The following is a 144,179-nucleotide window of genomic DNA, read 5'->3' as shown; positions in this document are numbered from 1 at the left end:
GGGGCTCAAGCGTCCTGGACTGATGTCTCCTGACGTAGGCGGAGTCCCCGATCTGGAACGGGTGTGGGCCGGTGTGTCTCCGGGGCGGTAGACAGCCGCAAGGGGTTTCCAGATCTGGTGCTGGATAATCTGGAGCGCCTTTAGCCTGTCCTGTAAACCGGGAGTGTTAGCAAGAGGGTCAAGAGCAGAATCTAGTAAGTCCGTTCCTGGTGGGGGACCTCCATAGAGAATCTCGTAAGGAGTTAGCCCACGGCGCGTGGGAGTGTTCCGGACTCGGAACAGAACCATAGGGAGGAGTTGGACCCAGTCTCTAGTGCCAGTCTCCAATGTCAATTTAGTTAGGGTCTCTTTAATTGTTCTATTCATTCTTTCTACCTGACCTGAGCTCTGGGGTCTGTATGCACAATGTAATTTCCAATTTATCCCCAGTAATCTGGCCACCAACTGACTTACCTGGGAGACGAAGGCGGGGCCGTTGTCCGACCCTATTACCTTGGGCAGTCCAAACTGGGGGAAAATTTCTTCCAGGATTTTCTTGACAACCACCTGGGCGGTTTCTCGCTTGGTGGGGAAAGCTTCTGTCCAGCCATTTCGTAGAAAGCTACTCCCATCGGTGTACCAGGTTGCTTCAGCATCCGGCAAAGGCTGGTCCGTCAAGTCCCCTCTGGTGCCATGGACTTCAGCTAGGATCTGGTGGCAATCATGCATTACTAGGGAGGGGGACTCGGTTTCTGGAAGCAAGGTGGCCGGGTTTAGAGATGTAGCCGTTCCAAACTGTATCTGCTCAGAATTCAGTAACATGGCCTGATAATGGGTGACCCGGGCGTTTGAGAGCCATCGATCAGGGGGCTGGCGGATGACTGTCTCTACGGCGTGGGGGGCCACCACAGTGAGGGGTTGGCCAAAAGTCAACTTGTCTGAGTCTTTTACCAGGACTGCCATAGCCGCTATTATCCGGAGACATGGGGGCCATCCTGCAGCCACGCTGTCTAATTTTTTTTGAAAAGTATGCCACGGGCCTTTTCCAGGGTCCCAGTTTTTGAGTTAGGACCCCTTTGGCTATTCCATTATGTTCATCAACATATAGCGTAAAAGGCTTGGTTACATCTGGGAGGCTCAGGGCAGGGGCAGTCAATAAGGCCCTTTTTATTTTGTCAAAAGCCAATTGCTGCTCCTTTCCCCAGTGGTAGGGGGTGTTGGATTTCGTGAGAGGATATAGGGGAGCCGCCATCTCCGCAAACCCGGGTATCCAGAGGCAGCAGAACCCAGCACTGCCGAGGAACTCTCGTAGTCCTTTGGCATTAGTGGGTGCTGGGATCAGGGCTACAGCCTTTTTGCAGCTCTCCGTCAGCCACCTCTGGCCTCCAGTTAACCTCTCGTAAATCTTGTACCGGCCGGTAATCTCCTGTGCCGGGTTTTTTTACGGGTAATAGAGGAGTATTCCAGGGCAACTGGCAAGGTATTAAAATGCCCAATTGTAATAGTCTCTGTATATGGGGCCAAATGCCTTCTTTGGCCTCTTTGCTCATTGAATATTGCCGGATCGATATGGGGGTGGCCGAGGGTTTTAAGTTTATAATTATGGGCGGCTGGTTTACAGCTAGTCCCATTCCGGCCGTTTCCACCCAGGCCTGAGGGTAGTTAGTGAGCCATTCAGAATCTAGGGGCTGCACGGCCGGTGGAGAGTCCTCGTGCAGCCGGTGTTCATCCTCTAGGCGCAAGGTCAGTACCTGGAGGGGCTGCCCTCCCGCGCCAGTAATAGTGGCCCCTTTTTGCTGAAAATGTATCTGGGCCCCTACTTTTGAAAGAAGGTCTCTGCCTAGGAGAGGGTAAGGGCAGTCTGGGACCAGTAAGAAGGAATGCGTTACTTGCCCAGTGCTCAGGTGGACCTTCCGTTCGGTTGTCCATCGATATAACTTGCCTCCAGTTGCCCCCTGAACCCAAGACGTTTTAGAGCTCAAGGGTCCTTTTGCCTCAGTTAAAACTGAATGTTGAGCTCCCGTATCGACCAGGAAGGTCACCGGCTGTCCCCCCACTTTAAGGGTTATCCGAGGCTCGGGGGGGGGGGTTTCCTGGCCCTGACATCCCTAATCTTCATCTTCTAGGGACAAAACAGGAATGGGCTTCTTTTTAGGTCCCTGCGTTTGGCCCTTCCTTGGGCAATCTTTAACCCAATGTCCTTTTTCCTTGCAGTAGGCACACTGGTCTCGTTCAACCCGTGGTCCTCTTTTGTCTCCCAGGTCCCTACTCTGTCCTGACTTACTCTGCCCTGAGCCCTGTACTACGGTGGCCAGTATAGCCTTCTATTAACCTCTGCAGAAAACCTGCCGGTGTCTCATCTTTTCCCTGCACTATAGCACGTACCTTCGCCAAATTGGTGGGGCGACGCCCTGCCCCTTTGAGACCCGCTAGGAGTACCTGGCGATAGAGACGGAGCCGCTCCCTACCAGCAACAGTGTCGTAGTCCCAGGTCGGGCGAACCAAGGGGAAAACATCCTCAATTTCATTAGGCAGCTGGGTTGGCCTCCCATCCGCCCCCGGGACGCGCTGTCTCTCCTCCGTGGTGAGGAAAGTCTGCAGGAGCTGTTGGCGGTCATCCTAGGTCGGCTGGTGGAGGTGTCCATTGGGTCCTGGCTGGAAGACTAGGGCCTTCACCTGCAAGATAATGTCAATATTATCCTGGGCCACCCGACGTTGAAAGCCGGCCACTCTGAGGAGCAGAAGGTGACCCATCTTCGTCTTCTGACTTCGACCGAGAGATTGTGTGCCCGGCCGGCGACTTCTTTCCAGTGATCTAGAGTGAGGCTTAAAGGGGTGGTTACAGTCTGCCCCATGGGTGTAGAGAAGGGGTGAGCGGTGAGGAGGAGGACAGGAAAGGAAGAAAAACACGGAACGAACAGACGCACACGAACGACAGGACTGGCGCGGCAGATTCAGATGGGAGCGGTCGCGAACCACGACCCTCCCCGAAGAGGAGGGAGTGCCGGGGCTCCGTTCCTCTTCCAGACCACTCCGGAGTCCGACTCCGGAGGGGGACCAGGGGTCTCGGGCACGTCTGCCTCCCCCGCTGGTCCAAATACAGAATACAGAGTACAGCGTCCTGCAGGCACAATACAGACCCGGCACAAAACAGACCCGGCCAGTCAGACAAACGGACGAGACAGATAGGACATTTAGCGAGCTCGGTCTTACCTCCTGCCGGTTTTAGGATTGAGTCTGGGGCGTCTCAGATCCCGGACGAGCCCCCAAATGTTGGACCCTGGCTCACGGGTGCCAACGTGGCCCGGTGGACGCCCCAGAGACTCAGACCCCAGACAGGCAGATGCAATTAGCAAGAGGGTTTATTGAACGTTTGCGCAAACGGGCTCTCCGCCTCCGAAGAGGAAAAGAGCCCAGGTGAGTTTTCTTAAAGCAACAAATGCTGCTTGTGTTGGCTCTCAGCCTCACATGCTGCTCTGTCTCTGTGGGGCTAGCATGTCAGCAGTTCCCAGGCCCCACAGACAGTCCCAGCCTAGAAAAGACAGCATGACAGCAAAAGATACCGTCAACAAAACTCAAAGACAACCTACAGAATGGGAGAAGATATTTGCAAATGACGTATCAGATAAAGGGCTAGTTTCCAAGATCTATAAAGAACTTATTAAACTCAACAGCAAAGAAGCAAACAATCCAATCATGAAATGGGCAAAAGACATGAACAGAAATCTCACAGAGGCAGCCATAGACATGACCAACAAGCACATGAGGAAATGCTCCGTGTCACTTGCCATCAGGGAAATACAAATCAAAACCACAATGAGATACCACCTCACCCCAGTGAGAATGGGGAAAATTAACAAGGCAGGAATCCACAAATGTTGGAGAGGATGTGGAGAAAGGGGAACCCTCTTGCACTGTTGGTGGGAATGTGAACTGGTGCAGCCACTCTGGAAAACCTTGTGGAGGTTCCTCAAAGAGTTAAAAATAGACCTGCCCTATGACCCAGCAATTGCACTGTTGGGGATTTACTCCAAAGATACAGATGCAATGAAACGCCGGGACACCTGCACCCCGATGTTTCTAGCAGCCATGTCCACAATAGCCAAACTGTGGAAGGAGCCTCGGTGTCCATCGAAAGATGAATGGATAAAGAAGATGTGGCCTATGTATACAATGGAATATTCCTCAGCCATTAGAAACGACAAATACCCACCATTTGCTTCAACGTGGATGGAACTGGAGGGTATTATGCTGAGTGAAGTAAGTCAATCGGAGAAGGACAAACATTATATGGTCTCATTCATTTGGAGAATATAAAAAATAGTGAAAGGGAATAAAGGGAAAAGGAGAAAAAATGAGTGGGAAATATCAGAAAGGGAGACAGAACATGAAAGACTCCTAACTCTGGGAAACGAACGAGGGGAGGAGGGCGGGGGGTGGGGGTGAACGGGTGACGGGCACTGAGGTGGGCACGTGACGGGATGAGCACTGGGTGTTATTCTGTATGTTGGTAAATTGAACGCCAATAAAAAATAAATTTATTAAAAAAAAAAGAGACAGCATGGGCATGGACGCGCGGGCGCGCGCACACACACACAGACACACACACACACCCGTGGGCGGGAGGGGCACCTTCCTCCTGCAGCTGCCAGCAGCCTCACATTACTGCGCAGGGGGCCCCTTTGTTGAGTGGAGCTGCCTCGGGGTGCCCTCTGTGAGTCATTTCCTGTTATTCTCCTTAGACAAGTCCTGCCATTCTTTAAAGCAAGATTTGACATTTTTACAGGACTAACTTCTGGGGCTTTCTGGTCAAGAAAAAAAGCAGGGATCCTTTCTTTTATATTTACAAAGCCATTAATCGGCTTCTTTATAAAATTAGACTCCATTATAAGCTCAATTGGAGTGGGAGCACAGCTTTATTTAGTCCAAAACATCAAGCAGTCTTAAAGGATTCTTTTGAATAACCCAGTGTTCAGTGGCAAGAAGACTGGCAAGGTAGGCTCCACTTCTGCTGTTGAAAGCTGGTGGCATTGACTCAATGGTGCACACACCGCTCACTCATGCATCTCAGATGTGCCCACCTTCCTTGGAGAGAGAAAGGCGATGAGGGAGGCATGGTTCAGAGCCATTTCCAGAGCCCTACCTGCAGCTCCTGTCTTAATCTCCAGGTACCCTTCCAGCTCTGGAGGAGAAGTGACAGATGAGGAACCCCCAGCTGATCCTGCCCCCAGACCTATCCCAGGCATCTCTCTACAGCACCAGTGGTAGGGCCCACTACACTCCCTGACCCTGTGGTCTACCAATCACTGAGCTTTCAGAGGGAGTTTATCTGTACTCAGCCCAATCTGCTGAACTGTAGGAATATGGTGGTCTCTCATCAGCCACATCAGTCCAGAACCCTGGGACCACTTGCCTACGTTATTTGGATTTCTCTCATACTAAGGCACATAGGCATCTAGAGCAGGGTTTCTTGAACTTGAATCAACAGATGTCATACCTAGAGAGGTTGCCAAAATGCAGGCTACTGATTCTATCACTCTGGAGTGGGGCCAGAGATTCTGCATTCCTAACAGTGATTGGTGATGCTGTTGGTCCAAGATCACAATTCAGGGAGCAAGAGGCTCGTGCATACCTTTGCTGTAACAGGCAGGAAGACTGAGCCCAGATGGGGAGAGTGACTCTCACAAGATACTTAATCAGGCTTGAGGAAGTGTCCTGGTTGAGTTGACTTGTCTTCTGTCACCTGACCTCCCTATGAGACAGGCCCTCAACTCTTCAGAGAAGTGCGTCTTAAGCTTAATATGCACCTGGATCACCTGGATCACTTGGGACCTTGTTACAATGCAGATTCTGGCTCATTAGGGCTGGGGCAGGGCTGAGAATTTTCATTCTCCCAGGTGGTGCCAATGCTGTTGGTTCTAGGACCTCATTTAGCAGTGCAGTCCTGGACAGTGCTAGTACTTCATATTTTATGAGGTGCTGTTATGTGCATTAGCTCCCCTGAGGCTCATAGCAGCTGCAGGACATAGTTAAACCAAACATATTTATTTTCCATAGATAGATGCTTTCCTACCTGAGGCCAGCCCAGAGACAGCTTGTGCTATTGAGGATGCTGCTAGAAAGAGTTTAGAGCTGGCCAGGCTCACATCAAAGTTTCTGATAGTCAAGCCACTTACAGCTTAGTCTCTATTAAAAAGTGCTCTTTTTTTTCCTCAGGGCTGTCCTTGACTATAATGACCTGAGTCAGGCCAAAGCAAATTAAAGTTATAGCGGAGGGTCTAAGGGGCTCACCGAATATCCACTCTCCTCTTTTCTTAGTAAAAGAAATCAAATTTTATTAGAGGCACCAAAGTTCCCACCTTAAAAAAATATTGTTGCAATCTTCCTTGAAGCTAAGGGTAGACTCACCCTAAGTTCTGGCCAATGAGGTATAAGTGACCATTACTGGAAGAGGCTTAGAAAAAGTCCTTTAAAATGGGGAGAATTCAGTTGATAAATACTTTTTTATCCTTTTCGACCTCCTCCATCTTCCTGCCTGGAATACAGATGTGATGGTGTGGTTCTAATAGCCATCTTGTGACCTTGAGGCAATGCTAAAGAATGAAACCTATACCCTAAGGATGGAAGAGCAGAAAGATGCAAAAAGTGTGAGAATCAATGGATTCCTGCATCTGCTATACTGGTTCAGAACCACCTACTTCTCCACATCACGATATGTTAGAGGAAAAGGTCTACATATTCTTCAGGCCACTCTTTAGTGAATCTCTGTTCAAGCAATCGTGGGGATTCCCTAACTGATATAACAGTTCTGTCATCAACTTTGAAGGTAATACAACATTTCTTATGTATTCCATTCCCAGAACAAAATAATGGAGTTTAAATTGGGTTTAAAATGACCATATCCTGAGGCAAGGGAAACAAAAGCAAAAATTAACTATTGGGACTACATCAAAATAAAAAGCTTCTGCACAGCAAAGAAAATAATCAACAAAAGGCAGCCTACAGAATGGGAAAAGATATTTACAAATGACATATCTGACAAAGGATTGGTACCTAAAATATACAAAGAGCTTACAAAACTCAATACCCAAAAAACAAATAATCCAATAAAAAAATGGTCAGAAGACATGAATAGACATTTTTTCAAAGAAGATATCCAGATGGTCAACACACATGAAAAGATGTTCAACATCACTCATTATCTGGGAGATGCAAATCAAAACTACAATGAGATGTCACTTCACACCTGTCAGAATGGCTAAAGTCAGCATCATAAGAAAGAACAAGTGTTGGCAAGGATGTAGCAAAAGGGGAACCCTTGTGCACTGTTAGTGGGAATGCATACCGGTGCAGTCACTGTGGAAAACAATAGAGAGCTTCTTCAAAAAGTTAAAAATAGAACTATCTGATGATCCAGCAAGTGCACTACTAGGTAGTTACCCAAAGAATACGAGAACACTAATTCAAAGGGATATACACACACCCCTCTGTTTATAGCAGCATTGTTTACAGTAGCCAAGATATGGAAGCAGCCCAAGTGTCCATCGATAGATGATTGGATAACGAAGATATGATATGATATATATATATATATACACACACATATATATGGAATATATATATAGATATTAGCCATATACATGGAATATATATATATATATGGAATATTAGCCATAAGAAAGAATGAAATCTTGCCATTTGCAATAACATGGTAGGAGCTAGAGATTATAATGCTAAGTGAAATTCCAGTCAGAGGAAGACAAATACCATATGATTTCATTCATGTGAAATTTAAGAAACAAAAAACAAGCAAAGGAAAAGTTAAAGAGAAACAAACCAAGAAACAGACTGTTAACTATAGAAAACAAACTGCTGGTTACCAGAGGAGAGGTAGGTGGGAGATTGGTGAAAAAGGAGATGGAGATGAAAGACTGCACTTGTGAAGAGCACCAAGTGCTATACAGAAGTGTTGAATCACTATATTGTACACCTGAAACTAATATAACGCTGTATGTTAACTAACTGGAATTAAAACAAAAACCTAAAAAATAAAATGACCAGAAACAGATAAATTTGGGTGGAGTAAGCTAGAGAGGTTGCAGTCTGCCCCCAACCCTACACCATCCACATTACAATGACTCTGTTTTCTCTGGAGCCAAAACATGGCAGACAGTGGAGGCCCCTTGGGCCTCACATCCATGTACCAAATAGCTGGGTTACTTTGGATCCACTCCATAGTCTCTCTGAGGCTTGAATCATCTAAAGAATGGATCTGATAATGACAATACCTACTTCAAGAGATAATTGTGATCCTTAGATGAGATATAGCTCAATTTGTTGTTGATGTTGTTGTTTTAAGATTTTATTTATGTATTTATTCATGAGAGACACAGAGAGACAGAGACATAGGCAGAAGGAGAAGCAGCCTCACTGTGGGGGATCCTGGGATCACAACCTGAGCCAAAGGGAGATGCTCAACTACTGAGCCACCCAGGTGTCCTGATACAACTCAGTTTGTATTATTATTACTATATAATAAATATTTATTGCATATATATTTGCTAGATTTTGAAGAGTCAGAATGGGGGTACAAAGGTGGCAAAAGAGTAGTCCAATTTCCCCCCAAGGAATCCCCAATCTCATTCCTTGAAGAGAATGGTGGCATGCCTTTGATTGTTAGGAAATCATTTGGATGCTGCCAAAGAAATGACCCTGTGGGTGAGCCTGTATCCCCGCGCTTGGTCCCCCAAGTCTCCTAGACTCCCAGAATTTCCAGAATTCCGTAGCCAAGGATCCCCAGGGACTCTGAAAAGTGAGTTCTAAATTAGTATCTCCAGTGCGCCGGACAGTGCAGAGATGAACTGGCTGCCTCAGCTTCCCACCTGAACTCTCTCTTTGTGATTTGGAAAAATTTGCTCTTAACTCAGATTCCTTGGCATTAAAATGAGAAAGATAAGACCTCTAGGCTCTCAGGGCTGCTGTCAGAGCTCATTGAGGCTTGTAGGTGAGGAGAGCGCTACCTAAGTAATTATGGCAAACTGACACTTACCCAGTAAGGGAGTCAGGTGCTTTGCAAGGGAGTGACTGCAGCGGCTGCCTCTGACATCTGACTCTCCAGGGTCTGTCTGGCTAACCCATACTGCTTTCCAGAGAAACAGCTGGACTAAGCGAGCCTTTCTTCCCCTCTTCTCTGAGAGCTGCCTCCTCCTGTGCTCCACCCCCCCATCCCCCACCCTCACCCCCATCTCCCAGTGGCTGCCTCTCCTGGCAGCAGCAGGTCAGGAAGAAGCCAATGGATACCAGGAGGAGGGAGAACATGGTTCCAGGGGCCAGACTTAGGGCAGGGGTCCCAAGAGCAGCCTTCTTCTCTTTCTCCCTTTCTACCCTTGCTGTGGAGCTGTGGCCAGCAGGACATAGACACACTTGCTTTCACTACCTGGGGTTGCTCCCAGCTGGTGGCGGAAGAATTCAGAGCTAAGTTCAGGGAGAGGCCTAGAACTCACTAAGTAATATTTTATCAGAGAAGCTTGGCAGTCACTCTGGCTTCTCCCTCTCTCTTGTGCTCCATGTTGATCCAGCAGTGAGCCCTAGAAATCCCAGCACCCCCATAGTCACTTGTCAAGGCCCTGCTCTTCACCTGCTGCCCCACCATCTTGTCCACACTCATTCCGGTCCTGAAATGAGATCATCCACATGAGGCCCTTGGCACACAAGCACCAGCAAAGGTCATCTTGTGCCTTTGCTGGCATTAGTGCTGTCCTCCCTTGCTCTCACCATCCTTCATGGTCAGAACAGCTCACTGCAGAGGGTCAGTGCTGATTCAGGAATCTGGAGCTGTCCTCAGGTCCTCTTCCCACCCTGTCTCAGCAGCAGCATGTCCAGGTCAGCATGCAGGGCTGCCAAATCTCAAGTACTGTAAGGGGCTCCCCACTTTCCTGAGGGCTCATAACTCTTGGCCAAGCATAATGGGTTTAGCAATCCTAAAAGGGAGTTTCTGGATCTTCTCCCCTGACTCTGTGGTGTGGTGGTGGTCTCTTTATGGACACCCATTCCCATTCTGAGCTCAGTGAAAGCTGAAAGCAGCATCCACACTCTTTGTTAGTGTGGGAAGAAAATGTCAAACTTTCTACCCTACCTATGTGCCAGATCTCTGAGCTGGATATTTTGCCCATGTCCTGGGAAAGCAAGTGTTCTTGTGCTAACCAGAATTACCTTGGAGTGAGTGGTACAGTGCATGTATATGTAAGTATGCACATTACATTTATGCCTGTGTGGGTGTGAGTGCACATGTTTCCCTAGGGCTTCTAGATGTACTGCAGGTTTTCTGAGAAGTACCTGGCAATTTTATAGTTAGCAAAACCAGGTAAATTATAAAGATTTTGTTGGAGCAGAGGAATTGAGCCCACACCAGAAGACAATGCGAAGAGCAGGGCCAGAGTGGGAGGCCGGGGTCCCAGGGATCTACTCCTTCCCTGGAACTGGTCATCTGTATAAACTTAGGCAGGTCCCTTCCCCTCTTTGGGCCTCCGTTTCCTTATCTGCAAAAAAGGGAGACTACTGGGAGAGACACAATTCTCTCTCAGCACTGATATTCGATGGTCTGTTCATTCTTCTGGATCTCTTTTGACTGCCTTACTTTTCAAACAGGAGATATGCCCCCTGGTCTTCCCTGCCTTCAAGGGCTGGGTGATTCTGCATATTGTTCTCCAGGTTCCAGAGGCCTGAATCCTTCAAGGAATCTGTTAGGGAGAGCCCATTATACACTGCAGGGCACCAAATCATCAGCTTTCCTCTGTTCTTCCTCAAGCCCAATCCCAAAAGGACGGTTGGCTTTGTTCTATCACAGGCCTACTGGGCCTCTCCCAGAGCAGGAAGGCATGGGGTGTGAATCTACTACCCGGGTCTAGGGATGAGTGGGCACTGCCTGGAACTAGAAAGAGGATTTTCTTTGCATGCTTGAAACCTCAACATTTTGTGCACTTTATTCACTTTTTTGAGCTAGGAGTAGTGGTGGTGTTCAGGAAAGATGACAGAACAAGAGCCAAATAGCCTCATCATACCACAAGGAGGATGTATTCCAAACCCTGGGTGCCCTGGTGGAAGATGTCTTATTAGGCAGAGCACCAAGCAGCCACCTACCATCTCTGAAAGACTATGCAAGTTTAGATGATAAGCAAGGCCACTGTGGCAGGTGTTTCATCTGACATACCTGACCAGTATGTCACCAAGGCCAGAGAACCTTCCCTAGGTGTTTCAGACCTTGTAAGGAGGCTTAGAGAGCTTCCCTCAGCCCTGGGAGAATGTAGAGAGAGGAAGATCTCCAGGGATGACTGAGATGGGGTTCTCGCTTCTTGATGGATGGGAGCTCACAAACACATAGCATTTAATTTTAGAAACTGAAGTACTGTAGCATTACTTGTTCCTGAGCATTGTAGTGCAGTAAAACCCCTGCTTGCTGCACACAGATCCTCCTAGGATCTGAAATAGATAGTAGCCTTGGCATCAGTCTTCTGCTTTCACAGGATCCTTCGCCAGTCTTGGCCACTGTTATTGAGTGTCCTCTTCCATCCTCTGCCAGGCAGTCAGGCCCTACTCTTCTACAGGGTCCTGCTATGGACTGAATTGTGCCCCATCCCACCCCCCCAGCTCATAGTCTGAAACCAATGCCCCATGTGACTGTATTTAGAGATAGAAGGTAATTAAGAAGATAATTAACTTTAAATGAGGTCATAAGGATGGGGTCCTCACCTGATAGGAGTATGTCCTTATAAGAAGAGCGTGAGACACCAGAGATTGTGCTTAGAGCAGAAAGGCCATGCGTGTGAGGACACTGTGAGAAGGTGGCTGTTGACAAGCCAGGAAGAGAGTTCTCACCAGCAGCCCAATCCCACCAGACTTAATCTGGGATTTTCCAGCCTCCAGAATTACAAGAAAATAAATTTCTGTTGTTAAGCCACCCAGTGGTATTTTATGACAGCTCACACCAATACAGTACTTGAAATATAATGCTTGACATCCTACACCAGAATCATCCAGAGTACTTGTGAAAAATGCAGATTCTTGGAATCCACTCCAAACCTTGTAAAGAAGAAGGAAGGAAGGAAGGAAGGAAGGAAGGAAGGAAGGAAGGAAGGAAGGAAAGGAGAGGAGAAGAGAACAGGAGAGGAGAGGAAAGGACAGGAGAGGAGAGGAGAGGAGAGAAAAAAAGAAAAAATCTCTAGGAATGGGGCTTTGGAATGTGCATTTAGGATCACCCAAGGCAATTCCTAAGGTTGACAGGTATTTCTGGACAGGATACTCCTGCCAGTGAATTTGGCCTCGCTCTGCCCATCCATTGTTGGGTCTCCCCCTGCTTCCATCCCATCTCTCCACTTTCTCTGTATGGAGGAGCCCAGATATAGCAATGCCCCTTCCAGAAAGGCTCCAGCCCAACCTGACCCACCTCCAGTGAAACCCTCAGATGAATTTTCTGTTCTGAGTGGCAGGAAGTATACCCTTGGGAGAGCTAAGGTGGTTTGCCATGTTGCAGTCATTTCTGATCAGAGAAAGAAGTCCTAGACCAGGATGAACACTTCTCTTTTGCATTAACAGCAGTTTCTAAGTACCCACAGTCTCCGCCCACCTGCTAGCCATCCTTCTTCAGCTTCAGATGGCACTGCCACCTTTATAGTCCCCAGGTACAGACTGCTCTAGAATTACATGTGCCAAGCACATGAAACTTCACAGCCCAAACCTTGGGCTTACTGAAGGAGAGGCCATGTGAGTGTCCTCCCCTGAAATGCCAATTCTGTGCACAACTCCTGACACACAGAGACTTAGGCTCAGCTGGTTCACTGCCCCAGTCTTGCTGCCCAGTCTTTGCCCTTCATCTTTCAGTCTGTGGTTGGCTTATGGGCCGGGAGGACCTGTGGGGTAGATATCCCACTGAGTCCTTCAGGAAACTCTCCCTGAGAGAACAGACTCCTAACCAGCCTCCCACCCCCATTCTAATTTTTTTCTAATGATCAAAGTAATATATTTTCATATAGAAAACTTAGAAAGCACAGGAAATTAACTGCATTATTAAAGTCCATTTTCAAGAACTTCTGATTATTTCAACTTCATTCATTCATTTAATCAATCGCTCATTCCGCAAGTACTTGAGCTAAGAGTTCTCTCCCAGAATAAGCATTAGAAAGGGAGAAAATAAAGGTCACGGAGCAATTCCAACCTTGCATGGAATTGCTAACATCATTTTGATTTAAGATACATAGTTCACTTCAATTAAGTATATATTATATTGAAATGCTCCTTCGGCTCCTATTTCATCTTGGATTGAGATGTCCATTAACAGCCATTCCATATTTCCTTTGTCCATTTAGATGAAGTTGTATTCCAAGTTCCTGATTCTCCTGGGCATGGCATAGCTCTTAGAGTGCACCCTGCTCCTCCCATCTCTGAATTTTTCCTTCAGTCAAGGGCTAAGATATTTGAGATCCCCAATGTTTTTTCTTCTAAAAATCTCTTTGGCCAACTTCTACTGAATCCACACCAGGCAATGCATTTTCCTTTGAATGGCATTCTGTCCGATAAAATGCTATCGTCTCGCCATGGCACCTTCAGATTTCTCTGCCACTGCTGATTTAGGCATCTTTTCTTCCATCTATTTTTTTTCTCTCACTTTGAAGTTATGAAAACAGATATCAATTATGACTCTAAAACAATTGTCATTTAAACAAATGCGAATTTATGTCAAAGATAATGCGTATAACAGTGCATCTCTCCTGTAACTACCCCCATCCAATTCTATTGTAACAAGGAGCTTGATGTAGAAAATAAAATCACATCTCTTTTAGTATTCAAATTCATATAACTCCAAGCCCCATTCTTTTCCTTGTGAGAGTGTCTCTCTTCTCTAGTGCTATCTGCTTGTACACAGTTTAAGAATCTAAATGATGTTTACTACACTTGGTCCATCCATGTCCTGATAAGTTGGAACCATAAAGGAAAAAGCCATCTCCTTCTAGATGACTCCTTGACCACTGTGCAGTGTCTCTCTTTCACTCTAGGGACCTTTCTGCCTCAGGAGTTTGGGGTGGGAGGTGGTTCAATGATCTCATGTCTATAGAGCCCCAGGCCTCTCAAACAAATGTTCTTTTAAATTCTCCCTCAGAGAAGGGAGGACATTTTAGGTCCTGGAGGGTCTCTGATGAGTCCCTGTAGTGTCTATGCCTCATGGCCTTGGGTCTCAGCTAAGCTGCAGGATTTAATCTTGGCTCCAGCACTTGTTGGTATGTAAACTCTGGGACCACCTCTCTGAGCTCCAGGCTTACTATCTGTAAAGTTAGCATCAAAATCATCTGCCCAATGGCAGCCACTCTCAATCTCAGGGACCCCTTCTCCCTTGCCTGAAGCAGCAGTGGCCATCCTTAGGGAAAGGGCCCATTACGGAGTCTCAGGAAGCTGGGATGCCAGTCAGCAGGAACACACAGAAGCCATCACACCCCTGTTCCCTACAGTGGAGTCAGAACCTGCAGCATCAGCATCCACTGAACTTGTTAGGAATGGGGAACCTCACCTTACCCCCTGATGTCTGGATACAGGATTACAGGGTGGGTCCAGGAATATGTTTTAACAAGCTCTTCAGGTGATGCTAATGTACACTGGAGTTTGAGAACCACTGCTCTAAACCATTCTATCTCATCTTTCCCCACCCTTTCCACTCCCAGGTGTTTTTGCATCAAGAAACCCTGATATCCTGAGAGGAGAGACCAGGTCTTCTGCATCCCTAGTTGATGGTCATTCAGGACTGCCTTTTAAGGGCCCTCTAAGACTTCCTGCCACACTCACCAAGACAGCTTATCTATACTACCTTTTCCATAGCTCTGAAACCCCTCCTGAGATGCTGCTTCAGGAGCGCCTTGTCATGGCTCCCAGAACAACCAGCCCCCACCTCTCTCTGGCCCCACATGACTTTCCCTCCTTTGGCTGTAGCCCACAGACCACGTTGTTCCATCCTCCATAGTGCTGATCCCTTCATCCAGATCTTTTCTTGACCCCCTGTCCCACGATTGTATAGACAAAGTAGCTCAGATCCAAGGCCTGCCCTACAAAGGCCCTAGTGACCTAACCCATCTGAGCCTCAACTTCCTCCTCTGCGAAGTGGAGAGGACCACGCCTACCTCCCAGAGCTGACGTGAAGGACAGAGGAGATCCTAGTGCATGCAAGTTTGGCTGATTAGAGAAGGAGGGTGACTGTCTTATGCCTTCAGGAGGTAGAGAGGGAGAAACAGAGTCCACCTCATGGGTATACTTTCACTGACCAGATTTCCGTTTAGAAACCAGACATGTACATTTCTTAAGACTGAGGGCAGTATCTTCTTGTGTCACTTCTCCACTTCCTGAGGCCCTGAGGATGGCCCCAGGCCCTAGACATGGATGTTGAAGTAGACAGTGGGTAGGCAGAGGAAGAGGTGCTGCCAGCCTCATTGTTGGAACATGGGGATCCTGGTAGGTAAAGACACCTTACTGACTAACCCATGCCTGCATGACAGTCACATATTCATCCCCTAAATCCCCCTGCACCTCTGGGGCCCCTGGCACAGTGGCAGCAGCAATGAGGAAGGATGTCATTGTGCCTGAGCTGACATACTTGGCACTAGGGACAGACTCTGCCACCTGGGTGCTGTAGGCCTGGGCACTTACCTCCCTTGTCTGACCCCTGCATCCTTCTCTAGAAAATGGGGTAATACATATATTCATCCCACAGGATGAAATAAGATGATATAAAATGTGAAGGCCTAGAGCCCATGTGTGTACTAGGCACTCAGCACATGGTAGCTATTTTTGCTATTATTACTATCTCCGTGACATTAGAGATATATAAGATTAGAATCAAGCCTGAGAGGACTTTCTAGACCAATTAATCCAGACTCATCAATTTTCCGGCTAGGAGAGCTGCCCCAGGACCCCACGTAAGCAGAGAGAGGTTATAGATATGGTGGACATGGTAGGAACCATGCCAGATTCCCTTCGGCAAGGACTCACTGCCCAGCTCCAGGAATGCTGGAGGCAGACTTCACTCAGCAGCCTCTCAGGGATGTCTCAGCTGCTAGCAACTGCATCCCCAAGGTCATACCCTTCTGGGGATGGCCTACATCTGATGACCAATTGAGGAAGGGTAATAAAGGCCTGGTCATCCCACTCAATGCAGGACAGCTCTGACAGGCACCTCAGCACCAGAGCTGCCCATGGGGTTGGCCAAGTCTCCATAAGGCCTGCATTATGGTTGACTTCTCCCCTGCCCTATTCTGCCACCGCCCCACTCCCTTCACAGGTGTTGACCTAAGGGTTCTCCCTAATAAAATAAAAGTTAGTAGGCTAACTTCCACCTCTGTTAGTCTTCCTGAGGACCTGACCTGTGACAGCAGCTGGGTGAGGCATCTCCTGGTTCCTGGTTCGTGCCATTTCTACACAAGGGCACAGAATCAGTGCCCTTGGCCACACCTCATATGGAAGGAGGACCCTAACTCTGGAGAGATTAGTCACCAGCCTTGGGGCCCTGCCAGGATTTCTGCAGCCACCTCCCTGTCCTCCCTACTTTTCATTCCCTCTTTAAACCAGTCTCTTCCCAGCATCTAGGATGACCTTTCTAAATCACTAATCCAGCCATGCTGCTTTCTTGTGTGAAATTATTCCTTTGTTCCCACAGGACACAGCCCAAGATCTGCAGCCTTCCACAGGGGGAGGCTTGCACATTCCCCTAGCCGCACCTCCACCTTCCCCCTTTCTACAGCACCCAAACTTTGTTATCTCACAGAGCATATTCTTTCTGTGCTTGGAATGCCTCCTGCTCCCCCTCTGAAACTTCCCGAATTGGGCCAGTCCTTCCTGTTTCTTGTTCCTACTTCCACTGGTGCTGAGCCAAACTGCATGGTAATTACCAGCCCCATGGTCCATTGTCCCTGCCCCTTCTTAAGGGTGGGGACTATGCCTATGCCATCTTGGTGTCCCTAGGCCCTGGCATGGGGGAATGCCCCATGCATGACAGAGAAAGCTCCACCATGCCAAATTCTTAAATCTACCTTTGGTTGGGGGTTGGGTTGGGGGACCAGGGGACCTGAAACTCAGTCTTCCAAAGGCTCTGAGCAGGAGAGGAGCTGCTTGAACTGCAGGGCAGTTTTGATTTGGAGATCTGACCACAGGCAGCGCGTGCCCACAGCCATCCCCATGGGAACCATGCTGGGCAAAGCTCCAGCTCAGAGTGAACAGCCTGACTAGAGCCTGAACCAGTGGGGGCTGATGTGGGCACAGGGCTCACCCAGGCCACTCACAGCCCCCGCCTCAAGGGCCCAAGAGGGGCTGCAGCTGCAGGGACTGGGTAGGAAAGTTGCCATGGGAACCAAGCTGCTCTTCTTCCCTGGTGCTTGAAGTTTCAACAAGGAGGCCAGACTCCACAGAGTACCCTCACCCTGGGCTCTCCCTCGCCCACACAACCTGTGCTCAGGGCATATCACAGGCATAGAGATGGATGACAAGCAGGGAACACAGAGGAACCAAGGCACTGGCAAAGATTCTCTCCCTTCCATTCATCTGACCACTACCATGATTCCAGGGGACAGCCACTGCCTGAAAAGAGTTGGCTTGCCCAAGAAGCAGTAGTCAAAGGAGGCAAGAGTCACATCTGGGAAATCTGCATTGCCAGGAGCCTTGGAGTAGGAGACTTTGAGTTCTCCTCCTTGTCTTCATACTGCGCTCTCAGTCCAGTTTCTCCACATAATATGAAATGAGGACCATTTAATCCACCAGACATCATCAGGGACCATTATGCAGAAGTAAAGTGTGAGCTACAAAGCCCTTTTACAGATAAGGGATTGTTGCTGCAGCAGGCTAAGACCATAACCTGTATTCAAAAGAATGAGATAAACGCACACACGGCAAATAGCTGATGGATTAAAAAGAACAATTACTTTTACGTATTAGTTTGGTGCCTCTCCTGACAGGCATGGTGCCAGGGACTGGAGGCCCAGCAGTAAGTCACCGGCCCTGCCTGAGAGGGACTCCCAGCAGCACAGGTTTCCTTCTTGGTGCTTTGTGCTCCTGGCATTATGAGGTATGTCAGAATAGGCACAGACACGCTTTTCTCAAGGAGCACAAGAGAACTTCCAAGGGAGGTGAGCACAAGACATACACTTACAAGACACAGGGAGGGAGGCTGGGGAAGAAGACTTTCAGCGGTGACTTTACTAGGGACACCAAGGTCCATAGGCCAAAGCACAGGAAGAGAAGGTTGGGTAAAAGGAAGTGAAATGAGTCTGCATCACCAAATAATTTTTTCATTGTCTGGAGCAGAAGAAATCTTCACAAAATATGTTGCTTTCTAGAAAATTATTATTTTCCTTTAATATGATAAGAGTCCCCTGAGCCCCCAGTTCCAACAGCTGGGTATGTGTGTTGGGAGGCTTCCTCATATCCAACAAGCAAGCCTCCAACATTAGCTGGTATCCTGAAGTTCAGCTCAATTCTGACAGTACTTGAGGTTGGCAGCAGATTCCACGGCTCAGGGGTCAGATGCCCAAGACTGATATTAAACAACAAAAATTCAACTGAATATATTTAAAGATCTAATTGGCTTTATTCAACGATTCATGAGTTGGGCAGCATTCCATCTCACGAAAAGAGAGGATCTCCACTGCCCTATCCTGTCACCATCCCACTCCTTCCACCGAAAGGTTTTTTAAGGCAACAAGGGGCACAGAAAATGGAAGTTATTAGCAAAGAATGCATTGTAGCAGGGAAGGTCAACTTCCTAAGGGGAACTAAGGGGGTCTATCTAGCAGACTGTCTCCCTAGTGCCGACTAGGTAATTCTATGTTGACTGGCTAAAGGTTACATTCCTAAGGGGCTGAAACTGCAATGAGGTTAGGTGGAAAATCTCGGCTTGCTGATGTGGGGTTAACAAAAATGACCCCATTGTGAGCCTGCTGTCTCCTTTTTAACACTGTCAGATGCCAATCATGTGCCAAGGTTGCCACCTGTGCTTCTGATGGACCAGCTATAAATCAAAGGTTCCCATGAACCCCTCCTTGCTAGAGCAGCTCACAGAACTCAGGAAAACTGTTTGCTCACTAGATTACTAACTTATTGTAAAAAGCTATTACTCAGGAACAGCCAGATGGAAGACATGCATAGGGCAGGGTCTGCTGAAGCAAGAAGAAGCATGGCGTTCCTGTACCTTCTGCTAGCACAGCATTCTCCCCAAATCTCCCTGTGTTTACCAACCCCAAAGCCCCCCAGCCTTGCCTTTCTGGGTTTTATGGGAACTTCATTACATAGGCACAACTGATTATATCACTGACCTTTACATCACTGGCAATGGTTCAACCTCCAGTTCCCCTCTCCTCCTCTCCCCCTATCCTAGATCAGGGAGCAGGACAGAAATTCTCACCCTCCACTCACTGGCAGATTCTCCTGGCAACCAGCTCCCACCCTTGAGGAGTTCCAAAAGACACCTCATTAACATAATAACAGATTCCCATCACAGGAAACTCCATGCCTTTTAGTAGCTCTGTGCCAGAAACAGGTGAAGACCATGTATGTATTTCTTATACACCGCATCACATATGTGTTCATAATTTTTTTTCTGAATATAATTTAAAAATGTTTTGTTTTAATGAGAAAATTGAGCCTCCTTCTGTGAACATAACTTTTTACATTAGGTTTAAATCATTTTTTATTTATTTATTTATTTATTTATTTATTTATTTATTTATTTATTTATTTATTTATGATAGGCACACAGTGAGAGAGAGAGAGAGGCAGAGACACAGGCAGAGGGAGAAGCAGGCTCCATGCACCGGGAGCCTGACGTGGGATTCGATCCCGGGTCTCCAGGATCGCGCCCTGGGCCAATGGCAGGCGCCAAACCACTGCGCCACCCAGGGATGCCCCTTACATTAGGTTTAATGATTGAAATAACTGTCCTGGTGGTAGTTGTCTGGCACAAACACCATGGTATTTTGACTTCACATTAGTTAATTTTTTAATTGATTTTTTTCTACCTCCTTTTGTATAATGTAAGATCTACAAGAAAGGAACTTCATCTTTTCATTTTTGTATCCTCAGCACCCACCATAGACAGCATAGGTTATAACTAGTAGCATTAGTTAAATAAGTAAATAGTAGGGAAGATAGACATTAAACAACTGGCTTAAAGAAGTGCTTTATATCCTCAATCATATAAACAGTTCATTCTCTTTATTTTTTTCCTATTATATCTGTTTGCACAGTAAAATCCTGTCATAATGCCTTAAGTGAGGCCCAAAAGTTCCATTCGTGTAGGATGTGTGATGCATTATCATGAGGCTCAGGAGCCAGCTGCTACAAATGAGAGCCAATCACTCGTTGCTGTCTGAATTTGCATTAATATGGGTATGTCATCACAAGACACATTGTCATGGTCATTATCAGAACTATTTGTTCAGTATCTCTCTCCCACACTATACTGTAGGCTCTCAGCAAATAGATGGCTCTCAATAAACATGTGTCTAGGGGATTCCCAGGTGGCTCAATGGTTTAGCACCTGCCTTTGGCCCAGGGCATGATCCTGGAGTCCTGGGATCAAGTCCCACATCAGGCTCCCTGCACGGAGCCTGCTTCTTCCTCTGCCTCATTCTCTCTCTCTCTCTCTCTCATGAATAAATAAATAAAACCTTTAAAAAAATAAAAAATAAAAATGTGTCTAATGAATGATGAAAAATGAATTCATGTGAGGGTATAACATGAATATCTACCCTGGTTTGTAGGGACAGGGAATGTATTCTCAAGGAAGTGATGTTTAGTCTGAGGAGTAAAGGATAACCAGATATTAGTAAGTGAAGGAAAACAGAGGAAATTAAATGCAAGAAAACAAGAGTGAACAACATCTGCACGGACTCCGAGCTGGAAGGCCGCATGGTGTGTTCAAGCATCTGAAGGCAGCCCAGTATCACTGGGGACAGAGATGGGGTGGGTGAGCCATTGTCACCACTAAGCTAAGAGATCACAGAGAGCTCACAAGCTATGTTTGGGATCTGAGACTTCATTGTAACAGCAATGGCCTGCATTCAGGAGTTTCCTGTTAGAGGGGATTTCTGATAAGGTGTCTGTTACAGAGAACATTCTATCTGCTGTGTGGAGACTGTATTGGAGGATGGGAAGCGGTAGTGGGGAAAATAAGGACCAGAGAAATCAGGTGACTTGTCCAAGGACACAAAATCTCCCTGATACCAACCCCAGGGCTGTTTCCCCTAAGGGTGTCACCACTTAGAATGCTGAAGATGCTCTCCTGTGGTGATGACAGGGTCAGACACACACCCCTGGGCACTCAAGGAATACCCTCTAAGTGCAAGGATCCCCTTCTCCCAGCCAGCATTCCCAGAAACCCCTCCTTCCTCCCTGCCAGACTAGGACTTGCAAAGCAGAGATCCTGGGGGCTGGAGCTCTAACCATTCTCTTTAAATATTATCTTAAATTACCATTATCTTAAAAATTACCATTACTTAAAATATTGTGAAAAAATTATACAAAGAGAAGTTTAAAAAAGGAAAAATTTTAGATCATTCCTAATTCCACTATATATATAAACTTTTGGTATCTTTCTTTCCAGGCAATATTTTTTACAGATAATTGGAATATTTGCTCATAAAGTTAGGGCCACTATAGTGTCATAATCCACTTTTCATGCAACAGCTTGTATTAATGCCTTTGCATGAGTGCCAGGTTTTAAAAACTTTTTGTTATAGAAATTCAAGCATATACCAAACTGGTAAGAGTAGTGTGATAAATCCTTGCCTACTCCAATTCCACAATTACCTACTCATGGCCAATCTTGTTTCATTTGCACCCCGCCCTATGATTATTCTGCAGCAAATCCCAGATAGCATGTCATTACATCCATAAATAGAGTTGGCATTTGATCAACACAGGTTTGAACTGTGCAGGTCCTCTTATACACATTTTTAAATACCAATACAGCAGAGTACTGTAAAGGTATTTTTCTCTTTCTTATGATTATCTTAATAACATTTTCTTTTCTCTAGATTACTTTATTGTAAGAATATAGCATAGATACTATATATATAGTATGCATAGTATACTATCCTACTACACTATACTTACTACTATATATAGTATACACAACACATATAACATACAAAATATGTGTTAATGGTCTGTTTGTGTTACTGGGAAGGCTTCAGGTCAACAGTATGCTATTAATAGTTAAGTTTTGGGGGAGTAAAAAATTATACCTAGCTTTTCAACTTCAAGAGCAGGTGTCAAGAACCTTTAACCTCGCGAGTTGTTCAAGGATCAACTGTATTTGAGAAGCACTATCTTTGGAGGCACTTCAGATTCTATTTCTTGAGTGGACCACAAGAAGAAGCATCCTGAGGAGGTTGCAGGGAGCAGGGAGTGAGGAAGCACCATCTTCCTCCCTACCCTCTCGTGATGCCCAAAGCCCTCCAGCCTCTACTCTTTCTACTGAGCTCTGCCTTGGAGCAGGAGTATTGGTCCTCCTTAGCCTGACCCTTTGAAAGTCAAGGTCCCTACAGAGAGAGATCAACATTTCATAAGATCCAAATCCTGGCCTGAAGAAGCTGCTTTTTGTTTGATTTGGGAGATTTTGAATAAATGGAGTTGTACTACAATAAAGCCTCCAGCCGGTTAGTCTTCTGTGATATAAACTGGCCCTTAGGGACACTTCCCACGCCAGCCCACAGTGCACCAGGCAGCCACCGTTGCATCAGGATGGCCTGTGATCTTCTGCATAGCTCCCCCCCCCACCCCGCTTTGTCCTATGGCCTTGTGTACAGGTCATTTTCTCCTGCTCTTTTCTTCTATCGGATCTGGGATTTGATACCTTTCCTACAATTTCATCTCAAACTATCTTTCATATGACCTGGTCTATTACTGAGTATGCATGAAGAATATGAAAATTAGTCAAATGATTTTTTCAGTTAAATTTTTCCAAAATGCGAAAAAATGTTTTGTTTGTTTGTTTGTTTGTTTTTTAGATAGCCTTTAGTTGGGGAAGGGGAACAACATTTTAATAAACAGGAGTATTTGTTTTGGAACAAAGACCTAGAGACAAGGAAGGCACCTATGAATGGGTGCTGCTCTGCTCTCTCTGGTTGGTGTTGAGAAACAGCCCATCCAGCTCTCCCAGGCAGCCTTGCTCAGGGCTGGGAATCTATCCTGCATGCTGGACGCATCCTTATCTAAGTGCAGCCTCTTTGCTTCCTCGGGTTTCAGCGTTTCCCAAGAGACCATTTAAAATCACATTTGTTACTTTACCATCTAATCACACATAAGCTTCTCCCCACACCCCCTCCCCCACCCCGCCCTGCTTCCGTCCAAGGAGTGCACTTTCTGGAGCACCAGCAGCCAGGGTGGGACTCGTGACGGGAAATGGGAATGGCACCCACGGAAGCATGAGTCCTTGAAGTTCCCTGAACACCAAGGGAGGTTCCTATCAGACAGGCTGGAGCACCTTCACTGAAGTCACAAACAAGTATAAGTCTTTGCAGAGCTAGGGGGTCTCCTACTCACTTCCCCTACCAGAACTGCTCACTAGCGTCTCTGGGAGAACAGGCATCAGCCGGAGTTTCTTCTTGCTCTGCCTGAGTGTTAAGCTGAACGTGTATTCTAGGAGCTCATGGATTCCAGTGGAGGCGAGCTGGGATAGAAGAGAGGATCTCTTACCTAGAAGACAAGCAAGATTGAGCCAGCAAAGGTTTGGCTGCGGGACTCGGGGGCCAATCTACGGCTAATGGTGTAAAGATATATGCTTGGGGTTATGTGGGAAGAATTACAGGTTTTATCTATGAGCCAAAAACGAAGCATGGTTGTGGGCTGTTTGAATATATGACCTTCGCAAAATACCCACAGTTCTTAGAAAACTAGTATTATTAATCTACTTCTATAGAAGACTCTCATTATTTCCCATCATCTGAAGGATAAGGGGAAAATTATAGCCAAATCCAAATACTAGCACTCTCTATGTGCCAGATCAGTATCAAGTTTATGTTCTTTAAAGAACCATATTGATACAAAGTGATGTTTTTATTAGCAGGTGTAATTTCAGAAATTTTACCAAAGCTGTGGTAACAGAGGTCAAATATCCTAGAAGTATTTATGAAAATGTTACAGCTAAATAAAAATGGACATAGAAAGCAGAGAACCCATAGTCTTCAGGTAGGAGGTGAAACACTCCTTTAGAGATTAGTTTTGCCTCAAACTGAAGGCAAAAGTACTCTCTTTAGAAAAGTGTGGATAAGGTTGAATGCAGCGGCTCTGGCTCACACATCAGAATATATTGGAGAACTTTTTAGAGACACAGACTCCTGGCCCCACTCTAGGACTACTGAATCTAAATGTCCAGAGAATCTTTTTTTTTTTCAATGCTTTCCAAAAACCTTCAATGGATAACAAGGTTGAGGGGCATCTATTTAAAGATATTGTGATGAAACAAGACAAATCCAGGTGACCAAAGGTGCTTTCCAACCTGCAGGGAGCATTTATACATGTCCAGAAAGATGACAACAGGTAGGGCCAATGCCATCTATCCTTTGTTTTTAGCCCAACTCTGAAATCCAGAAGAATGATTCATTGAGAGATGAGATTTCTGTGGTTCTGGCTTTGCTTGGCTTTTCCCTCCATAGGCTCAAGTGCACTTAGTGTAAATTGATTCCTGATCATGATTTTGCTCTTTGAGGTTACCTGATTGGATCTGTGCCAGGAAAAGAAAAGTCTGTTACGATTTTTTAAATGTAGCTTGAGTCGCCTTCCCTGGACTTGCAAAATGAAGCAGGTAGAGTCAACTGCACTTAGGTATTTTGAGTAGCAAAAGCCAAAAGGTTGGGCTTTCTAGCCACATGGTGTGGGAAGAAGGTGGAAATGATGCAGAGAAATGAATTGCTTTTAGTCTGATGGAAAATTTTGTTTTGAAATGGCATAAAGTTGGTTTCAAATGTTAGGAAGATTTTAGAGTGATCTTAAAAAGCAATTTCCTAGTTTCCTGTCCACTCACTTAGCAGTCAACTAATGATGATGATGATGATGATGATGATGATGATAATAATAATAATAATAATAATGAACAAGCATTGAAAGTGAACACCAGCATATGAAAGAACACACATGCAAAAAGATGGTTTTGAGAAAATCATCATCAGAAGGAAATGGAAAAGGACCCTGAGAATGTTCCATAATCATAAATGGTGTATAAGGAGTACTTCGCAAATAAATATTGCCAAGGAAATGCTATTCTAGGAGGAGGAAAACCAGTAACTATTGACTCTGGGCTGGTGCAAGGCCATGCATTCTCCTGTATAAGAAGCCCATCAGGCCAAGAAGATCCCTGAGACACCAGCTCTCTCAAAAGCAGCAGTCTCATGCTTCCCAGTTGCTCTCCTTCCTTCCCAGAGGGAGAGAAGGGTCCTAAGAGTCCTAGGGTCCCACATACAAATCAATTGCATGAACTTAGAGTCCTTGCCTCGTGAGCCCATGAAAGAGACTTTTCCTCCCCCTTCTGGAGCTGCTGCACCCTTCACCCACTGGGCTCACCCTTTCTGCATAGTCACTTCCTGCTCAGACCTTACCTGTCCTTCAAAGTCCTGGAGAGATCCCATTCTCCCTCAAGACCTTGTGTCCCATCTCCCTTCTCTGCCCCAGCCCTCACCTCTTCATCTATGTTTGAATGTATGACCACATCTCCCATTAGAGTGGTGCTTCTGCTAGTGTCTGTCCCCACCAGACCAAATTTATGAGTGACAAGGGCTCAGCCTCCTTGATTTTTATACCTCCACCAAAACTTTGTACACATTAGCAGTTCAGTAAGTGCTTCCTGAGTAAAAATCATGGCTTGATCTGGATTATATGGGAAAGAGCTTCAAATATGACAGACATCACCTTCTCTCACCTCCCCCATCAAGCAAATGAGGTCTCTCCCATCCCCACTGGCAACAATTCTGAGGGTCTTCAAACTCTGTCCTGAGGTATGATATCACTCTGGTCCATCTTGTTCATTAGAGCCCATGGTCACTCTTCTTAACTTGCTACTTGCTGTTGTGCTTTCCCTGGCTCTCCAAAGACAACTGGAGCCATGTTTTATGAACTGGTTCACAAGAGCAAAAAGAAGTGGCAGTGACAACCACTAGGTGTAAAGCATAATGACGGAGAACAGAGGCCTGTGGACCTGGTTAACATCACAGCTTTGCTATTTATTAACACGGTAGGCAACTCTACTCCAATTCTTTTGTTTCCTCAACTGCAAAATGGCCATAATAATATCTATTTCATAAGACAATTACGAGATTTAAACCAGAGGATGCATGAAGGGCTTAGCCCAGCTGATAAGCTACTATTCCCATTATTATTTAGTCTAATACCCTCATTTTATAAATAAAGAACCTTTGAGACCTAGAATTTCAGTTCCAGTGTGTTAGTCAAGGTCACATTGCTGGTTACTGGCACAAGGGGCAGGAACCTTGCTCCTCTGCCCATGGTGGGAAACACCCCCCCCCCCAGTCCCACCTTGCACACTATGTGGCATGGACTGACTCCTGGATGACAAACATTATATGTTCTCATTCATTTGGGGAATATAAATAATGGTGAAAGGGAATATAAGGGAAGGGAGAAGAAATGTGTTGGAAATATCAGAAAGGGAGACAGAACATAAAGACTCCTAACTCTGGGAAACGAACTAGGGGTGGTGGAAGGGGAGGAGGGCGGGGGGTGGGGGTGAATGGGTGATGGGCACTGAGGGGGGCACTTGACGGGATGAGCACTGGGTGTTATTCTGTATGTTGGTAAATTGAACACCAATAAAAAATAAATTTATTAAAAAAAAAAACAAGAGGAAGGCCTGTTGGAGATGCCTTGTTCACATTCTGTAGGGACAGGTCAAGACACTGAAGCCCTGTATGAATGCGTTAGCTGTGGACTTGACCTTGCATTAGACACAGTCCTAGGTGAAAGCAGGTGGAGTAATTGGTGATATTATTATTATTATTATTATTATTATTATTATTATTATTATTTGAAGTCTTTTCAGAGCTGACCAGCAGGACAAATCAGAGGATCCTTCAGAGAAGGCTTGAACAATGGATTGGCTTTAAGGAGCTGGAGGAGGGAGGGGAAGTTGCTGGCCCTCAGTGTGGTGACATGGGCAAAGGTTCAGAGACACCTAGAAAGTACTGACTCTGATGACAGCAGTCACAGTAGTACTCATCTCCAGGCAGGCTTGGAGTAGCCACTGGGAAGGCATCAAACTCTAAATTTAAGATTAGTGCACTTCACTTATTTTGTATGTGTATTTAAAAAAATACACTATTTTATGTGTATTTTAAAAATCCCACTATTTAAAAAAATCACTAATAATACCACTCCCCAAGAATAATCACTGTTCATATTTTTATTCTTTACTTCCTGAACAAAAGAGACAAGAATAATGACTTAAATATCTGATAGGCTATGACTTTGGCCAAGCTAGCCTCAAGGCTTTAGGACTTCATCTGTGGAGATGGGTTGATAATAGGGTAAACTTCCTATGATCCTGGAAGGATTAAATGACACAGTGAATGTGAAATACCCAGCACTGTGCCCTGCCTATAGAAAGCAAACAGATAACATGTTTATTAATAAGACAGTAATCTTTTTTGTTCAATGTTTTAAAAAATGAAGTTTGATTAATTTTTTTGAGTATTGGCTGGTTTACTGGGTGATCACAAGTCAAGTGTGGGTCAGTGTCAGAAGCTTCATTCAGAGTGCTTCAGAGCTTGTCGGCAGGCAGGCATGGATCAGGGTGTTCAGAAAATATTAGCTGATTCTTGGCTCAGTGCTCAGCTGTAACCAAGTGAGGGGAGAGGAGGGGCTCAGTATGTCCTGCTTGGCCTTCTGGTTCAGTGCTCATCCAGACACTGCATGTGTCTTGTGCTGCAAGTGATTCCAATCCCAGCTTTGTGGGAAATTGGAATGAGGGAAAGAGAAAGGGAATCCTGAGACAACTCATAGCATTGATACTGGAATATGGAAAGCACTGGAAAATCTTGGTTGTTGTCCTAGATCTGCCTTTTTCTAGCTAAAGAGCTAAAGTCCTTGAACAAGATCCATTGTTCACCTTGGTCATAGATCCTTCATTGGTCAATTGGAGATAGTCATACTCTAGGAAGACTGTATGTATGGTTGATGTGAAATCAGACAAATTGTGTGGCACTTCTGAGTCAACTTCTTAATCATCATGTTCCCGTGGGGAAGAATAATCTTAGCAGCAAAATGCAAAATATAATGCTTCCAGTGCTCTGAGCATTGTTCTAAGCACTCATTTCTTTCTGATGACTACCTATAGTACTATTATTATACCTGTTTTATGGATGAGAAAATTGAGGACAGAGAAGTTTCATAAACTTTCCAACGTCCCACAGCTAGCACAGTGGTAATTTAAACCACTGAATCAGAATCCAAGAACTTAACCATTACACTCTGTTGCCATTATACACTTTGATTTCTTAACCAGTGGAAAGTATTCTGTTGTATTGGTGGAGAAATATGATAAGTGTAAAAAATGTAGAGGATACAAATGTTAGATCCAATCACACAATGCATTTTGAAAGGTCTGAAACATAAGCATATGCTACATGATCTAAAACATGTGACTATTTCACTGAGATCCCAGTTTTATCTAATGACAACATTTCATGCTGTACATGGTGCCAGATACTGGAAACATAGAGCTGTGGACAGAATAAATTTTGTTTCTGCCCTCACAGGACTGAGAGTCTAATGGTGCAGAGACATATTAAATAAACACACAAATAAATATAATTATAAACTGTGACAAGTGTCAGAAAAGAGCAGGATTCTTTAGGCTTCATCTCGAAGGCTTATAATTTAGAAAGGCAAGATCAAGGAAGGCCTCTTTGAAGAAGTTACATTTAAGTGGGGGCCTAAAACGAGATACAATATTTTTGTCAGAATTTGCCATTTGAAAGCAAATTCTGAGGACCAAATCACAACATGACTTGTGGACAAAGGATGAATTCCTTCAATGTTGGGAGCTGGGCAGCAGCAACGGATTTTCTGAGTACCCTTTGCTTCCCTGGAATAAACTGATGGGCTGCATTATATTGGTTGGCATTTACATAATATTCACAGTGCTCTTGCCTTAGAGCCTTGTCCAAAACCCATTTCTACCTGTCAGAATTTGCAATTTTTTCTTTAGAAACTTAGCAAAGAAAAAGGAGGATTATTGTTCACGAGAAACATGTTTGGCTCTAAAATAATTAATGTTTAAGAAGATTAACAGCCATAGAATTTCCTCATGAAAAGAAACCTCATAATGGGTGCCTCTTCTTTTAAGAGGCATTTAACCATAGCCAGAAAGTGCCCCAGAGGGAGTACTCAGCATACCCAGTGGGTGTGCATTTGTATGTTCTTCAGGGTTACTGACCCAGAGTATACTTATGCCCCTCAAGCTAGAACATGTGGATTCATATTCTGAAACATACAGTTATAAAGACGTTCTACAAACAACTTCCTCCAGGAAGGCTTTACCGAGCTTCTCTTACCCATTTTGGCCCCTCCCTTCTTCAAAACTTTGAGGCATTTGTGTTTATTTTATTTTATTTTTAAATTTTATTTCATTATTTTTAAATATTTTTTAAATTTATTCATGAGAGACACACAGAGAGAGAAAGAGAGAGAGAGAGAGAGAGAGAGAGAGAGAGAGAGAGAGAGGCAGAGACACAGGCAGAGGGAGAAACAGGCTCTGTGCAGGGACTGACTTGGGACTCAATCCCAGGTCTCCAGGATCACACCCTGGGCTGAAGGTGGCGCTAAACTGCTGAGCCACCAGAGCTGCCAGAGGCACTTGTCTTTACTGCTTAAAACTCCATGGTCAGAACCACCCAATGTATTCCTTATTTATTTTTTCTAATTATTTCCTTTTCTTTTTTGAGAGAGAGAGAGAGAGAGTGCACATGCATGCATGGGGGTGGAGGAGGAACAGAAGAAGGGAATCTCAAGGGGCTCCATGCTTAGTGCAGAACCCAACATGAGACTCAATTTCATGACCCTGAAATCATGACCTGAGCCAAAATCAAGAGTCGGACACTTAACTGACTGAGCCACCCTGGCACCCCTGTTGTAAAGGTTTTTTTTTCTCCCTGAGAAGACTCAAAGGCCTCCAAAACAAGAAACATGAAATGTCAAAATGAAAGGGCCTCAGTATACTGCTAAACCAATCCCCTCATTGTAGAGATAAACAAACTGAAATCTGGAGAGAGAAAATATCCAAAGTCTGAACACAGTTTAATATAGACCCATGGCTGGGACTCTAGTCTTCTGGCTTCTGCTCACTGCTCTTCCTTCTACACACCACACCATATTACACAACACCTAATAGTGCTAAAAGCATAGTAAACCCTCAACAATTACTGAGAATGAAAGAATTTCTAAATATTTGACAGAATGAGGGAGAGTTATGCATTCCTGACTCACCCTGCAACCTCCAGGAGCTAGACTGGGCACTTCCAGGCTGTGGTAGTTTGAAAAGAAAAGCCTCAGAAATTTACAAGCACATATTTGAATGTGCCTAAAAGAACACAGTTCTGTTGCTTCTCTTTCCCTAGGGAGTCAAGAATCAAAATAAATATGAAAGGCAATTCTTTTGCCCCTCTAGGCATTGTGACCAGAAGGCAACTGAACAGACCAGTTGTGTGAGAGAGAAATACTCGTGCCAGGTCATGATGAAACCCAGTCCTGATGCTGTGAAGTCAATCTTCATGGAAACTACCTAATCCTTCATTAAGCAAAACCTTAGTTTCTTCACAAGATCAGAATCAGAGTGAATCAAAGCCATAACATTACTTCCTGGTTCATAAGGCAACAGAGCTCACAAAGGATGCCTCCGAGCACTTCCTCATCTTCCTATCTGGTAACTGCTCTCAGACGCAAAACAGGAAAACAAAACATATGCAGCATGAGAAAGCAAGTCAGCAGAAGGACCCAGATCTCCTCACTCCCCAATCATAGTTCTTTCCTCTGCATCACAAGGACTTCCTCTTAGTAAATGTCACTGAATTCTCCTTCAGTCATATTTCCACCCATTTTGGTTTGCTTGCATCCATGGAGAGCTCCAGGATTCTTTTCCTACACTAGAGAAGCTCAGTCACTGGGGGACAGTGAAAACAATCTTTTTTATTCTAAGGTCAAATCAGGTACACTGATAACAAAAACACTAGACTGAACCTGAACAATCATGGGTCATATTCTTGATGCTTCTCTAACATAGTTTTGTCTCTGAGAGCCACCATCATGCATTCACATATTCCTTTACTCAAAAAATATTTATCAAACACTTACATGTGTCATAAGTGAAAGTACAGGCATCTGTGCAAATGAATAACAAAAAACTAGTTTAGTCTGGAGGGTCAGGAAAGACTGCTCTGAGGGAGTGATATTTAAGCTAAACTGAAGTAAAAATAGAAGTCACTCAGGGGAAAGGGATAGAAAATGTATTATTGAGGGAAAAATGCATGTATGGAGCTACCAAAACAGGAAGGAACTTGATGAATTTAAGTAACTGAAAAAAAAACCAGAATAACTACTAAGGGAAAAGCAAGGGAAAGAGGTATGTTGATGGAGGAGATTGGCAGAGACCAGATCGTGCCAAGACTTATGTGCCCTGTGAATGAATTTAGATATTATCTGAGGGCTTGGGAAGCCTTTGAAAAGTACAATCAGAGGAATATGATAAGGTTTATATTTTTAAAAGATTATGTTACTTGGTATGTATATGGGGAAAACAATATACAGAGAGACCTGTTAATAAGCGAGCACAGAAGCCAAATGAGAGATGGCTCAGGCTTGGTGGTTGGGGCATATATGAACAGTGAGGGAGAGGGAGAGTCTATGGGTTTATGATGTAAACAACCATGAAGATCCTTGATGGTATCATTTAACAAAATAGGGAACAGGGAAGAAGTCGGTTTAGATGAAGGAAATATAAAAACAAAAACAAGAACAGGTAGGTGGTCAGGTCCGGCTTAGAAGAGAGGTTTGAGTAGAAGTTAAAACCATGGGAGAAGATTAGATTTCCATGAGAGGAAGTGTAAAAGAGGGCTAGGACAGAACCCAAAGAAGCTCAGTATTTAGTAGCCAAATAGAAAAGAAGCCTTTGATGATGTTTCAGATGTGACAAAGAGAGATTTCAAGAAAAATGGATGGTCAACTGTGTCAAATCCTAAGTGTAGTAAGTAGAAATCTAAAAGTTTGTCTGCATTTGGCACCCCAGAGGTCATTTACAACTTAGTAAAAGCTTTGATGAAAGGAACTGAGAGAGACATATTAGAGTGTGTTGAAGAATAATGACATATATTAAAGAAAGCGTTTGTCATACATATCCCTTATGATGTCATGTCATCTAGCTAAATTGAATGCTAGGAATTTCCAGCATCCCCAAAATAGTAATTATAGAATTGAATACCCAAATTCCACTGTCCACCAGGATTTTACAATAACAAAACTTTGTCTATATGGTAATTTCAATATTATTGTTAAATCAAGCTTGCACTTTATCCTTATAAAATCATTGACTTACTTAAATATGGGCACAGATAAGCTGCATTTTAAAAAATTATAAGAAACTCACTTGCCAGGCCCCCTTCTGCAAGAATTATGAAGGTTTTTTGGTGATATATTCTGATAAGAGTCCTGTTAAATAGAATAGGGAATCTATTGGGGAAGAGAATTAAGAATAGGGGAAAGGAATTAGATTCTATATGTTTTAAATAAAAAGTTTATCCACACCATAAATCCTTTTCAAATTCTTGAGTTTATTTTGTAATTTGTATTACCTCATTAAATAAGCACTTTTATTTAGAGCAGCAGAACCATATTCAAAAGTATTCACACATTAAAGATGGGAAATAGAGAAATAAAGTGGCAACATTATGAGTTCTTTATATTGCTTAATTGTAAATGATCCCACATGTTTATTTCATTTATATGCTGAAAGCTAGTGGTGTGGAATTGAAATGGGCTAAGTGGCTATTGGCTATTAAATAGCATGTGTAATGGGAAATATTAAAGTCTATATTGTGCATTTGTACAGCACTTAGCTTACAAAATGCTTTCATGTACTTTATTTGATTCCCCCAAACAACAGTGTCAAGTTAGCAGAGCAGATGTTATCATCACCAGTTTACAAATCACAGAAATGAGAGTCAGACAATTCAAAAGACCTAGTTAGTGTCAGAACTAAAGTTGCCTATCTCCAAGACCAGTGCTATTTTGACAAAACCACAAAACCTCTCTAATTTTCTCAAATCATTATAACTTGAAGTCTTTAAAGCTGACTCAGTCTGCCATCTTGAGTTTCTAAGTCCACAACACTCCCAAAGAACTTATGATGTGATGAGGAACTTGTTTTCTCCCTTAGCGATGAAAATCTTTTTCCTCCTTGTAATCCCATTTTTAGCTGGTTGGGGGAGATTGTAGAGAGGCAAAAGTCGTTTACAAAAGAATATTTTCTTCCTTTTTAACATCATTTGTATATCTATCCCGGTGAGTAGAGATGCTTTGATTAAATGCCTTTTGGGCATTTTCTTCCCCCAAATTCCAGATTTATTTCTTCCTTTAATTATTCCTTTCTTCCATTTAGCCCCAATAGAAACTCAGTTATTATCAGCTCTTCAGCCTGGCATACTCATTCAGCATTACAAACGTGTCAGTTATTCACCACACCTCAGAAAACCATTCCCACTCTCCTCTCATCCATCCCCACAGTTCTTGTTCAGGACCATGGACAGCTCAAGACCGTACTAGATTCAGCCTTGCTCTTTAAGAACCATGGACAGTACTGTACTTTCTCCCCCTCTGAATACACTTGTACTCTATCCCTGGACACAGATTAGTTAGCTATTATCTCTGAATTGTTTGAAGGTAAATTATGTTCAGCGAAGAGTCGCATCACTCCATTCTTTTAGCACCAAGGCTAACTCAGGACTATTAACTTCAAAGACGGCTTCGTGATATTTACCTGGTGCCACAGATAGCTGAGGCTCAGTCTGACTACTGGGCAGGATCATGGATAATGTGGTCTCCCTTTCATCACAAACAGCTTATTACACTTTCCCAGTAGCATAGCTACTTCAAATTCTTTTTTTAAGATTTTAGTCATTTATTCATGAGAGACACACACAGAGAGGCAGAGACACAGGCAGAGGGAGAAGTAGGCTCTATGCAGGGAACCCGATGTGGGACTCGAACCCAGAACTTCAGGATCACGACCTGAGGCAAAGGCAGGTGCCCAACCACTGAGCCACCCAGGTGCCCTGCTAATTCAAGTTTTATCTTTTTCCTGGCCTTCAACTTGCTCACATGTCCAGTGCCCTGTTGCTCCAATGAGGTGCCTAATGATTAAAATTTTCAGGGCAACATGAAAGACTCCTAACTCTGGGAAACGAACTGAGGTGGTGGAAGGGGAGGTGGGCGGGGGGTGGGGTGACTGGGTGATGGGCACTGAGGTGGGTACTTGACGGCATGAGCACTGGGTGTTATTCTATATGTTGGCAAATTGAACACCAATAAAAAATAAATTTATAATAAAAAATAAATAAAAATAAAATAAAATAAAAATTTCAGGGCAATGGATAGGCATATGTCAGTCTCAGATAGGCATATGTCAGTATCACTGATGATCTAAAATGCTAACATCTCAGGGACTTTTCTAAATGTTGACTAGATTGGCCATATCCCCCAAATAAAGACACTTAACTCCATGCTCCTGTTAGCTTAAAGAGTCCAGCAATAGCACCAATGCTAAAACTAGCTTGGTTGTTCATCCCATGAACTAGAGAGACTAACCGCATTCTCAGCACCACGTGCAACATAGTTTCATTTAGATTTGTCATAGCATGGTTACTATATCTCACCATCAACACATCATACTCTGAACCCAGTGCCATGAAAGGTCCAACTACACTCTCTGTCTTAGTGACATTCTGACAACATGGTTGTTTCATCAAGCAGCCAAGTCATGGCAGCAGAACCTGGAGCTGTTCATTCTCATGTTCTGGTTCTTTGGGTACCCTGTGTAATCAGTTTATTCCAGTTTATAGTTACACCCATACTGCAACTAGTCTCTGTCAACAACAAAAAGAATCTAGTCATATCCTCTCCCCTCCATGGTACTTATTCACATTCTCCCTAACTAAAACCATTCCTACTACTAGAACAAAGTTCAGCAGTTCTTGAAACTTTTCTTCCTGCTATTTCTATGACATAAATATTTCTTTGTTTTTCTTCCTTTTTTGGCTACAGCATCTCTATAATGTTCAGTGCTTCTCTACCCCCACAACCTTCCAGGTTCTAGCCTTCATTTTTCTCCTCTTACCTTGGAGAACAAATTTCATACAAATCAAGGTAAATTTTAGAAATCTTAAACCTTAAGTTGTTATTGAACAAACATTTTTTCTTTTTTTCCAGCAACATGGAAATGGTCAATTTCTACTCACTCTGGTCTCACAGTTTAAGCACTTGTTTTCCCCAAACTGAATTCTGCTTGCAGATGAAAAATCTAGCAATGTTCTGTAAATATTTGATACCCATTCAGGATCCCTTGAGTTTATTCATTCGTGTATTCCACAAATGTTGGTTGATCATCTACTATGTGCTGAGCACTGTTTTCAGTGTTAATGGTTCAACATACAAAATCCATACTTTCAGGAAGGAAAAATTCTAGTTTAGGGAGATAATAAATAAATAAAAATGTTAATATTAGTTAAAAGTACTTTGAGGAAAAAGGGTAGAGAGTGGCCAATGGTTTTCATTTGGGAAAGAATGGTTAGGGAAGGATTCCTTAACAGGTGATATTTGAATGATCCCCATGGTTATAAATGGGAAGAGAATAGCTGGCAGAAAGAATAGCAATTCCAAACACCTTGAGGCAGGAATGTGCTTGAAATGTCCAATAAACAGCTAGGTGGTCTATGGGCCTCGATTTCAGTTAGCAAGGGAGAGAATGAGCAAAGTGAGCTCAGGGATGAGGTTTATGAAAACACACGTTAAAGCATTACTCTTATTGCTTCTAAAAGTATAGGCTGCAAAACTTTGAAAGAATCCTAGCAGTGAGACATGTTGAGAAGATGTAATAGTGGACCAAGCAGGACATGACAATGGTTTGCGCTATGGAGGTAGCAGTAGAGTTGGGTGACAGTGGTTTAGACTTATGAGAATAACAGTAGAGGTGGATAATAGTAATTTGGACCATGGAGGTAGCAGTGGAGATGAATGACAGTGATTGGACCATGGCAGTAGCCAAGGAGGTGGATGATAGTGGTTTGAATTATGAAGGTAGCAGTGGTGGTAGATGATAGTGATTTGGGCCATGAAGGTAGCAGTGGAAGTGGGTCACAGTGGTTGGACCATGGCAGGAGCCATGGAGGTGAATAATAGTGGTTCAGGTTATGGAGGTAGCAGTGGCTGTGATGAGAAGTAGACAGTTATAATTCAGATGCAAGGTCATTAGAGTTTTTTGGTCATTCAAATATGAGATTTGAGTGGGAGAAAGTGAAGTAATGGATAATTCCAAAGTTTCAAGACTCGGGGTTTGAGTCCTTGGAATGATGAAATTTCAATTTTTTTAAATGATCATGAAAAAGGGAAGAGCACATTTTGGGTAAAGGTATCAATAGTTAGGCTTTATACATCTATCAGACATCTTTGTGAGGGGTAATGAATAATTAGCTGAATATAACAATTTAGAATGTAGGTGAAAGGCCCAAGCTGGAGATATAAATTTAGATTTATGCTTCAAATGTGACTCCAGACTTCCCATGGTGTCATCATAATTTCAGTCTCTTCTAGAAAATATCTCTCTAGGAAGCTGACCTAAGTTGGCTGAGACCCAGAGCTAAATTTAAGCTCCCAAAGGTCTATAGTTTTTTCATTGCTGTATCGCTGGGGTTGAAAACAATGTCTGGCATAAGGGAAGAAGACTTGTGGGAGAAAGAAGCATAAAAAAGGACCCCTAAGCTTCCATTTTGGAAAACTGGTTATGCAATTTATTGAAATAGGGAACTAGGAGGAGGAAACGTTGGGGTGAAGAGAGGATAGAGAGATCATCGGGAACAATGATTTTGAGGTGTCTATGGAGCATTCAAAGGACTATATGTCAAAGGTATTGGATTAGTGAGTTCAGAGCTGAGAGGAAAGGACAGATTTAGGACTCACATGTATGAAAATGATAATTTTTGTTGTATATAAATATATGAGAACAACCATAAGAAGCATGAGAAGATGCAACCCTATATGGGATGGGAGCTGATACTTTGTCCCACTAATCAGGCTTTGGAAAAATTGATTATCCATTTTGTCTACATCATATCTGCCATACAGAAGCAAAAGTTACATTAGTGGGGGAAATCTTCCATTGGTTTCTTAAGAGCATCAATGATATTTATAACACAAAGAGGCTGCTGTCTGAGACCTCTTGAAACTTCATCAAATCTGAATCCATTCAGATCAACCTCTCAGGTTCCACAGCCCTCCAACGACACCCCTGTCAGTAGGATTCCAGAACTGCTCCAACCAGTGAGATCCATCCCAGAAATAGAAAAGCACTGAGTATGATATCAAAAGACTCAGAGATAGGTTTGTTTAGTCCAATAATGTCTTTATAACCCATAGTAACCCCTGGTTATTAATGGTCTTATATGTAAGAAAATGTCTTCCACCTACTCTATAAGATTTCTTTGGAGATTAAGAGAGATAATTGTGGGAGTGCCTGGGTGGCTCTGTCAGTTAAGCATCTGACTCTTGATTTTGGCTCAGGTCATGGCCTCAAGGTTGTGAGATAGAGCCCTGTGTTGCTCAAGATCCTTTCTCTCCCTCTCCCTATGCCCCTCCCTCATTGTGCACTCCCACACAGTTTTTCTTTCTCTCTAAAAAAAGAGATAATTGTGCCCACTCTTGTTGTCACTGTGGATAGATAATTTAGGTAACTCTTCTCATGAGGCTCAGCCATCTTTGTGAGCAACTCAGACTTGGTGCATGACCATAAAAACATTTATTCTACTAATAACAACAGAAGTTGGTAGAAAGATGTTCTGCTAAGATGTTCTAACACTCAAATCCAATGTGTGTGTGTGTGTGTGTGTGTGTGTGTGTGTGTTGGTGGACGTGATCCCATTCCACCAATGTACAATATCCAGACACCAACTGAGTGTTCTATAGTTCAGTTCAATTCTGACACTATCTCTCTGAAGATAGCATCAGATCCCACAGGTTAAGGGCTCAGTTTTACAAGGTTGCCCTTTGCCCACATACACAAAACTTCATATGCCAATTGCAAGTCCAGATTGTTCCCTGTGCTTCTGAACAATTGGCTATAAATCAGAGGTTTCCATGGCTTCCTCCTTGGGTTGATTAATTTGCTAGAATGGCTCACAGAACTCAGAGACATGTCTTACTTATTAGATTACAGGTCTATTTTAAAAAGATATAACTCAGGGACAGCCAAATAGAAGAGATGCATAGGGCAGAATATGGGGAAGAATTATGGAGTTTTCATGTCCTCTCCATGTATGTATTCACCAACCCAGAAGCTTTCCAAATTCTGTCCTTTTGGGTTCTTATGAAGGCTTTATTACATAAGCCTTTGACTGTTGGTTATTGAACTCAACTTCCAGCTTCTCTCTCTTCTCCCTGGAGGTAAGAGGTGAGGTGGGGAGCTGGTTGGTTTTACTGGCAACCAATCGATCCCCATCCTTAGGTGACATTCAGAAGGTACTTCATTAACATACAAAAGACATCATTAGGAAACTTCCAAGGGTTTTAAGAGATTTATGCCGGAAATGGGGACAAAGACCAAATATGTATTTCTTATTATAAATCACAATATCACACCTGCCCTGCCCACTGTAATTTCAAGGAGACATTCATTTGTACCTTTATTTATATTCACCTCCATTTAGCAACCTTGAGTCTGCTGGCCTGCCTAGATCACAGGTCTTGATTAAAGATCAACCAGTTATTTCCATCACCAGTGAAATGACAAATGTGAAACATCTGTTATCTATTCAATCACTGTTGGTCCTTCTTAGAAACTGCTTACCACAAGGGATCTGAAACCCAAGTTAAGATGCTTTTATGGCCCATTCTGAGAAGATCCAGTGGGTCCTTTTGTAGCCCAGAAGTCCCAGATACATGGCAAATACCTACAGAACCTTAATCCTCAGAAACAACCAAATTCTACTCTTTGTTCCTATCCCCGGGGTATAAGCTCCCTGAAGTTTCTGGCCAGGAGTTCCCCCAATTCTGACAATGGAAGGGAGGAGGTCCTAAAGACAGTCCCATCAAAACCTCTGAGGAGTCAGTTTTTTAGAATAGTCACTCAAGAAGAACACCCAGGCACTTGATGCCAGGTCTCTTCTTCCCCAGCCCACCCAATAGTGGCTTCTGACTTGCCTTTAGAACCTAGGGAGACTTTCCTCCAGACTCTAGAGTTGTGGGAGCAGGTCATCAGATCCTACTCTGATCTTGTAACTCGGACCTTCACTCTATCTCATATCACACAGTTGCAGTGCCTTCCACTGCCTCTCAAAGGTGGGACACCTTCAAGAGCTTCAGCTATAAACCTGTAAAATGCAGCTTCCTATATCTCACTTTAGATCTATTGAATGAGAATCTTTGTAGATAGGGTCTAGCAATCTGTATCTTAACTCACACCCACTGTGACAATGATGCTGCTGGTGCAGCAGCACACTGTGCACTGGCATTTGAAGATCACTGCACTAGAGTAGGTGGGAAAACTACATTATCCATAGATCCAGTGGTGACTGCAGAGAACTAAGAGGATGGATGCCTGTTGCAAGAGCTTTACATCTAGATTCCCTAGAGTAAGTCAGGAGAAAGCCATATAGGTACTGCTCTACCCATCTGTGGTGGAAAGCCATCCTTTTTGCTTCCAGACTAGTGCCAGTGGTGACAGGCTTCCTAAGAGTATTGTAGCCCATGGGAAACCTAATCATTGGAGTGCCTTCCAGGCTTTGTATGGACCACTGTGGACCATAGTCCCAAAGACACTGTCTGGCAGCACTAGAGACCATGTATTAGATCAGGATTTTACAAGCTGATGGGATCACAGAACAATTTTTAAACCATCATGGCCTGTTAAGTCATCAATAGACTGTCAGGAAATGTGGGTGCACTTAGATTAAAATAAACAGCAAAAATGGGCTCATGTATCAATAATTTGAAGAAATAATCAAAATCTTATTCATATGATTTCTTAAAGAAAAACTTTACATTAGAAGAAAAAGCAACCAATTAGGAAGATTAAATAACGTATTTTATTAAGAACAAAAAAATACAAATATGCTGCCAAGCTTAGAGCATTTGGCAGACAGCACAGTCTCAGCTGACAAGTGCAGCCATGTGCTCATGGTGCTGAGCCTTCTCCTCTCTCTTGCTGGCATGTCCAGGAATGGCTGTCACTTCTTAAAAGCATACCACTGCACAATAAAGGAACAATAAAACATGTTAATGCCTTCCATACTTTTTAACAAATGCTTTTCAGTGGGGAAATTTTACTAGCACTATTTTTTTGATACACCACATGAACCAGTCTTTGAGTGCCTGTTGCTCAGCAGTCATAGAAAAGAGAAGAAAGGGCAGTATGGCTAAATCTGGTGGTGATGGTGGTGGTGGTGGTGGTGGTATAAATAGATGAAGGAGCAATGCATTAGAGGGTCATGGAGGGCATAGCTCTACCCTGAGATGCCTGGAGGAGGTGGAATAAACAGCCTCCCCCAAGAGTGCCACAGGGCAGTGAGACTCTGGGGAGAGCTCAGTGTAAGTTAAGGAATGCATGTGAGTTAAGGGTTGGGGGGCTATTCTAGCAAGGCAGTGTGAGTTAAGGAAAGAACTGGAGGGAGAGGGTCAGTGGGCAGGCTGTTAGCTTTCTATGGTGATATCCACTCTCATAAGAGTATAAATTCTTCCTGAAGAAGAATGAGAAGATGGAATTTCCCTTTGGGTCCCTGGAAACTACCAACTTTCGTCGATTCACTCCAGAGTCCCTGGTGGAGATTGAAAAGAGAATTGCTGCCAAGCAGGCAGCAAAGAAAGCAAAAGGTAAGCACAGGGAGCAGAAGGACCAAGAAGAGAAGCCTCGGCCTCAGCTAGACTTGAAGGCTTGCAACCAGCTGCCCAAGTTCTACGGTGAGCTCCCAGCAGAGCTGGTTGGAGAGCCCCTGGAGGATTTGGACCCCTTCTACAGCACACACCGGGTAAGGGTAATTGAATGGGAAAGTTGTTCTCAGCTCTGGGAGAGGAACCTCTGCTCTACTCAGCCTAGGGAGTTCTTCTGCACCTAGGTGATGTAGCTGTGAGCTAGACTCAGTTAATGACAAATATATCCAACTTACCTCTTTGACACTATCTTTGCATTTTTATAATATTTATGGTAGAGACTAATCAAACTCAAATCTTCAAAAGCAACAACTGCTATAAAATTTTTAGAGGAAGTTGGCTGTTTTCTTTGATGACCACTGACCTAAGATCTCCAGAGATTTTGGCTGTCTTTGCAAATGGGGAACAGAGATTCTTAGTCTGGGGGCGGGGTGTAGGGTAGGGAAGGGGAACAGCAATCCGGATGATTTAATGAGTGGTCCTCAAAGTATGATCTCAGAACCCCTGGGGTTCCTAAAGCCCTTTTAGTGGGTTCTTCAGGTCACGCACACACTTTCTCTCTCTCATACACACAGTACAAGCAAAAAACTATAAGACAGTAAAAAAACTCTTTTGGGTCCTCAGTAATTTTTGAGAGTATAAAAGGGCCCTGAAATCAAAATGTTTGAAAATCACTAGTTTAAGTGAGAGTTGTTTTGTGAAATTCCCCTGTTTGTATTGTGTCTTAGATGTTCTACACAGCACCCCACCCCCACAAAATGATGTATGCATGTTTGGGAGTTGGGAGGGACAGGAATCCGCCATCCCAAATATTATTGGTAGAGAAAATTAAAAGATACTGGGATGTCTTTCTCCCTCTTCTCATGGGCCAAGAGCCCTCATCTTCCTGGATGCTCAGAAGGAATCACTAGAAGGGGAGACTCAGAAGGTGGAGAGTAGGGCAAAATCAGCAAAATCCCATAACTAGAGATGATCCACTAATCAGAAGAGGAATTTAATGCAGCCAGAACCACCTCCTGCTGCTGCCAGAATCCTGACCCTGGGCCTGATGCATCGTCAGCCCTAGGTCAGCTGCCTGGTCACTGGGCACTCTCAATGGATAAATCTTAATGCAGTCACTGACAGGGCCTGGGGTCTTGCTAGGAGGGTGAGGATACCCTGATCTCCACTAACTTGGCCCCTCCACTTGGCTCTCCATTGATGGATGCATGGTTCCCAGAGCCCTTCTTGCTCGTAAGCCTGAAATGATACCATTCATGCACAAAACATGATTGTGTGATAATGCATGCTTCTCGCTGCAGGTCCATCTTCTGCTTTGTTTTATTGTAGACATTTATGGTGCTGGACAAAGGGAGGACCATCTCCCGGTTTAGTGCTACTCGGGCCCTGTGGTTATTCAGTCCTTTCAACCTGATCAGAAGAACAGCCATCAAAGTGTCTGTCCACTCATATCCTTTGCACTGTTGCTTCTTCCATATGATTTCTTTTAAAATCAGGCTTGGCCCACTGTATCCAGTACCTTCTTCAGAGGTTAGCAATAGAAGTTTCCTCTAATTGAATTTTGAAACAATGAAATCATTAAATTGAAAGAAAAATGTTTGTGGCTTTAATGTGTCCAACACCTGAAAGCAGTCCCAAGATGGAGGAGGTCCTCATGCAAGCCATGGGTGGGTTTGGGTTCACCTCAACTAGTCTGGACACACATGTGCATGCACAACCTAAAAAATGTCCTCCTTGTGAATGAGCTTTGCTGATGCACCTAGACACATTCTTACCATGAGGTCTGTTCAGCTCACAACATAATAACCAAAAGAGCCCTGAGGCTTCTTTGGGCACATGAAATAGGCATGTGTTGTTACTCTGTACCCTAGCCATGCTGAGAACTAGCTTTTTTTTGGGGGGGGGGGGAAGAGCAGCACCTGCCAAAGGACAAAGAGGACAAACCACAATGGGCCGAGTCTAGATTGTTTCAGTGGCACCACATTGGTCATGGATGCTGCCAATATCCCAAGTGACCCCCAAACTACTAGCAGGTTAAAAAACATCAGTAGTCCAAAAAATGTTAATAATTTGAGGTTAATACCACTGAAGAATATAGCAATGATTAGAGACAAATCAGTCAAATATCTGTATAATTTTAACTGCTTTAGGTAGCTTCAGAATCTGCCTTCAGTTTTTGTTTTATTTTGTTTTATTTTCCAAGGCAAGCCAAACTAGGACAAAAAAGAGACTTTGGCTTGGTTTCCAAGGATCTTCCCTGGTGGCTGTCCAAATTGGAAGTTCCTAATGACAAATTCAGCCCTGGCTTCCAGGAGGTTGATTTGCAAGAACAGCCTTGCCTCAGCTGCCTGACAGATGGTAGCCAGCCTCTTCTTGGGAGGCTCCAGTAAAAGGAGCTCTCTCCTCCAAACTCTGGGGCAGCTTGCTGGATTGCTGGACAGCACTCAGTGAGTTGGTAGCTGGCACAGAGCCATCTCAAAATGAAACTGTGCTGCTCCATGTAGTTGCATTACATTTTCCTTTTACATGTTTTGTCTTTATGGCCAAGCAGTGGGAGTTATATTTTCTTAATTCAATCTTGGGTTTTCTGATCAATAGAAGGATATTTAATGATAATAGTAAACTACCATTTGCTAAATACCTCCTGAGTGTCATCACTGTCATAGGTACAGAAACCTTTGAAGAGGGGATTTGCATCCCCATCTTACAAATAATGAAACTCTTACTCAACGGCACTAAATAAATTGTCCAAGGGTACAGAGCCTGTTAAGAGTTCCAGCCTGCACCCTGCTTAGAACAGTATCAGCAATAAGGAAGTAGACAGTTAATGGAAATGAACTGAGGTAATTTATTCTCTCAGTATGTCATCTCTAGTTGGGTGGTTTTTTTAAAAATATATATCCAATTACTTAAAATTACAAATAAAGAAAAACAGCAAATATACAAACTCCTCTCCATGCATCCTGGTTGAGTTACATCTTAAATTAGCTGTAAGAAACAGCTAATTAGAAATAAAATCCCTTCAAACAACTAAGTGACCAGTGAATATTCTTTTCATCTTGAGATATGATGAATCATAATTGCTGGATGGAGTCATAGCTGGACAGAAAAGCTGTTCTATGTCTCCTCCCAAAAGCCTGCATTTATATATTTCAATCTTATGAACTTGGTAGCTCCACTCCCAAAAGATATTCTTTAAGGTATGGAATTCTCAGTGTCCTATGATCAATATTTCATGAAAATTATAATTCTAATCAAATTTGCTATGAATGTTTCCACAAGTAATATTGTATATAATATATTACTTTTAAAGGTTTGTGGAGTTGGACATATGATTTTAATTTAATCCTTGGGTTGACATCACACACCCCCCATGTGAACACATTTCTTAATTTAATTGCAAGTCAACAGGAAAATGTGGTTTAATTAGCAGAATTTCCCTTTTCAAAATAGATGTGTTCCTAAGTAACTGAAAAACAGGGCACATTAAAGACATTTACAGAAAACTAAAATAGATTTAAATACTTCTGCTCAAACTGAAATTATAAAGGATGAGTGGCTCACTCTCTCTCTGTAGGTCAAGTTTATCTTCAGGCTTTGTTTTTCTTTAGGATGTAATTGTTAGGAATCCAAGCTAGTCCTGAGAAAAATGTCCAGGGGAGAAATTTACCTTTGGGTTTTCTCCTCCGACATTTCTTCCCATCAGTTCACCCCTTTCCACTCACCTTTAGTGTCTCCTTTCCCTTATGGTAATCCCTTGGCTTAACCTTGAAAATTCTTCTCTCTGGTTAGACAGAGTTCTCTATCTCAGCCTAATTCTATCTGTAATTTTCTGCTTGAGTCAGCATTTTACTTCCGTCTGCCTGCCCCCACCATTCTTAGCCCAGAGGCCCATTTCCTCAGTGTGTCTGATCTCAGCTAAACTGGGAAAACAATCCAACCCAAACTAATTCCCATGAAAGCTGGTGGCCCTCTATAACTTCCTAGAAATAGTCTCTTTGTCTTTTAGGAAAAAAGAGACATTTGCTGGATGAAATTTCAGGCTATATTGTATAGTGAAGTGAAGATGTCAGGGCAGAAGGACATTTTGGAGAGGGGATTCTTGTTTCCTTCCATCTTGCTGAGGATTCTGTTAATCTGAGGTCACATCTCAGTACCATAGCTGACTAGCTTGTATGACCTTGGGAAACTTATTTCCAAGCTTTTTCAGCCCATTTTCTTAGCTGCAAAGTATAGATATAGTATTTACCTGCAGGTCCAGTTGTATTAGAAATGGTGTGGATGAAGTGAACTGATCGGTATAGGCACTCCTTAAATGTTAGCAGCTGTTATGTGACAAGAGTAAAAAGTTGATCCTAGCTAAAATCTATGAATTTAATGGTTTAGCGTCAAGGTGATCATAGATGATATCTGAGAAACATAGCAACTCTCAGCTTTTCCTTAACACAGTCCTCTCAGGTGGTTCAGTTTATTTATTACAGTCACTATTTTGGTCAATTGTGTGGGCATGACCCAAACCGAGCTTCCAGACAGAATCGAGTAAGTAGATTTGCTGTCACTGTTATTCCTGTGCTTCCTCTTTCTGTCCTCTTCTTTTCCTTCATTTGGTAACTTTTTTCTTTTGCTTTTCCTGCTGGTCTCATTTGAGTATTGCACACTTTGCAATGGTTATATATTTCCTTCTCTGTGATTTTCAACTTTGGAGAACTATGGATTACTGGTTCTCAACCTTGGAATCCCTTGGGGGAGATTTTAAAAATATTAGTGCCTGGGTCTCAGTCCCAGAGGGTCCAATTTCATCAGTCTGTGATGGGTGTGGCCAGGTAAGCTTCCCCCACTGACTCCCCACATTGACCTGCTAGGCACACAACACATGAACCAACCAAGTTTAGGGACAGCCTGCTTTGAGAGCTAGGAGCAAAACTGAGATAGAAGTAAAAACAAATGGTTCTGGAACATATTCAGAAAATTACCCATGAATAAAGCTGTTTATGCTATCTATCATGGCGCATATACTTCAAAGTGACCTTAACATTCCTGAGAGTATTTTATTTTCCTGGGTTAGCAGATGGAACCTCTGTAGTTTTAGAACATGGAGACTTTCCAAAAACACATGCACTAACACATTCGAGAGAGATGCCCCCAGCTCAGTGAAAGACTGACATGCCTTTGGTACAATAATAGGAACTCTGTAGAACTTGATCTTTTTCTACTTTTTAAATTAAAATGTTTTGCTGATTATAACATTAATACATGCCACAATAGAAAATACAGTTGATCCTTGAACAGCGTAAGTCCACTATATGTGAACTATGGTGGGTCCAATTTTACATGGATTTTTAAAAAATAAATACACTACAGTATTTTAAATGTATTTTCTTTTAGGATTTTCTTAGTAACATTTTCTTTTGCCTAGTTTACTTGTAAGAAGACAGTATATAATACATATACAAAATATGTGCTAATTGATTATTGATGTTATCAGAAAGGCCTGTCAACAGTAGGCTATTACTAGTTAAGTTTTGGGAGAGTCAAAACTTAACACGTGGATTTTTACTCTATGGGGGTTCAATGCCTTTAACACCTGAGTTGGTTCAAGGATCCACTGTATGTTGTATTTCTATTAATAGATTAAAGAAGAATAATCATGTGATCACCTTAATTGATACTGAAAAATCATTCGATAAAGTTTGATATCTATTTGTAATTAGAAACACCAAGAAAAAAAGGAATAGAAAGAAGGGAAATGCTATGCTCTGACAAAGGGTGGTTACTTTGAAGGATGAGCAAACATCATGCTTAATTGTGAAACATGGCCAGCTTTCCCTTTGAGACCAGAAACAAAAAGAAAAAAATATGTCTGTTTCATCAGTTCCATTTAACTTTGTAAAGGAGAGCCCAGCCAGCATAGTAAGGCAAGAAAAAGAAAGAAAAGTTAGGAACAAGAAAAGTAGCAAAGATACCATGATTTACAGATAATATAACTGTGTGATGCAACAGCCAATATAATCTAAACTATTAAAGTTAACAAGACAGTATGGCAAGGTAGCTGGGTATAAGTTAATATACATAAATTAATTGCATATCTATATACTAGCAACAAAGAGAAAATGACATGGTTTTTTAAAATACCAGTTATGCTGGCATTTTAAAATATCAAGTATCTAGAAATAAGACTATCAAAATATGAGTAAGATCTCTACAAAGAAAATTATGAAAAATATTGAGTAATATTACAGAAAACCCAATAAATGGAGAGATGTATTATATTCCTGGAATCAAAGTCACAATATTGTAAGACTCCTCAAGGTGACTAATTTTATGTGAGCCCAATCAAAATCCCAGTAGGCTTGGGTTTTGTTTTTGTTTTTGTATTACTCAACAACCTGACTCTAAAATTTATATAAGAATGCAAATAACAAATTATAGCCTAGACACCGTTGAGGAAGAAAAACAAGGTGGAAGAAGAGAACTGGCCCTACTGGATGTTAGGATGGGCTGTATAGCTCTAATAATTGAAACTGTGTGCCAGTGGGGTAGATTAATATCTAAATTTCTTTGTGAAAGACCAAAACATAAAGATTTTGGGGGAGGGGTAGAATGACTTCATGACCTCAGTTTAGGTCACCATAGAGGAAAAAACTGATAATTTTAGCATACTAAAATTAAGTATTTCTGCTGTCAGAAGACAACTTTGTAACAGTGAAAAAGCAAGTCTACTGAGTAGAAGATATTTTCCACACATGTACCTAAAAAGTGTTTATATCTGGAAGAATCAGCCCCTACAAATCAATTAGAAACACATCAGAGCAACCAGTTTTGAGGTGAGCAAAAAAATTGTAGATATTTCACAAAAGCAGAAACCCAAATGGTCAATAAACATAAAAATAGTCTTACTCTTTTTCTTAACCAAGGAAATGTGAATTAAAATTACACTGAGAGATTATCATATACTCATCAGATGGGGAAACTTTTAAATTGTGACAATACCAGTATTAAGAAAGATATGGAGTAGCAGAAACTCATATACTGCCAGTGGAAATGTAAATTTGTACAGTCTCTTTGGAAATCAGTGTAAATCATCAAATAACGGTGAAGACATACCTATACTGTGATTCCTAATTATACTCTTAGGTACTTATGCTCAGCAGATATATGTATGGGCACCAGGAAATACCTATGAAAAAGTTTATGAACACTGCCCATAAAATCCCCTAACTGGAAACGATCCAAATGTCCAAAATTTGTGAATACATTACATATCTCTCTTACCTTCTTAAAATGGGATAATGTACAGCAATGAAAATGAATAAACTCTAGTTCCACAAAATGCGGATGAAAAAAGCCAGACACAAAAGATTGCATAAGTATAATTGCATTTACACAAAATTCAAAAACAAACAGAACCTAACTATTTTGTTTAGAGATGCTTACTCAGGAGGTAAAAAATATAAATAAAACTTTTAGGGAAGAGGAAGGAGGACATAATTGGGAAGGGGTGTGTGGGGTGCTTATAACGTTCTATTTAGTGACACAAGTAGTTGTCTCAGGGCCACTATGGACTGGATTATGTCCCCCGAAATCCATATGTGGAAGCCCTAACCCACATACTGAAGAAGGAGCCTTTAAGGAGGGCACTTACATGAAATCAGAAGGGCAGAGTCATGATCCAGTAGAACTGGTGTTCTCCTAAGAAGAGGAACAGAGTCCAGAACTCTCTCTCTCTGCCGTGTGAGGACACAATAAGAAATAAATCCTTAGCAAGCCAAGAAGAGGGTTCTCACTTGGCCAGGAGGCAGCCTCGTCTCCAATTTCCAGCCTCTGGAACTGTGAGAAGTCAATTTCTGTGCCTTAACCACTCAGTCTATGGTATGTTGTGACAGTAGCCCAAGCTAATATACAAGTGTTTGTTTTACAGTGAATTTATGTTTCACGTGCATTTTCATTATGCACATTACATATTATAATAAATAGCTTAAGAATAAAATAATTTTTTAAAAATCGCCATTGCATGAAATGCAGACCACTGAAAAATATAAATCAGAAGAACAGAGTAGCTAAGTAGAGAAATCACTCTTGGTATTTTAGCTTATTGTCCTTCCCCCTCTCTCTTAGTCTCTCTCTCTCTACACACACACACACACACACACACACTTGAAGATCTAATTGGCTTTATCAAATGATTCATGAACTGGGCAGCAGCCCATCTAGCAAGTAGAGGCATTGAGAGGAGTTGTACAAAGTGGAAGGTTTTTATAGGTAAGAGAGTGGGGGCAAGAAAGTTATTAGCAAAGGGAAAGGATTCTTCCAGAGGAAGCAGTTTGCTAGGGGAAAAAGCAAAGTCTCATGCAGATTACCTCATTTTTCTTTGGAGGATGAAGAGGACTCAAGTGAGGACAGATTCTTTGGTGCCACCATGGAAAGAACAATTCCCTGACTGACCAGTCAAGGTCACATTTCCAGAGGAGGTTGAAACTGCCAAAAGATTGGGTTTTAAGTCCCCCCATTTGGGAGCTGGGTCTAAGTGGCACCATTTTGGGCCTGTGGTTTTCTTAACTATATATAGGCTGAGATCATATAGCATGTAAAATCTCTATCCTTATTTTGAACTTTTAATGCAAAGCATTTTCTCTCAAAAGTAAGAGTTATTTGGGGATTCTGGTTAAATATGGAAGATAGCATGCATATGTTTTACCCCAACCCTCTCAGAACGCCAATAAAATGACAGCATGGGAAAAGAACGGTATAAATATACAAGAACAAAGAGAAGGAGAAAGAAAAGCACAGAGGACAAAGATGTCATAACAATCTCGGAAGGCCAAAAGAAGGCGGAGGCCTGGCAAATGATTCAGCACATTGGGGCTTGTTAAAGGAGGTGCCTGCAGAGAAGGATAAAAATGACGATCAAGGCATTTACCCCCTAAAACCTCAGAGGCCCTGAAAATGTGGACATGATACAAATAGCAATAAGAGGAAAGAACGTGGGAGTAGAGTATGCTCACTTACTGCTGCTTCTATAATAGCAAGGAGTTAAAGAGTATTCTTCAAAGATAAATCAAGGAATGGAAAATAATTATATTTAATGGTACAAAGGTAAGCATGAAAAGGATATGATTAACTACAATCAGGTGATGCATAAAAGAGAGGGAAAAAGAAAAAGAATTGCTGAATAGAATGTAAAGAGATATCATACTACGGGCAATACATTACATGGTTTTAGTTATAATCATGAATTTATACTTATAAAGGCAACTACTAGAACTAAAGTAAAAACTGTATTTAGAATCATGCACACAAAAAAGCAAATGAAACTTATCAGACATGAAATACTTTTAAAAACTATTAAATATATAACTTAAAGTTATATAAATAAAGATCAGCTGTCATATCAATAAATATGAATTAGACTCATCTGTTTTTAAAAATTCACACATATTCATATATAACAAAGCATTATCGGGACACCTGACTGTCTCAGTGGTTGAGCGTCTGCCTTTGGGTCAGGGCATAATCCCGGAGTCCTGGGATCGAGTCCCACATCGGGCTTCCTGCATGGAGCCTGCTTCTCCCTCTGCCTATGTCTCTGCCTCTCTCTCTGTGTCTCTCATGAATAAATAAATAAAATCTTCAAAAAAAAAATAACAAAGCATTATCCCACTTTATGTTGAACAAAAACATACTGCCCCAGGTCTTATGGAAAGTTCAAAATTAAAGAAGGGACAAAGAAGCCAAGACACACAGGAAGAGAGCAGGAAGTCAGATGTGACTATCAAAGGAGGTGGCACTTAGACCCAAAGTCATTAAGTAGGATAAAAATGACACTTTGTAATGCTAAATAATCCAAAACAGTACATATATCTTTGTAGTAAGTAATATGGCAACAATGTTCATAAATCAAAAATCAGAAGAGAATGCGGGTAAATAGACAAAAAACATTACAGGTATTGGAAAGTGTAATTAATTTCTTTCAGCCCATGAGAGATCAAGTGTATAAAAAAGTATGTAAAGATATAGATGACTGAATAAATAATTAATAAGGCATATCTGATTAATCTATATGAAGCCATATTCCCTAAAAAATAGAGAATATACCACCATACAAATAGACCAAATATTAAATTACAATAAAATCTCAATAAGCTCCAAAAAGTAAAAAAAAAAAAAAAAAAAAAAACGGGAAATATTCTCTGATCACACAGCGATAAAAAAAATATTAGAAAAAAAGGCCTTTCCATTTGATAATGTTAAAAACCTTTCAAGTCTTAATTTTTTTTTTTAATTTATGATAGTCACAGAGAGAGAGAGAGAGAGAGAGGCAGAGACACAGGCAGAGGGAGAAGCAGGCTCCATGCACCGGGAGCCCGATGTGGGATTCGATCCCGGATCTCCAGGATCGCGCCCTGGGCCAAAGGCAGGCGCCAAACCGCTGCGCCACCCAGGGATCCCGCAAGTCTTAAATTTTTAAAAAAATGCTACAAACCAAAATGATAGAATTTCTAGGGAAGAAAAAAATTAAAAAACACTTTAATCAGAACCTATACAGTACAGTTAAAGATATGTTCAGGGGATAATCCATAGGACTGAAGCAGAAAATATTTATTTCAGTACAAAATGAAAAGAATTATTTAAGTACCTAATGTAAAACTAGAAAAAGCACAACAAATGAAAAGAAAACAGGAAGAAGAATTAATAATTTCAAAGAAAAACTTAACAAATTAAGAAATAGAAAAACGGGTGCCTGGGTAGCTCAGTTAGTTAAGCATCCGATTCTTGATTTCAGCTCATGTCATGAACTCAGGATCCTGAAATCCAGCCCTACTTTGGCCTCTGCTGTCAGTGCGGAGTCCACTTGGGATTCTTTCTCTTCCTCTGCCCCTCACCCCATTTGTGCTCTTTCTGTTTCTCTCTAAAATAAATAAATAAAATATTTTGAAAAAATAAATAGAGGGGTGTCTGGGTGGCTCAATCAGTTAAGCATCTGCTTTTGGCTCAGCTCATGATCCCAGGGTCCTGGGATGGAGCCCCACAATGGGCTCCCTGCTCAGTGAGGAACCTGCTTCTCCCTCTGCCTCTACCTGCCACTTCCCCTGCTTGTGCTTGCTCTTGCTCGCTCTCTTTCTCTGTCAAAGAAACAAATAAAATCTTTAAAAAAAAATAGAAAAACAGAAATAATGAATCCAAATGCTGTTAAAAATATATGTGCAAGACCTTTATGCTGAAAGATGACAAACCACTACTGAGAGAAATTTTCAAGTATCAAATAAACTTAGCAATGACTTATGTTTAGGAATTAGACAACTCACTAGCTGTTAAAATGTCAGTGCTGCCCAAATTAATCTATAGATGCAATGAAATCCTAGTGAAAATCCTAGCAGGTCATGTTCTGTAGAAATTGAATAGATTTTGATGATATGGATGAAGCAAAATTTACTTAACTATTATCCTATTGACAGGCATTCATGTTGGCCCTACTCAACATATTGATGATATATCAACATATTGATTAGGGCCAATCATGATGGCAAAATCCTCATATTTTGCCATCACGATTCTTCGGCGAGTATCCTTCCTCACAGACATATCTTTGTATACATAACATGAGTACCTGTGAGGGGTGAATTCTCAGAAGTGGAATTACTGGGTCAAGGAACATATGGTTTTAATTTTTGAGATATTACCAAGTTGTTTTCCAAAGCTGTGCCAATTTCCATTCCCATTATTATTAAATTCATTCTTTATCAGATTTTGTATGAACTGAATTGTTGACAAAACTTCTTTCATAAACACACTTTGAAAAACATATAAAAGATAAAACAGTCTACCTATACTGTCTCATTTCTAGAAATAATATGTGACGATGCTCTGCATCTTTGGCTCCATAAAAATGATCAGATTCCAGATTTTATTTTTGAAATGCAAACTGATCACAGCCATTGGTTGTTTACTATGCTGGGAACCCAAAGGAAAAGGGTAAATATCCCTGGGATAGTCTGGGGCTGCAAAGATCATGCTGTACATTCTTGAGTTAGAAATGAGATTGTAGCCATCAAGGAATCAGAAGCAGTCCTATCACCGTGTTCTTGATACAGTGTTTTGGACACAAGCAGTTTCCATCCCTTATCTCCCCTCCCAGCTGTTAGAGCTCTCAGAAACATTAGCTTTGCACTGCTACCTACTGGTAAAGATAGGCCCCTGCCTCTCTGCCTGCCTATCTGTCTGCTTATGGGAAGATTTCATATACATATTCATTTTTAAATACTTTCTTGTGCTCAGAAATAAACTAGGGATTCACTGCTGCCAAAGAGGAGAACACATCAGATGGGGCCCCAGCTGGAGATGAAAAGTGCAGAGGGATGTCCCACCATCCCCATGCCCTGAGCTCACAGAGAATCACTGAAGGGGCCCTTTGATGGCTCTAAGACACCCATCACTAACCATACTGATGATCTGGAGAAACATTTTACAAAATATAGCAATTTGGTTGCAGGGAAAAGTGCAGCAGAAAGAGAAATGTTTTCCCATCTGGAAAAGAACACATGAAATGAAACAGAACCTGTGACAAACAGAGGAATGGGTACCTGGTGCTGCAGGCATAAAGGACGGTTTTGTGTCTTTTCAAATGCATATGAATGACATCATATGCACACTTTAGCTGATGCTTTTTAAAAATCAATATTATGTTTTTGAGATTGATCTAAGTGGATTCATATAGACTTATTCCGTTCATTTTTACTGCTCTATAATATTCCATAAAGGTATTCTGCATTTTCTTCTAAAAAGTCTTAACATTTCTTTTTACATTTAGATATTTCATCCCCCTAGACTTTAGAGTGTATGCACATGGCTGATATTTTTCTGTATGGATTATCCCAATGCCATTTTTAATGGATCATCATTTTCCAAGTGATTCATTTTACTACCTCTGTCACACACTAGGTTCTCATGCATACTTGGGTCTGTTTCTCCTGGTCATCGATTTGTTACTCTGCCAGTCAACACCACACTGGTCTAAATGCTTGGCAATAAAATTTGACTTGTTTATTAGAACACCACTCCTTATTCACCTTCTTGAAAATTATTACTTCTTCCTTCTCTTTACTTTCCTATATCAATTTAAAGGTCATATTTTCAAGCTTTTTTCTTACAAATCTGTTGAAACTTTGATTGTAAATTAATTTAATTTATTTATTACCACTGGAAGAATCACCACTTATGATATCAAGCTTTCACTCGTATCAGCTTGGGATATTTTCCAATTTATACAGGCCTTTTTTATACTCTTCCATAACATTATGTCTTATGTAAAGTTCTTATGTTTCTTATTTCTAGGCACATTATCATTTTGGTCATCCTTTTGAATATTTATTTTTATTGCTAAAATATATTAGTGTTATTAATGTCTACATACTGGTTTTGTACCCAGCAACCTTGATGAACTCCTGAACAATTTCAACATTTTTTACAGATTCTCTTGGTACAAGAGAGTTTTCTATTTAAACAGTTATATCATCTGCAAATAATGGTGAACTTGTCTCTTTATGAGTCTTATACCACTTGTTTGTTTTACCTGTCTTATTGAGCTGGCCAGACCTTTAGCACCATGCTGAATTGAAGCTACAATAATGAGCGTATTTCTTTTGCTCTTGATTTTAAAGAGTATACTTCTAATTTTCACTATTATCATGATGACTATAGGATTCTCATAATCAATCTTTATCAAGTCATCGAAATTTCTTTCCACATCTGGTTTGTTAAGAGTGTCATTATGAATTGGTATCAGTTTTTTATCAATATTTCTATTTCATTAAGAATATCATTAGGTCTTTCATCTGTTAATATACAGTAGGTCACATTAATAAATTTTCCAATCTAGTGTTAGTTCCAGCTGCTCATTGCTAGATTCAACTTGTCAGTATTTCATTTGGTCTGTCTTGGTAAATGAGGCTGATTTATAATCTTCCCTCATAAATTGTCCCTTTGGGTTGCTTTTCCACATCTCTGCCTTACTGTCTTCCTTCTGTATGGTCCTCAGGAACTCCAAATTCTTCCCACTCTGTTTTGCACAGTAATTCAGGTATCTCTCTGCCCTACAATATTTCTCAGTAAGTTATCCAAAGATCTCTATTAGTCACTAGTCTCTCAGTAGCCTCTAAATCATTTGACAAATACATTAGGAAAAGCAATACAACCATGTTATGCACAGATAATTTAAAAATCTGAAATGTAAGATTGATCATAATTTTCATAGAATTTCTGACATTTTATGTTCTTAAAAGCAGTGTATATGTTTCAAGGACTGATAGTTCATATTGGCTAACAGTTAATCATGCATAGTCTATCCTAACTAATGTGTTTTATTGTCACCTGACAGTTCCTGTTTACTTTTGTTAAACTTGCATTTGTCACTGTTAACATTGCATTGCATAATATCACAGGTAAAAAAAATGAATCATTTCAAAAATGGTTTGCAGAAATACAACAATGGTGATGAAAATAGAAAAGTAAACTTCACAGTATGAAATAAGATTACACATATAAATAATGAATGGACTCTGTCATAAATATAAAGCTTGAATCTGTAAGGTCATGAGACAAGTGGACAATGGATGTGTGTAATCTCACAAAAGTAGATAAAAAATAAACAAGAAAATAGGCAGCATGACAATGAAAATGGATCATTGAATGTTATTGTATTGAATCGATAAAACTTTTGACCTAATACCCATTTTATTATCTGCTAATAACATTTTCATGAAATAATATTACACAGCTACCAAAACTTACATATTATTTTCCAATAAAGGTTACCAACTTCACTTTTAAACTAGTTGACTCTTTCTAGTACAAATACAAAATTATGCTTTCTAGTACAAACTGTCAAAACTTGATGTTTACGGTCGAAAAGGTACAAAAACTATAGTGTCCTCATTCCTCCTCAAACAAGTACAACTATACCCTAGCTGGTAAGACATGAAACCAGCTTCCAAATTGATGACAAATATTGTAGTTGGAAAGAAATCAGGAAACAATTGGTGAAATTGCTTTATTGGAACCACTGGATTTCTTATAATACGACTGGCATTTAAAAAGTAATGAGTGTTAAGTATGTAAACAAGCAGACATTTTACTTTACAGTTTAATAAAGCTATGGATATATCATTTTCAGTATGCATTCACCATATATGTGAGAGAGAAGTGCTCAATGACTTTTTGTCTTATTTATCATGTAGCTACTTTAGAAAAAGAGAGATTTCTGGTTTAATTAATTAAAGATTAGCTTAGAAACTTAAAAATGCATCAATTCTCACAGCAGCAGAATAATGATTCACATAGCAGCAGAATGCTATGCTTCTCATAGCACCAGAGTAATGATTCATGAGACCCAAAAGGTAGAAAAAACCCAAATGTCCATCAACAGCTGAATGGATAACAAAATGTGATATATCCATTATATAGACAATGGAATATTTTTGGCATTAAAAATGAATGAGATTCTGACACATGCTACAACATGGATGGGACCTTAAAATATTACAATGAGTATAATTAGCCAGACACAAAAGGAAAAATTATATGACTTGTCTGATTCCACTTACATGAGATACCTAGAATAGGCAAATTTATGGAGAAAGAAAGTAGAAATGAAGCCGCCAGTGAGTAGGGAAGGGTGGAATGGGGAGTACTTTGATGAGTACAGAGTTTCTGTTTGGGATAATAAAGAAGTTCTGGAGATGGATAGTGGTAGTGATTACATAATATTGTGAATGTGCTTAATGCCTCTGAATTGCTTACTTAAAATGATGATGGCAGTAAATTTTATATATATGTCACTACAATTGGGGGAAAAAAAGATACATTGAACTGGTATTGAAGAAGCTTCAGCCACATGGGCAGCAAGGAAAGGCATCACTATACAAATGGAAGATGTTGCTTCCAAATGCACTATATCCGTTATTTGTGGAAAACAATGAGGGTCCATAGCATGCCTTCAGACTCTGAATCGCCTTTGAGGAACACAGTGGAAATTGTGAATACAAACTGACTGTGGCCACTTAGTATGAGTCTTCTCAGCCTACAGGGTAGATATGAAAGTGAGTATAAGATGCTGCTTTCCCACACTGAATGACTGACTGGCAAACAGGAAAGGCTTATAGTGTTTTAAAGTAAGGAATAAAATCTTTTAAAATTACCATTTCTGTGAATACACATGCTGTGTGTCTCCATAATACATTCAGGATTTTGAGCAGTATGGATCTTTGGCATTGGGGCCCAAACATCAGGAATTTTTTTAATGATTAAACATCATGGATTTCTTAAAACTGAACAGTGGGGCAAATGGCTCCATGGCTGAGAGTTTGACTTTTCTCAATACCCAGTGATTTTTTTCCTCCATCAGGAGTGTCTTTTGCATATTAAAAATCGCATCCGAACACTGCAACCGAACACTGCAACAGAACATGAAGAAATACCTTGTGTGCCAAATGCCATCAGAAAGAGGATGTGACTTCATCATCCTGAGCTGAGACCTCTAACCCTCCAGCTTCTGGTGGTGCTGAGCCTCAGCTCCAGTGAAACACTCAAAATAGTCTTAAGAACTCTCTCCATAATTTCTGGATCTGCATTTGATCTGAAAAGCCAGAAATATCCGTCAAAGCTTCCCAACAACCTATAATTCTGAGTTAAGATTTTCTAATTTAGAAAACATAAAGAGTTGGGGGGGGGGTGACCAACAAGATATGGAAGCTGACAGCTCAAGCAGCCAGCCAGCCAGATATAGATTTCTTCGTGAATAATTTCAAACACTATTTCTCTCACACAGATATGAAAAGGCATTACTGCTATTCTCTTTTTAATGTGATTTTTACTTTTATGTAAGATATACAGGTTTAAGGTTTAAAAGGTTGCACAGTTCTACAAAAATTCTAACAAAAACAACAGTTTCATGCTTCTCATCTCCTCGCCCCTAATCCTGTATTTCCAGAGGCAAGTGCTCTCAGCTTTTTTACTTCTTTATTCTGATACTTCCGTCTCTCTGATAAGATACTTATACTCTATTTTTCATTCTTCTATTTTAGATATTATCTATCGGCTTTCTATTATGGAAAAAAAAAGAATCAGGTGCACATACCCACACAAAATTCCTTTCAAATTTATCTTCATGTTGTAGTTATATTATCATTTTGGGTTACGTAATCAGACGATATGTGCATCATCTGACTACAGAGGGGATTATGTAATAGTACTGCTAGCAAATGACATGACAGCTGTGCCATGTGCTGTCTTTGATTACATGCTCCTTCTTGCTTTCTCTGGAGTTAATAAAGGTTTCAGGACACCTGGGTGGCTCAGTGGTTAAGCATTTGCCTTTGGCTCCAGTCATGATCCTGGGGTCCTGGGATCAAGTCCTCCATCAGGCTCCCCACCAGGAGCCTGCTTCTCCCTCTGTCTGTGTCTCTCATGAATAAATAAAATCTTTTTTTTAATAAATAAAATCTAAAAAAAATATTTCACTGCTTCATTTGCTCTGTTTTCTATTTCTTTATCCTAATTTGTTCCAAAACTCTTCTCCAGAGGTTTAATTATTGTTTCAAATTAGTCAAACATACCAGCCTATCCACCAGTTTCCATTTTTCTTGGGGAAATCACTCCTGGAGTCCTCCATCTCCTGACTCAATCTGGCCTAGGTGTTCTCAAGGCATGGTGCACAGCCCTTTTCTGGAGATTTTCCCTTCTCTGTTTTCTTTTGGATTTTGCTTGTCTCTCCCCTGTATCCTCAGATCCTCCTCTTTATTGGTTACTTTCTTATTCTGTTATAGCATCCTCTGGTAACTTTCTTAGAAGGGCAGGTCTAAAGTACATTTTCGTCTGATTACCTAACCCAAAGACTTTGCATATCTGTAATTGTCCTTATTTTATCCTTATCATAAGAGTTTAGCTGGGGAATAAATTCCATATTAAAAATTATTTTCCTCAAAATTTTGAAGGCATTTGTTCCATTGTCTGATACTCTCCAAGGATTGCCATTGAGAAATCTGATGATATTTTGATTCTTAATCCTCTGGATATAACCTGTGATTTTCTCTCTCTCACTCTCTCAAAAAAAGTTAGGGTCTTCTATCTGTGCACAACATTCTGAAATTTGGTGATGTTATGCCTTAACATTCATTCATTTTCCTGAACACTTCTGGGTATTTTTAACCAAACACTTAGATTCTTCATGTTGCAGAAATTTTCTTGAATTATTTCTTTGAAAATTTTCTCTAGTCTCTTTCTTTGTCTATTTCTAGATTTCTATTGGTCAGACATTGTACCTACTGGTCTGACTCTCTAAATTTCATGCTTATAAGCACCTCTCACCATTTCTTTTTGTCCCACTTCCTGTGAGATCTCTTCATCTTTATTTCCAGCTCTTCTATTAATGTTTTACTTTTGCTACCACATTTTATTTTCAAAAGTTTCTGTTTTGTTCTTTGAATAGTCTTTACAGCCTTATGTTCTTGTTCTATGTATCCTGTATCTTCTCATCTCTTAACTCTCTAAAAATATTCATGATAACTTTTTTTCTAACTTTTCTTCTCCCTGCATTGTTTCTTGCTTTTCTTTCTTTCCTGTTTGGTTGTTTTAGTCTTTGGTGTTCGAAGCATCCTTCCAATTCCTGATGCTCATTGGCTAGCGGTTCACATTCAAAACACAGCATCTTCTTGGGCTATTAACCTGACTGCCAGGCTTCTAGAAACTAACTGAAAAGCAGAAGGGAGTAGGTGGGTAGGAGGGTTGCCTGCCTTTCAGTGTATAAAGTCTCCTTTATACTCCTGTTTCAGCACACAACTCTTTCTCCCTCTTGTTTAACTCTTGAAAGAATGAACATCCAATCTATTTCCAGAGCAGAGGAGGCAGTTCTTCACTGAATGGATTCCTCACTGAATAGCTAATTCTTGTAAAGACTTTTAAGCAGTATCCAGCTCTACCTGACAACCTCTCCCCAAACCCCACTTTCAGAGGTATTTAGCATCTCTAAGTCCTAAGCAGTACTGCAATGTGGATTGGCTTGCTTCTGGGAACTCCCCACTTCCCAGCTCAGGTTTTAGCTTTCTTGAATCTGCTCTGTCAGTTACTACTCATCCATCTGTTCCTTAGTTTCCAAAATGCTGTTGTTGTGTTCTCCATTATCTTTGTCCTAGTGGGTTTACGCTTTAAAAAAAAAATCCTCCTACTAACATTTAAGAAGTATTTCAGAAAGGGTAGAGGTAAATACATATGTTCAATCTGCCATATGTAATCAAGTCTTTCCATTTTTAATACCAGTGTTTATGTTTATGATTTTATAATTTAAAAAATTAACTGTACCCAAAATTATGTGTGCAGCTGAATCCCTTTGGTTCTGGAAGAGTAGTTCCCTCTGGCTAGCAGCATTAGCATCAGCTAGGAATGTATCAAAAATGCACATTCTTAGGTCCTATGCTTGACTTACTAAATAAGAAACCCTAGGGGTAGAACCTAGAAATCTATGTTTGAACAAGCCCTCCAGGTGGCTCAGATGCTTGCTAGAGTTTGAAAACTCCTGCCATAGGTGACTGAAGGATTCTGAACACTTGAGAAACACTGCCTTACTCCCAACCTCAGCTCTCGATCCATCTCTTCACCTCCAAACCCACAATGTGCCCAGCAGACTAAAAGGACTATTTGAGATGACTTCCTCTGACAAGACCCATCCTCCAAGAGAACATATTTATGGATTTAGATGGTTTTTTTTTCCATGACACCTAGCTATTTCCTGCCTTATATGGATCTTAGTCTGGGATTTCTGAGTCCAGAAACACCTGCAGACCAAGCATGGTGGAAGAAAAGACAGTTGGAGGTGAAGAAGTTTGGACACATGAGACAGAGCAGTGCTTCATCCGTCTTCCACATGTTAGCCAACAACAAGTTGGAAGAAGAGCCTTCAGATTCCCTCTGGGCACCTCAGAACAGGGCAACCTTGTTCTGAACCTTCTGGTGGTTCTGCCCCTGCCATTGCCCTCTGCCCACCTTCTGAGCTGGAGATCCTGTCCACCTTCTCAACTGCACACATCCATCCCCATCCCATCCTCTGTGTGACTCCTCTGAGTTCTCCAGTCTACATCTTGCCTCCTTACCTTAATTTCTTCCCTTTCTGCACCTTGCTGATGATCTTTGCACATTTTCCTTTAGAGCCATCCCAGGAGTTCCCCTCTGAGCTCTCTCAATAGCACAGTTAATACTCCTTTCTACCTTCCTCCCAGGTATGTCTTCACTGTCATTTACACCTTTGAAGCCTTGATAAAGATACTGGCAAGAGGATTTTGTCTAAATGAGTTTGCTTACCTGCGAGATCCTTGGAACTGGCTGGATTTTAGTGTCATTACCCTGGCGTGAGTATTTCTCCATGCTGATGTATATGTCTGTGGGCTTCTGGGTGGCTCACACTCTGGGGATATTTCCTCATCTCTATCCAGCTTCCTTACATGAAACTGACCTGGAGTTTCCTTGCTTCTAAATGTTATTTTGAGAGTCACTTTTTAGGATTAGTCCCATACCTTCAGGTAGAAGTTAGAGATCTCAACTCTGAGTTAATAAATGTCCTGTCAAAGTGAGTGGACAAGGCTCAGCCTTACACCTACCTGACCTGAAGCTCTTTGCCTGAGGAACCAGTGTCTAAGGAGACTGATTGGCCAAGCTCACATGCTTGAATACCCATCCATACATGCAGTACACAGAGCCCTCATGATCATAATGCATCTCCTCAAAGGGGCTATTTTAAAAGCTATTGCAATAATTAAATCAGTGTGTCAGTTATAGGGGAAGTGCCATTAGATTTTTGTGTCTGTTCTGGGTCCTCCTTAGTCTCTTGTTACCCAAAATTGTCCTTATTTGTGCTGCATACTGACCAATTTCTGGTTCTGATACAGATACATTGGTGAAGCAACAGCTCTCCGAGGGATCTCAGGCTTGCGGACATTCAGAGTTCTTAGAGCTTTAAAAACAGTTTCTGTGATCCCAGGTGAGCTACTTTAACTATTACATATATTCATAGAGCATATGCTGGTTTACACAGTCTAATGTCCTACTTTGATTTTTGCAAGAGGCCTATAAAGCTCCAGGGCATGGACAGTTGTCCTCATTTAAAAGACAAACTGAGGCCCGGAAAGTAGAAAACACAGTCTCAAGTCCTCATCGCTAATAAGAGGCAAAGTGTGACCTAAAGACTTAGTGTCCCAATTCCTAGGCCAATGCTCTGTGCAGAGTACCTCATGACCTCACCATCAATAAGTGACAAGAAGGTCATGACCTCATTTTATGTTCTCATTGTGGGGTTCAGGCAAGCCACTAGTTGGAGGTTCTCATTTATACCCTAAACTAAAGGTATAAACGTGGAAATAGGGAGGAATGGAGTAGGCAGTCCTAGGCTCCAGTGAGTGTCTTTGCCATTTCCATATATCTGAAAGCTTGAGCCTCAATCTTGTCTTTGGATACACAGAGAAGAAAAGAATTGGGCAATTCTTTATTATGGAGAATTCAGAAACGAACATAGTCCACCAGAGCTTATCTTATTGGGTCTTCAAGACCTCTATTGTCACCAGTATCTCAGGGATACATCTTATCCTCACTGGGTTGATGGAGGGGTTGGTGAAGACAGAGACCAGGCAAAATATTGAAACAGCTTCTAATTTATAGCCTGGTGGATTATCTCCCTTCCCTCACCCCTGAGAATCCATGCTCTCATCTGGAAAACAGAAACACTCAAGCCATGAGGGAAGTCCTTTCTGCCATTCTATGTCTGGCTCTGCAGGGAAGGATTGGGAAGTCTTTGCCAAATTCCACTGGACGGGCTTCCTCATGAAGAGAGCCATAGTGAGAGATAGTCAGTGCTGCCACTTGGTATCTCTCTCACCTAGTTTTAGCCAGGAAGAATCTGAGTCTTGTTCATAAGACCTGTGCAGTCCAGACTTCCTCTCCTATCTTATCTCTCTTCTCTATCTGTCTTGCATCATGTTCCAGAATCTATCTGTGATTCCACAAATAGTCCCTACATTTGCTTATCTCCTAGGCTTTGGCCATGCTGTTTTTCTACCAAGAGAGTCCTTCCTCTCTTTATTCAATTGATATTCATTCCTTGGGGCTCTGCTAAGTTTTGACCTTCTCAAAGAGACTCATGGTCTTCCCCACACTCCATCCCATCCTTACACTACGCCTCAGTTAGGAGTTGCCCCAAGCATGCCTACCTGCTCAAGAATGTAATGGTTTTTCCCCTCAGTTGTCAGACAACCCCATTATGCTGGTGTCTTAGCTCCCTTGTTCAGCCATCAACCTAGGGACCAATGCAGCTCGTGCTCAATGGGTTATTAACCAAATGACAAGACAAGGATCAGCCCCAGACTGCTTCCCTGTTCAGAGCTCTTTCTGCTACCTGTGAAGCTACTCTCTCAAAGAAGCTGATTTCATTCTCCACAGTCACAAGTCATCCCTCCTTAAACAAGCAGAGACCCAAACTTTACTGCCAGCTGTGCTTGTCCCAGTGTCTCTGATGCTCTCACTCTATTGCTGAATTTGTCTCTCTTTGTCTTTGTGTTTCTGTCTTTCTCTGTCTCATTCTATCTCTTTTGCATCTTCCTCTCTCTTTCTCTCTCTCCCTCTCTCTCAACACACACAGTGAGGTTCATGTGTCTCCATTCTCAAGCTGCTTCCCAGAACAGAAATGAGTATAGAAAAACAGATGTTAAATGACTACAGTCATTAGTAGCCTTATACCTAGCACAGTGCCTGAAATATAGCAGGTACTCAACAATTATTTTTTAAATTGAATCACCACTGCCAGACGTTTAATAGCTTTACAGTGATAAAGAATATATCACCTGGGTCTCAGTTGTCTCGTCCTTACAATGGAACAATAATCTCTGCCTCTATCTCAGGGTTATCACAAGGTTCAAGTGACAAACTGTGCTTAGAACTGCCCTAAAGTTTGTAAAGTACCTCACACCTATATATAGTGAAAGGATAGGATGGTTAATATGCAGGCATGCTGAGCATATGTGTGTGCTCTGTGTGTGCTGCCTCATCCACATGGTAGTGTTGCTGTCATCTTCCCGCAGGGCTGAAAGTCATTGTGGGAGCTCTGATCCACTCAGTGAGGAAACTGGCAGATGTGACCATCCTCACTGTCTTCTGCTTGAGTGTCTTTGCCCTGGTGGGTCTACAGCTCTTCAAGGGCAACCTCAAGAACAAATGTGTCAAGAATTGTGCAGCTCTCAATGAAACGGGCAATCACTCCTCTTACGGAAAACAAGAGTGGAATTTCTGCCATAGGGATGAAGGTCTGGTTGGCAAGGGGTGTGACATCCCTGCATATATATTTTTTTCTATATAGAAATATATTTTGATTCTTCTTCCCTACTGAAATGCTTTTCCTGAGCTGTGTTTTACTTTTGGGGCCCCATTTTCTGTTGTCCAATGTCCCTCTCACAAGGAAATGAGCTATTAACCTAAGGGCAAGTCATTCTGCTATGACAGGCTCAGCTAAAGTCACTGTTCAGCTCTTCTCTTCCCAGATATGACTTTTCCCTTCCAAATGTTCCAGCATGCCTACTAAAAGCACATGGCCAAGGAAACACACACTGCTCAGACAGAAGACTTAGAAGGTGTTGCCTTCATCACACAAGGCTTTAGCTAGAGGGTTCAGAACTACATTCATGGCTTTCATTTCTTCTTTTCGTCTTCAGATTTCTACTATAACAAGCCTGGCACTTCAGATCCCTTACTGTGTGGCAATGGATCTGATGCAGGGTGAGTGCTCAACCCATAACAAAGTACCAGTGCCCAGCAGTCTTTTATTTTTTCATTATCACTTTCTGGATAGAGACTGGTTTGCAGGTCCCAAGGAAGATGTAGAAATCAATAAGTCATGGCTTTTGCCATCCCAGGCTCATGGGGGAGGGAGTATAGGAGTTAGCTTTTGCTATGTAACAAACAGCCCCAAGATTTTGTGACTTAAAACACTAGTCATTCATTTAGCTCAGATTCTGCATATTAGTATGTTGAACTGAGATCAACCTGGTGCTCTGGCATTGTCTGAGTTTAATCATACTGCTGCAAACAATGGACAGATTAACAGGGGGCCAGCTGATCTAGGACAGTCTCAGCTGGGGCAGCTTTTCTGTTCCATGTGGTCTCATCTCCCAGTAGGTTAGCCTGGTCTTGTTCTCAAGGGCAGAGGCAGGGCTCCAAGAGAAAGAGTAGAAGTGTGCAAGGTCTCTTGAGACCTAGATTTAGAACTGGCACAATGTCACTTCTACTGCATTCTCTTGACCAAAGCAAGTCACAGACCAATGCAAATCCAAGGTATGGGGAGATAAAGTTTACCTCTTGACTGGAGGAGTTGCAGCAATCTTATGGCAAAGGGGTATGGATACAGGTAGGAGAATAGTTGTGGCCATTTGGGCAAGCAATCTGCTCCAGGAAGGAACTAATATATATTAAGTATATTTTGTGTCAAATGCTCTACATTTAATCATCACAACTCCACAACGTGGGTTTTGTTATCCACATATGACAGAGGAAGAAACATGTGCATCAGACTTTACCATTTCAAAATCTTACAGAGGCCAGATACATAACAAGTGAGAGGATTAGACTGGGTGGGAATCAGTCAATGATATACTTTGTGCCCCATTTAAAAGGGCTAGCCACTACTCAGTCTAGCTTTCAGTTGCCAGGTGGAAATGTGGGTCCACTGTTTCCAACTCTCTTAACTTTTAAAAGAAAGACAAAGAATTCAGATTTTTATGTGAAATCTCCCAACTACAAACATTGGCTACCAATTCAAAAAAATGTCTACATATTGTGGGCCAAACAAAATATTTCTGCAAGCCAAATTCAGCCTGCAAGCTGCCAGTTTGTGAGCTCTGATGCATATACATAAAGATGCTATCCTGTGAAGAAGCAGTGTTATGCTAGAGGCTCCATGTGCTGAAGAGACACAGTGAGGTGATGGTGGGAGGCAAGGCAGGAGATCAGGGAAGGTTTCCTGGAGGTGGTAGTTGAGGTGAGCACTAAAGGACAGCTGGATGTCTCCAGCTTGGTTGAACAAGAGATGGTTTGGATGGAGGTCATTCCAGGTGGCAGAAGAATGTGAGACAAAGCAGAGGGTTAGGGATCCCCTCAAGCCTGCCTGCTGCTTTGATCACTGGAGCAAGCATGAGCAAAAAGAGTGCAGGCAATAGATCATCATGCCTCATCTTTCGCATCTTTATGGTGGGGCTCTGGGGCCTTGAGCCCATATGACCCCAATTCCTGAATGGCTAACAAGCCCAGACTGTCCAAGTGGAGCTGGGAGGGACCTGCATAGAGCTTTGACTTAATCAACTCACTAGAAAAACAATCTCAGAGCTGAAAATTTGATCAACATAGGCTCCTTGGCTTCTTTCTTCACAAATGCACTTAGCATTTGGTTCTTTGTTTCAGAGATAGAACTGTTCTGATGTCAGTTTGCTTTTGACTTAAATCTAATTCAAAGGCTCCCTCAATGGTTGTTTTGTTTTGTTTTGTTTTTCCTGTCTGGATAATGGCATTTCTCATGGCAATGGCTCCAGAGTAGCCTAAGCACTGTCTGTGGTGAAGTTGTGGGGTCCACCCATGGCCCCACAGCCCAGCTCCAAAAGAGGCTAGACATCCTGCTGGTCAAGTCCTGGCCAGGAGATAAAGGAGAGGATAGGGCTCTGTTGGCAAAAGAGGTCAGCTCAGGATGGCAGGTAGAGTGAGCCCCAAAGGGCATACTGTGAAGATGGAACCTGGGTTCTGTGCTAGGCCACAGAGAAGCCAGAGCCCTGAGCTAAGGCCCACACTGATCTGTGACACTATGGGAGGAAAATCCCATGGTAGAGAACAAGTACTAGGAAACACTTAATGATTTCCAGCATTCTTTCACATGTATTCTTCCAGCCCATTCTTTTGGTCACTTCAGGTTAAAAACAGCAGGAATTTTAGCTTGCAATTTGCATATAATATTTCCTATACTGAAGGCACTATGAGAGAAGCTTTATACTGTGGTCTCATTTAATTCTCAGAGCAGTTCATTGTTGAGTGTAGCAGCTATAGTGGGGTTTAATGGGAGACATAGAAATAAGGCTACCCTCAGAGTTAACTAGCAAACCTAAAGTAATGGATTGACTCTCTCCTTCGGAGAGCAAACCAAAAGACTCTCTGTCTTTCAGTGTGGGTCTAGAGAGTCTAGGAACTCACAAATCTCCAACCAAGATGGACGATAGAATTGGGATTAATTATTGTTAAGTTGCTGGGACCCTAATCAATTGTATGGGTCCCAGGATTGTGTGTTTGCATGGATGTCTGGAATAAGGATAATCCCAGGGATTTGTGTTAGTGGAGGCATGCTGGAGTAGTAGAATCCCAAACTACAAACAAAGCATTACTGTTTTCTCAGCAAAGCCATCCCCCTGGGGTAGGTGAGAGTACCTCACATTCCTTGAGCTTAAAGATACTTCTTGACATCAACTTACTCCTTTATCATGAGAGAGTGAAGAGTCAGTCCAGCACTGCCCATCCCAATATTCACATGTGGTCATCTTCATTTTGGCCTTCTTCCATAAGTCAGTCTTCATAGGCTACTTGACAGTTATATTTCTCCTTTTGAATAAATACATTGGCAACTGACTTCTTTTCTCTGAACCTCAGCTTCCACACCTGTAAGAAAGGATGGTTAAGATGTTTAATTTATAGCATTTGTAAAGCACTTAGGAGAGACAGAGAGGCACACAGTAAGTGCTCAGTAAGTGGAAAGTGTTGTTTTCACTGTTAGATATAATTGGTGAGTGAACTTGACTAAAGTGAGTCCTCCTTTGATGGACATCTTGGGAGATGATGCCAAACAGCTCAGGTTTTAGGTCTGCATTATTGATACTGACTCTCCCTCCCCTGTTGTGAACTTGAAAAGAATCTGCCACCTTATGGGATCTTGTCTGGACAGTGAGTTAGTCTTCTCAGGCCACTCTCCTCTGCATGAAACTCCGAAATGAAAGTATTTTCATAATAATGAAAGGGAATAGAGGGGAAGGGAAAAGAAATGGGTAGGAAATATCAGAAAGGGAGACAGAACATGGAAGACTCCTAACTCTGGGAAACAAACTAGGGGTGGTGGAAGGGGAGGAGGGCGGGGGGTAGGGGTGACTGGGTGGTGGGCACTGAGGGGGGCACTTGACGGGATGAGCACTGGGTGTTATTCTGTATGTTGGCAAATTGAACACCAATAAAAATAAATTTATTAGATAAAAAAAATAAAGTATTTTCATCCCCATTTAAGTGGGCAAGAGAGGAATGCCTCAGTGGTTCAGTCAGTTAAACGTCTGCCTTTGACTTAGGTCATGATCCTGGAGACCCAGAATGGAGACCCTAGTCAGGCTCCCTGCTCAGCAGAGAGTCTGCTTCTCCCTCTGACCCTACCCCCCTCATGCTCTCTTTCTCTCTCAAATAAGTAAATAAAATCTTTAAAAAAATGGACAAGAAAAAATGAACCTTAAAGAAATCAAGGTCATCCAGCTAACAAGAAGGGGGCCAGGCCTTGAACTCCAATCTTTGACTTCAAACCTTATCATCTTCCTATAGCCCTGTGCTGCCTTGGCCCCAGTAAGTAGGGGGACTGTGCAATTGATGACCTTCTCTATTCTTGCTACAGCCACTGTCCTAAAGGTTATCTCTGTCTTAAAACATCTGACAACCCAGATTTTAACTACACCAGCTTTGATTCCTTTGCTTGGGCTTTCCTGTCACTGTTCCGCCTCATGACACAGGATTCCTGGGAACGCCTCTACCAGCAGGTATTGGTCTGCATGTCCCCCTACAGACTTGGTTGGAGGCTGGGGAGTCAGATGCATGCTTACATTTTTCCTGGAGGAGATTGGCAACATCGGGGGCCCATTGACTCTGGATACAGATCTCCTTTCTCTTGAATCTGTAGACCCTGAGGGCATCTGGGAAAATGTATATGGTCTTTTTCGTGCTTGTCATCTTCTTGGGATCCTTCTACCTGGTCAATTTGATCTTGGCTGTGGTCACCATGGCATATGAGGAGCAGAACCAGGCAACCATTGATGAAATCGAAGCCAAGGAGAAGATATTTCAAGAGACCCTGGAGATGCTCCGGAAGGAGCAAGAGGTCTGTGAGAGGTGGATGCTTTGTGAAGTCTATTGCAGGCTGCACATTCTTGGGCAGAGGTCTGGACAAGGCACTGAGATTAAGGCTGTCATTCTAGGGAACTATAAAAAGATTCATCATACCTTAAGGACCATCTTAGGTCAGGTTTTCTCAAAACAGAACCTGAATAATGATCTTGTGCAAATGATCTATTGAGAGATGCTCTCAGAAAAGGGAGAGGGAAAGAAGTAGGATGGGGCTGGAGAAGAATTAAATAAGAAAGTGGCCTCAGTTAGAGATGACCTTCAGCTTGATCCCATCAGAGCTCTGGAATATGACTTGTACCACAAAGTTAGCTGTATCTTGAGGCAAGAGGGTTGGCCTTTGGTACCCCCATACCCACCCCAGCCAAGTGTACAGTCAAAGGAAATATTCTACAGAATACCGTAGCTGTGATCCATTAGCAGCTAACACCCAAGCAGCTGGAAGATAAGTGCACTGACCTGGTAAAATGGATTTAGGCAGGGCTTCAGCAGGGCATACTACAGGGTGTGAATGAAAGAGATTGATTCAGAGGGAGCTCTTCCTGCCATGCCTCAATCCCACCACCACCCAGGTTCTAATCCTGACCTTCTCTGTTTTAGATGCCCTCACCTCTGTGACACCCTATGTCTGAGAGACACATTCATGCTAAGTTTAATCACATCCTGTTGGCTGCAGTTGCTGTTCTCTTTCTTCAGGTGCTGGCAGCGCTGGGGATTGACACAGCCTCTCTCCATTCCTACAATGGCTCACCTTTACCCTCCAAAAATGCCAGTGAGAGAATGCACAGAATGAAACCAAGGGTGTCAGAGGGCTCCACAGATGACAACAAATCACCTCAATCTGATCCTTACAACCAACGCAGAATGGTAAAGGGTTCAAGTTTGTGCTCTAAAGATTACCCACCTTTGCAGCTGCTATGGACAATAGGTTGGAGTGGGAAGACATTTGTAGCAGGGAGACAGCTGGAGGCACAAAGGTTAGGAGGATGTTATAGCAATCCACACAACACACTCCCTCCAACCACCAAATGGTGGCCTAACAGGGGTGTTATGGACGTGGAAAGGAGGGTGGATTATGACTTTTATTGGGGGTAGGAGACAGTAAGACTGGGACTGTGGAATGTGGAAAAAGGAGAGAGGAGTCCAAAATGACTCCTAGTTTTCAGAGTTGGATAATTAGATGGGTGGTGATTCTAGGGCAGGAGCACTGGAGGAAGAATCCAGGTTTGTAGGGAAAGTAGTGAGCCCGTATCGACACACTGACCTTGAGTTGTCCATGGACCTGTGGACATCAAGAGTTAGCCTTCTCCTAACAGTCTGACATGCAATTCTGTCCGAGGTGCTGAAATCATTTACAAGCTTCTGTCTGATCTCACGCCTCAGCGCCCAAAACCCAAACTCACTTGTTGTTGGCACAGAAGATTCCGGACCCATCTCTGTGATGCAGTCCAACCTAGGAATAACTTCAGTACCTCACTTTCAACCCTGTAACAATTCTGCTCACTACTCAAGTCTTCTTTGTCCCACTCCCTATACTCAACATGTTTCCTCCAACCACATCTCTCTCCCTTGAAAGTCCTGTGTACCCCAAACATGCCCTTTCCAGAGACCTTACTTAGAGATGATAACCCCTTCATGGAAGAATAGTTCCCACACTAATAGTATGGAAAAGGGGATCTACATAGCTAGTTTTCAGGCCTCCTAACCCTCGCTTCCCTCTCAATCTCTTCTCCTGTGCTCATCTGAAGGATGTTCTACTTTTTATAACACAGTCTACAATCCCCAGACTCTGTGTGCCTATATGTACACAGACATGCCCACATGCACACTGGTCTCAGTGACATACACACTTCAGCATTTGTCAGATTCTTTGCCTTTCCCTTCCTTGCTCTGCTTCTTTTGAGCAGCACCTGACATGCACAGGGTACAGATCAGAAGACATTTCAGAGGGGATTTGACTAGGGCTCTGACAATCACAGAACGGGATGAATCACAGCTTCCATGGAAATGTCAATGATACTGTGAATTGGCTTTTAGTTCTCCTCATTCAGTCAGTCCTCATTCATCTCTCCAACTAGATTTACCATCAAATGGACAAAAGAGGAGCAGTGTCTTGTTAATTCAACAATATTAGGTGCATGGTCTAAAAAGATACAACTAAAACACAGGCCATTTCCCAAGGACTTCCTTTAGTGGAGAAGGCAGATATAAAAACAGCTACGTTTTATGTATTATATTAAAGGAATATACATGGTGTTTGGGGGATAGAAGGGGCAATATCCTCTCTTATGGGGGTGGAAGTGTATTAGGAAAGGCTTCATGGAGAAGGAAATAATTGAAATGAGTAGCAAATAGTGAGAAGGGGTTCCTCCAGTAATTGAGGACTGCAGGGGAGGGGAGGAGGAGTATTTTTCAGGCCTAAAAGAATATCTGCAAAGGAAGGGAAGCACCATTTGGATACTTCTTTAATGCTCACTAATGGACTGGAATTCATTCAAGGAGGTATCCCCTTCCTCTTTTCCTAGGTGAGTTCATGTAGTAAATAGACCATAAGCAGTTTTTATATAAAGCCATTTTCCAACCAACAGCAATAAGTGAGAGGTTGGCGGTAGCACCTAGGAGAGACACAGCAAGGGTTTCAGGGAAACCACAGGTTTGTTCTGCTTGGATGAGGAATTTTAAGGCAAGTCTAATGCTTAGATTCAGAGGTCATTGCCCACCATTTGTCAAGTAGGTTAATTCTGAAATATTAACTGGTGGCCAGGGAAACACTACCTGTCAAATATGGGACCAAAATCTTCCAGTTTTTTCATTGGTTTGCTTAGTGTCCAACTGCAAATAACTCAGATATATCATTTTTAATAAAGATTTGCGAGATCTGCTTCTTCAAATGTGGGATGGGTTTGTGGATTTTTTATGAGTTCCATAACCCTTGGACATATATTCTAGGTAAAGAGTGCTCTGTTTATAATACTGAGACTGCAACAATAGTTGCTAAACAGGATTGGGTCCCAAATAAACCAGAAAAAACACTTCAGTTCTGTGGATAGGGGGATAAGTAAGGAGGACTCTAATATACAAGACATCCCAAATCCAGTAGTTTAGTAAATAAAAGAAATTAAGGGAGGGGGAAATATTCAGCAGTATGATCAGAGTTTGCTGGAAAGAGTGCAGATCTTCAGAAATACTTCACATGGCCTAGGACAGAACTGGTAACTTGTTATGGTCAAGCTCCTACCATGGTCATGGGTACTAGCCAACCCAGGCTCCAGGGACTCTGGGTGTGTGAATTAGCTCCTTTCCTCTGGCAACTGTAAGCCTCACATTTCTCTCAGCGGGAGATTTTGATGGGAAATGTTTATTGATTTGGAGGAATGGCATTATTCTTCCAGGAAATTAAGCTGTAACTCTCCCTTCAATCTCCTCATTGTTGACTATTCAAAGTTTCCCTCAAGGGATCCTGGAAGCTCATTACATTACAAAGCTCTTGTCTCCTCCTTTGCAACACAAACTCTCACATTTATATAGGCTATATCTAATGAATTGCAGAACCTAATTTTCAGACAATAAAGTGCACTTGTTCATTCAACAACCATTTACCAGGCTTGTTCCAGTATTGGTGTGCTTAATAGTCTCCTTAGGTCTCAGCCTTACATGTATAGCTGGGAATTTAAGACAAGTTTGTCCAACCCTATGGGCAAAGGCTGTAAAGAGCCTATCTCTCTAGGTGACAAGGTTGAGTTCTGACATCCTTGGCCATCATGACCTGTTTGCTGATATTAAGCACCCTGTGATCTCTCATCTCTCCTGGTCTTCTCCCAGGATATGTCAAAAATATGCACCTCCCTGGTTCTTTTCCCATATTTATCTAGAATACCCCTTAGATCTGTGTCTTTAATTTTCTTTTGGAAGTTCATAATAAGGGCTGGGAGATGGGATTGAGTGGAGGAAGTATTGAGCTCCAAATTTGCCTGCAGGATGAGCTTCCAGCCTGCCTTTATCTCTTACTCCTTTGGGACAATGCCCAGTCTTTCCTAGGCCTCACTTCTGGAAGACGCAGGGCTAGTCATGGCAGTGTGTTCCATTTCCGTACCCCTTGCCTGGATACCTCATTCCCTGACGGGGTCACAGATGACGGAGTCTTTCCTGGAGACCGTGAGAGCCATCGGGGCTCCCTGCTGCTGGGTGGAGGTACCAGCCAGCAAGGCCCCCTCCTAAGGAGTCCACTGCCTCAACCCTCTAACCCTGGCTCAGGACATGGAGAAGATGGACACTCCACATTGCCCACTGGTGAGCTTGCCCCTGGAGGCATCGAAGTCTCGGTAAGTTTGTCAGTGCTCCAGACTCTTTTGGGCTGCCCTTAGGAAGAGGCCAAGAAAACCTGAGTGTCACTCATGGAAGGGTCCTTTAGGCAACACTCTGTCTAACATTTCCCAACTACCCCCATTTTACAGACAGGTTAAACCTGAACTCAAAGAGGTTTTCTGGTTTAATCTGTAGTACATAAATACAAATTGTTTTCCAATTGATCCCATTTTTTTCAGTGTTCCTCTGTCCCCACTCACTATCACTGCTTTAGAGACAGGCCTGCTTGTTTCCTGGATGAATATGAGAAAAATAGAGGGTTCTGCTCTTTCTGCCTGTAGCTCTGTGTAAACTATACTGGGCTTAGCACACAGGATCCAGAGAAATCCTGGTTGGTGCCCCAAACAGATATTAGCAGAAGCAAAGTATTCCTTGCTTTACTCAGAGAAGCAATAACTTGCCAAAATGTACAAATTAAGCAAGAGCAACTAACTGGCAAGCACTCTTAATAGAATAATGGCAGAGTACAATGGCAAACTAGGGACTCCTTATTGCATTGAGAGCTGTGATTTAATTTGAGCTCTCCCTTTAGTTTCAGTAATGATGTTTCTAGTGTTTTTCATTTGCCCTCTCCGGCTAGTCAGGGACACAGAGCAGTTTGCAAACAGACTTGTAAACTGACCATGATATTGCTCTACTGACTTGGCTAAGTTCTACAGGATTACCATAGCTCCATCTCTGACTGGATGCCATGTGATCCCAGCAGTTTATTGAAGTGGGGACAGTTTATTGAAGTATTTACAGAAGTGTATACTAGGCTCTGAACTAAGAAGGAACAGTGAAGCACAAAAAGATGGGCAACAGTGGGGAGCTGTTACATGCTTAGGCTGAAGAGGTGAGAGAAAGGACCAGAACCAGAACCCAGCAAGAGCTGGGTGGCCCAACAGAACTTATGAACCATGCAGAAGATCACAACCACTACCCAGCCACAGCCCAACAGGGAAGAACCCAGGTGACAGCCTTCTCTTTCCTTCCAGACTCAGATCTTCTGTCTGTGCCTCCCATTGGCCAAGCCTGACCATAATGAGAGGATAAGGGTGTTGCTGCTTGTACAGACCACCCTCCCTGGGCACAAAGCAGGGTAGAGAAGGTGGAGAGTGGGTCTCCAGGAGCCAAAGGAGAATTCACCAACACAGAGAGGTGCTTTAACACTCTAGAAAACACTCATTCAAGAATTTATTCTTAGATTACTACTTTCCTAGATATTCTGACTTTGATTCATTTTAGTTAAATTACTTAACTCTGTAAGCCCTTCTGTGTTGCATGGATGTAGGTTTCAATCATAGGTGTGCCATCTACCAACCAAGTTATCTGTAACAAGTCCCTTAAATTCTTCAAGCCCCCAAGTCTCCCATTAAAAAGGTTTCTAAATAGCTGAAGGGTTAAATGGAATCATAAATGAGCTGCATTGATACACATGCGTCTGACAAATAACAATAGCTGCTAGCATCTCTTGTTGAGTCCTCGTGATTGAAAACTTTCTGAATGTTTTTTATATGTATTAAAGGCACTTACTGTATACCTATAAGCTTCACCTATGGCAGGTGCTTAATAAATGCTTGTCGGATTTGAATTCTGAATGGTTGTGCAGCGCTGAATCAGCTGCTTTGGGCCCCACACTCCCCACATCTAGGGTAGTGTGTGACAAAAGTTAGTGGCACAGAACCCAGATGGAGCTTCCAGTGAAGGTCCAAAGAGGGAAGGCTCAAAGGATAGTGTCAGACAACTAACACTGGAGAATCAAGACACTCAAATATTCCCTCAGAAAGAAAAGGACCGTGTGGAGTTTAGAACTGGGTTGTATGCTGGGGAGGGAAATAGTATTATTAGAAAGGAGGTCAAGAAATCCTGTCCTGGAGAGTTTAGTTTAGTGAACCCCGTATGCACAGAGCAGACAAAGTCTTGAAATGACTGCCTAGCCAACTGCAGCTCTCAATTGCCTTGGGTAGAAACCTCAGAGACCCTTGAGACAGCCTCATCCCCACCCTGGTACCCAGGGACCTGTCCTTAGGCAGGAGTTTGCAAAACCTCAGATGAGCCCAGGTTATAGTGTTAGCTACAAACCTAGGCTGTGCTTGCACCCCTAACTCTGTGTCCTGGTCCTCATGCCTAAGCTTTTACATCAAGCTCAAGAAACAGCCCCGTTTCCCAAAGCAAAACTGCAGAGGATCGTAGCTTCACCAGGCAACTTGAGACCACACAAGACTGGCCAATAAGAGGCTGAGTGACCTGCCTTTGCCATGATGACTTTAGGTTGGGGGAGTATCCTGACTGTTTGTGTCCCAGCAGGCATTTGACGCAGGACAGAAGAAGACTTTCTTATCAGCAGAATACTTGAATGAACCTTTCCGAGCCCAAAGGGCAATGAGCGTGGTCAGCATCATGACTTCTGTCCTCGAAGGTAAGTACCACTCATTGGAACATCCACTGTGCTACAATGAGTCTGCATTTGAGCAGCAGAGGAGATGCCCCAAATCTGAGTCAAAGATGCCATACATCTGTGTCCTGGGATCCTAAATATTGCTCCTTTTTATGCCCTTGGTTCCAGTTACCCTTTATCACTGTGTTTTTTTGAAAATGGATAATTTTTTCAAAAACAATAGAATCCCATAGGTTTTTAATGCCCTCGTTTCATATGTATTCACAAAACTAAATTTGAGAAAGAGATCTGGCAGGCACCAGAGAATTTCAAGCTACCTCAGGTATGCAAGAAATTTTACAGTCCTTAATTCTCAAATACAGCAAAATTATCCTGTCATTTTTCATGGTTGTAACTTTTATGGTTTAACTTAGTTTTTGTCTCAAGCTCCCATTATGCTGAGCATTGGAAGATAATTTAAGTAAATTAATCAGTCAATTTAACTAAATTCTTGTTAATTCAGGATTCCATCAATCAGATGGGAATCCACTTAGCCTCCTCAGGGATGTGTTCCAATTGCTTACACCAAACCAGGAGCTGGAGGAATGGCACTGGTTCATGGCCACCTGACACTCAAGTTCCCAAAGAACACGACTGCATCCTCCTTACCCTGAGTGTAAGACCTGTCTTCCTATCCAGGCTTTATTTTTACCTCAGGGTATGGAAAATATGGCCTTTATCCTCTCCAGTTACTTGCCTCCCCTAGACAAATTTAACACATACTGGGGTAAAAGAAGGAGAGGGAGCTTGGATGCTGGTGTGTTTCTGAGAAAGAGCTCTGTGTGCTCCCCTCCCAGTCTTGGGCTGAATCTTAACTGTGGGGGAGGGCATGATGAGACAAAGAAAGAAAGAAAGAACAACAAAAAGATGTTGGAGGGATTTGAAAGTAGAACCAATCCGTGCCTTACTTTCTAGGTGAAATGAGAGAAGGCAAGTCTTAGGAAAAGACCCACATACCCAGTATAGCACAGAAATTGTACAGTAAAGCAAGCAGATAGCCTACCTGGGTAGAGAAGGCCTGGAGCAGACCCACAGAGTGCCCTGTGGCCCGCATGGCAGGAGAGTAGCTGGATAATGACCTTGCCCCCATTGAGGGCTGGAGAAGGAGGAAAGTGAGAGGCAAAGAGGGACTAGTCATCTCTGCGGCTCTCCCACCAGAGACCACATGGGAACTACGATGATTTGAGTAAAATACACTTGGCAATGACCAAGGACAAGCTCAACACTCCACTGTTGGTGAACCCTGAGCCCTCCAAAACTCAGACACAACTTCAGATAGTGAAGTAGTAACAGACATTGAATTAACTAAAACAAGATCCCCAAGTTGGGGACCTGCAGTATATATTGAACTCAATTATGGGGGCGGGGGACCATTAAGTTATATTTGTTGCATATGTGATTTTGTATTTTGTAAAATGTGTGCACATTTCAGTAACAACAGTGTGCACACATTCTCTAATTATTTTTCCTCATTGATAATTATTTAAAAATAGCTTTTCATTGTAGTAGTGTCTGTATGTCTAACATTTTTCATGGCTGTGTAGAACATAACCATGCTATTGTGTCTGTAATTTTTCTCTTGACCAGGTGGGTTGCTTGGATTCTTTTATCTTTTTGCTCTTAGCCATCAAACAGTTAATGTTAAATACAAACAGCTTGCTTTTTCATTTATTCCCCAGAACTATCAAGCTTCCTCCTCCTCTTTTTTTTCTTCATTTATTAACTCTTCTACAGGCATTTGTTGAGCACCTGCTATATGCCTGGCTTTATTCTGGTGCAGGAAATTCAGTGGTGAACAAGATAGAAGCCTGCACACTTGAAATCTACATTCTAGGGGCCAGGGTATACAGTTAATAAACACAAATAGATATTCATGTAGTGATAAGAAGTAGGAGAAAAAATAAAATAGGGAAGGAGGGTAGAGGACTACAGAGGGGCTATTTCAGATAAGGTGGATGCAGAAGGCCATTCTCCCTAAAGATACCAGGAATCTGAATGAAATTAGGGATTCAGAACCGAGGGGAGAGTTCCAGACAGATGAATGGCAAATGCAATGAATTTTGCAGGAATGAGACAAGAATTAACAAAATGAGTGTTCTAAACACATCCCAACTAAGGTAAGAACAGAAGAGGTCTCAGAACTGATGAGAAGCAACAGAGGATAACAGTTAAGAATACAGACCCTGGGATGCCTGGGTGGCTTAGCAGTTGGGTGCCTGCCTTTGGCTCAGGTCGTGATCCTGGGATCCGGGATCGAGTCCCGCATTGAGCTCCCTGCGAGGAGCCTGCTTCTCTCTCTGCCTATGTCTCTGCCTCTCTCTCTCTCAGTCTGTGTCTCTCATGAGTAAATAAATAAATCTTTAAAAAAATACAGACCCTGGAGCTAAGACTGCCTGGGTTTGTATCCTGACTTTGCCACTTAGGATAAGCTGTGCAACTTTGGAGCTCCATTAACTGTTCTATGCTTCAATTGTCTCACCTGTAAAATAGTGAAAATGTACTTATCTTGTAATTTTTTTTGAGGATTGAGTTAGCATAAGTAAAGTGCTTAGATCCACCACTAGCACTTAGTAAATATTCAGCAGATGTTGGCTATTCTTATTTATTCAGTTGTAAATGAGGGCAGAGATATGTCTGTTTTGCTCACAGTTAGATTTCCAGTACCTAGAAGTGCAGTACTTGGCATATGGTAGGGATTCAACAAACAATTGTTGAATAAATGGTGAATGAGAATGATACACAAAGGAGACCTTTGGGGATGATGCTAATTTCAATGACCTGAACTGATAAACAAGAAGAAAATAAAGAATGATCAGATATCCTGAAGTAAGACAGACTTCCTCTTAAGGAACATGCTGTGAGAACAGAGTAGGAAAACCAGGACACACGCTGACATTTTTAAGAGAACCTGGGTAAAGACAACTTTAGATTAAGGCAAAGAGGTCAAAATTGTTTGAACATAGGACAGATGACCTGTGATCTTCTCTGGTCAGACAGTAATACCTACAACACTCACAGAATACATTAAGAATGATTGGCGCCGTCCGAGTTGTGATGAGATTTACAGAAGCCACCTCTTTGGGAGTGATTGTGCCTAAGAAAGTTTGGCCCCAGCCAATAAGAACTTGGCAATTCACTAAGCTCACAGCAATTCACTACGCTTGGCACACAAGACTTGACAGTTGTCCAGACCAGAAGACCAGAAGCAGAGCACAGCAGTGAGCATAACCCAGTCTCTGCCCTCATGCTGAGTGGGAGACAGGGATGTGGAACAAGTTATTACCAGGGTGCTGGGTGTCTTGAAGGAGAAGTTCAGGATGCTAAAGGAAATATGGTAAGTTTAGTCTGGAGTTGGGGAAGTATTCCAAGCAGAAAGGACAGCAAAATCTCTGAAGCAGAGTAGAGCATTATACTTGAAGAAATTAAAAAGCCTGATGTGGCGGGAACATAGCAAGGAAGACAGGGGCTCATAATAAGGCTGGGGAGATGGACTAGGGCCAAACCTACAGAATTTCCTATACCAAATTAAGGATTTTGGACTTCATCCTAAAAGCAATGATGTGCCATTAAAGGATTGGAGGCAGGGGAGCTACATTTGCATTTTGTAAAGGTTACTCTGAATACGTGTAGAGAATGGAATTAAGAGGGGAAGAGTGTTGGCAAGGAAACCGGTTGGGAGGAAACCAGCTGAGAGATAGCTGTACCTGGACTCTGGGTGGTGGCAGTGGTAGTGATGGGAAATGGTAGGATTAAGAGCTAAGATTCAGGACTTGGTGATTCACATGGTTCTGGCATAAGCAACTGAAGGGATCCGTGCAAAAATTCATAAAAAGAATATTTTAGGGGGATTTACTCGGGAAAGATGAGAGGAAAGATCATGAGTTAAGTCTGGGACATAGTGGATTTCAGGTGCCTTTGGGACATCCAGGTAAGGATTTCCAGTAGGACATCAGATTTGGAATAAATGAGTCTAGAACTTAGAAGATGAGGGTAACCTAGAAATACATATCTGAAAGTTGTTTGAATGTAGATGATAATTTTGGGAAGGTACAAGTGGATAAGATGACATAGAGGGGAAGAATAAGAAGAGAAGACCTGGGACAGACTTCTAAAGAAACTATGTTTAGTGATTGAGCAGAAGAGATAGAGCCCACAGAGGAAGCTGAGAAGGAATGCCCAGAAACCGAAGAAGACCCAGAAGAATACAACACAGACCCAGGAGTCTGAATTCCTTCAGGAAGAATAAAGTCAAATGAGGCTATGCTGTAGAAAAATCAAATAAGATCAAGTCCGAAAAGAGACCAGGGGCTTTAGTCACACGGATATCTTTGGTGATCCAAGAAGAGAGGATTGGTGGAGTAGGAGAGGAGGTTGAAGAATGGGAGTTGCAGTGGGAGGAGGAGATATTGTATATAGACCACTTCTTCAGAAGTTTGCCTGTGAAGGGAAGGAGATGGCAAATGTCACCAGGGTGTAAGTAGCATTGCTTATTCATTTTCTTGTATGGAGTTTTTAAAAAGCATATTTACATGTTAATGGGGAGGATCTGTGAGAATGGGAAAGACTGAAGATAAAGTAAGAGAGAAAACATTCAATAGATTCCTGAAGTGGCAGGAGAGGATGCACAAGTGGAGACTGTCATTAGGAAGAAGGACATCTCTTTAATTTAGGAGAAGAAAAGAAAGTTCTTTCTGGATTAGCTTTCTGCACACAATTCTCTTAAACCCCCAGACAATCAAGATCAGCAATGATAAGGCTGTTTATAAGGCTGAGTCTTGCCCTGCCCTACCTCACAGACAGGCGCTTCCTGTCATAATGGGGCATCTACAAAATTTCTTTTTTTTTAATATTTATTTATTTTTATTTATTTATGACAGTCACACAGATAGAGAGAGAGAGGCAGAGACACAGGCAGAGGGAGAAGCAGGCTCCATGCACTGGGAGCCCGACGTGGGACTCGATCCCGGGTCTCCAGGATCGCGCCCTGGGCCAAAGGCAGGCGCCAAACCGCTGCACCACCCAGGGATCCCTACAAAATTTCTTATGCAACACTGCTACCGGTGCCTTTTAGTGCCAAAATAGGTCTATGGAAGCGCCTGTTTTTGTTTCAACTAGAGATCATTGATTTTGCCCCCAAGGTGTGCCAACTGCTTTAGAAAACTATGCTTTGCCAGTTTACATATCTGTCAGTTCAAGTGTCCTTTCAGAGAATTCTCCTGCACCTTGACTGACCCATGTTGTATTTGATAGCCTTGGCACATAACTTATGAGTTTTACAATGTTTCATCAAAAATAGGGTTTGCATTTCTATTTCTCAGTTTTGATGCCTTTAGTGGTTTCTGGAAGTAGAGGGGCAGCACATTCTTTTTTTATTATTTGGAAAGACTTTTTTTCAGTTTTCAAGATATAATTGACAAAACCGTAAGATATTTAAAGTATACGTTGTGATGATTTGATACATGTGTACACTGTGAAAGGATTTCCCAATTTAGGTAATGAACACATCAGTCACACTTCACATGTTCATTATTTTTTTCTTTTTTAAGATTCCACAAAGAAGTGATACCATATAGTATCAGTTTTTATCTTGCACCATATGATTTATTTCATTTGGCATAATGCCCTAAAGTTTGAGGGCAAACACCAAGATTTCCTTCTTTTACATGGCTGAATAATATTCCTGTGTGGTGGGGAGGGTGTGGGTATAGGTGTGGGTATGGGTGGGTGAGTATGTCTCACATCTCCTTTATCCATTCATCTATTGATGGACTCTTACATTATTTCCATATCTTGGCTATTATGAAAAGAGCTGCAATAAATTTGAAGAGTGCAGATGTCTCTTTGAGGTAGTGATTTCATTTCCTTTGGATATATACCCAGGTGTAGAATTGCTAGATCACATGATAGTTCTATTTTTAATGTTCTGAGGAATCTCCTACTGCTTTCCACAGTGGCTGCACCAATTTGAATCCCCACTAGCAGTGCACGGGATTCCCTTTTCTCCACATCCTTGCCAACAGATTATCTCTTGTCTTTTTTATAATAGCCATTCTAACAGGTGTAAGGTGATACCTCATTGTCTTTTTTTAAAGATTTTTTAAAATTTATTTATGAGAGAGAGAGAGGCAGAGACACAGGCAGAGGGAGAAGCAGGCTCCATGCAGGGACCCTGATGTGGGACTCGATCCCGGGTTTCCAGGACCAGGCCCTGGGCCGAAGGCAGGCACTAAACCATTGAGCCACCCAGGGATCCCCTCATTATCTTTTCAATTGCATTTCCCTGATGATTTGTGATGTGAGCACCTTTTCAGGTAACTGTTGGCCATTTGTATGTTTTCTTTGGAAAAATGTCTATTCAATTCCTCTGTGCATTTAAAAATCAGATTATTTGGGGGTTTTTTGCTACTGATTTATAGGAGTTATTTATATATTTTGGATACTAACTCTTTTTTTTAATTTATTTATTCATAGAGACGGGAGGGGGAGAGAGAGAGAGAAAGAGAGAGAGAGGCAGAGACACAGGCAGAGGGAGAAGCGGGCTCCATGCAGGGAGCCCGACATGGGACCCAATCCCAGGTCTCCAGGATCACGCCCCGGGCCGCAGGCAGCACTAAATCGCTGCACCACTGGGGCTGCCCCTAACTCTTTATAAGATGGATGGTTTGCAAATATTTTCTCTCATTCAGTAAGTTGCCTTTTCTTTTGTGTTGATGGTTTCCTTTGCTGTACAGAAGCTTTTTTTGTTTGATGTCATCCCATGTGTTTACTTTTGCTTTAGTTGACTTTGCGTTTGGTATCAAACCCAAAAAACCTTTGCCAAGAATTTGCACTTCTTTTTTTTTAAGAATTTTAAAATTTATTCATGAGAGAGGCAGAGACATAGACAGAGGGAGGAGCAGACTCCCCGCAGAAAGCCCAGTGTGTGACTCTGTCCCTGGACCCCCAGATCATGCCCGAGCCAAAGGCAGATGCTCAACTGTTGAGCCACCCAGATGTCCCAAGAACTTGCATTTCTATTTCTCAGTCTCCTTGATGCTTTTGTTAATTACTGGAAGTAGAAAGAGCAGCACATCCATTATTTTAAATAAAATCTCTTTACCAAAATTTTATTTAGAATATTTTTGTTTGAATAAGAAATATGTTATACGAGACTTAAAAGATATTAAAGGGCCTATAAAAAGGGGGAATATTTTTCTATCTGTCCAACTCTCCTCTCCAGAAACAATGTCCAAACCAATTGTTTTGTGTTTCCTCCCAAACATATTCCATTATGTTCAATCAAAAATATATAGTCTTTCTTCTCCCTTGCAAATGATAACATATCACATATGCTATTCTGTGCCATAATTTTTCAATGAATATATTTTGAAAATAATTCCTCATAAATACCCTTACACTTTCCAATAACTGTTAGTATTACATTGTATAGATGTACCATAATTTAGTTAGCCTTTCCCTTCTTGATGGGAAATAAATTCTGTGGTTACTACATCACTTTCTACATGTACTATAGGTTAAATGCCTCAAAGTGAAATTGCTTTGTCAATTCACTTAGGCATTTTTAGTTTTGAACAATAATGGATGCTCTGCATAAATGCATCAATTTTCATCCACCCAAGCAATGGATGATACTGGCTTTCAACCCATACTCTACTGAACACAAATATCAAACTGTCTTATCTTTGCAAATCTGATCCATGAAATAATATCTTAGTATTAATATACCTTCATTTTGCACTTCTCTTATTTTGAGTATTATTGGACATTAAAAAATATTTATAAACCATTTGAATTTTCTTTTTAGAAACTGTCTAATCATTTCTCTATTGGTTTGGTCTTTTTCTCATTGGTTTTTAAGAGTTCTTACATATTAATGAAATGAACATTTTATCTATAACATGAGCCACAATTATTTTTCTCGTTTTTTTAACTTTATTTGACAAAATATTTTAAATATTTTAAAAGCTTACAACGATGATAAATGATTACTACAGCATGACAGTGAAAATAAACAGTCTGATATATGGAAGAGAAACACTTGTTTTACACAGCTAAATTTGACTACACATAATTTTTAAAATTTACCTATGGGAAAATAAAACAGCAAAATTTGGGAGCATATATTTATTTCTATAAATTCCTTTCTTTTGAAAAAAATATAGAGAGTAAAAAATTCAAATACTACGAATGCATGTACAATGAAAATCGTGTCTCTCTCCCAGTAAAGATCCTTGCTACTCCCCAGTATCCCAGTGAACTCTCTCAGTTTCTCTTGTATCTTGCATGCAATATTCTATGCATTTACACACACACACACACACACACTCTCTCTCTCTCTTTATATATATATATATATATATATATATATATATATATATATATATAGCTTTTTTTACATCTCCATAGATAAATATGCCTCATCTTTTCTTCATAATGGACTTTATCAGTTGTTTCTATTATTATTATTATTATTATTATTATTATTATTAACAATGGATATTATCTTTCCTTGCCAAATGGGCTGGTATAGCTGCAGAGTGCATATCTTACAGGGGAATTTGTATAGACCTAAAGCTATATAGTTGCCTTCTGTTGAGATGGCCCCAGTTGCACATCCACATGGAGATTTAATGGAAGCAGCTAGAGATGAGCCTGGTGCTTAAGGAAAAGATCAGAAACTCAACATATAATCTGGAGGAGATAGCATAGTGATGGTTTTCTAAGGCTGTGGAGCTCAGTGAGATTGCCTAGAGAGAGAAAAAAAGAAATGTCAAAGAGAGAATGCTTGAGATCTCCAACATTCAGAGACAGGAGCAGGAGAAACAGGAACTGAAATTGAAAAAAAAAAAAAGCAGTCACTGATATGGGAGAAGAAACAAGAAATTGTGATGTCTTGGAAACTATACAAGGGATTTCAAGGAGAAAATTATAAATTCTGTCAAATGCTGTGAGAGGCAGAGTAAGGAGACGACTAGAAATTGATAACTTGAATGTAGAAGAGGTAAAAGCTTGATTCCAGGGGTCAGGGAGGGAACAGGAAGTGAGAAAGTAGAGAAAGTGAAGTGTAGAAGAAAACTCTTACAGGAATTTTGCTGTTGAGGGGACAGTAGATGAAGGATAACTTGGATTCCAGGGAGATCTTTTGAAAAGTGGAGATACACTTAAAGTATGTTTACTTGCTGATGGGAATAGTCCAGAGGGGAGAGAAAAGGGATAACACAGGCTTTGAGAAGGTGCACAGGTAGGAGTAGAGTGAGTTCATGTGCTGGGCAGGGTGCAAAATATGAGGATTGACTTGTAGATTCCTTGGACACTCAGTGAAAGGAAGAAAAGGAAATTATTTTGTGAGTGATTCTATATTCTGAGAGAAATCAAAGAGAGTTGGTCAGCAGAGAGTGAATTGATGGGGGGAGGTTGGAGGAGAGAGGGGAAGTTGAGAAATGCTAGTCTGGAAGACTGAAGGAATGGATTGAAATGGAGAAACATGGCAGGATTTCTGGATCGTGACAAGCTGGGACTCATGAATCCCTAGTGGGACTAGTCAGTCTGGTTTTATAGTTTTTCTAACCATGTTTACCTGATTGGATGTAGGTGCAGAGGAGTCTGCATGTTCAGGGGAAGGAGGGAGGGAAGAAGGGCAATGAAACTAAGGGTGTCCACAAGGGGGTATTAATGAAATCTAAGTCAGGTAAATTGAAAACTAAGAACATGACATAGGTGATGGGCAATTAAAAAGTGTAGGGTCCATGCTTTGGAGGGCTGAAAATGGACAGAGATTGGACTGCACTTGCTGGGCTGAAGGAGCTCAAAAGATAGGAAATGGGTCATCAGAGCAGGGTGCTGGGGTGGAGACTGCAAAAGGTATTAATACTGACAGAGTCTAGGGTATGGCCAGGGGATGGGAGTCTGAGAGGATGCATGGCTGACAGCTGTCATCAACCACACCTGTGATACAGAACTCGAGGAGTCCGAACGGAGATGCCCACCCTGCTTGACCAGCTTCGCTCAGAAGTATCTGATCTGGGAGTGCTGCCCCACATGGGTGAAGCTCAAGACGGTTCTCTTTGGCATTGTGACGGACCCCTTTGCGGAGCTCACTATCACCTTGTGCATTGTGGTAAACACAGTCTTCATGGCCATGGAGCACCACGGCATGAGCTCTGCCTTTGAAGCCATGCTCCAGATAGGCAACATTGTGAGTGCACTGGCAGCCTTCACCCAGCTGTCATGGTGGGGGGCTTTGGGTGGGGTGGCAGTGTTCCCTCATTCTTTGGAGTGTTGATCCAGCTAGCTGAGAGCAGAAAGGCAATGCTGGAGATTGCTGGAGATGTGTGGGCACTGAGGGAAGGAAGTCAAGTCTAGAGAGTCAGGCTGAGCTGGTGGGAATTGCTTTGGGACAACCCAACACAAGGAAATGGATCTAGAGAGTCCTGACTGAAGAGAGGGGAGGGAAAACTGCTTCCTCTTTACAGAACTTAGGTCAGGCTCTTGAATTTTCTGGATCTCAGCTGCCTCTACCTTGAAATTAGGATAAATGTCACTTTCCCATCTAAATATGGCCTTTGGACTTGCAGAATTTCCTCCTAGTTTTATTGCTTTTATGACTGCAAAACACAATGGTGGTGGTTTTTCAATGATGTCATTTAATGGCAGACAGAGTGGGGGGAGGAGCAGGGAAGGCAGTGGGAGAGAGAGAACATGGAAATGTGGTTGCTTTGTAACAAAAGCACCAGAAAGTCAGAACTTTTCTTTTGTATCTGGTTTGGACAGGATGCTACTTTAAGTTGTTCTCCATTATTTCTTTTAGTATTATTTGCTTCTAACAAGAAAAAATCCACACTGGACTTTGCTACATGGTAAGCAAAAGCTAGCAAGGTCAGGATCCTGCCTTCATGTCCACTGCAGTATCCACCCCACTAGAGGTGGCCTATTTGGTCTGCCAGGATCTTCCAGCTCTTCCAACTCCTCAGAGGCTACAGATTTACATAGAAGGAGGGGCCTCAGGAAAAATGTGACTACTCTTCCCCAGAAACCTCCACTTCCCCCAGAACCTAGGGATGTGAAAAGGACTCCAGCAGGTTCTGGGATACTGTGGAACCAGTGTGCCTTACGTTTTAGCAGCACCTGGGTTGAGAGGCCGCATTCTATTTAAAGTTGGTATGAAGAGGGGAAGTGGAAAGAGAAAGAAGAGCCTATTCCCAAGAAGTCAGCATAGACCACAGAGGGTCTTATGGAGGCACATCTGAGCCCATACTCTCATTTTACACCTGGAGAAGTTGAGACAAGAAAGAAAAAAAGAACTTTACCACTGGGACAGAGAGCATAGTGCCATGTTTTAAAAAGAAAACAAGGAAGGCTGAGTTTGGTGCTCTGTGAGTGTTATCTCTATGACACAACAATGCTATGAAAGGGGACAGGCACCGAGAACTCACAGCCCCAAAGGGGGCAGGCACTGAGACTAAGAGAGATTAAGCATCCTGCCCAAAATGGCACAGCCCGTGACAACAGACTCAGTTGACCTCAGCCATACCCCACCACACCGCACTTGTCTGCAAATGGCACTGTGTACATGTTGTTTGAATCACACAGTTGCAGTCTGTGGCATTAGGCAGATCACTTAAACTTCCAGCTTTTCCTTCTGTTTAAAGGGGATGCAATCCCTGTTTCCCAGGCTGGTGAGAGACTTTGCTAAGAGCAAATGAGAGAATAGCACCCAGCCCTTCTTCCTTACTTGACTCCTTTCCCTAATACTTTTCCGGTGACCTGAGTCTGGGCTTGACCTTTCTTGGTGACAGAATCCCATCCTGTTTAAGACAACTAATGACACTCAGAGCTAAAAGAATCTTAGGGACAATTTATTACTGTTGTTCTAGCTTAACAGCTATTATTTATTAATGAGTTACTATTGGCCAGGACCTTTGCTGAGAGCTGTGTATGCATGATCTCATTTTATGCCCATTATACAGATGAGGAAACTGGCTTGTGTGTGCTTTCACAAGCTCTGATATGGCTGAGTTGGATTTTTATTTAATTCTGTGTTGCCCCACAATCCAAGGTTTTAAACAACCATATCAGATTGACTTCTCATTTAGGTAATTATATAATAATTATTATCCTAATGATTATCCATCTCTACCACCATTCATATGAAAACACTGAAGCATGGGTTCTAATGCATATCTCCTGAGCACTGTTCTAGAGGTTTCTCTATGCTGCCACACTGAGTGTTCCCATCCCCAGTCCTTCAAGAGCCCACAGAGTATACAGAAACTGAAAAAAAAAAACAAAGCAAAATGATTTGTTATTTTATTTTTAAACTAGACATTTCCCTGTTGCCCTATTTTCATCACCCCCTCACCCCACAGACCCTGCTGAGATGGATCCTTGTTTCCAACCACAGGTCTTTACTGTGTTTTTTACTGCTGAAATGGTCTTCAAAATCATTGCCTTCGACCCCTACTATTACTTCCAGAAGAGATGGAACATCTTTGACTGCATCATTGTCACTGTGAGCCTGATAGAGCTGGGTGCGGCCAGGAAGGGGAGCCTGTCAGTGCTGCGGACCTTCCGCTTGGTAATGTTCTTTCTTGGCGACTTGGGGAGACTCCCTCCACATTCAAGGAGCCATAACCTTGGGAACAGATACCGTCCTTTGGGGACCTCACCAGCCAGCAAGTTCTTCCTCTCTTGTCTCTGTGTGGAGGAGGCAGGGCATGGCTCCAGGGAGCTGGAGACTTGGTCCTTTCTACTTACTTAAATTTGGGGCATGCCTTCTCATCTCCAGGCCTTGGCCCTCTCTCATCTGCACCCTCCTGTTCTCTTATCAAATAACAATATAATAAATGATAACAATAATAACAGCTACTGTTTTTTGAGCACTGACAATGTATCAGGCACAGTGCTAACCCCTTGATACAACAAGCACGGCTTGTTAGCATGGGCTAATTACCATCCTCAGTATTCTCTCAGTGTTAACTAGGGCTCAGTGTCCAGCTTTGGAGAGAGAGGACAGAGTGAAGGAGAGAATGCTCAGCAATATCACCGAGTCCACTTCTAGGCCAGAAAGTCTGTTTGGAGCCCTAGTGTGGGAGCCAGCAAAGCACCACTGAGCTGCCTGACTTGGTTTCCTTGCAGTGGGGTGGCAAACTCAAAGACCTTCAAGAATCAAGCAGGTGATGACATAAAACTGGCCAAGCAAGAGATCTTGGCATTGGATTTGTGTCCCATGTAAACAGGTAGGCAGACTCAACACAGAGCATGACTCCAGAGAGGGACATTTACACAGGAGTCAGCATGATATGCCTATTGATTGTCACAGTTTGCAACTTTTCATGAGAAACAAGAAATCCAGATTTTAATATGGGCTACTAGTCTAATTTTTTAAAGGCATTCTAAAGGCCAAATTAAGTATGTCCTGGGACCCATTTGTGTCATGTACCACCAGTTAGTGACACCTGTCTCATTGTCCTATGGAGAGAAGGGCACAGTGGGCCTATAGGGCCTTTGCCTATAACCTGGAAACTTGAGAAGAGAGGAATTAAAACACTTTTTTAGTGTTTCCGAAGGACAGATTTTTAGAAGGACATTTTAATAAGGACAGATTTCTCTGTATATCTAGAAAATGATGTGAAGAGACAGGCACCTAAGTTAGTGGTCAGTGTGGGACACCCATACACAAACATTGAGGGAGAAAGATTCCATACTCCTTATGCCCTGTGAGGGCCTGAAGTTAGTTTCCTACTAAAATATGAACATTTTTGCCACACTTGGGAACAAGCATGGTGTTTTCAAGTCTTTATGCTTTTTTGCCTGTATTCTCAGACAACCACAAATGGGCAGGCTTACTCCATAGCCTGGGCCTACAGAATTTTCCAGACACCTGCCCCTTTGCCCCCACCTTCCTGATCCTGATATGCTCCTCATCTCCCATTCCCTGACTACAGCTACCACCCCCATATTTACCTGGGGACTTTGAGTCCTCTTCCTTTACCATCTCCCAAATTTCTCATTACCTGGGTTAGGTACCAAGGTCCATCAGTATCATTACACTCTTAAAACAAACTCAACCACCTTTTGCCTCTAGCCCTTCACATTTTTGTATTTGGCAAAATCCTAGAAAATATTGAAGTTGAAGCCAAATATTCCCTCTGCTGTGCCTACCCCTGAGCTGTGGGCATTACTGCAGAAAATTCACACAGCCTAGATCATCAGTTTCATAGTTTTTATTAATAGACTTTATTTCTTGGAACAGTTTTAGATTTTTCAGAAAAATTAAGATGATTCATTCTCATTTCTCCTGGCTCAACCCACATGTCACCTCCTGAGAAAGGTTCTCCCCAGCCACATTATCTTAAGGTGGATTCTCCCATCAAATTAGCCTGTTTTACACAGTTTACAATTATCCATGAGACAAAACCCAGGGTTTCCTTGTCTGCCATTCTATCCCAAAGCCCAGAACATAGTAGGAACTCAATAAACAGTTGTTGATCGAAAGAAGGAAAGAAAGGAGGAAAAAACTAAGGAAGAAATGAAAATGCTGTGTCTCCTTTCTTGCTTTTTGCTCCCTCTCAGAGTAGCATTGCCTCCCTCCCCATCATTTAAATCCTTGCTACATGCATGCACTGGTCTGTCCTTGTAGCAATACCACATCTTAAATACTGCAATTGCCTTGAGTGTGTCTGTGTCTACAAGGCAAGTCGCCCACCTTGTTTTACTTCTTAAAGAATATCTGTATCTCCATATTCATTTTAGAATTGAATTGCCAAGTTACATCTCCACATACACACAAAAGTGTTGTTCTTTCCTATTGGGACTGCAATAATTTTTACATCAATTGGGGAAGAAATGCAACCTTTACGTTATATAGTCTTCTGACCTATGAAAACAACACACTCTTCATTTTTTTAAATCTTTCAATAGTTGTATAATCTCTCCCTAAAGTTTTATAACTTTTTCCACAAGGAATTTTCTGCATCTTTTGTTAGATTTATTCCTGGGTATTCCCTAGTTCATTATGCTATTATAAATGAAATCTCTTTTTAATTGTCCTTTTCTGGGTTGTTTTTTTTTTTTTTTTGCTAACATTTTGCTATTTAGCACTTTTGCATTCAGAAATTCCTTATTAATTCTGATTTATCTATATAATCTTTTAAATTTTTTTAACACAATCATGTCATAAGCAAATAATGAGTTTTATATCTTTTTTTTTCTAATGCTTATAACATTTGGTTCCACATGATTGTGCTGATTAGATGCCCAGTATACTGTTGAAAGGAAGTGTTAATAGGAGACATCCTTGCTGTTTTCCTGATCTCAAAGAGAGTGCTTTCAATATTTCACCAAGTCTGATATTTGCTTTTTTTAAAGATAAAAAAGAAACCTTTATCGTTTTAGGAAGTTTCTTTTGTTTAGAATATTCGTCATGAATGGATGGTTAATTTTATCAGACAATTGTCCTGCATGTATTAAGATAATCAAATGATTTTTGTCCTTTAATCCATTAAAGTGGTGAATCATATTAATTGATTTTCTACTGTTAAATCAACTTTGCCTTCCTGGGATGAACCTGACTTGGTTGTAATACACTTTTTTTTATACACTGGAAGATTCAGTTTGCTTAGAATTTGCTTAGAATTTTTGCATCCGTATTGATAAGTAATATTTGGCCTGTAATTCTCCTTCCTACATTGCACTTGACAGGTGTTAGCATCTAGGTATCAAGGTTGTGCTCATTTTCATAAAAAGAGATGAGAAATAGTCCTCTTCCTCTATACCCAGTCTTTGAGTAAGATTGTAACTATTTATTCCTTATAGGGTTGGTAGGATTCACCAGGGAGGCCATCTGAGGTCAAGATTTTTCATTACTGACCTAATTTTCTTCCTGGCTGTAGGACTAGTCAGGTTTTCTGTTTCTCAAATTGGTTTTGATAAGTTAGAGTTTTCTAAAAATTTCCCTTATCTAAATTTTCAAGTTTTTTGGCACAAAGTAGTGTATGCTATGCCATTATATTTTAAGGGTCTATATCACCTATACTTACGTTACCTTTTTCTTTAAAAATGGTGATTTGCGCTTTCCTTGTCTGTTCTTATTAGCCTTGCCAAAGGTTGTCAGTTTAATTAGTCTTTTCAAAGAACCAACTTTTAACTCATTGGTCTCCTCTCCTTCATTGATGTTTTGTATTTCATGTAATCCTGCATCTTATCTTAATTACATTCTCCGTCCTACATATTTTATGCTTTTCTAACTTCTTAAGATGGAATTTTCAACCTATTTTCCTTTCCAATATATTAATTGAAGACTTCATTTCCTTCTAAGAACTGCTATAATATGTAAAATTTTCCTTATTGTTTGGTTCCAAATATTTTCTAATTTCAAATTTGATTTCTTCTTTGACTCAAAGGTTAATTAGTAGCACAGTTCTTAATTTCTGGATATCTTTATGCTATCGAGTTCTAACTTAATTGTATTATAGTCAGAGAACATACAAGGCATACTTAATGGTTTGAGATTTATTGGAATTTTCTTTTGGCCCAGCATGTTGAAAATATTCCTTATTCACTTGAAGAGGTGTCTTCTGCAGTTGTAGGGTACAATACTCTGCATATATCCATTGGGTAGAGAAAGTTCATTGTGTGGTCCAAATATTCTAAATCCCTGCTTATTTTTGTCTGCGTGTTCTAGCAATTACTGAGATGGTAGTGTATAAAAATATCTACCACTATGATTATGGCATGGTCTGTTTCTCCTTATGGTTCTATCTTGAGACTGTGTTATTAAATGCATACATATTTTAAGTTGTTATATCTTCCCCATAAAGTGAAACTTTTATCAGTAAGAATTGACCTTCTTTCTCCCTAAAAATGCTTTTTGCCTAAAAAAAAAATCTCATCTGCCTCATATTATGTTTTCTTTTGGTATAGAATTTGCATGGTGCATTGTTACCCTTCCTTTTTCTTACAACTTTTGTATATCTTTAGGGTTTTTATATGAGTCTTGTAAATATAGAGTCAGATTTTGGATTCTTATTTTAGTTCTGACAATCCAATATTTGTCTTTTAACCAAAACATTTAGCCTACTTACTTTATTGTGAATACTGATAGGTTTGGATTTGTGTCTATCATATTTTGGTTTTTCTATTTGCTTCATCTGTCCTGGTATTTATGTTCCCTCTTTTCCTCAATTCCTTTTTTTAAAGATTTTATTTGTTTGTTTGTTTGTTTATTTTTATTTATTTATTTAAGAGAGAGAGCACAAAGGTGGGGGCAATAGAGACAGAGGGAGAGGGAGAAGCAGGCTCCCTGCTGGGTCAATCTCCCCAGAATCATGACCTGAGTCAAAGGCAGACCTATTGAGTCACCCAGGCGCTCCCTCTCTTCCTCAATTCTTCCTCTATTTTAGAGTGTTTATTTTCCTCCTTTATTGGTTTGCAAGCCTTTCTATTTTTATTCTTTGAGTGGTTACCTTAGGAATTACTTAATTAAAGTCAAAAGTTAGCTAAAACTTTTACTTTCCAAGACCAATTTTCATTACGTTTACCCCTTCCTAACTTGCTATTGTACTAAGCATTTAAATTTTATCTTGCTTTTAAAAAGTTATGTGGTTTAATCAATCATAAATAATTCCCAACTTATTATTGTGTTAAATATTTTAATTCTATCTTTTTTTAAAAAAAGCTATGTGACTTAATCGATAATAATTCTAGCTGTTGCATAAACAATACCCAAAACTCCATAGCTTAACCCAATCAAAGTTTATTTTTCACTCATATCATAGTCTAATGCAAGCCAGTCAACTTCAGGTGGGACTACTTCAAGAAGTGATGCTGCCACATCCAAAGAAGGATTGCACAGTCTTCAAAGCTTGCCTCCTGCTTGTGGAAACGTGGCCAAGGCTTGTTTTTAGTTTTAGTTTTTAGTTTTTTTATTGGAGTTCAATTTGCCAACATTTAGCATAACACCCAGTGCTCATCCTGCCAAATGCCCCCCTCAGTGCCCATCGCCCAGTCAGAGGTTTTTTTTCACTCAGAGCTCATGGTTTCTTTTGTGATGCAAATCCTTCAAAATTTAGGTGGCTTCAGACCTCTCTGTGTCCTACACTCCCATAGTTTTGTCTTTGACAAAGTTCTCAATTCCTGTTTATTTCTTTGCTTTCTCATCCCCATGCCTTTCTCTCTCAACTGGTGGCTCTCAAATGGTGGCTACAGCATTTAGCAAATCTTTGCTAAGATTTACTTCATTTCATTAAAAAAAATTTAACTGGTCTTCAATACTTAAAGATTTGATCCTATTGCTTAATTGATTCGGATCTAAAGCAGTGTACTTTCCTGAAACTTCAAGACTCTAAAGTTCTGGATTCTGTTTCCTTTTATTTCTTATTAATCAGCCAAATATTCTCCAAGAGCATCTCTTCTTGTAACAGCTTGACAAATGTAACTGACTACAACTGACCCACAATACTAATTGCAACACAGATCCGCACTTTCTGAGCCTTCTTATATCAGTTTCCTTATTGTCTGTGACATGACCCTAAGCCAGTGCCACATATTTGATGGCTTGAAATGGCAATATCTCTTTTCAATGTACCAATTTCTACATTATTCAAGATAAGTACAACTAGGTGCACCTGGGTGGCTCAGCGGTTGAGTGTCTGCCTTCAGCTCAGGTCGAGATCCTGGAGTCCTGGGATCAAGTCCTGCATCAGGCTCCCTACAGGGAGCCTGCTTCTCTCTCTGCCTATGTCTCTGCCTCTCTCTTTGTGTCTCTCATGAAGAAATAAATAAAATCTTTAAAAAAAGATAAGTACAGTTAGGCTATTGCAACAATCTATACATCTCTGTGTTAACATAATAGAGGTTTCTGTTTCACAACATATTCATTGCTAGTTGGGAAGCTCTCCTGGAGTGTTGGCTCCAAGGAGTAACTCGGGGATCCAGGATAATGTGATGTCACCATATTCAATGAGTGACCTCTACAGTGGCCATGGGAGGGGATGAGAAAGTGCATTGGTGTTTTATGGCTATGCCTGAAAGTAGCATACACTACTGTCTCCGTCTGCATTCCATCAGTCAGAATCCAATAACATGACCTCAACTATTTGCAATTAAAAGTGGAAAACAGTCTTCCTTTGTGTCTGAGAGGAGCAGAAGCGAATGCTGACCATATAGCCATTCTCCGTCATGCCCTATGAGACATTATTGTTGTATACACTCAATGCTTGTTTAGATTCACCCTCATGCTTAACACATCCTTGCTCTTTTTACATTCTTGCATGAGATACTTTCCTTCTGCTTGAAGCAGATTTTTTAGAATCTCTTTACCTGGGTGTCTTCTGGCAGGAATCTCTCTCAGTTTCATTTATCTAAAATGTGCCATTCAGTTTGCCGTTGTCTTTAAGAACAATTTCTAATGGATGTAAAGTTCTAGTTAATTGTTATTTTATCTCAGTTCATTGAAGATATTCTACAGTGTTCTAACCTCTATTGCTGCTGATGAGAAGTCAGCTTTCAATTTAACTGTTGTTTCTTTTTCTCTAGATGCTTTTAAAATCTTCTGTCTTTGCTGTTCTGTAATCTCATTAGCATGTGTTTAGGTATGGGTTTATTTATTTTTTTTATTTGCAATGCTTAGGATTCTTTGACTTCTTAAATCCCCAGATTTATGATTTTCTTCAGTTCCAAAAAAGTTCCAAGACATCATATGGGCAAATCTAGCCTCCACATCACTCTTTCTTCTCTTGGACTTTCATTAGACATATATTAAACTCTCCCACTCTGTTCTCTGTGTTCTTATGACTTTTTGATATATTCTATCTAGGTCTTTCCGGGCTACCTTCTGGATAATTTCTTCTGATATATCTACAATTAATTAATTCTTTCCTAAACTATATCACATCTGATGTGAAACTACTCCATAAGGTTTTTTTTAATGTTGTGTTTTTTTTAATGTTGTGTTATAAGTAGAATTTCTAAAAGTTCTACTTAGTTATTTTTCAAAACTTATTATTATTGGGGATCCCTGGGTGGCGCAGCAGTTTGGTGCCTGCCTTTGGCCCAGGGCGCGATCCTGGACCCCGGGATCAAATCCCACATCGGGCTCCCGGTGCATGGAGCCTGCTTCTCCCTCTGCCTGTGTCTCTGCCTCTCTCCCTCTCTCTCTCTCTCTGTGACTATCATAAATAAATAAAAATATTTAAAAAAATAAAAAAACTTGTTATTATTTAGTTTCATGTTCTCTGCATACATTTTTCAGTTTGTGTTTTATTTCTTTTTTTTTAAGATTTTATTTTATTTATTTATTCATGAGAGACAAAATGAGAGAGGCAGAGACACAGGCAGAGGGAGAAGCAGGCTCCATGCAGGGAGCCCAACATGGGATTCGATCCTGGGACTTCGGGATCACAACCTGAGCTGAAGGCAGCACTAAACCGCTGAGCCACCCAGGCTGCCCTATTTCTTTTAACATATTATATCTAATTATACTGTTATCTCTGGCTAATAATTTTATTACCTAAAGAAACTGAATGGCAGTCTCCACATACACATAGTGGATCTCATTCCCTCATGATGCCTCATTATTATGTATTTGTTTGCTTTACTGCAACTCTTAGACACTTTTGGGTGGAGGCTCTAGGCTGGTTTTTCAGGGAGTATTTGCATTCACTTCTGCAAGGTACTTTATAGGTTTGTTCTAAATTAAATTCTCAGCTTGAAATAACTCAGTAGTGTGAATTCTAGGTAAAACCTTTTGTGAGGAGTCTTTGGAGGTCCAAATTCTGAGTGTCAGTTCCCCACCCTCCACCCTGACCATTTAGTGTTCCTAGCATTCTCCTGGGCTTATTTCTGGTTTGTCCTTACATGGAAGTTATAGATCTTTGGGATCTAGTCCTAAAAGGAGGAGAAATTCCTGTTAGACCTTCTGCCTTAGACAGGCCCTGAGATACATTTCCTGCTTCCCATGCTTCATGAGACCAGTGAAACCCATGCTAGATTCACTTGGTTTTACAAATGTCTTCAGAGAAAAAGCTAGCTTCAATAATCTGTATATCTAAATTCCCATATTTATTTAATTTTTGGCTCAAGAATTTACTTACTTTATTAATAAATAATCAGTGTACCTTGGATTTTATTATCCAGCATTTTTAGTAACTTTTTGATGGAAAGACAAAACCAAGGGGACCCAGTATGGTCTACCATATTATCCTGTCTATTGATATTTCTCACAAGGCCCACTTCATCACCAAGTGGTAACCTCCCCAGTAGAGGACAGACTTACCTTTAGACTTTCCATTTTATTCTAAAAGTAAAGCCTCTTAATTCAAGTAAGTTGAAAATAAAGAGAAAAGTTTAACTCTAAGATTCAAAATATTTGGATATATTTCCATACAAATATGTCCATATTACCAGCTTGGTTTATTTCCTTCCAGTCTTTTCCCCTCTAAATAGAAGTTTTTGCATTAATTATGAGATTAACTAAAGAATTGGTTAATTAAATATGAAGTAATATTCAGCAGCATTTAAAAGCAACAATTTATAAGCCTTATGTGATATTATAAAGAAATTCCTTTTGATGTAATGCTAAGCTGGGCAAAGTGTAGAGAAAGAAATTGGATGGGGGTGGAGGTGAGATTCTTGGGAATCGTGGGTGCATGTGGGGCTGCTCTCCTGGACCACCCACTCTAGGCACCAGCAAAAGTTAGCCAGCTTATCCGGGGGCTCCACAGTAGGCACTCTATAAATATGTATTGACTGATACCTAAGACTAGGGGCCCCCAAGCCCAGATATCTCTAGAACAGCAAGTGAAGTGATCTTGTTCTCTTGCCTTCTGTAATGACAACAAAAGAATTCATAAAGGACCACTTGATTCATGCCCTCTAATAGCAATTACACACAATTTGCTTGTAGTTTGGCATAAGCTTAATTATGGACAACAAATGGCTACCTAACAGGACTCTAATATTAATTTCTAAGCTCTCCACCCCCACCCCAACTAACTAAGGAAGCAGTGGAAACTTAGATTCAGTTAAGGCCAGAGTCAGCGCTTGGTCCTTTTGCTTATGGCCAGTGAGCATGCCCATATGTCCCTCACTGTCCCAAGTCATGCCCCACAAGGCTCTGTGATGTGGCAGGTGGCATCAGGGCCCTACTATAGCCTTTGCCTCTGCACTTGTCCAGAGTTTACTGTGAGAGTGGAAACCTGTAGCAATTATGTTGCTAAGGAAACTTGGCATTCTCCCAAAACCCTCCACAAAACAGCTCCATCTAGTTTCCAATGATCAGTGTTTGTTTGGGCTTATCTGCTGCCTCTATGTTTAGTCTACGAAACTAGAGTTTTAAGCTCTGCTTCCAGTATGAGGAGAATAATTTCGAGGGTAGGTCTAAGGTGAACATAGACCATTGCACCCCATTACAAAGAGAAGGGGGTATGGAACTTCCTGTATAAGAATATTAAAGCTTCCCTGGGGCTTACTGCTGTGTGGCTGCTACAACTATTGTTGCACAGTTCTGTTCAGCATTGCATCTTAAACCCTAGGCCAGAGCCAGACTCTTACTAGGTGTTCCCTAAATACCCATGACAGCTGAACCCAGACATTTCCTTCTAAAAAATTAGAGAACCACACAAATGTATTCTTTAAATGTTTATACATCTGTATGCATAGCATTTATGCTTTCTTGTGGGACTTCGCACATTCATGTTTACAGTGGAGGCTTTTTGGATCTTTGCCTAGTTCTTCTTAACTAAGCTATTAATTCCATGAGGGCAGGAGCCCACGTATCTCTCTCTGTACACCCCACAGGCTCACACAGAGCCAGGCACATGTGTGACTGGCAATCAATGACATGAGTAGTTTGGTTGGTCAACTAAACAAACATGTGAATGCTGGTCCATGAAATCATATACTTGCCATCTCAGAGCTGGTGGGGGCAGCAGATGTTGTCTGTGGCCCCAAGATAAGAAATGCCCTACAATATAGTTCGCCAATACCTCTCAAATACAGTGGGTCTTGAACTACCTGTAGAAAGCTAACTTTTCTTCAGGTCAAAAGTGGGCCATCCTCACTTATTTGTGAGCTCCATCATACCCCCCATTGAATAGGCCAACATTTAGAAAACCTGTAGCTACAGAATAGAATGCATATGGCAAGACCACCATCTCAGTATAAAACTCCTGCCTGCCGCAGTTGCTGAAGCATGTTGATACATAAGGACTATAGAAGGCTGGTCATATTTTTGAGTAACAGATAACAAAAACAAAGGTCTCTAAAAGCAGCTTCCTGGGACACCTGGGTAGCTCAGCAGTTGAGTGTCTGCCTTCGGCTCAGGGCATAATCCTGGGTCCTGGATCGAGTCCTGCATCAAGCTCCTTGAGGAGCCTGCTTTCCCCTCTGTCTGTCTCTGCCTGTCTCTGTCCCTCATGAATAAATAAATCTTAAAAAAAAAAAAAAGCACCTTCCTGGGAACACCCCATCTTAATGAAATGAGCTTGCCTTCCTTGACCTTTGGTTTTGGGTCAAGACTTGAGATGAAAGGTGATGACAAGAGCAGAGCAGCCAGGACCTGACTCAGTCTCTATTTCTCTGCAGCTGCGGGTCTTTAAGCTGGCCAAGTCCTGGCCAACCTTAAACACACTCATCAAGATCATCGGGAACTCAGTGGGGGCACTAGGAAACCTCACCATCATCCTGGCCATCATTGTCTTTGTCTTCGCTCTGGTTGGCAAACAGCTACTTGGGGAAAACTACCGTGACAACCGGCGCAATATCTCTGCACCCAATGAAGAATGGCCACGCTGGCACATGCATGACTTCTTCCACTCCTTCCTTATCGTCTTCCGGATCCTGTGTGGAGAGTGGATTGAGAACATGTGGGCCTGCATGGAAGTTGGCCAGAAATCCATATGCCTCATCCTTTTCTTGACAGTGATGGTGCTGGGGAACCTGGTAGTAAGTGTTGAGCCTCCCTGGGGTCCCTGTCTTGGGGACAATGGAGAGACTTCTGGGTTATCCTTTTTTTTTTTTTTTATACTTCTGGGTTATCCTAAAAAACTTTGATGTTGCACATTTTTATGCCCCCATCATACCTGCCCGACTGTAAGTCTTCAAACATTGCAAAGCCATGTGGGGCATGTTCTAAGAACTGTCCCTTGGGAGGTAACCTGACTTGCTGGTATGAGCACGTAGGATCAGGATGGAAAGACCTGTTTAGAATCCCAGCTCCACCACTAGTAAGGCTGGATGACCCAGCACAAGAGACAATCTCCTCCAGCTTTAATTTCCTTAAAATCAGGAAAATAGTGCTTACTCACAGGCTTACCAGGGGAATTAAATTACAGGAGATAACATATGCAAATTGCCTAGTGCAGTGTCTAGGCCACAACAGGAACTCAGTAAATGTTAGCTGTTAGTTGTTGAAGAAAAATTTCCTTCCCCACTCTAGGGGGTCTCAGAAGATTATTTTTCTCCGGTATGAGAGCTGATTTCTCTAAGCTACACAGGTCCTAGCTAAGAGCAGGAGGGTGGGCTTGATGGGACAAGATGAAAGAGAGAAGCTGGGTCATAGACAACATCCAAAGCCACAATGTCAATAACAAAATCCACTCCCACATTTGGGGGAGCCCCATTGAAGACCTTCCTGCCAATTGGCTCCAACACCCCTTCTCTATCCTAGTTGGTTCCACATGAGGCAGGTCACTTGGGACATCCCCAAGACTCCCCTCAGTGGGTTTCAAAATGTCGTTTCCCCCAAGAGGGAAAGCATTGGGGTGGGCAAGGAGAGGCCCAGGTGTGGCTGTCCTGCCATCTGGCTGCCTGCCTAGCAGACTGCGGAGGGGCTCAGCTCATTAGTCAAGCCATCTTTGCTTCCACTCCTCTCCAGGTCCTCAACTTGTTCATCGCCCTGCTGCTGAACTCCTTCAGTGCCGACAACCTTGCAACTCCAGATGAAGACGGGGAGGTGAACAACCTGCAGGTGGCCCTGGCACGGATCCAGGCATTTGGCCATCGTACCAAGAAGGCCATTTGCAACTTCTTCACTAGGCCCTGCCTGCTGCCCTGGCCCAAGGCAGAGCCCCAACTGGTGGTGAAACTCCCACTCTCCAGCTCCAAAGCTGAGAACCACATTTCTGCTAATGCAGCTGTGGGGAGCCCTGGAGGGCTCCCAGTGTCCAGAGGCCTCAGGGACGACCACAGCGACTTCATCACCAATCCTAACATATGGGTCTCTGTGCCCATTGCGGAGGGTGAATCTGACCTCGATGACCTGGAGGAAGATGGTGAGGAGGATTCTCAGAGTTCCCAGCAGGAAGTGATCCTCCAAGGGCAGGTGAGAGTCCTCCCAGGGCTGGACTGATGGGAAGGCAAAAAGGAAATTAGAATAAGGAGGTTTTCCACCATCAGGACTGGCACATCCTTGATGAGCCCTCCACAAACCAAGCATAGGAACACTTGATGTCAGAAAGCAAAAGCCACGCTCAGCTTTCTGGAGGAAGTGGCATTTGAGCAGGGCCTGGAATAAGGATCAGAATTCCCCAGGCAAGCAGAGAGCAGCGGCAGCATCTTAGTCCCAGGCAACTTTGAGGTACTTGGGATTGTCTTTCATACAACTGCCCTGCTTGCTTCACCCAACCCAGGCTCTCTGCCTAAGATGCTAACGAGACTCCTCTAAGAACAGATGTTGTCCAAGAGCAAGATTCATCTGATCTTCATCAGAAGCCTAGGGAATCCTGATCATTATGTGACTCATTTATCCAGCTTTCCCCAACAAAGAATATCACAGGGAAATGACACTTGTTCTTTTTGGCACTGAAGAATTTAAAGTACATTTAAGCCTTTTGGTAGCACATATATTTTTAAATACTTTGCACAGCTCCCTACTACCTTAAGCTGATATATAGACCAACACTCATTGGTCTCTTCTCAGTGACTCAGGGCATGTATTTCCACACAATATGGGAAGGCAAGGGTCCCTAGAGATAGGCAGGGCTGCTGGCCAGGCCACTAAGTGGCCTCAGACAGCTGTGCTTTGAGTCTGTAGCTCTACCACAGCCTCCTTCCCCTGCAGCTGTCACTTCTCTTGTGTTCCAGCAGCTGCTATTATCAGCTGCCATATTTTACATGCCTTTGTATGGGTGACAGCCGAGGGCAGGGCGTCACCATCCCTGGAATAAAGGACATGAACTCTGTGACGGCTATCTCCACTCAGAGGCATTTTCAGTTACTTTGGGGGCTCTTAGGGGACTTCAGACGGCCAAGTTCACTACCACTCCGACCTCTGGACAAGTAATAATGGTCATAGCTAACATCTATTGAGCCAAGCACTTCATGCAAAGTGTTTTTACAAACATTCACATGTTTAGTCATCAAAATCACTAATTAAAGTAGATCTTGTCTTCTCAATTTTGCAGGTAGGAAAAATGGAGATCAGACAGGTTAAATTTTTTTTGCCTAAGGTCATACAGCTTGTAAGTAATGGAGCAAGAGTTAAACAGATCTGGTTATGGAGACTCCAGGCTCACTTCACACAAGCGTGTGTATATGGATGCATGTATATATGCTGCAGAGATTAGATCCTTAACTCTGGCAGACTATGAGGTGCAAGATCTCTTCAAATGAGAAGTAGTCAGCTGAGGGTGGACACAGGTGGCCAGATGGGACCCTCTCTCACTAGCAGGAGCAGCTGCAAGTCGAGACGTGTGAGGGCCACATGGCGCCCAGGAGCCCAGGCTCTGGAATGTCCTCTGAGGACCTGGCTTCCTACGTGGATGAGAAGTGGAAAGACGAGGCTGCTGCCCAGGCGCCTGCAGAGGTAGGTATGTGAGCTTCCAGGAGAGGTTGCACAGCCTGTCGGACACTGACCGGTGGGATGGTAGAGGCTGGAAGATGGGGCTGCACGGGAAGTGGTGTTTCAGACTTCTGTCAATCACATAACCTCATGTCTCATCGTGAGAATTGTCAAGGCCCGTCCTAACCTCTGGGCTGGTCAGCACAATTTCAGTGGAAAGAGGGGGGTACTCCACAGGGTGGGGAGGTGGATAATAAGAACAAGATCCTCAGGTGCTCTGAGTCTCCTTGTCTTCATCTCTGAAACTGAATGGTAATGCCTACCTGGTAGGCTTCCTTTGAAGCTTAAATGAGATGCTGCTTGTCAACTGTTTAGCTCCTGCCTGAAATGGAATAAGTGCCCAGAAAATGACAGCCAAGAAAAAAGGAAACAAAAGACAATGCACAGACAAAGTGTCTTTCTGAGCCAACAGATGAAAGTCAGAGTCGCTTGTGGGTGAGGAAGTCTTCCCTGTGACGGCCCCCGCCCCCACTCTCTTTTGTCCCCATCATTTTTTTCCAGCCAAAAACATTCTGATGCTCTGGAGAGGTTGTCTGTATTGAGTAGTGTACTGACAGAGTTACATAGACTGAGCAGGAAGTGAAATTGGGGTTTAGGAATGTCTTAGAAGAGGTAAAAAGAAACTTGGTGGTTTCATTACAAATCTCTGAAGAAAACGAGCTACAGGGATGAGGTAGCTAGAGAGACTTAGCGTCTTTAATACAACCGCATTAAATTCAGGAATTTAACTCGACACCTAGTCACTGAGAGCTGATGCTGTGACAGGCCTGGGCGGGGCCAAGATAAGGAAAACATCATTCATGCCCAAAGTTATCAAGCCCTTCAGCTTGAGGAATGTCAGTCACTGGCTGTGTGCCCCTGAGCAAGGCTGACCATAGCAGGGTAAGAGGAGAGGGTGGGCTGGGATGGGGTTGGCGGACCCTGGGTGAACAGAAGCCACGTTGTTCCTGCTGAGTGAGGTTTGCCACCTTCTACATGTGGACATCATGTTTCCTTCAGAACATTCTAAGCATTCCCCTGGCTAGTTCTCTCTACCCAGTGTTTTCAGTATACAGCTGCTGGGGATCAGTTTTGGTTTTGGTTTTATTGTTGTTGTTGTTGTTGTGGTTGTTTTGTCCCCGACCCTGACCAGGCAGAGAAGGGCCTGACAGTGACAGATGGGGCACCCACCCCACCATTTGGGTCCATTAGCCAAGCTATCAGGTTTACTAATATGAGAGCAGCTTCAACCCCTAATTGAATTCATCTGGAGACATTATAAGGCTGGAGCTGCCAGGAGGGCAGCAGGGCCCCTGCAGCATTGCTCCGTGATTAAATATTCAAGCCCAGTGAATGCCGAGAGTCTTTATGGGTGTAATTACGGTGTCTCGGGCCCTCGCCAGCACTCCATCAGGGGCCTGGAGGCTGAAAGCCTCGCACAGCTAACCCTCTGGGGCACCGAGAGAGCATCACTGTTCTGGGCCTCAGCCCCCACGGGCTCTCCCTGCGGCTCGGAGCCCTTGGCCCCGCGGACCTGCAGTGACCGCGCAGCCTCGCTGGGCGCCTCAGAGAGCTCAGTTCACGCCCGGGCTTCTGCCCTGCAGGGAGGGGACGATACCAGCTCCTCAGAGGGCAGCACGGTGGACTGCCTGGATCCCGAGGAGATCCTGAGGAAGATCCCTGAGCTGGCAGATGACCTTGAAGAACCAGACGACTGCTTCACGGAAGGTAAAGCCGCGGCCAAGGGCCTCCTCATGTTGACGTCCATTCGGGCCAGAATCCAGTTCCACAAACTCTCATCCGGGCATCTGTGTGCCCCGGGCCCTGGGCTCCACAGGAGACAGACAGAAAGGGCCTCTCACTGCCTCCTCCCCAAACTAGGGCAGTGGAGGACAGCATGACCCACAAATGCCAGTTCACAGCACCCAGAGGTGCCACGTCAGACGCGGCTGCCAATGCTGTGCCTTCGTCATCACGCTCCGAAACACCTTACTGAGTTATAAACCGGTCCTCTTGCGGCTGAATAGCAAAGAGATAAACACTCTTGTTTGGGGACATAAAGGACCCAGAGGAGGGACCCAGAGTGCCCCTAAATCCTTTGAGTAACTCTTAAAGGCAGAAAAAACGTCCATGGCCATGGCACCCTGAACTATAGCACCCATCTTGTCCTAAAGGCAGAAAATACATCTTACTCTTTTCTTCCCTCCATGTTCAGAATAGAGAGGCAAGTTGTGTTCTCACTGCATCTGCGTGCATGACGTGGGTGTACATATAGTTCACACTATGAAAGTCACTGGGGCTTCAATAATAGTAAAAAAAAGTCTATCAATTAAAAAGCAACAACACGGGGGATCCCTGGGTGGCTCAGCGGTTTAGCACCTGCCTTTGGCCCAGGGCACGATCCTGGAGTCCCGGGATCAAGTCCCACGTCGGGCTCCCGGTGCATGGAGCCTGCTTCTCCCTCTGCCTGTGTCTCTGCCTCTCTCTCTCTCTCTCTCTCTCTCTCTCTCTCTCTCCATGTCTATCATAAATAAATAAATAAATCTTAAAAAAACAAACAAACAAAAAACAACACTTCCACACAACCCTGGGCTGGACTGGGCCCAGGCTCCATCCCAGCCACGTGGTGGCCCCCCAGGTGAACACAGGCTCAGGGCATAGCCCCTCACACAGCATGAGGCCCAGGCCCCCAGGCTTGTAGGGCTTCCAGAAATAGGTGGGCATAGGACAGGGGCCACCAGTATCTTTCCCAAGAAGGATGATAATACAGGAGGAGTTGAGAGTGGGTGAGACCAATGGTAGGGAGGAACACCGGAAGGCCAGGATTGAGAGGCTTGCTGAGAGGGGTGCAGCTTCTCTCCTGTTCCAGGGAAGAATTCCTTTCCTATGGGGTGGCAAGTGGGCTTCCCGGGAGAGTGCTTCCCCAGTGGGGCTGGAGCAAAAATGCTCCTCCCTCCCCAGGGCGACATCACTCACCATCAGTCCTCTCCCCACAGGCTGTCTTCGCCGCTGTCCCTGCTGTAAATTGGACATCAGCAAGTTTCCATGGACTGTGGGATGGCAGGTGCGCAAGACCTGCTACCGCATCGTGGAGCACAGCTGGTTTGAGAGCTTCATCATCTTCATGATCCTGCTCAGCAGTGGGTCTCTGGTAAGGGGAGGTGGGGTCCATGTCCCGAAGCCCTCCAGATGGGGTCTTCCACAATCCCAAGGCCCTGGAGCTGCAGCAGTGAGCTCCCCTGATTCCTAGCCTGAACCCCCCAGTGGGTGGCTGGCAGGAGACCTGCAGCCCAGCAAGCACGCTGCTCTTAGCAGCAGGGAAGGGTAAGTGCTTGCTGTCTCCATGCCACAGCCTGCTAAACCTGGCTGCAAGTATTTCAAGCAGTGAGGGCATACATCCCACTCTATAGATGGGGAAACTGACACCGAAAGGATTTGAGGCACTTGTCCATGTTTACCCAGTTTGTCAGTAGTAAAATCTACCTTTGCCCTCATTTGATCCCAAAGCTCCTGGCTTTCTAACCCCTGGCTTCCCAAACATCAGTCTTCTCTGAAGGCCCAGTTGAAAGACTGTCATCCTTCGGTCTTACCAAGCCACTTACAAATACTATTACTCATTCAAAGCTCACAGCAAATCATTTTATCAGCACTTCTCAAAATGTAATTACCTGGGGAGACTTGTTAAAAAGCAGATTCTGAATCAGATCTGGGGTGTGGCCTGAGAATTTGCATTTCCAGCAAGCTCCAGGGGATGCTGATGCTGTGGGTCCAAAGAGCACATTTTAAATAATAAGATCTTACAGGTATAGAGATTCTGAATTAGGAGCTGCTTCCCTAGCCCCTTGCTGAATGGCCAGCTTTGTAGGACAAGGAAGGATGCTTCAGATTGTGCCACAGCTTATGCTCACTACAAATCTCAACTCATCTTCCTAATGAACCAAGGTAGATGTAGACACAGGAAGGGACTTGCCATCCCCCATGGTCTGCATATTATGGATCAGGTCACAGCCCGAAGACATGAAGGGGCCTGCCTGGGGTCCCAGCTAATTAGTTAAAGGGAGGACGAGAAGCCCTCTCTCCTGATTCATGGCTCCAAATGTTTTCACTTGTTTTGCTTTTCATGTCATTTACTCCCTAAAAACAATCTACTGGATATCTGGGCACCTGCTTAAATGCCAGATTTTCCCAGGAAGGTGCCAAAACCACTCAGTGTATGTCCTCAGCCTTAGGGAGGAGCAAAGCAGGTGAGAAGACAAGATCAGGGATGGGGGGAGGGGGTGACCTGGCAGGCCATGGCACTAGGCCAAGAGAAGAAAGTCTCCAGAGACAGGGCTGCGCTGTCACCTCAAGGGAGGGGAAGGGCGTGGCAGCATCTGAAGGCGCTCACTGCTGACCCGGAGTGGCCATTGTGCACTGCCCTAGCTGTGTCTGTACAGCTCTGGTGCACAGGCCACATTGCCAGGCAAGGGGAGGCTGGACGGTGATTTCTCCCACCCTCCCCTCTTTCCTGTCCTCCTTGATGAGGACAATAGTCACATTTGCTGTTGACAAGGTATGACAATAGTCACATTTCCTCATTACCTCCTCAGCTCCTATCTTCCCCTGCGGGCCTCTTCTCCTCATTTCTCTTCTCCATGCTCTCCTGCTCCTTCCCTTCTTTCTGTGCCCCTACTCCACTCACCCCAGCTGCTCCCCCTCCCTCCCAGCAGGGAGCGCAGATCCTGCACCAGCTGCTGGGCCCTCACCTCCCCATCTCCTTCCCCAAGGGACCTAACAGGCTGGCACCAAATTTAGTCCTCCTTATGCTTTTACTTTGAGTACTTTAAAAAAAAATAACATGAGTTTTCATCTGACAAAGTGAAAAAAAAAAAGCACCCTTGGAAATTATGGGAAAATGCAAGAAAAAAATATCACCCATTTTCCTATCACTCAGAGAGAATCTCACTTTGAAAACATTTTGGTAGACTTCCTCCCCATCTTTCTTATGCATGTAATACATAAATATTACAAAACCGAAACCACATTTATGCATTCTGTAATTTCTCAGTAAATTCTCACAGTAAATATACTCCTACTATCTGACTTCATGGCTGCAGTGCATTCCATTATGGGAATGTGCCACCATTTATTTAAATAATCCCTGTGTTTACTTCTAATAAGCATTGAATAGCCTAGACTCCTTTGAGGACATTGGCTTCTTTCCTGTCTTAGGTGCAATTAGAAGCAGAGTCAGAAGCAAGGATTCTTGCATGAGGAGCTTGTGGAGGGCATACCCTGAGGTGGAACCTGTAAGGGAGGCAGGATCGGGAGAGGAGCTAAAAGACGTGGCTCACAGGAAGTCCTCCTCTGCGTGATCCCACAGGAGCTATGAAGCATAAAGGGTACCACAGAGCTGTCCCATCTTGAGGCAAAGGGGGTAGTCACTGGCCACAGCTGCATCCAGATCAGGCATTTAACCTCCTAGGCATTTCTGCAGGTGGAGGCAGTTCCCCCTCAGCCCAGGGAGATCCTCAGGAAAAGGGAGCATCCTTTAGCTGTTTGCAGCCAACCTCACAGCACCTGGGGGACGGTTGCATTGGCCCCTCTGACGGTGTCTGAGTGGGGCACAAACATCCAGTGTCCTTAGGCTGAATTCTTGAAGGCACAATTGTTGAGTTCCTGAAACCTTTGAATCTTCCTGCCAATCTGATCTCTGGAAAGACTGAACTGGTTTTCAGCCCCTGGTCAAATATAAGAGAAGCCATCTCCCCACAGCCACCACAACACTGGCCTTAGCCTGACTCTCTTCTATCTTCACCAGTCTCCTAAGAGAAAAATGGCACCTTCGTTTGCATTTTCTTAATTACCAGTGAGATAGAACATTCTTTTTCAGAGGTTCATGGGCGATTCTTACTTTCATTTTTTGTGAACTGGCTGTGAACATCCTTTGATGCTTTTATTTTTAAACTAAGTCGCTGTTAGGATCCCTTTGGTTCATTTCCAAGCCCCAATTTGAGGTTTCCTTTCTCCCTTGCTTTCGGCTCCCCTGCAAAGAGTAAGCCAAGCTGCAGGCTCCTGTTGGCTCTAGGGGGTCCTGGTTTGCATGTCACAGTTCCTCTTCTACAATCTCACTGAACCTCACCCCATACTCCACCCCCCCCCCACACACACACACACCGCACACCCCGAGCAGAGAAAACAAAATGATACAGGCCACCTGGTTCCCAAAGCCTTCCCAGGGCCTGAGAACAGGGCTGGCTGAGTCCTTCCCTGTTACTGGGCCCCAGTGCTGTGGATCCAGGCAGCCTACTATTTTCCTTCCCTCCTTTCCTTCCTTCCTTCCTTCCTTCCTTCCTTCCTTCCTTCCTTCCTTCCTTCCTTCCTTCCTTCCTTCCTTCCTTCCTTCCTTCCTTCTCCCAGGCCTTTGAAGACTATCACCTTGACCAGAAGCCCACAGTGAAGGCCTTGCTGGAATATACTGACAGGGTGTTTACTTTTATCTTCGTGCTGGAGATGCTGCTCAAGTGGGTGGCCTACGGCTTTAAGAAGTACTTCACCAATGCCTGGTGCTGGCTGGACTTTCTCATCGTGAACGTGAGTGGCTCATTGGCACACATGGGGTTTGGGGCCCTCACCTCTGGCTGCAGCTAGCACAAAGGAAGCTTGACGCCTTGCCTTATGGGCCACTCCAGAGAAAAGTCTTGAGCACTTAGCAAGATCTCTGAGAATAGCCTACACACTGGTGAATGGTAAGATCAGACAGTACATGATTCTGGCCCAGTGGCGATGCTCAGGTGAGTCCTCAGTTCCTAGGTCTCCACCCAGAAAGACCACTGACTGCCCTCTGTGGTTTACATCTGAAGCAAGATGACACATGAGGCTCTCAAGGGTCTTATGACCTTGCATCCCTTGACAGGGCTTCTGGACTGAGGGTGAGCCCAGGACTGCACAGCACAGAGAATCTTCCCACCTACTGGCTCAGTGGCCCTCAGCCCTGGCTATGCTTTGGAATCATCCAGAAAGCTCTTAAAAATACAATGAACCAACACTGTTATTCCCTGAGTTTCAGATCTCTCTGGTCCAAGGTGGAGCCCAGGCATCAGTATGTTATAAAAGCTCCTAGGCAGGTCCAATATGTGTGCAGCCAGATTGAGAATCACTGAATTTGCCCCACTGGCTTCTCCACAGTGGCACTAGAAGGGAGAGAGGGTCCCTTTGGAGAGGTACTGAGCTGAACCATGTGTGTTCAGATTCACACTAACCCATGGCCACTAATGGCTGCACGAGGGGATTTACCAAGGGCCTCCCACATGCTAGACTTGTGATCCCTCCCAGCTGTGAGGAGACCATCCTCAATGAAATCTCCTAAGAGCCTTCCTAAGCCCTCAAAATCCAAGAGTGGTCTCTCCCTCATCTTACCCATGACAATCCTCTATCTCTGTCCAGGTCTTTGCCCTCTTGGCTTTGCAGAATGGCTGCCTGAATGATTTGCTCACTGTGGCACAGCTGAGGGTCCCCACAGGCAGGGGAAGGCTTGTGCTGTGTTTGTCTCTGCCTCCCACACTCCAACAGCCACCAGGACCAAGGTCTGCACATCAGAGGTGTCAGTAAATGTGTCTGTACTCAGTGCTTGCCTCCTGAAGCTGGATGGGGTCCAATACAGAACATTCTGTCCAGCCTCCTGTGCTGGCAGGTCCCCCACAGCAGGTCTGTGTACTCAATTCTCTTCTTTCCTGATACCAACATGTTGGCAGCATCAGGACACTGTACCACAAGGATTAACTGTGAGGCCTGAAATCTGAGTCACAGGTGATAACTTTGTGCATATAAAATAATTATTCATAAGTGAAGGAAAAATGTTTTATTCTGGCTTCACACCCTTGTTAGGGGCACAGGCGCCCTTCCCTACATATGTCTCACTACTCTAAGCCCCGATCACCTTAAATGCTCACCTTCTCATTCCATCCATCTTCCTCCTAATTCTTCCTTCTGACCATCCATCCTTCCTTCCCCATAGCCCTCCTTCCATATACCCAGCCGTTCATCCTTTCTTTTTCTTTTCTTCTAATCATCCACTCATCTTTACTTCTCCATTTATCCTGTCAGTCCTCTCCCTCCTTCCATCTATTCTCATTCTTTCTCTCTTCTCTTCTGCCTATCCTATCTATCAACTGTTCCTCAATCCTTCTATCTTTTGATTCACCTTTCTATCTGACCATCCAATCATCTAAACTTCCATTCACTCATTCATGCACCTTTGATCCAAGCATCCTCTTATCCATTCATTCTTCCATCTTCCCATTTTTCCTTTAACCATCCACCTATCCTTCCTTCTTTTTAAAAATTGTATTTATTTATTTATTTACTTACTTACTTACTTATTTGAGAGAGAGAGGGGTGAGGAGCAGAGGGAGGAGAAGCAGACTCCCCACTAAGTAGGGAGACCAACGTGGGGCTCAATCCCAGGAGCCTAGGATCACAACCTGAACTGAAGGCAGACCCTTAACTGACTCAGCCATCCAGATACCCCAATCCTTCCTTCTTTTCACCCATCTGCCTGTTAATCCCTTTTCATTCCATTCCTTCATTCAACCAATCAACTTTCCATCCATTCTATAATCTCTTCCATTCATTTATTCTATACAACTTTCTCTTTCCATTCATCCATCGGTCATTTTACCCAGCCATCCATTCTTCTCCCTTTCATCCATTCCATCCATCCACTATGCTATATACTTCCATATTTTATCCTTCTTTCTTTCATCCTTCCTTTCAACTATCTGTCCTATCCATCTTTGTATCCTTTAATGCATTATTCTATCCAACCATCCTTACATTCATCTTCCTTCTTTCTCTCCTTCCTTTCATCCATCTGAAAATGCTTATATATTTTGTTCAACTTATCAAATGTTTATTTATGACTGCTGAATATAGGATTGTCTTATGAAGTGCTCTGGGGGAGGCAGAAGCCAAGAAATAAAAACTCCTTATCTCCAGGAGTTTGTGCTATAATCTTTCAGCAGATAGATAAGACACACAGAAAGAAATAAACCTATTATAAGGGGAGATATGGTGAGCACTGCTGGAAATAATTAGTGTCTTAGGGGCACAGAGACATGAGCCTGTGGGGGTGGGGAAGTTGGGAAGGCTTCATATAGGAAATTACATTAAATGTAGGGCTTAAAATGAACAGGAGCATTGAGGTGCAAAGAGGACCAGAGGAGGCCAGTCTTAATTAAAGGATGACCCTGAGCAAAAGTACAGACACAGGTATATTTAGAGAACAATCTTATTTGGGTAGAATATATGAGTGAAACATGGCTGAAAAAAAACATAGTCTGCAGCTAGTATAATACAGACTAAGGAATCGGGAACTTAACCTGAGGGTGATAAAGCACTAGTGAAGTCTGGGAGAAAGAGACACACATGATTACAATCAAATTTGCACTGGAGAATGGATGCAATACTAGAGACCAATTGGGAGGCTAGCGACCTGAACAGTGGGAGTGGAGCTGGGCTTGGGTAGAGGGCTTTGATGGAAAGCCCCCAGACCCTGATTGCTCCAACTATAGATTTTGCACATGAGGCAACCTTCCCAGGGGACTGAGCAAAAAGCTGAATAGGGTCCAGCATGAAACTGGCCCAAACCTCCCTACCTTCTATCAGCCAGACAGCTGGGTAATACCTGCTGGTGTCTGGAGTCTTGCATGGATGAAGAAAGTGTTTTTTTTTTTTCCATTCTAGCTCTTTGTCCTGGTGGAATAAGCCACCCATTCAGAGAATAGACATTGTTTAAGGCTTTAGCACCCACATGGGGACCCCTTCCCTTCGGAAGGTCTGATGAATCTCCCCACCTGGCTGCCAGGATAAGCTAAGTCTGAATTCAGCCCACTAGTCATGGTGCAGTTGGGGTCTTCCAGTGTTGGGTCACAGTCTCCAGCAAGCTCAAACCTACGCATGGTTTACTCAAAGTTTCTGGGAGGTGTGACCATTTGTCCATGTCAATGTGTGTCCTTTACAGTCCTTGATCAAACACTTTTTAAAAAGACCAACAGGAAGTCACAACCCAGTCATTACACTTCAGTCATCTGTCAAAGCTGGATTTCATGAGCCATGCCACTCACTCTTCCTTTGACTCCCTCATTTTATACAGGCTGAAAGTATGACCTGGACTAGCAAAGCACTGACCCAAAGTCACACACACACAAAAATTAGGGGTTGAGAGGAACCTAGACCCTACTGAGACCAGGACTCTTTGCCCTCCACCTTTCTGAGCAAATACAATTGAGACTCACTTTGCATTCTTCAAAATAGACTTTCAGCATAACCCCCACAAAGGGACATCATCTCTCCAAGTCTGGAAGTCACAGTTTCAAGGCTGTTGAAGTCTGGCTGATGCCTCAGAGGGGAAAAGGAAGATTGATATAATACACTGAGAGCTTGACCACCCATACCACATTGTGGTGATGTGGAAGACTGAGTTTTTCTTTCCCGGAGGCTCAGAGATGTGATGAATGAAATCCTTAATAAAGGGAAAGATATTGAACTCTCTCTAGACCTTTCACTGGAGTTCAAAATAAGATTGGAGCCAGGATGATGGCTTGGACAGAGTAGGTGGTGGGAGGGATTTCCTGTCTCCTTCTACTAGGATCTTCTGGAAACTAGAATAATGTTTTTGCTCTTTGCCTGCATCCAGATCTCCCTGACAAGCCTTATAGCGAAGATCCTGCAATATTCTGATGTGGCATCCATCAAAGCCCTTCGGACCCTCCGTGCACTGAGGCCCCTGCGGGCTCTGTCTCGATTCGAAGGCATGAGGGTAAGACCTATCTCCAAACTGCTCTGGTCTCCATCATTTGGTACCCCTTTCCCCCTACCATGTCCTTCATGCCCCTGACCCTGAGCTCTGGGCCCACCTGAACAGCTGGGCTTTGGGTGGGTCCCTGCTTTCTGCTGGGACTTTAGTGGCACTGCCATGTCCTAATGCTCTGGTTTTCTTTCATGTCCCTTTGTGAGCACTCGTCCTGTCTCACCTCAAATATCATGTCTACCAGCATTCAGACTCATAAGTCTTCCTGTTCTTAGTGAAGTGATCCTGCTTCAACATCTCTTGCCTCTGTCTCCCCACCCTGCATCTTGTCCTTGTTGCCCAAATCTCCAGAACACCCCAAATCCCTCATTTTTCCGAGACAAATGAGCCTTTCCTCTGACACTCCATTTAACTGTGGTGGCACCATCAGCTCAGCACCATGGCCACCACTCATTGGAATGCATCCTCTTCAACACAACGCAGTCATGGGGTCCTGTGGATTCTTCCCTTTCACCCACTCCTTTCCTCACCCATCACTGTCACCTCCATCTTGTCCTCACTGTCTTCCTCACAATGGAGTGCTCACAAGCTAGGCCCTTGAATTACAGGGAGAATGAGGGACTGCTAATTTGTCCCCCTCCCCTTCCTCATAATTACAAAAGGCTCCAGGTTCTAGGAGTGAGGTTTTGCTTTCTCCTGCCATCGACTCAAAGAAGACATCCTATCTTCAAAAGCAAAAATGGACTTTAAAAAATTAGCTTGTACCTTCACAAACACTAGAAGCTTATGATTGAAACAGTTTGAATTTTGTTTTATTTTATCTCTAGGTTGCTGCTTTACAAATAAGCAAGTTTGTGAATATGCATTTTGGTTTTCACTAATTCTTGACTGAAGCATATCTTGAACTGTAGTTTTTAAAGCCCTTTTAAAACAGCCTTTAAAAAGAATAAAGCAAGGTACTAAAATTTGTATGTGCAAGCACAACACATACACTCCCACCTCTAAATGAGCATGTGTGTACTTGTAAGTTCATGCATCTCCTCAGGCCTGGGGAAAGACCCTAAAACCTACCCAGAATGAAATTTAGGAAGAAGATCTAAACCCATCTTCAGTTGCCCAGTGCCTCTCAATCTTCTGAGTCTGAATTATTGCCCTAATTAATCCACTTATCTTACTGCTTCCAAAGGCTACTGGCTCATGAAGCCAGTGTAAGTGTAGACAGAAGTGGGATCCAGCAAGAAGTGTTTCAGATCCTTTTGCATGTCTTCCCAGGTGGTTGTAGATGCCCTGGTGGGTGCCATCCCATCCATCATGAATGTCCTCCTCGTCTGCCTCATCTTCTGGCTCATCTTCAGCATCATGGGTGTGAACTTCTTTGCGGGGAAGTTTGGGCGATGCATCAACAAAACCAATGAATACTTTTCTCTTGTGCCTTTGTCTATTGTGAATAACATATCTGACTGTAAATATCAGAACCACACTGGCAGCTTCTTCTGGGTCAATGTGAAGGTCAACTTTGATAATGTTGCAATGGGTTACCTAGCACTTCTGCAGGTGGTAAGTCCTGAGATCAACCGTATCTCTTCCTTTGGCTACTTGATAATATGGAGGATCTGGGGTCTTCCAGAAGTTGCTATGTAGAGACTTAGCAAGGGGTAGCAATCAGTGTGACCTGAAGTCACCTCTCTATTCCTACAGACTAGCTTGAGGCTAAAGGGCCTTACCAACGAGTGCAATGTTACAGTGGTGCAATTAGACAAGCGTGGGCTCGCAGAATAGAATAAAGGGATGACCTGCAATGCAATTCTATCAGGTGATGACTTAGAATTCACTACTTGTACAAAATAGACATGATATAGCCTTCTGTCCAGTCTTCTACTGCAGATCCTCTCCTAGATGGTAATAAATTGTATTCCAGACCTATTATAATGATGGAAATTGCTGGTGGTGATGACAGACAAACACATTCACACTCCCATTCATTCATTCATTCATACTTGCCTTCATCTGCTTGTTCACTCAGTCCTCCATTCAATCAGGTGTTGATGCAGTTGCTTATACTTTTTTCATGCATCTCACTGTTCATGTATTTGTTCAACAAATAATCCCTGAGTAGCTGTGGTGTGCCAGGCAATGTGCTTAGCCCTGGCAGATATACGGAACTGCCTCCAGGGGGTCCATCCCTATATAAGAAAAACAGACAAGCGAACCAAAACAGAGTTCAGTGTAGACGATGTGCAGACACTGAGTAGCCTCTGCTCCTTGTTTCTAGGCAACCTTTAAAGGCTGGATGGACATAATGTATGCAGCTGTTGATGCCCGAGATGTGAGTCTCAGCCCACCGTGCCTATTGCCTTCCCCTTGGTGCATCCCACTCACATCAGTCTAGTTGAAATGGACTGAAGGTGGCCTTGATACCAGAAGAGGCAATCCCCCACAACAGCCTGTCCTTATCCTTCCCTGGAGCACTGTCCAGGTGGCCCTCTGTTGAATGTTTAAGCCAACCTCACCTGCTCTCCTACCAGGCACACTCCCCAGGCTTTTCAAGTTCTTCTTCTCACTACTAAGGAAAGTATCTTCAGGACTGTGTGTGAAAGCACATCCTGGGCAGAGGCAGGAGTGGGGTGGTGGCTAAAATAAGAGCACTGTAATGGCAGCTGGGTGGAAGAGATGGGTACTGCTGAGAAAAGACCCTTTGCTGCTGTGGCAGGCATTACTGATGCCCTGCCCCAGATCCCCTCAGCCACCTCGAGTTCACCCTTATGCTGTGCTTCTGATTCTCTGAGACTTGACTTTCTTCAATGCCTCAGAGCTTGCTCAGCAGCCCCTCCCCCAAGAGCAAGACATTGAGTGTCCACAGGGGCAACCCTCACAGATAAGTTTTGGGAGTCTGTAGATAAATGCTTCCCAATCCCTTAGAAATACTATTCTGAGATGTATTCTGCACAATTCATTGGAGAACCCCAACAGGATGGAGTGCCAGTTGCCCCCCAGTGAGAGCCTGCTTAACAATCTCCCCTTCTGCTTTTATTCTGCTTACCCTCCCCCTCCCTCTGTCCTGCTTCCTGACTCCCAAATAAACCACCCACCGACCCTAGTTCCTTGTCTCAGGGATGAACACAAACATACACCCACCTGCTCCCCATGCCTCACCTTGTCTGTTCACAGGTGAACTTGCAGCCCAAGTGGGAGGACAACGTGTACATGTACTTGTACTTTGTCATCTTCATCATTTTTGGCGGCTTCTTCACACTCAATCTCTTCGTTGGGGTCATAATTGACAACTTCAATCAACAGAAAAAAAAGATAAGTGGGGCTCAGGTGTTTCCATGAATCTTCCACTCCCTGTCCCCTGGCCTCATGACTAAAGCCAACACTACTCATAGCCCTCATGTCTGACTGGGGGTCCAATTTTGGCCTTTAACACCAACACCCACCTTTGCATCCTGACTATAGCCCTCACACTTTCCTGGTGTCCTGGGACTGCTGCTGGAAGAGCTGCATTTCCCTGTGTCAACAACATCCTCACTTCTGTCTGGGTCCCCTTCCTCTCTCTTAGAGTCCCCAGGTCTTCCCAGCTGGAAACAGGTGTGCTAGGTGTGTCCCAGGTGACCCTTGAGAAACATAAACAGGGAAAGAAAAGGCTCCAGCACCTGCTGCCTCTGTCTAGGGCTCTGATCCCCTGAAGCACTGAGTTGGGAGGCCTCAGCAAGGGCCAGGGCTCCAGTGTTGGCAAAATCCCAACCCTCCTGGGGATGGAGAGGAAGACCTTTGCCTCCATGGATGCTGACTCTGATGAATAGGAACCCAATCCCAGATAGCCTGTCATGTTTACACTAAAATATGAGGGCATTAAAGGTGTAAAATGCTTTATTGTTACCCTCTATTAATCTTTCATTTAATACCCCCCATTCCTTTGAAATAGATAAAGCACCACTTTAACTTATGTAAGCTGAGATCCACGGGGGGAGGGGGGAAGTGGGTCATATGGATAGGGTCACATAGCACAGCACTGAGAGTCCAGCATTGGTTTTGGTCTTATACAAACCTGGGCTTGCATTCCCAACTCAACCACTCACTAGTTCACTGACCCTGGCAGTTTTTAATAACTCTCTAAGCTTCAGCTTTCTCATCCATTCAATGGAGTTAATGATACCTATTCACAGGATTCTGGTGAGAGGAAAGTAAAAGCTGTATAAGAAACACCTAGTTTAGGGGCACCTGGGTGGCTCAGTCAGTTAAGTATCTGCCTTCAGCTCAAGTCATGACCCTGAAGTCCTGGGATCAAGCCTTGAATTGGGCTCCCTGCTCAGTGGGGGGTCTGCTTCTCCGCCTCCCTCTGATTCTCCCCTCTGCTCGTGCTGACACTCTCTCTTGTTCACTCTTTCTTGCTTTCTCTCTCTCTCAAATAAATAAATAAAACCTTAAAAAAAAAAAGAAGGAACACTTAGTTTAGGGCTGAGCTACTGACTATTATAATTCAGAATAAATGTCTAATAGCATAGGCTTCCCACTGTAGGAAGTCCTTGGCCAGAGTTCCGGGGATAAGAAGTGGGCAGCCCTTCTCTGCCCCACAGGGGCTCAGCAAGACACCTGTAAAGCAATGACCAATGTTATCAGCATCCTAGAGGTCTTTGAAGCCATTCAAGCAGTCTCTTCTCCCATTTTATAGATGAGGAAACTGAGGCCTTGACAGGGAACTGGCCATGTTCGGTGATAGAATGAGATAAGCCAGTGATGAAGTTGAGAGGGACTATATTTGCTGACTCCTTTCCCAGAATTTTCAGTGGGGCCCCATCCTGTGCTCCCAATCTTCTGCCCCTACCCCTGCCTCCAGCCCCTTTGAGATGTCTCTCCCTGGAAGCTCTCTGTGTCCACAGATTCTCTAAATCTCCTCTCAAATCCCAGAGATCTCACCCATTTCCCCAGCATTTGCAGTGAATAATTTATACAAATATGCTATGGAAATCGGAAGATTTCACATTATGCCAGGAAGCGAAAGCTGAGGGGTTGAATGAAGGAGGTCTCAAAGGTCCTCAAAGAAAACCCAAAACTAAGGGAAGAAGACATTTTCAATGGTGGAGATTCTGACACTGTAACAGCAGAGGGCAATGCAAATGGCAGGACCTTAAGAGAAGCAATCAAGAGTTCTGCAAGGACCCTTAGATAAGGCAGTAACTGTTCTTAGCTCCTCTTCTCCAGAAAAGGGTCAAGGGGCTGGATCCCAGGTTCTTTGATGCAGAACGCCCTGAAGGAACCTCTTGCCTCTGACAGGAACTGTGATTCCAGAAGCCTAGTTGAGTTGACTACAATGAGCAGGCTGGATTCAAGGCTCAGATCTAAACTGATAATTACCTTCTCTTTAGGGTCTCTCCCAAATTCTTCCCACCATCTGCCAAGTGGCACCTCTGGATTCCTGCAGAAGAGAAACAAACAGGCTTTATTCCAGAGACTCAGGAAGGGAGTCAGTTAGAGTTCAGTCCCACCCACTCTGTCACTGGTTGTGGCATCTGAGCAGGACACTGCTTGATTCTGGCCTTGACATGCCTTTCTTCAGAGACGGGAGAAGGTGGAGATGTTCTTCTTCTCCAGCATGCTTTGGTTTTGACATCTCTGGGAGTTCTTGTTCCTTTAATAACGGTGATGTGTATTATCCTCTCCTGTACTTAGGGGGCCAGGACATCTTCATGACAGAGGAGCAAAAGAAGTACTATAATGCCATGAAGAAGCTAGGCTCTAAGAAGCCCCAGAAGCCCATCCCACGGCCCCTGGTGAGCCCCAGAGCTTCTTTGCAGCAGAGTGTGTCTAGAAATTCAACGGATAGCCTATGCCTATGCTGGGTAGGGGTTGGCCAGTTCTCTTTGTGAAGGGGGATATCTGTGTTGCATTTGGGGATGAAGTAATAAGAATTCCTGGGCCCAAGGAATGAGAAGTCTAAAAGAAGCAACTCTGGTCTTCTGGAATGAATATATCTCCCACAGGTACTCCAAATAGACCTGTTTAGGGAAGTACTGAGTTCCCCAACCAGTTTAGGTTTCAATTACAGGATTGGAAGCAAGTTAGGCTAAATGATAGTAAAGGTGGTAAGAGCCCTGAAACAAAGTTTTTGTGTTGTTTTGCATCATGATCTAGATCGCAGTGAATCTCCAGCCTCACCCTACATTCCACACCATGGTTAGAGTAGACAGAGAGGAAATGGCCAAAAACCAAACCCTTGGGATCCTGACCCCAGTCATGGTCATGGTCAATAGGAATCAAAAGTTATCCCATTGCTGGGTTTAATGATTGACCAGAACTTAAAGCCGTACTCCACTCCACTTTGATTCCTTTATTCACAAAGACCCTTATTCCCCCATGAAATGCAACACGCAAACCATATATATTATCACCTAAGTTCTTCTGAGTCCTCCAACCAGAAGATGGAAAATGTCAAACCTCTAGTTGGCCTCTGTTGAGAATAGATGAACAGGTTTGGGAGTGGGAGTATTGCTATGTTGGAAATGTACAACAGAACCTCTTCCAAGAATTTCTGAGCCATCCACTCCAGTGAATAGTTTGCATCTTGTCACTTTAAGTAACCCTTCTGTGGTTAAAATGCAGTATCTGTGAAGAAAACTACAGGTGCTGTCTATGACACAATGCCATTAGCCCTTCCCCCAACCAGAGCGAAGTCTAAGGACCTGCAACAAAGGAACCAAACTTTCTCTGGAATTAGGGAGAATTCTGTTGGCCAAGGCATTAGGATTTCTAAATCAAGGAATGGGGTCTCCATAAGTTACTAAAAACTTCATGAGCAAATAGTCTTGAAAGCATTTATGGGAGAAAAAAAATGCCATGACCTTTGGATATTCTTTACTTGGAAACAATGATCATAAATGTATCACTATACTCAATTCTGATAAGAAGAGTTACAATGAGGAGGTGATAGGATGTTCAGACCTATGTAGGGGCAGAGATTTCCTTCCAAATTTCCTGTAAGATCAAGATAACTGAGGTTGAGTGAGCTTTAAGCTCAGGAAGTACCCCTCTGTCAACCAGTCCAATGGGCAGACAGGCTCAGAATTAAAAGATGTAGGTAAATAGCTAAGCCCCGCCAATCAGTATCAAGTCAGGGGAGGAGGATCCTAAGAATTGCAGAGAAGCAAACAGCTAACTCTTGCTGGCCTTCACAGGTGGCTGGAATGATGCTGAATGTACATTTGAACCAGACACTGAAGAGTCTGTGCTAGGGACATCCCTTAGCAAAATCATGACAATTGTTGGCAACTTGCTCTATGCACTGCTCAGTCTCTCTATAATATCTCAGCTACTCCCCTTTTATCAATCAATCTCACGGGCCACCATAGCTTTCTCCTCTCAAGGAGGACAATTTCATGAATAGGATGAGCTGTATTTCAAAAAAGGACTCTGGAGAGGACATTATCTTTAAAAAAAATTTTTTTTATTTAAAATCAATTTGCCAACATGTAGTATAACACCCAGTGCTCATCCTGTCAAGTGTCTTCCTTAGTGCCCATCACCCAGTCACCCATCTCCCCACCCTTCTCCCCTTCCACAACCCTTTGTTTGTTCTCAGAGTTAGGAGTCGCTCATGGTTTGTCTTCTCTCTAATTTTTCCCCACTCAGTTTCCCTCCTTTCTGTTGTAATCTCTTTCACTATTTCTTATATTCCACATATGAGTGAAACCATATGATGATCATCCTTCTCTGACTGACTTATTTCACTCAGCATTATACCCTCCAGTTCCACCCACGTCGAAGCAAATGGTGGGTACTTGGAGGACATTATCTTAATACGAAGGTAGGAACCTAATGTTGAAATTCCAGGTACTACAATAGGAGTGGAAATCAATGGTTGGGCAGAAAGACCTATGACAAAAATCACAATTTCTCCTATTTAAACCATAACAAAGACCCTCCAAAGTTGGCAATAAGGGAGGCCCTTCACATGGATAAGGGAAGTGAGACCTCACAGCCCAACTGTGTTTCTGAGGTTCATCATCCCTTTGGATGGGCAGCGATGTATTACTAATTATCAATACTGTCCTAGCTTTAATAGAGGAATATGGCTCTCTCCTTAATACTCTGTTCCAAGCACAGCCAACACTTTTTTCCCTTTGTTCCCCTTATCATAGCTGAGGTAAGGCTGGAACATTTCAATAAGACTTTGAAGTCTTAGAGGTCCCAAAGGGGAAACTAGCAGAGCAGGGCCCAAGCAAGGGCCCAAGCAGCAACTGCATATGGCTGCTCTCCAGGGCCCACAAGCTTGGCCCATCCTCACTCCTGGCTGGCATCCATATGGCAGGCAACATCTTGGCACCCACCACCCACTGGGACAAACCTGATCATCTGCCTTCCACAGAGTCCAGAGCCAAGAAAGAAACCCAAGCAAAAAGATAAATTGCCACTCCTACCTAAGATTCACCTTCCCAGATCCAGCTCTCTTTTACCTAGATTATTGGCACTAGAATGCTCACCTTCTTCCCTTAGTAGTTCCAATAGGTTGAACAGGTCAGATAAGCTGGGCATTGACACAGGAGTTCTGCCCCACTGGTGGATGGGTGCCATTTCACAACAGGGCCAACCTGGGATACACATACACACACACTCCCCCTCACCACTGGCAAAGCTCAAGTTCTAAATTTTATGCTGCATCCATAGCAAAGACTACAGCTTCCACAAAACTGGGAAATTTTATTCTATAACATTCCCTGCTATAAAGATTACTAAAAGCAGGTTTCACATACTTCACTTTATAGGGAAATAATAAGCTCTAGAATATCACATCATCAGTCACCCACTCTGTCTCTGAGAGCACTGAGGTTTGCAAAGGAGTGATCCCTGCCCACAGGTTAAGCCAAGAGCAGCCAGCAAGCTGCTCTATTCCCCAGCATCCAAATATCCAGGGAAAACTCAATGCCTATAACTTAGTAATATTGTCACCTGCTCTGTTTAATTAGAAGTTGTGTGGTCATTAAGAGGCCTTTGTGTTTTCCTCATTTTCAGTGATGAAATGGAAGTTGTTAGTGGCTCTTCAGTCTCCCTCCTACTCCAGAAAAGACACGGACCAGCAGTTATGCCCAAATACAGGCCCACTTGGGTCTGATTCTTTGCTCTACCCCCACCGTGAGCAACCTCTCCCATCAAGAAGCAGAAAGCAAGACCAAGCCCCTGTCACAGCCTTTCTCCCCTCTGTCTACCTTGCTGCTCTTGTGAGTTCCCTGATGGGACTCATGACAGGTTCCTCTCTGTCTCTACTCATGCAGAGCCCCGCATATAGTATACATTCAGTAATGTTGTATACAATAGAGTGGCCTTCAATTTGAGGTGTGGGTAATTCAGAGCTGTCCATTCTGTCATCCATTCATTCATCTATTTATTGGGCATCTATTGCATGCCAGGTACTCTTCAGACACTGAGGATAGAGCAGTGAGCAACACATACAACGTTTCTTCCCTCAAAGAGACTACAGTCCTGTGACATAGGAAAACAATTAGCAAAAAACCACACTACCAGTATACCAGTTCACTGGTTGGAGAGATTCCTAAGAGAGAGAATAAGGTAAAGAGCAAAGGGTGCCTAGGACTGAGCCTTGACATGCTCTAACATCTAAGGGCTGCATAAAGAAGACTCAAAAAAGAATAGCCAGAAAGGCAAGAAAAAAAAAAAAAAACAAGAAAGGAAGGCATGATAGAAACTAAGAAAGGAGAGTTCCAAGGTGGCAGGTGTGGAAAACAATGCCAAATGGATATCCTTGGACTTACATTCTGGAGGTCACTGGTGATCTTAACAAGAACCATCTCAGTGGCAGGATAGGGACAAAAGCCATGTTGGTGAAAGTTGAGTGAGTGGGAAACAGTGCTTGCACAAAATGCCTTTAAGAACTTAACTATGAGGGGGATCCCTGGGTGGCGCAGCGTTGGTGCCTGCCTTTGGCCCAGGGCGCGATCCTGGAGACCCAGGATCGAATCCCACATCGGGCTCCCGGTGCATGGAGCCTGCTTCTCCCTCTGCCTGTGTCTCTGCCTCTCTCTCTCTCTCTGTGACTATCATAAATAAATAAAAAATCTTAAAAAAAAAAAAGAACTTAGCTATGAGAGTAGGAGGAGAAGTAGGGTGGTAGCTAGAGGGAGATGTAAGGTTCAGGAAGATTTTTCTTTAAGCTAGGAACAGCTAGGTCTTTAGATATGTAGCTAAGGAACCAAGAGGTTACTACCAAAAGTGGGGAATCTGTCCAAAACCTCACTCCTCAGTAATGAAGCCAAGGGACCAGGAGGTTTGTAAGTGGCAGCCATGAAAAAGAGGTGAAGGTGGGCTACCTAGATGACAGGAGGAGCAAGATGCAGTAGAAGCAAAGGTCTGGATGTTAAAGTGAGAAACAAGAAGGACTCCAGGCCCTCCATCTTGTCCTGAGGTAACTGGAGTGGGGGGAAATGAGTGGCCACTGAGTTTGCAGTCTCGAACTCAAGCTATGCACGCACTATGGGAGCACAATGATAAATAAGACATGGCCCCATCCTCAAAGAGCTCACTGTCTAGTAGAGAAGAGAAGAAGCACACATGAAATGCTAGAACTCAAGACTGACTCTAAAGGCTGTGGGGGTGGGGGAGAAGAAACAGGCAATGTGGTGTGATGTGATTGGTGATTAAGGAGATCTCCTTGGAAGAGGTAGGGCTTAAGAAAAATGGATTATCAAAACTACTGGGATTTAGATAGCCCAGAGAGGGTATGGGAAGGGCTTGCAAATGGTCCACTGGCAAGGAAATAGTGCCTGGTGACTTTAAGGGGATGGGAAAAGCAACAAGGACTTGGATTGAAGCATTGAAGTAGAATCAACTAAGAATAAGATTTTGGAAGGAGTAAGGACAGGACTTGGCTTCTGTTTAGATGTGCTGTGAGGAGAATAAGAGACAGATTTTAGAAATCCATCGATGAAGAAGGCAGCCTCTCCAGATGTGTTATGTGTGTTGACCAGAAAGGCCCTGATGAACCATCTCTTCTTTTTTCAGAACAAGTACCAGGGCTTTGTCTTTGACATTGTGACCAAACAAGCTTTTGACATAGTCATCATGGTCCTCATCTGCCTCAACATGATCACTATGATGGTGGAGACTGATGAGCAGAGTGCAGAAAAGACAAAAATTCTTAACAAAATCAACCAGTTCTTTGTGGCTGTCTTTACGGGCGAGTGTGTCATGAAGATGTTTGCCTTGCGGCATTACTACTTCACCAATGGTTGGAATGTGTTTGACTTCATTGTTGTGGTCCTCTCCATTGGAAGTAAGTGGGCTTACAGGTTGTGGGGAAGCCCAGCCTCTGCTTGGGGTTGTTTGGGCTGTTTTTCTCAAAACTAAGAGGGTAATAAACAAACTTTTTCATATGCATTATATGTTAGAGGAGCCCAGTATTTGCTGCTTTCCAGGAGTAACAGATTTAAAATCCCCCTTGTCCTCTCAGTAAAATGGAGAGTTTCCATTGGGCTTCTCCAGGTGTTTTTAGGCACCAACCGTGTGCATAGCCCACTGCTTGAATTTTGGGGCTGATAGGGACAATCACTCCTCCAGAGAATATAAAATGATGGAGATTCCAGTGGGCTTTATCTTGATGGTCTTCAAAGAGAATGGTGGTATGATGTGAGGTGAGCCATTAAATACTTTCTGGGGAAAAAAAAAAGTGGTTGCCAGAAGAGTCAGGAAAGACTAAGTGTTCAAAGGAGATTCTTAAGTCAAGGATCTGGAATTAAATGTTTATATATTAAAAAATAAAATAAAAATAAAAAAATTAAAAATGTTTATATACTGTCAACTTAGGGAATGTGAGTGATAGAAAAGTCAAAGAATCAATGCCAAGAGATCAATGTTCTTAGGGCCTAGTCTGGGTGTTTGAATAATAGGTCCAGTATTTGGGGGCCAATGGGTATTCAGAGAAAACTCATAAGATCAGAAGTTAAAGTAGGGGATGGAGCCACCACAGTTTCGTGCTTGCTTGCTAACTTCTGAGAACTGGTCTAGGACTCTTGGATCTTCACAACAGCTCTCTGAAGGAGTATTATTTTCCTCATTTTATACATTTAAAACTGAGCCTTACAGGTTAAGAAAGTTATGCAAGGTCATACAGTTTGTGAAGGGCAGAGCTGAATTTAGACCAGGCTAATGTTCTTCTAACAAATTAGTTGCCTTCCACCAACAAAGAGAATGTCCTTAGCCTTCTTGTGGTTTAGGTGAAGTTTGGCCCTACAAATCCCAGTGCACCAGCTTTACTTTGCATTATAAATATATACTTAACTATTATATCATGACCTGCTTACTTTTCATGTCAGAGCATAGCTGTGGATTTAATTTTCCATTGATTTGCTGTCAAGAGCTAACAGCATCTAAATACAACTTGGCAGCACTTAATCAATCTCCCCACCCTGGTCCTGAAACACAGACTTGGGTTGTGTTTATTTGTTTGGGATGTTTATTTTTGTTTTCTATTTTGTTTTGTTTCCCTGTTGCTGCTGTTTCTTGTGGGAGGTTTGTTTTCTTTGCTTGCTTTCCAAAGTGAGAAACTCTAAAGGTCATTTTGACTTTAGAGAAAAGAGCTTGCTTATGTGACTTCCATATCAACGCTATAGAAATAAAATACACTCAAAGTACTCCATTCTGTGATGGGGACACCTTTACTACCAGTTCCTATGACCTACACAGCAACACCATCCACTGGTTAGAAATCAGTCATAGAGGCAGTTGGAAAACAAGTGAAAGAACCCACCTCTTCATCCTTCTGTCCTCCCTCTCCCCCATTACTCCTTCCCACCAGCAAGACATGTATTGAGTATCTAATTGTTACAAGTATGAAGACTCACTCTCCTTTGAACTATTATGTAGATTGGTTGGCTGGCAGGATCTTAGTAGATTATATAGACACATAACATACCTCATGCTTTGGAAAAATATCCCAGTTAAACTCGCTTGAAGAGAGGGGCTTTCATAAAGATTTTATAATATAATATTATCATGACTTCCCAAATCTCATCCCATTTCCTTCCTCCTTCCAACACAATATTGTGACCACCCATATTCATATGACAAAAGACAAGTAGGGGAAGAGGGTCAAGGGAACGCTGGCAAGGAGAGAGAGCTTGCCACCACACCCCTCACCATTTGTCCTGAGAGGTTTTGAATCCTGTCTTACCTAAAGGCCTCACCTAATCTTTCATGGTCTCAATAGGCATCGGCATCCCCAAGATCAAGCTTTACAAATCTTCCAATTAGATCATATAGCAAGATATATACATTCTTTATCTTTCCAACTTTGTTCATAGATGGAGGGGTGGGAGGGCCATAACTGACCCTAAACATGCCCATCTCCAGGCCCTAACATAGAGTTCAAACACAGCTGGAGATGGAAGAAACAAGTAAAAGCCATTATGCAGACAGCTGGGCATTCAAAGCCATTCTGCTTTAGCTGTCAGCAAGTTGCCCAACTCTTCAAACCCCTTTATAATTAATGCCAGGCTCTGTACAATTATCCACAGGACCATGTGCCAGGAACTGAGTCAATCTTCACAGTAGGAGATGGGGAGATGAATCACAGGGGATCCTGGCCTTCACAGAGCACCAAGAAAAGGTGGAGGAGAAGTCATGTCCCAAGACTGAATCCTCAGGGAAGAGTAGGGCCTGTGTCATAGAAACAGACAAGGACTGTGTACATGTGGAATATGGTGCAGTGGCTTCCAGTTAAACTAGGCTGCAGAAGATAGGGCTTTGGCCATGGAGGTTGACTAAGACGAAGACATTCCAAGAGGAGGGAAAGAAAGATAAGAACATGGTGAGAAGGGTGAGACTTACTTGACAGAGAAAAGATTTATGCAGTGAGCACGTACTGAGCCCCTACTTTATGCCAACCACTGTACAACACTCAGAGGGTCCTTGAATACAGATGCTCACATGGAGATCCATATAGAGTCGAGACGAGAGATTGTGATTGCAGCCAGCTTTGTCAGGGCTCATGCTTGCAAGTACTAATTAGATCATTTCCCTCTCTTCTAAAGGCCTGGTGTTTTCTGTAATACTTACGTCACTTGAAAATTACTTCTCTCCAACGCTCTTCCGAGTCATCCGCCTGGCCCGAATTGGCCGCATCCTCAGGCTTATACGAGCAGCCAAGGGAATCCGCACACTACTCTTTGCCCTTATGATGTCCTTGCCTGCCCTCTTCAACATAGGGCTTCTGCTCTTCCTTGTCATGTTCATCTACTCCATCTTCGGCATGGCTAGCTTCCCCCATGTAAGTTGGGAAGCTGGCATCGATGACATGTTCAACTTTCAGACCTTTGCCAACAGCATGCTGTGCCTCTTCCAGATCACCACGTCAGCTGGCTGGGATGGCCTCCTCAGCCCCATCCTCAACACGGGGCCCCCTTACTGTGACCCCAATCTGCCCAACAGCAATGGCTCCCGGGGGAACTGTGGGAGCCCAGCTGTGGGCATCCTCTTCTTCACCACGTACATCATCATCTCCTTCCTCATCGTGGTCAACATGTACATTGCAGTGATTCTGGAGAACTTCAATGTGGCCACACAGGAGAGCAGTGAACCTCTGAGTGAGGATGACTTCGACATGTTCTATGAGACCTGGGAGAAGTTTGACCCAGAGGCCACTCAGTTTATTACCTTTTCTGCCCTCTCAGACTTTGCAGACACCCTTTCTGGCCCCCTGAGAATCCCAAAACCCAATCAGAATATATTAATCCAGATGGACCTGCCCTTGGTCCCTGGAGATAAGATTCACTGTTTGGACATTCTTTTTGCATTCACTAAGAATGTTCTGGGAGAATCCGGAGAGTTGGATTCTCTGAAGGCGAATATTGAAGAGAAGTTTATGGCAACTAATGTCTCAAAAGCATCCTATGAACCAATAGCAACCACCCTCCGGTGGAAGCAGGAAGACATTTCAGCTACTGTCATTCAAAAGGCCTATCGGAGCTATGTGCTACACCGCTCCATGACAATTTCCAACCCCCCAGCTGTGCCCAGGGCAGAGGAGGCTGTGCCACCCCCAGATGAAGCTTTTGTTGAATTCATGGTAAATGAAAATTGTGCACTCCCAGACAAATCTGAAACTGCATCTGCCGCATCTTTCCCACCATCCTATGACAGTGTCACTAGAGGTCTTAGTGATCAAATCAACATGAGCACATCTAGCTCAATGCAGAATGAAGATGAAGGTACCAGTAAGAAAGTGACTGCTCCTGGGCCCTAGTGAGGACACTCTAGTATGGACCTAGTCAGTTCTGATGTGAACTTCTGCTCTGTGATAACTCTTTCCCACTATAGGTGCAACCAGCTACCACCTCACCAATGCATGCCACCAGTCACAGTATCAGAACTGGGCAAAGAATGCCGTTGGTGCCCACCTTTGGAGAAGCCCTCAAAATCAATAGGAGTCAGAAGCCAAGAGCATCTCCACTGTGACTACCCTTTTGAATTTCAGTATCAGATAATGTATCTCTTACTTTCCAGAAAATGTCCCTGGTCCTTTCATTTTAATTGTGACCAGAACTTATATTTACGGTGACAAACTTCTCAGGACCAGAATTTCCAAAGATATATGGTAAGGATGTTGCTGAAGGTCCAAGGTAGTCTTCTGTGAATCCCAAACAGAAACTGACAATGTTATTTAGGATTTTGCATGACTGCATGTTGAGAGCTGCCAGACAATTGCTCCTGCCCAAGGTAACACCTGTGGTCTATGTCATGAAAGAACTTTGAGATATCCATTAAAATTAATATTTTTAGAGGTATATCAAGACCAATGTTACATCTTAAAGTGTCATTTTTTAATTATGTGAAACTGACAGGTATCATAAATCACTTCTTCACTTTCAGGATTCCTGATATTGTTTTGCAGTTTGAGCTTGAATCTGGGTAGGGCAGGAAGGACCACTATCCTGAAAGTTGTTCTAATCCTACGTACTCCACCAATTTCCATGCTACCTGCACCACACTCTTTCCACCTCTGAATCACAGTTTCCCCACTTGTAAAATTGGTGGCAGATGCGAGACAAAATGGACACTCTCTATAGCCTTGCATTTTTGTTGTATAACCCATTGGTGCTCTGCGACAATTTAGATAAGAAAACATTCTCCCCTGAAATTATAGTGGTCAGACTTTTTTGTCCTGTAGCTAAAGAGGCAACTTTTTGATCCATTCCAGAAACTGTTTCACATCTCATAGTCAGACCTTAAGAGGGAAAGTTTTCACATTCCCCTTAGGCCAAGACTCCATAATTAGCATAAGCAAAAGAAAAGGGACATTTTGAATATTTTCTTAAATACATCTTACAAATGTTATTAAGTACCTATTAAATGACAGGTACACTCTAAGCACAAGAGATAATGGGAATTAAGCCCCAAATGATTAATTGGGTTTATGCAGTGAATGAAGAAAGGGTTGTCAGAAGGGAATATTCAGGCCAGAGAATGTGGTGGGTCTTAAGATGAAGGAGAGCAAGGAGTTTGTGTGACAACATAGGACATAAAGGATCTTAATGACAGACATGATCTTCTATTAACCTTTGGAACATTTTCTGCCACAATGACAAGGATCAGGTCAATTTGTTGATATATATATTTGATCACTTCGTAACATTTCCCATTTACATAATTACAAAGCTTAGAGACTAGACCACCATACAGGCCTCATGGGTACACATTTTTCTGAGACCTTGATCTCCTTTCTCTGTCACTGTTGGTCCATCAGGGACCAAAAAGGCTGTTGATATGTTTGTTAGGGTTTGTCAGCACCCACAGATACAAGTTAATAAGATAATGGTGGAATAGCTGAAAGCCAGGCTGTCCCAGTACAAATCAGATGTTTCCAGATGAGTGGTTTGTATCTTAAGGATGAGTTCAACAAAATAGCTCTTCCTCACTGGTTCCACTGAATAAGGGAGCACAGATATTGATGGTGCCACTTCTTCAACATCTAAATCCCATGCAATTGATGAAAATGTCATCTAAGATAGCTGGATAGACAGAGATCTTGGGGACTGACTTATTTTTATATGTTATGTGGAAGAATGAAGTGTACCAAATCATCAGGCTAGTTTTAAGTAGATGATATCATTCTCAAAGATATTCTTGATACATTTTTTACACCAGGCGGTAAGTTGAATTGTGCACCCCTCCCCACAAAAAAAGATATATTGAAGTTCTAACCCATGATCCTGGCAAATGTGGCCTTATTTGGAAATAGAGTGCAGATGTAATCAAATTAAGACAATCATGGGGCACGCTGGGTGGCTCAGCAGTTTAGCGCTGCCTTAAGCCCAGAGTGTGATCCTGGGGTCCTGGGATCAAGTTCCGCATCAGGCTCCCTGCATGGAGCTTACTTCTCCCTCTGCCTGTGTCTCTGCACTCCCCTCCCTCTCTCTATGTGTGTGTGTGTCTCTCATGAATAAATAAATAAAATCTTAAAAAAGAAAGACATAATCATACTGGATTTAAGTGGACCCTAGTCCAATGATGAATGTCTTTAAAACATGAGGAAAATTTGGACATAAACACACAGGGAGGAGAATGCCATGTGAAAACACACACAGAGAATAAGAAGGCAGCTTTGTGAAGACAGAGGCAGAAAATAGAGTGATGTGGCTGCAGGCCCAGGAATGCCAAGTATTGCTGGCAAGCACCAAATACTAGAAAAGGGCAAAGAAAAATTCTTCTCCAGAACCCTCAGAGACAACATAGCCCTATCAATACTTTATTGATACTTCTATTATTAGAGTTTGACTTGAGACTCTGGTCTCCAGAACTGGAAGAGAATACATTTCTGTCATTTTAAGCCACCTAGTTTGAAGTACTTTGTTACAGCAGCCCTAGCAAACTAACACACCCCACATTTTCTTCCATACAGATGCATTTCCCAAATTATGATGAGAACCACTAGAAAAGTGATGCAATATACCCAGCTTGCATTGCACAGAGTTTTCAGAAATTTATTCAATGCAAATGTGGGCTTAGCCCTTGAACATTTCACTAGACCTAGTTCCAAAGTTCACCCACTGGTACAATTACAAAGTGGGAGCAAATCTGAGAGGTCCAGGGCAGATGGAGAGTCAGAGCTAGCTTCTCAGCCTCACTCATAGAAGATGGTAGTAGAATCTCTCTGACCCAGATTATATGAATATACCTAAGTGCTGAAGGGAAACGAGAGATAGAACAGTGGTGTTGACTGTATAAATATCTGGAACCTGCAGGATCTTCAAAATTTCTCCACCATAAACACTACCCTTACTTTTTAATCCATTAAACTGGGGCAGCCTGGGTGGTTCAGTGGTTTAGCGCCACCTTGGGCCCAGGGCCTGATCCTGGAGACCCAGGATGGAGTCCCATGTTGGGGACTGCATGGAGCCTGCATGGAGCCTGCTTCTCCCTCTGCCTGTCTCTCTCTCTCTCTCCCTCTCATAAATAAATAAAATTTTAATCCATTAAACTGTGTAATGCACAGACATAGATGGCCAAGAACATTCAAGAACATTCAGCCAACACAAATGGATAGATATAGGCAGAGCCTCTAGCAGGTTTGCTAGAGTGTTTGCCTTAAGACAAAGGTGAGGTCACTTTCCTAAGCACTGAGGATGCAAAATTAGTAAGACACATCCTTAGCCTGGAGTTGAACACAGGCTGAGGTTTAATAAAAAAAATTTTTTTTTTAATCTAAAGATTTCCAGCAGTGACAAACTAGGTTATTTAAATCACTCATTCTGTTGAAAACAATGAAAATGCTAGATAAGTACTAGACAACAATAGTATGTAAGTTGGTAAAATGTGAGCTGAGTAAGTGTTCTAAAGCTTTGCTTTTATTCAGAAGGAAAGTAAAAGTTTGTATTATTATTAGACTTTGATAAGTTAAGAATTCATGAATTAATTGCTAGGATTGCCACTAGCAGAACAGAACCAGTATATTCCAAACTAGGATGGGGGAAATATGCTAATAAATAGACAATAAAAAAGTAAGATAAGAAAGAAGATAAAAGAGAAATATAGAACAAGGGAACAAGCTGCCTTATGTGGTTTGGAACTGGCTTTTTTATTCTACTGAATACACCAGCTCCTGTCTTTCCTCTAAAGGTCTTTGCAGGTTCAGGAGGTTACTCCCCCCTTCCCTCTGCCCCCTCAGACATGAGAGAGGGGCAGAGACACAGGCAGAGGGAGGAGAAGTAGGCTCCATGAAGGAGCCCCAGGTGGGACTCAATCCGGGAATTCCAGGATCAAGACTTGAGCCAAAGGCAGACGCTCAACTGCTGACCCACCCAGGCGACCCAAGTATCATCTAGAGTGAAATTTACTTAGGTTGTGGTTGATATTCTTGACTCAGCCCACTCATACAGCCACTCTACATTCAGCAAAATGACTGGAAGGAAGAACTCACCACAAAAAAAAAAATCAGAAACAGTACTCTCTGCCACAGAGTTACAGAATATGGATTACAATTCAATGTCAGAAAGCCAATGCAGAATCACAATTATAAAGCTACTGGTGGCTCTGGAAAAAAGCATAAAGGATTCAAAAGACTTCATGACTGCAGAATTTAGATATAACCAGACCAAAATTAAAAATCAATTAAATGAGATGCAGTCCAAACTGGAGGTCCTAACGATAAGGGTTAATGAGGTGGAGGAAAGAGCGACATAGAAGACAAATTGATGGTAAGGAAGGAAACTGAGTAAAAAACAGAAACACAATTAAAAGACCGTGAGGAAAGGTTAAGGGAAATAAATGAGCCTCAGAAGGAACAATCTATGTATAATTGGGGTACCAGAAAATGCCAAGAGGGACAGATTGCCAGAAAGCATATTTGGACAAATCATAGCTGAGAACTTCCCTAATTTGGGGAGGGAAAAAGGCATTCAGATCCAAGAGATAGAGAAACCCCCCCCCAAAATCAATAAAAACCATTCAACACCTCCACATTTAATAGTGAAACTTGCAAATTCCAAAGATAAAGAGAAAATCCTTTAGCGAGAGACAAGCAGATTCTTAATTTAGATGGGGAGAAATATTAGATTAACAGCAGACCTTTCCACAGAGACAAGGCAGGCCAGAGGGGCTGGCATGATATATACAGGGTCCTAAATGAGAAGAACATGCAGCCAAGAATACTTTATCCAGCAAGGCTCTCATTCAGAATAGAAGGAGAGATAAAGAGCTTCCAAGATAGGCAGAAATTGAAAGAATATGTGACCACCAAACCAGCTCTTCAAGAAATATTAAGGGGGACCTTGTAAAAGAAAGAGGAAGATACCATTTGATTTAGCTGAGAATCAATAACAGAAGGAAATAGGCCAAAGCATATGTGGACTCTTAATATATGACAAAGATGGCTGACATAGCAGCAAGAAACAGATAACCTTTCTACAAATGGTCCCAGGACAATAGTGTTTTCATGAGAAACAAAACAAAATCGGACCCTTACCTAAAACTGTACCTAAAAATAAATGAGTGGTGTATACTATATGTTTGCAAATTGAACTCCAATAAAAAAATACACATATAAAAAAATAAAAATAAAACAAATGAGTGGGGAAAATTAGAGAGGGTGTCAAAATATGAGAGACTCCCAACTCTGGGAAATGAACAAGGGGTAGTGGAAGGGAAAGTGGGCAGGGGTGTGGGGTGACTGGATGACGGGCACTGAGGGGGGCACTTGACTCCAATAAAAATGTATATATATATTAATAAAAATAAAAATTAACTTCACATGTACACAAATGTGAAAGGCAAATCTACAAAGCCTTTAAAAGATAATAAAGGAAAACATCTACATGACTTTGGAATAAAGAAGAGACTGATAAATTTGACCACATTAAAATTTGGAACATCAGTTCATCAAAATAGATCATTAACAGTGGAAAAAGCAAACTGTAGAGTGGAAAAAATATTTAAAACATCTAGAACCAACAAAAGTCTAATGTTCAAAGATTTTATTAATTTCTACAAATCGATACAAAATAGACAACACATTAGAAAAATAGCAATAGGGATGCCTGGGTGGCCAGTGGTTGAGCATCTGCCTTTGGCTCAGAGTGTGATCCTGGGGTCCTGGGATTTAGTCCCGCATTGGGCTCCCCACTTCTCCATCTGCGTATGTCTCTGCCTCTTTCTGTGTCTCTCATGAATAGATAAATAAAATCTTTAAAAAAAAAAACATAGTGAAATACCACTGCACATCTATCAGATCTGCAAAGTGTTAGAGTCTAACAAATATCAACTGTTGGCAAAGATGTCAAGCAACAAGAACCACACCACTGAAAAGTAATTGAATTGGCACAACCATTCTGAAAAACAGTTTAACTTTACTAGAAGACTTGAAGATGCAGATACCCATGATTCAGGTCTCCCACTCTAAGATATGAAACCTAGAGAAATCTATGCACATATACGCTAGGAGACATGTACCAGAAAATTTATCAACATTGTTTTTAATGGACCCAAATGAGGCATAATCTAATGTCCACCAGCAGTAAAATAAATCAATATATTGTGGTGTATTTTTATAAATGTAATTTTATGCAGTAATGAAAATGGATGTGATATAGCTTTGTACAAGTCTGCAGATGAACCTTAGAAGCATAATATTGAGTGAAAGAAGCCAGACATAAAATTACATATACTGATTAAAAGAGGTTCAAAACAGACAAAAGCAAATATATTATTTAGGAATGCATAAGAAAAGCAGATTACTATATAAAGTTCAGGTATAAATTCCCACTAGGGGGAAAGAGGCATTTGTTACTGGGTCTTTGGTAACATTCTAATTCATCACCCAGGTGGTTCTCTTTATGAGTGTTGCCTTTATAACTAAATGTTAAGATAAACATGTGTGTCCAATGTACTTTTCTGTTTGTGTGTTACATCTCACAATTAAAAATAATAATAATAACGACTTAGCTCCAATTCTCCTCTTTCTTCACAGAAGTAGTCACTATCTGCTACTTTGAATCATGGTGTTTCTATCTTGGACTTGGATTATCTGAGCTGAGTTATAAAAGGAGGAGTAGGAGTTCAATACAGGCATACCTTGTTTTATTGTGTATCACTTTATTGCACTTCACAAATACTGTTTTTACAAATTGAAGATCTGTGACAACCCTGTATCAAGCAAATTTATCGGCACTATTTTTCCAGTAGCATTTGCTCACTTCATGTCTCTGTGTCACATTTTGGTAATTCTCACATTTTAAACTTTCTCATTGTTATTAGATTTGTTACGGTGATCTGTTATCAGGGACCATCAATGCTACTATCGTAATTGTTTGAGGTGCCACAAATTGTGCCCATATAGATGGCAAATTTAATTGATAAATGTTGTGTGTATTCTGACGCTCCACCAACTAGCCATTTACCACATCTCTCTCCCATTCCTCAGGTCTCCTTATTCCCTGAGGCAACAATACTGAAATTAAGCCAATTAATAATACATCAGTGGCCTCTTAAGGCTCAGGCGAAAGGAAGAGTCACACATCTCTCACTTTAAGTCAAAATCTAGAGATGATTAGGCTTAGTGAGAAAGGCATGATGAAAGCCAAGATGGGCTGAAAGCTAGGCCTCTTAAACCAATCATTCAGCTGAGTTGTGACTGCAAAGGAAAAGGTCTTCAAAGATATTAAAAGTGCTATTTCAGTAAACACAGGAATGATAAGAGAGCAAAACAACCTTATTGCTGATACGGAGAAAGTTTCTTCGATCTGGACAGAAGATCAAACCAGCCACAACATTCTCTCAAGCCAAAGCCTTATCTAGAGCAAAGCCCTAACTCTCTTCAATTCTGTGAAGGCTAAGAAAGGTGAGAAAGCTGCAGAAGAACAGTCGGAAGCTGACAGAGGTTGATTTGTGAGGCTTAAGGCAAGAAATCATCTGCATAACATCGAGGTGCAAGGTGACGCAGCAAGTGCTGATGTAGAAGCTACAGCAAGTTATCCAGAAGATCTAGCTTAGATAATTAATGAAGGTGGCTACACTAAACAACAGATTTTCAATGTAAATAAACAGCCTTCTATTGGAAGATACCATCAGGACTTTCAAGGTGAGAAATGAGAAGTCAAAGCCTGGCTTCAAAGGACAGGGTAACTCTCTTTAGAGGCCAATGCAGCCAATGACTTTAAGTTGAAGCCAATGCTCACTTACCAATCCAAAAATTCTGGGGCCGTTAAGAATGCTGTCCAATGTACTCTGCCTATGCTCTGTAAGTGGAATAACATGCTTACGCAAGAGCACATCAATTTACAACAGTTTACTAACTATCTTAAGCCCACTGTTGAGACCTACTGCTGAGAAAAAAAAAAGATTCTTTTTAAAATATACTGCTCACTGATAATGCACTTGGTCACCCAAGAGCTCTGATGAAGATGGATGATAAGATTAATATTGTCTTCACCTCTGCTAGTACAACATCCAATCTGCAGCCCATGGATCAAGCAGTAATTTTAACTTTCAAGTCTTATAATTTAAGAAATACATTTTGTAAGGCTACAGTGCCATAGATAGTCATTCCTGTGATGGATCTGGGCAAAGTAAATTAAAAACCTTCTGGAAAGGATTTACCATTCTAGATACCATTACGAGCATCTGTGATTCATGAGAGGAGATCAAAACGTCAACATTTATAGGAATTTAAAAAGTTGATTCCAACCCTCATGGAGGACTGAGAGGTTCAAGACTTCAGTGGAGGTTGTACTTGCAGATGTGATGGAAATAGCAAGAGAACCAGAATTAGGAGTGGGGCCTGAAGATGGGGTTGAATTGCTTCAATCTTGTGGTAAAACAAGAATGGGAGAAAAGAGGCTTCTTATGGATTAGCAAAGAAAGTTGTCTCTTTTTTTAAGATTTTATTTATTTATTCATGAGAGACACAGAGAGAGAGGCAGAGACATAGGCAGAGGGAGAAGCAGGCTCCCTGTAGGGAGCCTGACACCGGACTTGATCTCAAGACCCTGGGTTCACGACCTGAGCCAAAGGCAGATGCTCAACCACTGAGCCACCCAGGTGCCCTGAAAATTGTTTCTTAAGATGGAATATACTCCTATTCTCTCTCTCTCTCTCTCTCTCTCTCTCTCTCTCTCTCTCTCTCTCTCCCTCCCTCTCTAATAAGGAAATGAATCTTTTTTAAAAAAATGGAGCACCTGGGTGCCTCAATCGGTTAAGTGTCTGACCTGTGATTTCAGCTCAGGTCATGATCTCATGGGTTGTGTGATTGAGCCATGCATCAAGCTCCACACTCACTGGGGAGTCTGGTTGAGATTCTCTCCCTCTCTCTTTGCCCCTCCCCCACTCTGCCACTTGCATTGCATTCTCTCTTTCTCTAAAAATAAATAAATAAATCTTAAAAAAGAGAGAGAGAGAGAGATGGATTATATTCCTGGTGAAGGTGCTATGAAGATTGATGAAATGATAACAAAGAATCTAGAATATTATATTAATTTATTTGATAAAGCAGCAGCAAAGTTTGAAAACATTGGCTCCAATTTGAAAGAAGTTCCACCATGGGTAAAATGCTCTGAAACAGTTATCACATAATACAAAGAAACAAACTATTCACAAAAAGAAGTCAATCAATGCAGCAAACTTCATTGTTGTCTTATTTTAAGATACCATCACGGTCACCTCAGCCTTGACAACCACCACCCTGATCAGTCAGTGGCCATCAACATCAAGGCAAGCCCTTCCATAAGCAAAAAGATAACTCATTGGAAGCTGGAATAATGTTTATCATTTTTTAGCAATAAATATCTTTAAGACAGAATCCTATTGCACACTTAATAGACTAGAGTACAGTGTAAATGTAAGTCTTATATGCGCTGGGAAACCAAAAATTTCATTTGACTCACTTTATTACTGTATTCACTTTATCATGATGGTCTGGAACCAAACCAGCAATGTCTCTGAGGTATTTTTGTAATGAGTAATAAAAAAGGAAATTTTAGAGAAAAGCAATAGCAAATGCATAAGACAAAGAAGATGTGCAAATGATGAAGAATTTGGACAAATGTAACCAAACTATTGTGAACCAAGCATAGCAGGAAATGGAGGATTGATATGATCATAATGGGGACAAAATTTTGTTTCTCTATAAATTCTTTTGGATGGTATTATGGATGATCTTAAAATACTTAACAACCTGCCTGGCACAGGCACCAACCAGAACTGAAATATTGCTAAATGTGGAAGCCCCCCATGTTGTTAGGTACTAACCCGTTAGTTGTTGCATCAAGGAAAATTCTAAAGGGAGATCCCAAAAGATGGACTAGGGAAGCTGAGGAAGAGGTAGGGAGCACCTGAGGCAACTGCTATTTACTAATAAGTACAGAAATATTTTATTATACTTGTGCAAGTGATAGAAATCCACTGTGATAGTTTATAGGGAGAAGGAAAAATATTTTCATGTAGTAAACAAGAAGCCAAAGAGATAGAGTCGGATCCAGGCTTACCTGGATCCAGGAGCTCAAATGATGCATCAGGATATTATCTCTCTCCTTCCAGGTTCTGCTTTCTTCTGTATTGGTTCCATTCTCAAGCAGCCTCTCTCCATGTAGTGGCAAAAGATTACTCTGCAAGTCCTTTACATCTGTGATCTCAGAAGGGAAATGACTCTTTCCCAAAAATTCTAGTAAAATTTCCAGTGAGGCATGTCCCTGGCCCAGATCATTTCATATCCCTTTCCCTAAGCAAACACTGTGTCCAAACATGCTCATTGACTATTCCTGGATCATATGCTTACCCTTCAAGCCACAAGCTGAGCTGCGAGCAGTTCCCAAATATAAAAGTTCTGTGGTCATAAGAAAGAATGGATGATGAACAGGCTAAAACAATAACCACCCACCCTGTCCACCACTGAGCCACCCAATATCACTATACATTTTTCTTTTCAGATGTGCGATATCAAAAATACCTTCCTAACATAATGTAGCTATCCCACATACAACTGCATTCCTCCTCTTCCCAAAGAAAGCCCAGCACTTTGTCCAATTTTACATCAGCTTCAACTGAAGACTGTTTGGATAAGCAAATTGTGCCAACTCTACTTTCAAAATTTATCCGGAAGGAGAGGAGTTAAGATGGTGGAGAAGTAGGGGACCCTAAGTTCATCTGGTCCCTAGAATTCAGCTAAATCATTATCAAATCATTTTGAACACCTGTAAAATCAATCAGATACCTGAGGAAAGAAATAATGCAATTCTACAAATTGAAAAGCAACCACTTTTTGGATGGTAGGAGGTGCAGAGACTTGAATCCAGAGCAATGTATCAGAGGATCAGCAGTGGGGAGGGTGCCAACTTAAGGATACCATGAAATATTATAAGCAGTGGAACACAAAATCAGAACATTTTTTTTACAGTGGAAGATACCCTGGCCTAAAGGTGCTCAGGTGGCAAAATGGGGTAGAATCCCAGGCGGGACAGTGTGGTCTTAGGATCCCTGGGGTCACAAGAAGAACAGGGGCAAGTGAGTAAGGCAGAGTTCCCAGGCATCAGAGCAGGGAAGCTGGCTGAAAATAGTGAGTTTAGGCACCAGCTTTCTGCTCAGTGTTGCCATAAACCACAAACCACTGCATGGTCCCACAACTGCTCTCCAAGCAGGGGCCAAGCAAGCAGCAGAAGTCAGGGAGACATGGTGCAGGTCCACTCACAGGGATTCCATGAAGTTTAGCCACTTGAAATTCAGTCACATGCTTGAGATAAAATTGCTTGATCATGGGCTGGATGAACACAATTTGGATGGAAACCAGGGAGACAAGAGCGATTGACTGCTTTTCTGTGAGGGCTTACTGAAGAGTGGGGGGTGAGAAATTTTAGTTCTGGGGCTAGAGAGCAGGGTGTTGACATTTTCATCCCCCACATTGGTGCTAAAAGCCTTCAGGAAGCAAAACAGTGCCATGTAGTACAATCCAGAACCACTTAGACTAAGCCTAGCCCCCTGGCAAGGGAGGCACAGCTCCATCAGAGCAAGGACACCTGAGAATCAGCACAACAGGCCCCTCCTCCAGAAAACCAGCAAGAACCAGCTAGCACCAAGTTTACCGATCAGAGAGAATTGCAAACTTCAGCTCTAGCGAAAACAATATATAGCATTCATGGGTTTTTTAAATTATTCTTTGGCCTTTTCAGGGTTTTTTCCCAGCCATATTCTTCTTTTTTCAAATCTTTTTAAAGTATTTTTAAATATTTGTTTATATATATGTTATTTTATATATTTTTTAAAAATTTTATTTCTGTTCATTTTATTTTACTTTTGTTTTGTTTCATTTTTGTTTTCTTCTGGTTTGTTTTGTAAATTATGTCTGTTGGTAGTGGTGGTGTTGTCTTTTCTCTATCTCTTTCTTCTATTCTTTTCTGGATATACAGATGACAAACAAAAAGCAGGAGGTAGTACTCACAGCCAGGGATCTAATCAATATGGATATAAGTAAGATGTCTGACCTAAAATTTAAAACAATGATTATAAGGATACTAGCTGGGCCCGAAAAAAAAACATAGGAGACACTAGAGAATCCCTCATTATAGAACTAAAAGAACTAAAATCTAATCAGACCAAAATTAAAAATGAGATACCATCAAAAATGGAAGCTCTAGCAGCAAGGATAAATGAGGCAGAAGTCAGTGATATAGAAGATAAAATCATGGAAAATAAGGAAGTTGAAATAAAAGAGAAAAACAACTAGATTATGAAGGGAGACTTTGAGAAATCAATGATTCCATAAAGAGAGAAAATATCCAGGTAATAGAGGTCCCAGAAGATGAAGGAGGAGGGCAAAAGTTTTAAACAAATTATAGCTGAGAACTTCCTGAATCTGGGGAAGAAAACAGGCATTCAAGTCCAGGAGCCCTCAAATCAATAAAAATAGGTCAACACCTTGACATATAATAATGCAGCTTGCAATTTCAGAGATGAGAGAAAATCCTGAAAGCAGCTCAGGGACAAGAGGTCCTTAACCTACAAAGGTAGAAACATAAGGCTGGCTGCAGACCTGTCCACAAAGACCTGGCAGGCCAGAAAGGACAGGTATGCTAAATGAGGAAAAAGATGCAGCCAAGAATACTAGATCCACCAGGACTGTCATTCAGAATAGAAAGAGAGATAAAGAGTTTCCAGGACAAACAAAAACTAAAGGAATTTATGAACACTGAACAAGCCTTGCAAGAAATATTAAAGGGGATTCTTTGAGAACAGAGGGATCCTTTGAGCACAGGGAAAGCACAGAAAGTAACAAAGACCAGAAAGGAACAGAGACAATCTACAGAAATAGCGATTTTACAAGTAACACAATGGCACAGAATTCATATCTTTCAATAATTAATCTGAATGGAAATGGACTAAATGTTCCATCAAAAGACATAGGGTATCAGATTGGGTTAAAAAAAAAAAAAAAAGCAAGATCCATCCATATGCTCCCTACAAGAGACTCATTTTAGACCAAAAGTTACCTCCAGATTGAAAGTGAGGGGTAGAGAACTATTTATCATAACTAACGGACATCAAAAGAAAGCTGGAGTGTGGAGGTTCCTCAAAGAGTTAAAAATAGACCTGCCCTACGACCCAGCAATTGCACTGTTAGGGATTTACCCCAAAGATTCAGATGCAATGAAACGCCGGGACACCTGCACCCCGATGTTTCTAGCAGCCATGTCCACAATAGCCAAACTGTGGAAGGAGCCTCAGTGCCCATCGAAAGATGAATGGATAAAGAAGATGTGGTTTATGTATACAATGGAATATTACTCAGCCATTAGAAACGACAAATACCCACCATTTGCTTCAACGTGGATGGAACTGGAGGGTATTATGCTGAGTGAAGTAAGTCAATCGGAGAAGGACAAACAGTGTATGTTCTCATTCATTTGGGGAATATGAATAATAGTGAAGGGGAATATAAGGGAAGGGAGAAGAAATGTGTGGGAGATATCAGAAAGGGAGACAAAACATAAAGACTTCTAACTCTGGGAAATGAACTAGGGGTGGTGGAAGGGGAGGAGGGCGGGGGATGGGGGTGAATGGGTGACGGGCACGGAGGGGGACACTTGACGGGATGAGCACCGGGTGTTATTCTGTATGTTGGTAAATTGAACACCAATAAAAATTAATTTATTAAAAAAAAAAGAAAGAAAGCTGGAATAACAATCCTTATATCAGACAAACTAGATTTTAAACCAAAGTCTAAAATAAAATATGAAGGACTCTATATAATAATAAAAGGGTCTATCCAACAAGAAGACCTAACAGTTGTAAATATTTATGCACCTAACTTGGGAGCAGTCAAATATATAAACCAATTAATAACAACGTTTAAGAAGCTCATTGATAATAATACAATAATAATAGGAGATTTTAACACCTCACTCACAGGAATGGACAGATCATCTAAGCAGAAGATCAACAAGGAAACAAGAGCTCTGAATGATGCACTGGGCCAGATGGACTTCACAGATATATTAGGAGCATTTCATCTTAAAGCAGAAGAATACACATTTTTCTCTAGTGCATATGGAACATTCTCCAGAATAGATCACATACTGGGTCACAAATCAGTTATCAACCAGCACAAAAAGATTACGGTTATTCCATACATATTTTCAGATCACAATGCTTTAAAACTTAAAGTTGACTGCAAGAAAAAAATTCTAAAGGACCACAGATACATGGAGGTTAAAGAGCATCCTACTCAAGAGTTAATGGATCAGCCAAGAAATTAAAGACAAATTTAAAAATACATGTGTTTTCATTCTCACATAGAAGAAAGTGAGAATGAAAACACAACAGTTCAGAACCTTTAGGAAACAACAAATGTGGCCCTAAGAGGGAAGTGTATAGCCATACAAGTGTTCCTCAAGAAACAAGAAGTCTCAGGACACCTGGGTGGCTCAGCAGTTAAAGTATCTGCCTTCAGCTCAGGGTGCGATCCTGGAGTCCCGGGATCAAGTCCCACATCTGGCTCCCTGCATGGAACCTGCTTCTCCCTCTGCCTGTGTCTCTGCCTTTCAATCTCCCTGTGTTTCTCATAAATATATAAAATCTTTTTTTAAAAAAAATTAAGCTGCTTGCTTATTAAAAAAAGAAAGAAAGAGAAAGAAAGAAAGAAACAAGAAGTCTCAAATACACAACCTAACCTTACATCTAGGGGAGCTGGAAAAGACAGCAAATGAAGCCTAAATCCAGCAGAAAAGAAATAATAAAGATTAGAGCAGAAATCAATGATATAGAAATTAAAAGAAAAACAATAGAACAGATCAATGAAACTAGGAGCTAGTCCTTTGAAAGAATTAATAAGATCAATAAACCTCTAGCCATACTTATCAAAAGGAAAAGAGAGGGATCCCTGGGTGGCGCAGCGGTTTGGCGCCTGCCTTTGGCCC

The 144,179-nt window shown here is 42.5% G+C and overlaps 1 protein-coding gene across 3 annotated transcripts; it reads left to right on the top strand.

The window, feature by feature from the left end:
* Positions 1-41,021: 41,021 nt before the first annotated feature.
* On the top strand, positions 41,022-129,186 carry SCN10A (sodium voltage-gated channel alpha subunit 10). Of its 3 annotated transcripts, none has more exons than XM_055321281.1 (27): positions 41,022-41,291; positions 42,523-42,650; positions 45,652-45,732; positions 61,455-61,583; positions 62,121-62,212; positions 64,302-64,493; positions 64,926-64,992; positions 68,894-69,035; positions 69,176-69,373; positions 70,093-70,263; positions 73,425-73,718; positions 76,051-76,162; positions 86,137-86,375; positions 88,581-88,754; positions 99,761-100,120; positions 101,052-101,498; positions 102,846-102,980; positions 104,600-104,723; positions 105,992-106,146; positions 109,395-109,568; positions 113,671-113,793; positions 115,057-115,341; positions 116,057-116,110; positions 116,953-117,090; positions 119,451-119,555; positions 124,795-125,065; positions 127,821-129,186. In XM_055321281.1, exons 1-27 carry the CDS (start codon positions 41,022-41,024, stop codon positions 129,029-129,031), a joined length of 5,871 nt encoding a protein of 1,956 aa, XP_055177256.1. In that variant the 3' UTR covers positions 129,032-129,186. The 3 variants fall into 3 exon arrangements, with proteins under 3 accessions (XP_055177256.1, XP_055177255.1, XP_055177257.1); XM_055321280.1 differs by having other exon boundaries at positions 102,843-102,980; XM_055321282.1 differs by lacking the exon at positions 73,425-73,718 and having other exon boundaries at positions 102,843-102,980.
* The last annotated feature ends 14,993 nt before the right edge of the window (positions 129,187-144,179 follow it).

This window comes from Nyctereutes procyonoides, unplaced genomic scaffold (genome assembly GCF_905146905.1).
Source record: "Nyctereutes procyonoides isolate TBG_1078 unplaced genomic scaffold, NYPRO_anot_genome, whole genome shotgun sequence".
In the NCBI taxonomy this organism is placed as follows: domain Eukaryota; kingdom Metazoa; phylum Chordata; class Mammalia; order Carnivora; family Canidae; genus Nyctereutes; species Nyctereutes procyonoides.
The sequence above is the reverse complement of the archived record's forward strand: the minus strand, read 5'-3'. Positions and strand labels throughout refer to the sequence as shown.

Coding starts and splice junctions, on each gene's coding strand:
- SCN10A (XM_055321280.1), top strand. CDS start 41,022: ATGGAATTTCCCTTTGGGTCCCTGGAAACTACCAACTTTCGTCGATTC. Junction 88,755..99,760: donor TGCTGCGGACCTTCCGCTTG/GTAATGTTCTTT, acceptor ATTTCTCTGCAG/CTGCGGGTCTTTAAGCTGGC. Junction 119,556..124,794: donor AGCCCATCCCACGGCCCCTG/GTGAGCCCCAGA, acceptor TTCTTTTTTCAG/AACAAGTACCAGGGCTTTGT.